General features: G+C 33.7%; 2 protein-coding genes across 8 annotated transcripts; both read right to left on the bottom strand.

Annotated features, from left to right (window-relative positions):
• Positions 1–18,592: 18,592 nt before the first annotated feature.
• On the bottom strand, positions 18,593–19,648 carry LOC133198370 (uncharacterized). The gene has a single exon (XM_061334467.1). It carries the CDS (start codon positions 19,646–19,648, stop codon positions 18,593–18,595), a length of 1,056 nt encoding a protein of 351 aa, XP_061190451.1.
• Positions 19,649–65,475: 45,827 nt separating this feature from the next.
• On the bottom strand, positions 65,476–139,744 carry LOC133199065 (talin-1-like). Of its 7 annotated transcripts, none has more exons than XM_061334950.1 (57): positions 139,719–139,743; positions 131,147–131,203; positions 112,504–112,745; positions 110,130–110,227; positions 109,163–109,292; positions 108,420–108,569; positions 107,799–107,941; positions 107,483–107,610; positions 107,249–107,312; positions 106,910–107,014; positions 106,671–106,760; positions 106,374–106,439; positions 106,115–106,216; positions 104,384–104,460; positions 102,899–103,040; positions 101,389–101,529; positions 101,045–101,199; positions 100,695–100,848; positions 100,303–100,407; positions 99,968–100,135; positions 99,472–99,687; positions 99,097–99,210; positions 98,760–98,891; positions 98,205–98,333; positions 97,712–97,825; positions 97,208–97,321; positions 96,247–96,510; positions 95,925–96,008; positions 95,450–95,797; positions 95,042–95,228; positions 94,506–94,656; positions 94,181–94,274; positions 93,766–93,855; positions 91,548–91,670; positions 91,088–91,231; positions 87,681–87,842; positions 87,281–87,421; positions 86,884–87,065; positions 86,305–86,437; positions 85,695–85,796; positions 85,387–85,557; positions 84,863–85,012; positions 84,356–84,577; positions 83,784–84,097; positions 83,219–83,402; positions 82,829–82,954; positions 80,718–80,834; positions 80,366–80,551; positions 79,923–80,027; positions 79,143–79,248; positions 75,884–76,008; positions 73,398–73,523; positions 72,778–72,795; positions 70,678–70,749; positions 70,151–70,333; positions 69,643–69,771; positions 65,476–67,306 (listed from the first exon to the last, which is right to left on the bottom strand). In XM_061334950.1, the coding sequence occupies exons 3-57, from the start codon at positions 112,637–112,639 to the stop codon at positions 67,175–67,177; spliced, it is 7,644 nt and encodes a 2,547-aa protein (XP_061190934.1). In that variant the 5' UTR covers positions 112,640–112,745; positions 131,147–131,203; positions 139,719–139,743; the 3' UTR covers positions 65,476–67,174. The 7 variants fall into 7 exon arrangements, with proteins under 7 accessions (XP_061190934.1, XP_061190931.1, XP_061190933.1 ...); XM_061334947.1 differs by having other exon boundaries at positions 102,860–103,040; positions 139,719–139,742; XM_061334949.1 differs by lacking the exon at positions 72,778–72,795 and having other exon boundaries at positions 102,860–103,040; positions 139,719–139,742.
• Positions 139,745–144,179: the final 4,435 nt, after the last annotated feature.

The raw sequence follows: 144,179 nt of genomic DNA, 5'->3' as shown, positions 1-144,179 counted from the left end.
TTTCGTAGGTCCTCGTTTGCTCTGCTCACAATTTGTATTGTTTAATTGGACTTTGAGCATGATTACTGTTTGTTATTTTCGCATTTCAGTTGATAAAAGTTTATTTCAATTACCCGCAATGCGGATTTAACTCAGTCAACATTCCGTACAGTCGGAAACCAACAAATGCAAATTATACAAGGTTGATGAGTCATTTCAACGATTTCGCCCAAAGTAGGGATTAAGGGATGTAGCGTAGATTTAGATTCATACAGGAATTAAAGTTAAATCAAAGAAATAAATTACATCATTTATACATGTATATCTATTTAACAATAAAATAAAACATATACATGAAACGGAAAATATAACACACTAATTTATCGCAATGAAAAATATAACGCTTGCTAACGATCGTTTGGTGTTAACAAATGAGAGTACTTATTAAAACACAAGTAATTTGGAGATAAATGACCAGAAAAATAAAGTTCAAAGTGTTAAAGACTGAAAATTTCTTATTAAATAAAGTAAAAAAAAATCTTTTTTTATCCCTTCTCGTCGATATTTTTTCTTAAGGTTATTTTCCGTTTGACTGTCATTTACTTATGCCTTTTCCCTAAATTTATTTTAGGATATCTACGTCCATTAAACTGATGTCAAGTTATAAAGATATCAATTAGGATTATTCTATGTTTGCGCTCTTTCTTCCCTTTAATTCTTTTTTATCTTTATTCTTTTCTTCAGCCATTTCCTCTTTCCCAATCTCGTTTTCGGATACCATATGTTAGAAATATTGTATCTTCGGAGGTCCTTAATTTGTTATGCTCCTAGTGGCGTGACCCTATTGTTCTCTAGGTATATACTGTATGCTTATTTCTGCAGCTGTACTAAATACCTTGAATTTTATTAGGATTGCTTCCACTATATTTTTTACTGAAGACGACAATAAAATCAAAACAGGTAAAAAGAGATAAACATGCAGCCAAACAAAATTTCACCTGATTCAGTGGCAATTATAAATCCATAATTACCGAAAGCGCGTGACACAAAAATCCACTTTTTTTTCTAAGGACCTATTTTCAGTGTATAACTCAATCAGTAGTTCATAAGCATTTAGGTACCAAATAGACATAATTAAAATTTTTTCCATAAATGTTTCATATCTATCGAATTAAAAATATCATTTTGAGTTTTATCAGAATACCCAAGGTTTACATTCACGAATATTTTTTTTTTAAATTTTTGTACATTCAAAGTTATTCATAACCTCACTTACCTGACTTTTTTGTTCTAGATATACAAAATGGCAGATATAACAATTACATTCATTTTACATTTTCTTTTCTGTTACAGTTCATATTTTAAACTTCAAGGATTTCTTTCTTACCAAAGCTACATAAATTGTATTATTTATTCACATAAATCATTTTGACATGTTAATATCTTTTAAGCACCAGTAGTTTATCAACATTTAGAACTTTTATTGTCAGGGCAAGAGAAGATCAAGTATAATTGTTTTCAATGAAAACCACCTTTATTTCTCTTGAGGAGTTTAATTCCTTATCATAGAAGATTATAGAAAAATTCTTCAGAAGAATAAATACCTTGGATAGATTTTTTCAATTTTGTTTGAATTTTCCCCAAAAAAATCCATTTATAGTGTTTAATTATTTTCCTGAATAAAATAAAATCAGTTTATACGTTTTTATGTAGCAATATATTTTTTTTATTCATGATGCTTATGTACTGAGATTATATAAGCAAAGTTTGATAAGATGCAGTTTCACCTTCAAATGTTTCAAAAGTTTTAGTAAACATATTTATTAATTATTGTTTTTATCTAAAATTAAAGAGAGCCCATTATGTTCTGTCTGTAATCTTGAGCAGGAAACTTTGAAGCACCTTTGTTATTATTGTCATCCTCTCAAGGGAACATGGGACTGATTAGAAGAATGGATTTTACAAAAAAAAAAAACTGGAAAACATATTAACCTAGACCCAATTTCTGTTATATTAGGCATTTCTGGCAAAGAAAACAGCTTTAAATGTCATTATCTTGCTTGGAAAACAGTATGTATACCAAAAATCTAGAAATTGTAAACCTTTGATGAAATATATGAATATAACGAACAGTATTCAGGCTCAAAAGTCTATTAAACAATACAAAATAGGAGCAGAGCAAACACGGACCTCCAAAACATCAGAGGTGGGATCAGGTGCCATGGAGGAGTGAGCATCCCCTGCCGACCGGTCACACCCGCCGTGTGCTCCTTGTCATGATCGGAAAATAACGGAAAAAACCGTCGACAATTCAGATTGTAAATAATGGCCTAACAATTAGTATGAAAAATTCAGTCAGCATTTGACTCAATGATAAATTGTATTTGCTGACAAGGTCATTGTATTGACCATAGAATTTACGAAATGATGACTTTATACGAGGTTGCTGATATTCTTGTTTCATCAACTTGTTTGTCAATAATTTACCTCGTTTAAGAAATTGTACATACGTAGAGCATGCTCTTGCGTATCGAGTCAACTGAGAGATATATACCCCGTATGCAGGTGATGAAGGTATATTGCTGCATAAGTAAGGGAAGTTGACGAACTTGACGAGAAAGGTTAAAATCATCACGTTTATCATAAAGCTCAGTTGTTAAATTACCATTAACGTCTTTTGCAATGAAATAAATGGAGATAACGAGCAGTTTTCAAGCTCAAAAGTCCATTAAACAATACAAAATAGGAGCAGAGCAAATATGGACCTCCAAAACATCAGAAGTGGTATCAGGTGCTATGGAGGAGTGAGCATCCCCTGCCGACCGGTCACACCCGCCGTGTCTGTCCGTACTAGCTGAGAAAAATTGTTACTTTCCACTTTTTTTTATTCTGTGACATTAATGAAGCCAAAAAGATGACATTTCAGTCTCTCTGGAAAGCTCAACTTGTCTATATTGATTTAAAGTAATTTATATGCTTTAAGAGAGAAATACTATATAAAATGTTGAATTTTATCAGTATACGACATCTCCTCCTAAATGTTCACATATAATATGCAATCAAAAAGACAGGTATTGATCAGCTAGAAACAGAAATTTTACATCCTACATTGCTGATTTGAAGAAACCAACATAGGTTAATTTGAAGCCAACATCACAAATTGTTTTAAAAATAAAGTGCAATGCTATACAGTATTACATTCAAAAAATATCCGTAATAAAATTATAAAGTAAAATACTTTTATATCAGTAATAAAAAAAAGTAAAATACGAAAGAATGTACTAGGTTTCTTTTAAAATAATAACCAATTAAAAATAATCTAAGTAATAAGAATAATTTTGCAAGAACTTGCAAAATCACTTTCCAAATCAGTATTGTATAGCTCCATGAGGAAGTGTGTTCATTCTTAAATGAGTTGCTTCGAGGATCTTGTGAAAGGGATATTGTTGTAATGAATATTGATACGACTGTAGAGATCCCAAATAGTCTCCAGTGATTTGTTGGCAAATACCCAGTATTTGCCATGAAATATCCCTGAGGTGCGTAGGAACATAAACCCTGTCATCATAGAGCAGGAGAGTGTGTAGATCATGTAGCGATTGTTGTGATCTGACTGTGTCACCCAGTCTGTGGTGATTCAGTATAAACAACATGTGTAACATCACTAGAGGTGGGATTTGTAATACAACCCTGCCATTCTTGTTATTGATTTGCTGCTCTAACTCTAGTTCATGAATGTAAATGAGCTCATATACTAACAAAATGTCAAACACTAGAGCTCTCCTGATTTTGTTATCCAGAGACATCCCTGTCGTGTAGTTTTCGTACATATCTATATTTACAGTATCTCCATACACAATAAAAGGGACAGACATTCTCTCCTGTGCTTTCTGTAAACAACTGAGTGAATGTTTATACCTACGAGTTCTGTAGAAATACATAGCAAGGTACAGAATGTCTGACACACAACCTATTGTACACGACAATTTTAACATTGCGGCTACTTTACTAGTATTGCAATAAACAGTCAAGTTTTTATTTGGAGATTTACTGTTTTGTATCGACAGGGCAGTGTTCCTTAATATACCTGATGTCATGCATTGTAATGTAACTAACTGATACAGTGTCAGATTTTCCCTTATCAATATCTCTATTTGATTCATGTTAACTGCAAATTCCTTAAAACTGCAGCCAGTTTCTAATGGTCTTAATTCTTTAAAGAAGCTAATATCTAACTCTGTACTTGTTATGATACTGCTCTCGTCCGAAGAGATTCTCAAAGTTCTGCTTAAGATGGAGTGACTGAGGTAAGGTCTCAGGGTTTCGCTTAACAGAAGACATGATATACCTTTACAATACAAATCAAACAACTGACTCAACAATGAAGTTTGTACAGAACCAGTGACTTTCACTCTAAACATGTTGTTTTGTGGAATAAAAAAGTTTGGACATTCTCCAATACGTACCCAGTATATCAGTAACTTGTAACATTCCCAGAAACAAAACAATAAGGTATTAGGTGTCCAATTCAAGGAACTATTATTCTGAATTACCCAAAATACAACTGTTTTGATGAAATATGAACAAAGAACCGGGGTATTTGTTTGAGAATTAATTACTTCCTTTAAAAAAAATTTTAAAAGACCATAACATAAAAACTGACAGTGATTCATTGAATATATAATTTTTTGTTCTGCTTTCGAGAATGAAATTCTCCATTCTTCTTCATTTTCGGACGTGCTGCCGATAGGAACAATATGGAATCCTCCCCTTAATATTTCCGACAGAACAATCTCAGATGGCCAACCTTGTTGACGACATCTCTGTATCCAAGGTAGAGCTCTTGTTGGCCAATGGTGTGAACGAAGGCAGATCACATAATCTACTTCCGAATTTTCTTTTTTTATATGGAATGAACAAGGTCCATGAGGAATGGATGAGGAAAAGAAGGCATGGCGGGTTTGGAGGAATTGTAAATTGTAAAAGCGAAATAATGTACTAGAGATATAAATTTTGTTATTATTAGATACACAGGAGGATCTGATTTCAAGATCTTTTGAGGGACTTAGCAAATTCAGTCTGGCAAATCCCGGTGGTAGATCATCACACTCCATCAGGATCACAGTGTGCTTTGGGATACGGTAGAGACTGATCTGAGAGAGATCACAGATCACCTTGTGGTCTGGAGACCAAAACATGAAATCTTTATCTGAACTTCTCAATCTGAATCCCTCACGTTCACTCCCACTCAAAATTCTGTCATACCTCTTCATTACATACATAGGTTTCAACAACACCTCCTCAGTGTTCATAACTTCTCTCCTGAACCTCACTTCTGTAGGACTTCCTATTGTACGACACAGTCCCACAAACATCGTCTCTGATAGTCTAGGGATGTGATCCATACCAAATTATTTTGAAATTACTAAGTAACAAAATCTGAAAAAGAGATAAGGCTTTATTCGCATCTGTATCATGATGTCATTTTACTTAATCACAATTTGACACTAATGAAAAATTAAGGTTTATCTGACCTATTTTTAGAAACAGAAGTTTTGAAGCTCTTAACAAGGTCATGAGAAGAAAACACCATGCATGTATTACTTTTCAATCCAAGAAAATTGACATATTTCAAAATGAAAAGATCTAAAAGTATACATAACATACCTGTATAGAACTCTGAAGGTGACATTATATTTATCTGATGAAAAATCCCTCAACTGTACTATTGGTTTATATCAGGGATATTTAAAATACCTGTTCTCTTGTTTGGGTGTTTTAAAAGAATTGTAGTCCAGGGCTTAAATAGGGAAGAAATGTTTTAATACTGAAGTATATCAAGCGGTAAATGACACAATTCATGGCTGAAATTACTCCAATTTCGACATGATAAATACACCGGGTATGTAAAAATAATCTAAGCACTCATTCCACTTTACGGTTTTTAGGTTTAATGATAAATCACTGATCTGAAAGTTTGTAAATATATCCAGCAAATAATCAAGGGTATTTACTCTGCTTATATACTGAATAAAACATTTATCAACTATTCAATATTGAAAGGCAAGGATGGATCCAGAAGGAGGTCCAGGGTGCCCAAAATCCTCTCTTTGCGGAGGAAAAAGACTAGCGATAGTGACAAAAAATCTTAACTGTCCACAGGTCTTCATAAGAAAATCTAAGTAAAGGGGGTGTTATTAAGGTTGGGTATGAAACTTAGCTTAAAGAAGATCATTTACTTGAACCCACCCTTTCTTGTGGTCAACCTTCCTTTACAAAATCCTTAATCTGCCTATGATTTGTTTTACCGTCGCCATTAGTACAAATTGTGTCATTAAACAATATAATTTAAAACATGAAATAACTCGACCTTCTTATAATCCCTTTCTGTGACCTGGGAACAAATTTTTACCTGACGAATTTCTCCTCATCTGTACTTCTGGATAAAGATATCGGTAAAATCTCAGTATCTATTCTCAATATTAGGGTTTAAAGTCTTGGATGAATCAATAGACATATATGATCTCAAAATTAGATAACTAGACCCTCTTATAACTCCCATTTTGGTAAATATTCATTCTATTATTTAATTTAGTCGTAATACGAGTTAAATGACCAACAAATAATAGTTAATTTCCCAAACAATGTTAAGTATGAAAAAATAAACATCGCATTAGGCTTACTTCCTATATGAAAAACACCGGTCTCAGTAGCCTAGTGGTAAGGCGCTCGCTTCGTGATCGGGAGGCCCGGGTTCAATTCTCGTTCGCTGATCCGCGTAAAACCTAAGACGTAAACAGTAGTAGTGACTGTTCCTTCGCCAAGCGTCCGGCACTAGAAGTGAAAGTCACGGGTCTTTCGGATGAGACCTTAAAAACCGAGATCCCGTGTCAAGGTAGGCGTTGGCACGATAAAGGTCCCTCACTGCTCAATGGCCCTGAGTGCCGAGTATAGGTCTAAAGAACGAGTGTACTTAAGGCCCCGGTAAAATGTGAAAAAATGAAGAATCAAATTAAGAATAATTTTTCATCTCAGATCATTAATTAATATCTAAACCATAAGATTCAACAAATTTTATCTCTGAAATTCATGAGTATACAAAGAGCAAAGCCATACAATGTGGTGGGGGTCAGCCAACATTCGTGATTTTCTATAGTAAATCGAGGACGGTCATTCATTTCAAAGCTTTTGTTTACTGTTTACTGTCAGCCTAACGTTGTACAAACCTGTGCAAATGATAAAAAGCACATTATACATTTATTAAACTTGTGTGAAAGTAGGAAATTTGAACAAGATTAGGCTTGTACTTAAAATATTAAAAATGTATGAAAAGTTCAATGTTTTTCCTATAGCAAGCGAAAGCTATTTACCTGTATGACCTATGTTGAACCCACCCGTGGAATAAATTGTTTAAAAATACCGGTAGTCACGTGAGTTTTACCCATGTAAATATTCCTCAAAGGTGCTCACTGTAAAGATAGCCATGTACGTTTTGTATCAGAATATCCAAGTCGTACCGCATAAAGAAGTTTGTATGTATTTGGTTTTAGGAACACGGGAGGGTTAGGAGAGTTTAGTGTGGTTAAAATGTCGTCATACATAAAAGCGTCAAACATTTTTAACATTCATGCAAGACAATGCTACCGGTATTGAAAGCCACCTATATAAATACACTTTTTTTCATTTTAAAATTAAAGGAACTAATGTTAATACTTATTGTATTATTTCAAATGCAAGCGTGCAAATTTCTTAGATTGATTACTATGGCTACAGGCATCTATACAACTTCATTCGAATTTTTTCTCAGGTAAAATAGCGCAAGAAGTATCATTCGGCAAACGCGCCCGTCAATGATCCACCATCAGATTGTTCAAGTGTCCGATTTAACTGTCTCCTCCCCATGATTTAAATAAACGAAACTCAAATAGGTTCGGTACGACTTTTCCGGATTTGGGGTATCTATAGGCATTTAAAAATCTTCATTTGTTTCAAATTCGTGCTGATTTAGGTGATGTTTTACGATTTTAATTAGAAATATCCACTTGTGTTTAACTATTACCAAAGGAGAACAATTTGGTAATATATTCTAAAGTAATACGGCACTGAAAAGGGCCCATTAAGCATTGCTTAAGTGCACTTGTCCTTTGAAGCCCTTCATCGGTATACGATGACGTCTCTATATAAGTGAGAAATTCTCGAATGGGACGTTAAACAACATACAATCAATCATGTATGAAGATCCGGTCAAACTGCGGAGACAAATCACTAGTTTGTTTACTCTCTTTACATTGTTCCTCAACTGGATTGTCTCTATTCAGTCAGGCAAAATCATTTCACGGCTTCTGGCGCCAAACAAAGAGTTTTTGTACCAAATTTCAGAAGTTAAAATAAATCTTTTTATGACTATTATTTAATAAGATATCAATTTAATTAGAAATAGTAGATAGAAATCACACTTGGAACAAAGCGTGTGTTTGTAGCTATAGGTTTTTTTTTACTCGTCTCATATGTCATGTCTTTCATTAAATTCCTTAGATTGATATTTGTTTCAAATGAGACAAATGATTTAATTATCCGTTCAATTAGATAAGATGTGTGAATATTGTGCATTTAAATTTATATATCAGGGTTTTGCTGTTTGAATGCAATTTTTTTTGTAATGTTATTGAATCATATTTTTTAATGGAATTTGGTGTAGAAAAGGTGATCAAATAAAAATATGAAATATCTATTATTCATTTTTCTATATTTAAAATTAACACTCTAAACCCTTCTTGTTTCCAATGCACATTATTCATAGATTGCGTACGTCATCTTGTAAATCTCATATACTTTTCATTACAAGAGAAGTGAATATACTTTTGCATATTTTTACGTTAAAATACTTTTTTTTATAATTAAGCATTAACGTTAGCTTGATATAGTTTACCTTAATTAATGTAAAGGCTGCTACCTCTTTTTTAAGATATCAAGTATGAATAAACAACAGTAGTAGTATTGTTTATTTATTATAGTGATATGTGCTATATAAAATATAAGACAGTCGTATGAATCATATACAAATATTCGGCCCGAGGTACATATGTATCACGTAGTCATCAGTTTATAAAAATAATGTTTTGGTCTTTTTAAATCTGCTCGGACTATAAAATTTGACGTTTTCTTGGATAATCTGACATACGTGCTTATGGTTTATTACAGTGGTCCATATATAGAAAACCATTTGAACAGTAAAGTTCTTCGAATGACTGACTACTGATGTCATCATAAGGGCAATCAAACTACACAAAAAAGGTATCTAAGGTGTTTATAATGTGTTCTAGAAACGTCTAATGTCTTAATATTTCGTGTTACGAGAACAGGTTTGTCTTAAAATTGGACAATAGATTGAACAGGACTGAACAATAGAAGGCACGAACACGGTTTCGATCTGTCCTATAAATAGAACAAGTAGTATGCTGTCCCAAAAAGTCGAGGACACGACAGCTAGTAAACTTAATTTATTCTCTAGGAATAAACCGTAGATGCTACAACAAAATATAAACAATACAATGTAGCACATGCAAAAACGTATCATAGGTCAGGGAGTACACTACCGATAAGCAATGAATTCATTCATGACTAAAATATTTAAATGCATAAATTAAATACATGATAGATATTGAAAGAAATGCACTATTTATCACTTATATAAAGGTGAAAATGAAATAACAAAAATACATACACTGTGGGGTCTGTAAAACACCATCGATAAAATTCATAACATGAAAAGCTCGTGGAGCGGAAGAAGTATATTGAACATAAACACCAAAACCAAATACCTAAAAATTTTCCGGAACGGAACAAGTAGAGCAAGGTTGTGTACTATTGTCGCATGATTGAACAAAGAAAATATGGCATCGGACAACATCAGATATCATGGTGAAAGTAGAACTGTTTTATATGGTGACATAACAGAACATCACGAACACAATAAAAATGAAGAAATCACGTTAGAAAAATTGTCCAAACTGATGAAGTCAATGGGCAACACAATGAATGTCAGATTTAACCAGATAAACATAAAAATATCGAACAAAAAATTCTACAAATAGAAAGCAAACTGCAAAAAGTTGATGAAGTCTGTGAGAAGTTTTCAAACTTATCAATAAAAGTACAAAACATGGAAGGAGAAATTCATGAGATTAACAAAACATCTGGCGACTTCCAAAAAAACCTTCATGGATTAAGTGACATTTTTGATGGGGTAATGAAGATGTATCAAAATCTAATAAACGATTGAAATGAAATCTCGAATGGAAGAAATGGAAAACAGCTTTAGTAGATATAGATATGAGAAAGAAAAAGAAGTGCAAGAAATTACAGGAAAGAACGAACTACTTTCAGAACAGGTCACTGATCTCAGGTGCAGGTCGATGAAATACAACCTTATTTTCACAGGCATAACAAAGATCACGGGAGAGGACACAGAGGAAGTATTGAGAGACTTCTTCTTCCAAAAGCTAGGAATAAATGACTTTATAAAGAGATTGCAAATGTACATAGGTTTGGAAAAAAAAACACAGAAATAAACCAAGGCCTATAGTGACAAAATTCATCTACCAACGTGAATTAGACAACGTTATTAAGTCAGCATACAAACTGAAAGGAAAGCCATTTCAAATTAACAGACAATATCCGGAAGAAATCGAGCAGGCCACAAAAGCCCTGTACCCTGTGATGAAAGAACTGCTTGACGGCGGTGAACATGTGAAATTGGCCAGAGACATATTATATGTCAATGGGCAACCGTAGGATCCAGTTGTAACATCGACGGAATTCGACCCAGGAAATGTGAGAGCAGCCACTGTGGCAGCTCGAACTCCGGGAGCCCAAGGACACAAAAGGAGGCGTGTAGCATCCACCCCGGAATGGAAATAGGGGTGTGCAGGGGAACATGTAGATACTACAAACTTTGAGTCAGGTGGTAAACTAAAGATTTTATCCTTGAACTGTTGTGGCATTAAACAAAAACTGAAATACCCCGAATTCCAAAATTTAGTGCGAAAATATGACATTCTATGTTTTCAAGAAACCAAAACTGATGATTTAGCTACCCTTCGATTATATGGTTTTGACTTTTATTTAAAAAATAGATCTAAACTTGGTAAAAAGTGCTCTGAAGGAAAAGTGTTAGCATACAAGAAAGAATTTAGTAAAAACATATTTATTCACAAAAGTAATAGCGAGTTTGTTCTTTGGTTTGAAATATCGACGAAACTTTCAAATACTGATAAAAATATTTTTTAATGGAAATGTTCATATTCCCCCAGAAAACTCAAAATGTAGTAATAAGGATGCTTTTAGTTTATTAGAAATTGAATTACAAAATATGTTGAAAAATGACAAATATGTTATTCTAGCAGGTGATTTCAATGCCAGGACCGGAACAGGATCTGAAATTCACCCGGTTTTATTTGAAACTGTAGACAAATTCAATGATTTTTTTGAAGAATCACAATGTAAATTTAATTTAACAGCAGAAAATGTACAGTGTAATTATGTTGACAAAATACAAAATTTTTACGGTAAAATATCGTTAGAGTTCTGCAAAGCAATAATTTATTAATTGTAAATGGTCGCATGGTGGATAATATATCCGGTAAAGCAACTTGTAAAAGTACAAGTACAGTGGATTATTTTATATGTAATTATGACTTTTGGAAGTATATAGAAAACATGCAAGTTTTAGAGCATAGTTCACTATACTCCGACGTACACAACCCCATTGTTTTAAGTTTGAATAAAAAAATCAATAGATGAAACAATAACAAATATTCCTACATTTCATCAAGAAATGATAAAACCATGGGATCCGGAGAAAGAATATACTTTTGTTCAAGCTATCAACAAAAATCGCGTTAAAGAAATGATTTCAGACATAGATCAAATGATGAATTCTGGTGAAAACGCAGAGAAAAATGTTAACAACGTTGTGAATGAATTAAATGAAAATCATATTAATGCAGCTAAACAATCATTATGAGTAATTAAAGTAAACAAAAATAAAAGGATAAAAAACGACCATAAAAATAACAAGCCATGGTTTTCTACAGCCTGTCACGAAGCGAGAAAAAAAATGAAATAGCAAGGTTTATTATTTCAGAAAACGTTCACAAAATGCTAAAGAAAATTATAAAAACAAGGAAAAGACTTATAAAAAGGTGTTGCACAGAGAAATAAATAAATATACAGAAGAGATGAGCAAAAAGTTACAGAACATGAGACTCAAAACTCCAAAAGAATATTGGAAAATATTGAATAAAAATAATAAACAAAACAATTAATTCAGATCAAATTTATATCGAAAAAATATTCAACTATTTCAAAGAATTAAATAAGGAACCTGAAATACCAGAGAATATAGAAAAAATACTAGATAACGAAATAAATATATTAAAAATTGAAGAATCAAATCATAATATAAATAAATACATTTCACAAGACGAAATACTCAAGGCTGTAAAAAAATTAAAAAACAACAAGGCTTCCGGTGAGGACAATATAAGAAATGAATATATAAAATCATCAATACAAGTTATGCTCCCACTTTACGAAAAATTATTTAATATTGTTTTTTCAACAGGTAAATTACCTGAATGTTGGCTTGAAGGAAATACCCTTCCTATATACAAAAACAAGGGAGAGAAAAACAATCCACAGAATTATAGACCTATAACAATTTTAAGCTGTATTGGAAAACTTTTTACATCCATATTAAATGACAGATTAAATGATTTTTCAGATGAATACGAAATACTGCACGAAAATCAAACAGGTTTCCGAAAACAATACTCAACTACCAATCATTTATTTTTCAATGCATATTTTATCAGAGTTATTGAAATTAAAAAAGAAAAAGCTTTTTTGTGCTTTTATAGACTTTGAAAAAGCATTTGATAACGTATGGCGAAAATTTCTATGGTATAAGCTATGTGCAAACAATATTAATGGAAATATGTACAATGTTATTACGAATTAATATGTATAATCAAATCAAGTCGAGAATAGTCTATGATAACAAGGTTACTGATTTTTTTCAATGTGAAAATGGTGTCAGGCAAGGAAAAAATTTGTCATCTTTTTTTATTTTCAATTTATTTAAAGGACTTACAGAATTTTTTCCAGCAAAATATGACAATTGGTTTACCTTCTTTATCTGTTATGTTTGAACAACATTTGAATGTATATTTGAAATTGTTTGTACTATTATATGCCGATGACACTGTATTGATAGCTGATTCTGCTGAACACTTACAAGCAAAAATTAATTGTTTTGAAAAATATTGCAGAAAATAGAATTTAAAGATAAATATTACCAAAACAAAGGTTTTGATAATAAGTAAAGGGAAGAAAAAAGAAAAACCTGAATTTAAATACGGCGAACAGCTTATTGAAGTTGTAAATGAAATTAATTATTTGGGTATTTTATTTAGCGCATCTGGTTCATTCAAAGAAGCAAAACAGAAACAAGTTGATAAAGCAAATAAAGCAATATTTGAAATTCTTAAGAAAGGCCGCTTACATAATCTATCAATACGGTGTCAGTAAGATTTGTTTGATAAAATTGTTCAGCCTATATTGCTGTACGGGTGTGAAGTATGGGGATTTTCGAACAATGCAACTGTAGAGAGAGTACATCTAATATTTTGTAAATTACTCCTTTACCTTAACCAATCTACTCCGGACTGTATGGTGTATGGTGAACTCGGTCGACATCCAATGTCCATTGAAATACAAACGCGTATTATATCACATTGGTGCAAACTTAAACTTGGAAAGGAAACAAAAATATCAACCCTAATGTTCAATTTAAGTGATATCGTAAATCAAAAGACAAAGATTGCTTGGCTAAATAATGTCTTGAATATTTTAAACAACTGTGGACTTTCAAATATTTGGCAAAGTCAAACCTTTAATCCAAATTGGTTGAGATCGAAAGTAAAACTTACTTTACTTGATCAATTTAAACAAGAATGGAATTTGGATGTTCAAACTTATCAAAACTGACGTTTTTCATACAAATTGTTAGGCCATTATTTACACACTGAATTGTCGACGGATTTTTCCGTTATTTCCCGATCATGTCAAGGAGCACACGGCGATTGTGACCGGTCGGCAGGGGATGCTCACTCCTCCAGGGCACCTGATCCCACCTCTGATGTTTGGAGGTCTGTGTTTGCTCTGCTCCTATTTTGTATTGTTTGATGGACTTTTGAGCCTGAATACTGTTCGTTATCTTCATATATTTCACCAAAGACTCTAAATTACAGAATATACAAAGACGAATTAAAATTTGAAAAATACTTGGATATTCTATCCCGAAAAGATGCCATTAATTGCCAAAAAGATGCCAAATTCCGCACTTGCAATCATTATTTACCGATTGAAAGTGGACGCTGGCTATATGAACCAAACGAAACGAGACTATGTCAAAAATGTAATTTAAATGAAATAGGCGATGAGTTCCATTACATATTAAACTGTATGTCAGTGATACACGAAAGAAATAAATGTTTATCGCAAAAACAATTACGGTTTAAGAATACGATTTCATTCAGAGAAATAATGAATTCAGAAAAAAAAAATCCTTTTTAAGAAAACTGTGTACATTTATTAGAATAATTACTAAAACGTGCTCCCCGAATTAGTAAAGAACTATATCTTTAATTGTACTATTTGTCTATCCTCATACTCACGCATGCTAAAATTTGTTTTTATTTGTCATCATTGTTTACATTTATGTCTCTGTATACAATTGTAAAATTGTGAAGAGATTAATAAATTCAGTTCAGTAAAAAGGACAGTCATACACAAAAGTGTCTCCGTTTCGGGTAACTGGTTGTGACAAAAGCAGCATAATCTCTGTTCTGGTTTTTCGCAAGTCTGTCTACCGGTTACCCAGTGCAGTGGAAGTATTCCACATAGGAACTGGGCTAAATGAGAAGTTTCTTATTTATTTTAAGTCATATTCTTTGACTCGAATGAACTCTTAAAGGTTATATCTATTTATAAGTTATGAAGGGATTTTCATTTGATGTAAAGAGACTCGAAAATCGATGTTCGAAAGTTTTACATATATGAGGTGTTGCAGATCAAAACAATACTGCGGCACCAAGCTTGGTAAAGATTTCCTTTATTTTCCTATACCAGTTATACGGACACCGATTAAAATACATATTTAAACTCTTCTTGATAATCCGCCGTCATGTGGATGTGTAACATCACTTAAGCCGGATTATATAATAAAACTCTGCCATTCTTGTTATTAATCTTCTTCTCTTACTCTAGTTCATCAATGTAAGTGTATTTAATTATATAATGTTTAACACAATGTCAAACATTACAGCTCTCCTGATTTTATTATCCAAAGACATCCCTGCCGTGAAGTTTTCGTACATATCTATATTTAAATTACCATTATACGCAATAAAAGGGACAGACATTCTCTCTTGTGCTTTCTGTAAACAACTGAGTGAATGTTCATACCAACATGTTCTGTAAAAGCACATAGCAAGATACAGAATGTCTGACACACAATCTATTGTACATGACAGTTTTAAAATTGCAGCTACTTTTCTGGTATTGCAGTACGCAGTACGGTTTTTATTTGAATATCTACTGTTTTGTATCGCAAGGGAAAGGTTCCTTAATATTTCCGATGTTATGTATTGTAATGAAACTGCCTGATGCGGTGCCAGCTTTTCTTTTATCAATCTCTCTATTTGATTCATGTAAACAGCGAATTTCTCAAAACTCAAGCAAGTTTCAAATGGTTTTAATTCTTTAAAGAAACTGATTTCTAACTTTGTGCTTTTTATGATACTGCTCTCGTCTGTACAGACTCTCAATGTTCTGATTTAGATAGCCTTATACTGAGGTAAGGTCTACATTTAAATATTGCAGGTACTAATTGGCTTAGAATCATCAAACTTTGTCAGTTGAGTCCTTAGAATGTGTCACCTTAAAAGTAGGTCACACTGACCTACTTTCAGAATTTTAAGGCAATATCCAAATATTTCAAATAATAAGACACTTAAAATCATCAAACTTTGTCAGTTGTGGCATTTTGGGGTCTCGGAGAATGTGTACCAAAAAGTAGGTAACATTTTGGAATCTCATGCCTTTATCTGAATATTTAAGATAATAAGGGGCTTGGAATCATTGAACTTTGTCAGTTGATGCATCTTGGGTTCTCAGAGTGAATAACCAAAATGTATCATGATGGCCTACTTTTGGAATTGTCTAAATTGACAGGTGATAGGTTATACAATTTATCAGAAGAGCGATTCAAGGCCCTTGAGCATCTTGTTTCCCTACACCAGTTATTCGCACACCAATCATAATCAATATATTAAAAATCCTTCTTGTAAATCGGCCGCCATCGACATGACAATCTAACCATGTTTATCCAACAACGAAACTAGCATGAGATCAAACCAACGTCACCATTTAGCGAGTTTGGAGGTGTAATTCGTTGGATTCTAAGAAAGTAGCGGAAATAGCTGATTGCTCGCTGATATTTTCAAAGGACTGGAATTTTTATATGTTCAGCATTAAATATTCACTTATTGTTAGTTTCAAATAATTGTAACCTGAGTTTTGTGAATCAGTGGAACTATTTAATATAGAAACATAATTAAAACATCATAAATTAAGAAAAAGAAATTAGTCACGGAATCTTTCTAAAAAGAATAAATTATCAACTCATGATAGGATTTTTTTTTATTCCACCTAACAATATTATATTTATACCTTTTCAGAAACATCCTTCCACGGATGTTTTGTTTTCTATCGGGTACAAAGTTGAATAAATGAAAAAGTGTGGAAATACCATAAATAGGAAAGGTAGCTTGAGATTTTATTTCTATTATTTTCTGAGTTATAAGTCAGACATTATTTGAAATAAGAATGAAATACGATATAAAATGTAAATATAAAAAATAAATTATCTCTGCTCAGGTATAAAACAAAATAAAAAAGGGTATTGATCAGTTAGTACCTTAAACTGAATGTCCCACTTTCATGATATGAGGAACTTAACTTAGGTCGACTTGAAATTATTATTTTTTTCAAAAAAAAAAGTTTAAAATCACGTACATTGCTATATAGTATTACGTGTAGAACATCCACTATAAGGGTACATAATAAGGTATATATTAAACTCAAGTTATAATAGGAGTAATCTATCAGCAATAAAAAATAAAATGCGAAAAAAAGAAACAAGTTACAAATAACTTAAAAACATTCCTTATATTTACATTTTTCATGTTCAAAAGCACCAAAAATCTACTCAATGTTTGAATTGTTCGCTGCCCTATATAATTACATTTTTATTAACGTCTCTGTAGCTCATTGTGACGTCACTTTAGCGCAAGTTTCTCCGTGCATATTTCTATGCGTGAGTATACACGACAATGACATTCAAATCAATTTCACAGTTGGCTTAGTAGAAAAACACAGCAAATGAAACGTTAAATATTTGAAAAAAAATCTAAGTTATAAGAATGAATTTGCAAAAACTTGTTCAGACTCTTTTCAAGTGACAAAAATAGAATCAATAAACAATTGGCATTTTAATTTAAACAAATCAGTACTGCATAGCCCTATAAGGAAAAGTGTTCATTCTTAACAGAGTTGCTTCCTGGATTTTGTGAATGGGATATTGTTGTAATGAATATTGATAGGAATGCAGAGATCCTATATAATCCCCACAGATTTGCTGGCAGATTCCCAATATATGCCAAGAAATGTCTCTGAGGTGAGTAGGTACATTACCTCCGTCATCATATATCAGCAGAGTCTGAAGATCCTGTAGAGATTGTTGTGACCTGACTGTGTCACCCAGTCTGTGGTGATTCAGTATTAACAACATGTGTAACATCACAAGAGGTGGGATAAATAATATACCCCTGCCATTCTTGTTATTGATCTTCTGCTCTAATACCAGTTCATCAATATAAGTGCATTCATAATCTAAATTAATGTCAACCACTATAGCTCTCCTGATTTTGTTATACAGAGACATCCCTGCGGTGTAGTGTTCGTACATATCTATATTTACATTATCTCTATACACAATAAAAGGGACAGACATTTTCTCTTGTGCTTTCTGTAAAATACTGAGTGAAAGTTTATATCTACGTGTTCTGTAGAAGTACATAGCAAGATACAATATGTCAGACACATATCCAAATGTACACGACAGTTTTAACAATGCTGCTACTTTACTAGTATTGTAATAAACAGTACGATTTTTATTTGGATTTCTACTATTCTGTATCATCAGGGCAGTGTTCCTTAATTCGTCTGACGTCATGCATTGTAACGTAATTGCCTGATGCGGTGTTAGCCTTTCCCTTATTAATCTCTCTACATGGCTCATAAATACTATGGGTTCCTCAAGACTCCAACCAGTTTGAAATGATTTTAATTCTGTAAAGAAGCTGATATCTAACTTGGTGCTTTTTATTATACTGCTCTCGTCCGTACAGATTAGTAACGTTTTGTATAACACGGCCTTACTTAGGTAAGGTCTCAGTGTTCGACTTAATAGTAAACATGGTATCCCCTTTCAATACAAATCATACAGCTGACTGAACAATGAAGTTTGTAAAGAACCGATGACTTTCACTCTAAACATGTTGTTTTCTGGAATAAAAAAGTTTGGACATTCTCCGATTCGTATCCAGTATATCAATAATTTAAAGCATTTCCAGAAATGAGACAACAAGTTATCTGGATTCCAAGTCAAAGAATTATCACTCTGAATTGCCCAAAACACAACTGTTTTGATGAAGTATGAACAAAGAACCGGGTTATTGTTTTGAGAATTAATAACTTCGTTTAAGAAAAATTTAAAAAGACCATAACACAAAAACTGACAGTGATTCATTGAATACACAAGCTTCTGTTCTGCTTGAGAGAATGAGATTCTCCATTCTTCCCCATTTTCAGGTGTGCTGCCGATAGGAACAACATGGAATCCTCCGCTTATTATATCCGATACAACAATCCCTGACGGCCAGCCTTGTTGTCGGCATCTCTGTATCCATGGTAGAGCTATTGTTGGCCGGTGGTGTGACCGAAAGCAGAACACATAATCGCCTTCATAATCTAGTTCTTTGATATTTGATGAGGGCCCATGAGGAATCGATGAAGCAAAGAAGGCATGGCGGGTCTGGAGGAATTGTAAATTGTTAAAGCGGAATAATGCACTCGAAATATATATATCTTTCTTCTTAGCTACACAGGATGATATGATACATGTATTTGCATTATTTAATGGACTTAACAGATTTAGTCTGGTAAATCCCGGCGGTAAATCATCACACTCCATCAGGATCACAGTGTGCTGTGGGATACGATAAAGACTGATCTGAGAGAGATCACAGATTACCTTGTGTTCTGGAGCCCATAACATCCAATCTTCATCTGAAGTTATCAGTCTGAATCCATCACGATGACTCCCACTCTTCAATGTGTAGAGTCCCTTCATGATGTACAGAGGTTTTTTCACAACCTCCACAGTGTCCATAACTTCTCTCCTGAACCTCACTTCTGAAGGACTCCCTATCTCATTACACAGGCCCACATACAACATCTCTGATAGTCGAGGTATGTGATACATTACAATGTATTATAATATATATTAAGTAGCAAAAGTCTGAAAAAGAGATATAAAACTTTATACACATCTGTATCATAGTGTCATTTTCCTTTATCACAACTTGACATTAAGAAAAAAATATGGTTTATCTGGGTCAATTTTTCAGAAATGAATTTTTTAGCTTTAAACAAGGCCATGGAAAGACAACAGGATGTATCTATCACTTTTTAATTCAAGAGAATTGATAACAGTATATAAAACATACCTGTATACTCTGAAGGTGACTTTAGAAAGTATTTTTATTTGATGGAAAATCCCTCACATGTACTTTCGGTTTGTAATATCGTGTATTATCTGTAGTCTTTTTTTGGGTATTTAAAATCATTGAAGTGCACAACTTCAAAAGCATAATTTTTAGGTATAATAAACAGATGTAAATGTATTCACTGTCTGAAATGCACTTGTGTTAACATATCCATGCAGTAATATTCAGCAGCTTTAATAATTAGGTCTTTATTCTGCGTATAATTTAGTTACATTCTTAGAGTAACATTCTTAGAATATATAGTTAATATTGAAAGGCAAAGTCGGATCCATAAAAGGGGTCCAGTGAGTCCGGATCCCCCTTAGTGCAGAAAAAAAATACACTCACAAGATTTCAATACAGATTTCTGAATAAAAAAATCATAAAACCGTCTCCTTAAGAAAATACGTACACAAGCAATAAAAGACCGTGTTAATGGTATTATAACCAGTTAGATTTTGGTTATAAGTTATAAAACTGATTCCTGGACTATATCCGCGGTGTAAGCATAAAAGGGGAAAAAGGAATGTTGGCGGTTAATACAATAGTGGCGCTGTGGAGCAGTAATACAAAGTAAACGAGAAATATACCGTATTTCTTACGGACTTCCATTATAAAGTCCAAGAACTAAACACGATGGTAAATAACAATGAACATGAATTTCAACAATAGCTTACAAGTCTTAACCGAGTTGGATGTGGCCTGTAGAGCATCGGGCCCCCAAACTGAAGAAGATATAATGGACATAGTTTTTGTTAGATAGAGAAAAAACAATAACTGCATTATGACACTGGCTGAATTAATTGATGGGCAGGTGTGTTTCTTTAACAGAATGGACATAAAAGGCATTGCTAAATAATTATATAATCGAAGTTATTGATATATAAGATTAACAGGTCCTGAGGCATTTACACCTAACGAGTATCAATTCTTTTGACGGTCACTTAAAATTCAATTGGAATGTCTTAATCCTCCTAAGGAATCGCATGTTTGTGCTATAATGCGGGGTAAAAAGTATGATCATTGTATATGATGCCCTGTACTGTCACAGATGAAAATGTACCATTCGACATTTTCACATTTACTTTGATATTTTTCATTATTAATTTCTACGCAATTGTTATTGTAATTAATGAAATGCTTTAATCGCCTCAATCTGCCAGATCTATCTATCATAAAATATTTAATTGTGAGAATTAGCCATGAGTGATATTACCAGATGGACTGTGCTTTGAGTGATTTGAGTTGTTTATTTAAAAATATAATATATTTAATTATATAATATAATATTTAACTCTATTAACTCTATATTTAAAAATATAATATTTAACTCTACTTGTAGATCAAATAACTTATGTTACTCAAGTTTGTCAATTATCAATCTTGTCTATAAAAACAAAATTCTGTTAACATTCGGGGAGCTGGAATCAGGACGCTGTCCCTGATACTGTCCGACCCAGCGAGAAATAAAGATCTGCAAATCGTAAGGCGGTTTTTATCTAATTATTGACCCTTTTAGGCCAAAATAAAAAATAGCTTTGTTTCCCCTAACGCGACCGACCCACTTAAATCGTGCCAACTGAAAAGTTTTTTTAATAAGATTATTCAAATATTTTTTTGTTTATCAACTTGATAAAATAAAATTTCATCAAAATCCGTTTTTTTTTTTTTTTTTTTTTTTTTTTTTTTTTATCAGAACGGCGGCTTTTGTTTTACTCTCATATGGCACCCACAACATGTGGCCACAGAGGGTCAGTTCGTGTTATAAAACAACGGCGACGTATCAATCTTATTATATATATTTAACTTATAAGTTACACTCTTGAAATATATCGTGAATTAAATATACCATGACTAAAGAGTGTTTCGATGGTATTTACAAATGTGTCTTCTAAAATTAACGTACATAGTTAGCATGGCAAAGCCTGCCTCATGAGCAGGTGAGGTGCCAACCTTGTGTATGCATTTCAATAAATTTCACTGCATTTCATTCGTTTCGATCTAATAAGCAGTTCCTATTGATCCTATTTTTACTATATTTTATACTATAGGACCACAGGAGTTGTAAATATGTCTCTGTATAATTATTTCATCTTGATAAATATACTTCAGATGTCGTTTCCTCATTCCTTTTATTTATGGGGTAAACTTCGTGACTATAACATTAGATATATGAAACTTTAATAAATTAGATATGGTTTGGTTAGATTAAATATTGTTTATACATATACACTCTTTCAAAATAGTGTTGAAATCTTTAAAGCGACAGTTCGGCTGCAAAAACTGTGCTTTTTCATTCAAATACCCAATATATCATTAAAGGTGCTTAGACACAGATTTGAACTTAATATTTTCTCAAATTTTCTGTATGATATCAAGACTTATATATTGCAATAGCATTTCACACGAAAATATAATTAAAAATTTATTTTATCTGGAAATTATTGGAACTAAGAATTCCGGGACGCGTTTGATTAACACATCTTTGCACTTACACAAATTTTAACTTTATCCTTAATATTTAAGAAAAGAAGCGATTTTGTTATGTATAAATGCAAAACATTACATCTATAATCCAGAAAATTCAGAGTAGAAATGTTCGAAAGCAAAACCAACTCACCAGTATTGTCAGTCCGTGCTCTGTGATGTGTATAGACTATAACAAATTGAACACACCCGTGAAACGTAAACTGTTTTTGTAAACAGGGCACGAGCTCTGTTATTGTTAATGTTTACGATTCACCGGGTGTGTTCAATTGTTAAACTCTGCACACACCACTGAGCACGGACTTACAATACTGTGAGTGGGTTTTGCTTTCGAACATTTCTACTCTGAATTTTCTGTGTTATAGTTTTAATATTTTTCATTAATACACAACAAAATCGCCACTTTTCTTAAGTATTAAGAATAAAATTAAAATATGTGAAAGCGCAAGGATGTGTCAATCCAACGCGTCCAGAAATTCGAAGTTTTAATAACTTCGAGATGAAATAAGATTTTTATTATATTTTAGTATGAAATGCTAAAGCAACATATAAGTCATGAAATTATACAGAAAATTTGAGAAAATATTAACTTCAAATCTGTGTCCAAGCACCTTTAAGAAATAAGGTATAAAGTTGATGTAAGCAGTTTGAGAAACAGAAATATTCTCTCCTCATACAAAATTAACATGCTGTTTTGTTTATGAAAACTACGCATGCGTGCATAGCATGGAATGTGGAACCCCGAACACGTTGCGATATATATATTTATGTCCCATAAACAACTATTAATTTTAATGAAATAATCAAAATTATTTAATTGTGAAAGTTGTAATTTTCTGAAAGTTTATACATTTATGAGCAGTAGAAAAATTCCAAATCTTGTCGAAAAATTTTATCAAGTCAGTTTTTTGATGAGATGCGTCGTACTGTCACTTTAAAATTGGCCTATGGTACGGCTTCCTGAGACGTACAGTGTATTCTTCTTTAGTTAGGCCCTTGAAAAGAGGTGGTATCTTTGCTTTAAAATACCTTTAAAAATTGCTGGGGCGACAACATTTGAACACCTGCAAACTAAAGTATACTCTTAGCAAACAATTAATTTATATCACTATAAGTTATATCTAAGATATTTCTGATTTACCTTTAAACTCTCCCTTTACAATAACAGTATGATTACTGTTTTTTGGAAAATCGTGTACATAGTACATTTATTTACATTGTTTTATAACAACGCTTCTCTCACTATGCGCCTTGTTTTGCCTAGCGACATAGAGGTGTCATTTTCCTTATACTTGTTCACAATTTTTATTTTGTTTCCTTCACTAATGTTCAAATTTATTATTTTGACATATATGAAGGGTTTTTGTTCTTTGTTTTTGTTTTATTATTCATTTTTTCCTACTTATATTGGTCACAGTTTATTTCACATGTATTATAAGCATTCTGACAGTTGTCATTACAAGCGGCTCCTTCAATTTAAGTCTTTTGATTGTGTGAAACTTACAAAAGCTAATGACAGGTAATACACTATTGCAATATCGAGCCGCAATAGGAATCTATTATCTCAAAAATAGTTGTATTATCAAATCAATGCTATTCTGTCTTTTTGATCTTCGGATCTTACTTTCGCTTTTATTCCATGCGTACAAAAATTATTTGCAAATGTTTAAATGTATAACTAAAAAGGGTATGAAAAACTTTGGTCATGTACATTTTTGCTTACAAGTTATTCATTTACTACTTTTATTATCTGGCGACATCGAAACTAATCCCGGTCCAAATGGTGTTCCTATTCATAGTTTAGATATTTTTCACCTTAGCATTAGGAGCATTAGAAACAAAACTGAAAGTTTGACAACGTTTGTCACTGACTTCGATATTTTATGCTTCACAGAAACACATTTAGACGGTAGTATAAATAATAGCGATATCTCAATTGAGGGCTTTAATACAATTTTTCGAAGAGACAGGAATTCTTATGGAGGAGGATTTCTTGTTTATATTTCTGAATCTCTTCGAGTTACCAGACGCGATGACCTTGAACCCACTACAATAGAATGTATCTGGTTAGAAGTGTGCGAACCTACCTGTAACTTTCTACTGTGTTGTGTATATCGCCCACCAAACAGTGATAAATCCTTTTGGAATAAACTTATGTGGTCTATAGAAAAGGCTTCTGACATTAATCCACTAAAATTGTTGTAGTTGGAGACCTTAATGTAGACTTCTTTAATATTCCTAGAACACACATTGTTAATGAAATCCTCTTACGATACAGTCTTACAAACACTATCCATGAAGCCACTCGTGTCACGAACACCTCGAACACACTCATTGACCCAATTCTAATCAATTCGGATGTTTTAGTTCTTCACTCAGGCGTGTTAGACATAGACAGTGATATAAGTGATTACAAATGGACATATATTTTTCTGAAATCAAGTATCAACCAAAACAAATCTTATGAACGAAAAGTGTGGGTATATAAAAATGCTGATATGGATCAACTTAACTCCCTTATTGAAAATACTGATTGGGAAAACTTCATTTGTAATGCACAAAATGTTAACCAGGCTACAGAAAATTTTTCTTTGACATTTATGAACATAGTTAGACAATGTTACCTGAAAAGTCTGTTATTATAAGGCCAAAAGATAAACCCTGGTTTGATTCTGCATTACGTAAAACTCTTCGTATTAAAAATAGACTTAGACAAAAAGCTCTTAAAAGTAAAAAAGACTCTGATTGGGCAAATTTTAAACATATAAGAAATAAATTCAACAATATGAGAAAACATGCAATCGAAAACTACCATAATAATCTAGAATTACATCTTACAGACGCTAGTAAAAACAACTCGAAACTTTACTGGAAATTATTGAAGGATGTTTTTAAAACTAAAGTTTCCTCTGATATTCCACCATTACAATATACAACAGATACTGGTGACACAAATATTGCCTATTCCAATGAAGAGAAAATAGATGTACTTAATAACTATTTTACTTCTGTATCATGTGTTGATGACAGTGGGTCAGAATTACCTGATACATATTATGTTTGTAATAATGAAATTAGTAATTTATGCATTAGTAAACAAGAAATAATTGATATTATATCAATACTTCCCACAAACAAGGCCATTGGTCCTGACAATATTAGTCACAAGATCTATCTGCAAAGTTTTCTATTGCCAAACCGCTTTGTTTGTTGTTTAATCGATCGTTAAATGAATGTATTTTTCCCTCAGAATGGAAACTAGCTAATGTACTTCCTCTTTTTAAAAAAGAAGATCCTTCTTTAATGTCAAACTATAGACCAGTTTCGTTGCTGAGCTGTGTAGGGAAAATCATGGAACGAGTTGTTTTTAAGTATATTTACAATTATTTTCATGATAATAATCTTTTTTATCAATATCAGGCTGGTTTCTTACCTGGTCACTCTACTGTATATCAGTTAATTGAAACATATGATAATATTGTTAAATCTATTGATGATGGTAAATTTTGTTGTTTGATATTTTGTGACCTATCAAAAGCATTTGATCGTGTCTGGTATAAAGGTATCTTGTTCAAACTTAAAACATATGGGATAAATGGAAATTTGTATAAATGGATAGAAAGCTATTTAAAATGTAGGTATCAAAGAATTTTGTATCGTAATTTGTTATCATCACCTAAACCTTTGTATGCTGGTGTTCCTCAGGGCTCAGTATTAGGGCCACTTTTGTTTTTAATCTATGTGAATGATGTTGCTGACAATATGATCACTTTATGTAGACTATTTGCAGATGACAATTCTTTGCAGCATTCATTTCAAAATATGAAAATTATTGAAAGAAATCTTATACAAGATCTTAATGCACTGGAACTTTGGTCAAAAAAATGGTTAATGAAATTCAACCCCTCAAAAACTAAAGCAATAATTTTCAGCACAAAGAAAAACATCGAATATCCTAAGCTTCTCTTTCAACAATGTCAATTGGACTTTGTCACTGAGCACAAACACCTTGGAGTATTATTTTCTCATGATGCTAGTTGGTCATCACATATTGAAAATTTACTGGCTAGTGCCTACAGAAAATTGGCTCTATTAAAAAAAATTACAATTTAAAATGAATCGAAAATCTCTCTCCCTTATGTATACGTCATTTATAAGACCACATCTTGAATATGCTTCTGTGGTATGGGGCTGCTGTCAAAACAATGATAACGATAAACTAGAAAAATTGCAACTTTATGCTGCACGAATTGTCACTGGTTTAACAACTATAGCCTCTAAAGATTCACTTTACTTCGAAACGGGATGGGAACCACTTAGTTGTAGAAGACAGACAGCAAGATTAAAGACATTTTTTAAAATGCATAATAATTTAGTACCAGATTATCTAATGGACATACTTCCCAATATGCGATGCAATACATCTAGCTATTCTACTAGAAATTCTGAAAATTATGATATTCCAAAATGTAGATTACAGACTTATAAGTCATCGTTTATTCCTACTATAGTTAATGAATGGAACTCATTACCACTTGAAAATAGAAACTTACAACTGTTGTCAAATTTTAAATCTAAAATAAGTATTAAAAAATCTGCCCCACCGTCATACTTTGAATATGGTAACAGGCGACTGAATGTTCTCCAGACCAGACTTCGACATAACTGTGCATTAAATATTGACCTCTACAGATGTAATTTAATCTCAAGTCCTTTATGCTCATGTGGCAAAAAAGAAGATTCGTATCATTATTTTTTTATATGTCCAAAGTATAAAGAAGCTAAGTTTGTAAGCTACAGAGATAAGGACATAGTGTTTTCAAACAAGAGGAATTTAAAAACATTCAACGAAAATCAAAATAATGGCTATAAAATTTTCGTGAACGAGGCACTAACGAGGCGTAGAATGGGTCTGCTATTCGAAGCACGCAAGTTAGTGAAAAATGAAAGATTGGAGGCTGCATGGACCCATGATGGTAAAATCCTTGTTAAAACCTTAACAGGTAAAATCAGGACAATCGCTAGGACAGAAGATTTGTCTAAAGTGGTCCACAGCGCAATCGGTGCGGAGTCAATGCAGGGGATGGAGCAAACTCGAACTTCCTATGCTCTTGCACTTGCCACCCAGACCGTTAAATAAACATGTATCCATATATAACTGTGCTCAAGTTTAACTAATGATATCTAGCCAACAACGAAAAAAATAATTCTCTGTTGTTTGTGGAGCTAGAACATGCACTGTTTTGCTCTCTTTTCTAACTCAACACTGTTGTTTACAATCAACGTCGCAAAAACGCTTTTTTCCTACAGGGAAAATCCAGGTCTATTTTTAGTACAAGTAAACAGGAACATTCACTGACTTGTTTATTGTTGCAAATCTATCCTGAAAATTACGGTAATTATTCTCTCAATACTTATATGTTTAGAACCATCTTCATTCTTTTGTGTGTGCGCTTAATACTGGAGTCATGGGTCATTAATTGTTGCTCGAATTTGTTCTACGAACATATTCAGCTTTTTCACCTTCTCGGAAATAGTTTGTTTTGGTGTAAAAACTACGAAACTCTACATTATCTCCACGGTAAATTTCTTTATCCCAAGCATCTATATGTAGCATTCATACTTAAACTATTTCAGACTCCACAAAATGCGATGTGTGTATATATGTTAACACTTTTTGTTCTACAAAGTTTGCTTTTCATTAAGGTCTTCCGTCACAACGGAAGACCTTCTACTGATTCTGATGGTTAAGATTATTATTAGGGCTTTTCGACTTTTGGCGAAAAGCCCTATTGTTTTCGTCTTGTTTTATTATTATTATTATTAATATTAATATTATACCTAACACTTTTACGTTTCGGATTTAAAGAAAACCTTTGGTTATATGTATTTTATAATAAAACCGTTAGACAGCATATCTGAATGTCTCCCGTATGTAAGGTTTTGTACTTCCGGAAACTTCACTTCCGGTATTTACAAATAGAAAACTCAGATTTCTTTAGGAGCTTATACATTTCTTATTTGATATGGAAATTCATTCAAATTCTAGGAATACATTCTTCAAAGGAAAACCTACAAAAAAGTTAGCGACAGCGTTGTTGTACCTATGATACATTTTTGTGTTGTAAGACTCCAAAGTTAAGAAAAAGGGGGGATGGAAATTTTAAAATTTCAAAACCATGTAGGAAAAATATTTTGAAGACTACATATTGTTAAGAGTGATTAATAGAACATGTACTATAAGTTTCAAGTCAATCCAAGCAGAACTTCCGGTTTTATGAGTCACCAAAAATTGTCTAGGAGAGTTTCTATGTTAAATTGAAATGACGCATGTTCCATTATTTCAGAAAGGAAGCAAGCAATTCTTGTCATATTTAAGTGGAATACTTACTTTTACACTGTCTTCAGGTGATTAGGTGATGAAAACAAAATTCCACAAAATAAGGGATTTTTAGGGGCCAGTACAACAACACAGTTTTTTCCCTGTAACTTTTTTATTTCTCAACCAATCTGTAAACAGTTTTCGGATTTGAGTTAAGCACGAAGAGTACATTTTAAAAATTATGATCCGTGGGGTCACTTTTTGACCCCTTATAGGAGTTTCAGAGGCCTGAAAAACGGTACCTTTAGAGTTCTCTTCATTTCATTGCGTAATTAGAGTTATCGTTCTTTGCACAGTTGGCGAGCGTAGAAAGCGAAAGTAAGGTTTGGTCCTGTTGGCTGCATAGCTATACTTTTCCAACAAGCGCTCTGCTAGACTCGCCATGTATCCCATGATGGTTCCTTTCATTTTGCTACATCGAATATCACATCAAACATAAGAGATCTCAGTGTTTTAAGATATTTGACCGGGACTTTAGTACGAAACTAAATACGCTGCCACCTAAAATGCGTAGAACAAAAATACGGGGGTGGATCCTCAAGTGTTTCGTAGACGGACTTTCATAGATTAAAGTCAAATCATGTAAAGTTAGAAGGTACAGGAAAAAAAAAGAAAAAAAGAAAAAAAACATGAATCTCATTTCAGGATCACAAAAAAGCATATTTTACAAGATGAATCAATTCTAAATAAAATTAAAATAAATTTGAGGTTTGAAAAAGAAGATAAATATCTGAAAGGAAATTAACTAATTATAACAGAAGAAATAAATGACATCAAAGATATTTGAAGAAATTCTAGATAAAATGTATATCTTGTTTCTCCGATCACCAGAAAAGGAATTTTAGGCACTTCTGAATTTCCTGTTCTTGCCGATAAAGTTTATATCTTCTAGGTAAATTAGACAATGACCTTTAGACCTTCCAGAAAGTTTTTATGGGGTGTTTTGTAAAGTATCCTGAAATTTTAGGTTAATACGATGTCTGGTTTAGAGTTTACATAAAAAATCTACGTTGCAATTGCGCAGGGGAAAAAGGGGGGGGGGGGTAAAGAATGTTGATGTATACAAAGAATATACATTACAGAAATCTTAGCTTACTAAAGGATTTATTGTGTTCAAAAGGTCAAAGGTCAAGGTCCCCTGAATAAAAAGGATGAAAGTAAGTTTTTTTTTGTTTTTTTTTTAATTTTCCCTGGTTTGAATTATATTAATGGTAAACAATAAAAGGCTAAGGAAGTAGAGTCGAAAAGCACTTCAATTTTCGTTGAACAACGAAAAAAAGGTCTAGTTCTTTTTTTTTTTCTTCTCCTTTCTAGACGCCAACTTTGAGGCCTCATATCTCGCTCATTTCTCAACGGATTTTGCTCAAATTTGCAGGGTTTATAGACGTTACAAAACTCTATCAGAATGCTGTCAAACATGTCAAAAATCCACTTCCGCTTTTGAGTTATCTCCCTTTAAATGAAAATTTAGGACTCTTTATTTCCGGATAAAGGCTCCGAGACTACAAAAGCTGGAGTATAAATTCTACCGAATTTAAATAATAGAAGCATTGAAGTTGTGCACATCTATTTTTGTTTTTTGATTTCTGTGTTCAAAATGGCGCTAGATAGGGGTCAAAAATTAGAACGCCTAAAAGCGCGAAAGTTTACACATATTTTCCTATGTATCTTTTAAACTAAAAAATATTTTGTTGAGACATGTTGAATAAAAGTTGTGCACAATTTTAAGGTCTTTCATTTGGCACCTCCAAAAAGGGGCTGGTCCCTTAAATTAGGGATCTAGGGTCCTTGAAATTTTTCTTTTTATAACTCAAAAACGGTAAATATTTCGCTAAAAAAGTTGTTCTTTAACATATTATTGATCTCGTGAACTTGTTATTTTGTTCGAGTCTTTTTTAATAAATGAGCTAGAAGCTTGACCCATATACAGGTAACTAGTTTCATTAGACAAATGAAGGTGAAATCTTTATGCGCATAACTGAAATAAACTTGCTATAAATGATAAACCTATCCAAATTAAATACTAATACTACTTTAAAATAGGTTTTTACGTGTTCTGTGGTTTCATTCCAAATTATTGAGTCACACATTTTCAATACGTCTCGGGGTTTGTTTTTGTTTATAATTACGTAACCGGCCATCCCCCGATCACGCGTGACCTAGATCCAGTGATCAGTGGCCATACACTAAACAGGCATTGCCGTTCTAAATCTATTTTGCAAACTCAACTATGTACGGATAATTGTTTTTTTTTTAGTCAAATCGGATCTTTCAAATTATTTCATCTTATCTATGTTGATCATGTTGGTGATATACTTATTAAATTATTGTGTCCGAAATTACAAGAGATCCATTGCGTGTGAACAGCGACCTGCGTTCGTAAACAAAACATCTTTTCGTCGTTTAATGTTGAAACATACACTATATTAAATTTTTAAAAAAAGTTAGCAAAAAATAAATCAGTCTTTAACTGCATTTAACTGCGTTTCACATATACCCGGGTTTTGTGTTTGTTTACAATTATGTAACCTAATTATGTAGCCGAGGAAGCAGCTATTAGTGCTCATATACAAAACATTGTCGTTCTATATTCATTTTGCTGACACAATGATTTACGGAAAATTATTTTTTAAATCATACCGGATCATTCAATTAGATCATTTATTCTTATCTTAATTTGATTTAATTTAAATCCAAAACATTTTATTAAGGACGTATAAAGGTCCCCGATTTCATGAATCCTAATCTTTAAACTGCATACATGTATTTAATAAACGATTTATTTCTCAATTATGTGTTATTATGTGTTTAATTTCGGAGATTCATTGCGTGTGGTTAATTCTGCAGATAATTCTAACTTGACACACAAGGTTTGTAGACAAAGAATTCAAAAGAGATATATTTTGAAAACAATAAGATACATTGCTAAACACTTTTACATTATTTTCTTTTTAAAATGACTATCTTTATGATTACACCAACTTTTAACATGCTATGTGAAAAACTCTGTCGACTATAGTTTTGTAACTCCCGCATATGACAAGTACATGTGCTTTTTATTAAACACCCAATTTTCCATTAACGCCCACAAAATCTACCTAGCTTAAGATCGATAACATACCGCCCGACAATCATACAAACATAAAACAATAGCTGCTGATTTGATTGACAGGCCAGCAACCTGCGCTACCTGATACTGTAGTCTGAGTTTGCATGTTTTGAAAGCAATTACACGTACCTGGTCACGCGTCAAACGCTTTCATGTACCGCTTGAAAAGTCGCTTTGTATACACTCTGGTTAAAACTTATATCTTTGTTGGTAATTATGTTTCACAAAATAATTGAGAGAAGAGAATTAAACTTTGAGTTCATTATTTTTATTTTCACTGCTGTTTTGTACACTGTACTTGTACGCGATATGTCGTCCAAGATAACTGTACAGCTTTCCGAAGAAAAAAAACTGGCGGCTATTCGAGCCCCTTTTCGCCTTCAATGTCCTCTTCAAAACACACCTGTTTACAGAGAAGAGATCCTAATATTCAATAAAATATTTCATATTATATGTAATCTGATTTTGTATGTATAAGTATCTGAAAGGCTATATTGTGCTGAATTTTTTAAAATACATGTTTTATGTAATACATATTTTTAGCATACGATAAAATATCGCCAACACTATAAGCTTAATTATTTCTAATGTCCAGAACTGTGTAACGTAAATGCCATGCATTTAAGAAGTATGTTAACTTAATTTTATAATTTAATTACACTTGCACGCGCGGTTCAAAAAAATAAATGTACAAGGAGTACATATACATGGACTTGAATATAACAAACTTATTAGCACATCCAATGATGAAAATGAAAATAATTGATAATACACTTTTACAACTTCATTTCAATGATAAGTTATTCTCAAACTTTACTTCAAATGTCAGAAAGGCCAGCACAGCCAAACTACTGTTAATTGTCTCTGTTTTAATTACAATGTCAATCACAATAACTTTTTTCTTTAGATCCCTTCATTTCTTATTTGTACATAGTTACATGAAATCCATGCACGGCGCTACACCTGTCAATCAACATTGTAAACTTCTGGTGCCACGGAAGCATTTCCCCTGTGGTGTAAAATATTCTTTAGGTCAATTCTAATTTTACGCTTTTATAGATACAGTGTAATATTTCGAAACAACGTTTTAATTAAGGCTGAAGATGCATGCTGTGAATTTATCAAACCTGCAGTCCTAATTGACGATCCGTTCTTACATGTATATATATTATAATTAATCAGAGAGTCCAGTATTTGTGACAAATTTTGATTGAGATTTCACTTTCCCTTTAGGATAAAACGATTCATTAAATAGATTATGCATATGAGATGGATAGCTGTACTACATATAAATGTATGCTTTTCACTTTGTAGCAAGAATCTGTCATTGACAATTAAAAGTGAAGAGTTTAGGTAAAAGACTTTGACAGATGACAAGTTATTCCTTCTTAGTCACTATATAGCTTAAAGCTATATGGTCGTGCCCACCCCCCCCCCCCTGCAATTATGTTTTTATTTTTATTTTTATTTATTTTTTTTTTTTGCTTAGATATCAAAAAAATTTGATTGTTTGTGCCCCGTCCCAGAAAAAAATGAAATTGCGTTCTACAGGCTTAAGTCAGAACATGATTTTCATAATGATGATACATTTATCAAAATGTTTCTACCCCTACGATTCGTAGTTGTGGTTTCGAATACCACCACGTCGCCCGCGTGGCGCAGTGGTTTGAGTGTTTGCTCTAGAGGCGCGGAGTAAGGAGTTAATCTTTACGTCGTGGGTTCGACTCCCTCTGCGGGATGTGGAGACCGGTCATTTGCATGAGACCGTATAAACCGAGGTCCCGTGTAGCAGTAGATTCTGGGACGAAAGAGATTCCTCACTGCTCAATGGCCTTGAGTGTCGAGTATAGGTCTGAATTTGCAGCCCTCTACCGGCAAGTGGTGGCGTTTCCATATGAGTGAAAAATCTCGAGAGGGACGTTAAACAACACACAAACAAACAAACTATTCCACTACGGGACGTGGTCCTTCAAATGAGACCGTATAAACCGAGGTCCCGTGTAGCAGTAGGTGCTGGGATGAAAAATATCCCTCACTGCTCAATGGCCTTGAGTGTCGAATTTACAGCCCTCCACCGGCAAGTGGTGGTTTTTCCATATGAGTGAAAAATCTCGACGGGGACGTTAACACACAAACAAACAAACAATTTCACTACAGAACGTGGAGTATGGTCCTTCGGATGAGGCCGTATAAACCGAGGTCCCGTTTAGCAGTAGGTGCCGGCATGAAAAAAATCCCCCACTGCTCAATGGCCTTGAGTGTCGAGTATAGGTCTGAATTTGCAGCCCTCCACTGGCAAATGCTGGCAGCTCAAGGGACGTTAAACAACAAACAGACAATCAAACAAACATTTTTGTGTCGCCTGCAGAGCAGAGCAGCACTTAGCGATCAATTTACCTGGCGTCTGTCTTGCTGTCCGTCCATCTGTCACACCTTATATCTCGAGAAATGTAAGAGGTATGGGTTTGATAATTTGCACATATAGCTTGACACTATGGCTTTTGTATTTTTCCATGGCTTCCGACCTAGATATCCTTGAACTTGACCTTTGACCTACTTTTCAAAATAACCAATAATGCCGATATACAACTTCTTTTTGATATTTATGAGGTAAGTCTATGCTATTTAGAATGTGCACTGTTTGTCATAAACATTTTGAAAAATACCAGCGTTACAGTTCACTTGACCTTGACCTTTGACCTATTTTGTAAAATATACTGCGGAGGTTTAAATTTAACTTATGTCTTCTGAAATTACAGAGGCAGGGTTTAATAATTAACAGTTATACATGTTTATGATCTCATGACAATGTATTTTGACACTGTATGAAATAAAGAAACCACAAAAACTGAAATTTAAGTACTATGAAAATACAACGGGATCGGTATTCCAAAATGGATGGTGTAGACTGACAATTGCTGATATGAAAGACTGAAGCCTCTTTCGAAGGATTGTTGAAATCACGTACTTAAATAATTTATATATAATTATTTATAATAAATTTATTCAAATTTCATTAATATCCATTTTAGCTTTCAGGGGTTAAGGATTTGCATTTCTATTTGATTGTTAGATTCTATCGCAGTCTTACTATCCCTGGATTGTTTTGTTTTGTTTTGTTTTTTTGGCATGAACTATATTAAATGCCTTAGCAAATAAATAGCTGATAACTTTTAGAATTAGTTACATCTTTAATGAAGCTAAAAGCAGGCGACACATGCGTTCCTGGGAACACTCTAGTTCTGTAAGAAATCAGCAAAGATAATTAAGCAGAGATTTTTGATGAATAAAATGTTTTTTTTAAACCTTTTTTTTATAACGCTGACTATATATACATGTATGGTCTGCGTTATAAACATGATGTGATAGGGTAACGTAATGCACCTTGTACATGTACTCAAAGATGCCGACGTTTTTCAATATCGAAATTGGACATAAAACATTTATACAATAAAATTTGAAACCAGCGAGTTAAAAGTAATAAATTACAACTATATGGAAACGAAATGAAAAAAACATGTGTAAACTTGTCAAGTTGGAAACACTCAGAATGGGTATTGTTGGTATCATACAGACTGTGTCATGGCCTTGACTCAAGTTAGACGTCACTAAGAACAAGATGCTTTTACTGGATGTGTGGTCTGAAAGAACATGTGTTAACTTGTCAAGTCGGTAACACAGATAGGTTTGCGTCTTAACCAGAGTGTGTCATGGCTTGACGCAAGGTCATCTGGACAAGTTCAAGGTCACAAAATAGAAAGTGTACATTATTTTATTGTCTTTCTACTGGCGAAGCATTGCAAGTTGATTGTCCCTTAAAATATTATTTATCATCTTAGAATATGGCATGACCTTGACTCAAGGTCACTGCTCCAACGGAAGACCTATTCGTTGCTCTGCAACGAGCTCGGCTCTAGTTTGCATTTATTTTTTGTTCCTTTTTTGTTTATTTTTGTTTGATTTCCATTCTACTTTGTTTCATTTTTCTCCATTTACTTTTGTTCCAGCCTGTTACTTGCTTACTTTATTTCATTTTATCACTATAGTCCAGGTACATGTAATGTTAGTCAGAGATTTCAGTTCAAATGTATTATCATTGATTAGCAATCATTGCCAAAAATGTGAACATTATCTTGTTTACTATTCAAAAAAAATCTTTAATATCACAAATCATCACTTTAATATCATTGTGATTACAATGTTACTATTTTGTGGATGTGTGGAAACAAACCCAGGTTCAACAGATTATAAAAAACACATCAGTATTGTGCACAATAATGTGTGTAGTTTATTTCCAAAACTTGATATTATTAGAAATGATTTATCAGGAAATGATATAATTGCCATTACTGAAACTCATTTAGATCAGAGTATTGACAACAATACAATTTCACTAGATGGTTATTATCAACCAGTTAGAAAAGACAGAAATAGATATGGTGGAGGAGTTGCATTATACATTTCAACTAGAGTAAATTTTGTAGTAAGAAATGATTTAAATTTTTCTGATATTGAAATTTTGTGAGCAGAAATTCATTCACAAAATCAAAAGTTTCTAGTTGGAGTCATATACAGACCTCCTAACTCTGGGTCTGATTTTTGGGATAAAATTACAAGTACTGTAGAAAGAGCTATAGATACAGAGATGAAATTATTTTTGTTAGGTGATTTTAATGTGAACATGTTAACCCCTGGAGACAATATATTTAAACAACTACTACTACAACTTAATTTAAGTAATGTTGTCCTAGAGCCTACCAACTTCACAACGGATAATGGAACCTGTATAGACTTAGTGTTAACTAATGATCCTAACAAAGTTGAGAGTGTTACAGTTGATGAACCAATCTGTAGTTCTCACTCACCTGTCTCTATAGAAATTTCATTTCAAACATATAAACAACATGCCTTCAAAAGTACAATTAGAAATTACAATAATGCAAATTATCAAGGCCTGAATGATGACTTAAAAAATGTCAATTGGGATGAAAAAGTGTTTACCTCCATTAATATGAATGAAGTCTATCAAAATTTTACATGCACTTACCTACAATTGGTAGATAAACATATACCAACAAAGCAAATTACAATACGTCCATCAGATAAACCATATATTACCACAGAAATTCGTAGGAAAATGCGGCAAAGAAAAAGAATACATAAAAAAACAAAGCATACTAAGAATCCATTACACTGGCAAAAATTTAGACAAATACGTAATGAAGTAATAGACCTAGTACGGAATAGTAGGAAAGAATACAAAATCAAACTTGTTTCTCAACTTACTGACAAATCTATTCCACCAGGAAAGTGGTGGCGTATAGCAAAATCTGTTGCAAGGTTAAAGAAACAAAATTCTCCCCCATCCTCTATTAAATCACAAGATGGTAGAATATTGGTTCATCCAATTCATAAAGCTGAAGAATTTAATAATTTTTTTTCAAATATATCACATATTGAAAATGAGCCAGACTTGCCTGAACATGGAGCTGGACCTCCAGAATATTTCTGTGATTTTGAAATAAGTGATCAAGATGTGCTTGATCAGTTAAGCATACTTGATCCCTCTAAACCATGTGGACCAGATGGGATTTCCCCCAGAATATTAAAGGAAACCCGTTATTCTATATAATTATAAACCTTTATGTAGGTTATTTAACCTATCACTCACAAATAAAGTTCTTCCATACATATGGAAACAAGCACATATTACACCTATTTTTAAAAATAATGGCTGTCCCCAACAACCTAATAATTACAGACCAATATCATTGACTTGTTCTATATGTAAACTAATGGAAAAAATACTTTTTAAATATATGTTTAATTATATTAAGGAACATGACTTATTGTCTAAGTTCCAATCTGGCTTCCAACCTTGGGATTCTACTGTTAACCAATTGGTTGAAATTTATGATAATATTATGTCAAACCTAGACAAAGGCAGAGATATACGCTTTATATTCTGTGACATTTCCAAAGCTTTTGATAAGGTGTGGCATAAGGGAATGATTTTTAAACTTAAAAACCTTAGTTTTAGAAGTAATATACTGGGTTGGATCGAAGACTACCTTACTGAACGACAACAAAAAGTGAATTTGGAAGGTTTTTCATCAGCATATACAACTATAGATGCTGGGGTGCCTCAGGGGTCTGTACTTAGTCCCTTCCTGTTTTTGTTATACATAAATGATATAACTAATGGTATATCAAGTAATATTCGACTGTTTGCTGATGATACTTCTTTGTTTGCTATTATAGACAATGATATTACTAATACAACATTGTCCCTTACTCAAGATCTTGAAAAAATTAGAAATTGGTCCAAGGCTTGGGCTGTTGATTTTAATAGTGAAAAAACTGTTAATGTTGATTTTACAAGAAAACACTTAAGTTATCCTGGCATTCAATTTGGATATGGAGGTGATTATATAAAACAATCAAAAACTCATGTTCATTTAGGGATACAATTTCAGGCAGATGGTTCCTGGAATAATCATATGTCTAATATATATGAAAAGGCATGTAAAAGATTGAATATACTTAGGTTATTGAAACATAGTATAGATAGAAATTCACTAATAAAAATTTATTTTGCTTTCATAAGACCGATTTTAGAATATGCAGATATTGTGTGGGATAATTGTACCCAAAGTAATGCAGAATTGCTTGAAAAAGTTCAGATAGAAGCTGCCAGAATTATTACTAGACTTAGAGTTAATTCTTCCAGAACATGCTTGTATGATGAACTAGGATGGGAACCATTATATCTTAGAAGAGAAAAACACAAACCTATATTGATGTATAAAATGATTAATGGTTCTGCACCTGATTATTTGTATGAATTTATTCAACCTTTTTTTCCAGTTCCACATGCATACAACCAAAGGTCTGGATGTAATAACTTGTGTATACCAGTTTGTAAAACAATGTCTTACTATAATAGTTTTATTCCCTCAACTATAAAACTTTGGAACAGTCTTAGTGAGGATATCAAAAACTCTTCATCATTATCTATCTTTAAAGCAAAGCTTAAAAGTTGGGGAGTAACTAATAAACCATGTAGGTACTTTAACTTTGGTAATAGAAAAGAGAATATCTTACATTGTCAGTTGCGAAACAATGCTAGCAATCTCAATGCACATTTAAAAAATCATTTTTTATCAGACGTACAATCATGTCAAAAATGTGGATTTTATACAGAGGATACTGAACATTACTTTATCAAATGTCCATCATATATTGTTCAAAGAAATTTACTGGTAAAAAAATTAAATGATATTGATGTTGTCTTTGAACTCGACACTCTGTTAAGAGGCAAAAGTCAATATTCCTATCAAACAAACTGTAAAATATTTTCATATGTACATGAATTTATAAAATCTACTAAGAGACTTAGTTGAGTACACTATAATATTAAATACTCTGTTGAATGTATATATATATATTATTTTTACAATATTCATATGAAAGCTGGAACAGTATGTAAATAATTTGTATACAATTAGGGGGTTATCATCTTTTTTATGATACTGATGAATAATACTTGATTATGAATCCTTATTTTCCATTATTAGCAAGTTTATTACCATGTTCAAGTATTATTATTCAATGTCTATGTCTTGACCTATTATACAAGGAGAGGGTGTGCATAGGCCTTGCCTGTTGCCCAATCCTTATTGAATTACTCAATAAAATATGTTTAAATTAAAGAAGCCAGAAAGGAATTTCTTGATAAATTTTTATTATTTGATAAAATTCCCATTTAGATACACATGTTTTATTATTGGGGATAGATTCATTGAGTGCTGTGGAGAATGAACGTCTTTTCTCTATTGTTCAAACTTTTATTAAACATTCTGGCAGATTTACATGTTAGTATTAGTATTATTATAAATATATTTATTTATATATACATGTATATACAAAACTATATGTATGATTTTTTAAAATGCATTGATTTGTGAATTTCACTAATATTGAATATTTTGCATGTATACATATTTATCTGTGACCTAATTTAATTTAATTTAATTTAATTTTGTCATTTACATGTAGGGAGAGGGCTTAATAAGTTTTTAGAGCTTGTGCCCAATCCCTTTGTAATTAAAAACTATACAATAAAATATGTTCAAACCAAACCACCTGCCTGGTGGAGGGCTCCTAATTTAGAGTTTTACTCGGTACTTATGACCATTGATCATTAAGCATCAGTAAGGGATCTTTTTCGTGCCAACATCTACATGTATACTGCGACACCGGACCTACGTTTTTTACGGTCTCATTTGACTGACGAGACCTGTGACATAGAATACTAGTAAGCTCCCGAATAACGTCGTGACTCCAAAACGAAACACTGGAATCACTGCGCCATGCGAGGCCCTTGAACATTTTGTCTGTAAGAGCTCGAAGATCATAGTAGATTTGAAAAATATACTCGGATGTCCGATGGTTGAGTATTTGCAAATCTTTTCTTTTTGTAAATATTCGATTTCAATAAATTTACGCTGGCCTGAGATATTTCGCAATTTCAAATGAATAATATTTGTGATTTAATGTACCATACATGTTTCTTCATTTGTATGATATGGTTTCTTTTGTTATTTCTTATTTATAAAGATATTATTCAATTTTTCAGAATGTATTTTCAAAACGGCTGTCAGAAAAAAAAATAATTTACCTACCTACCTACCCAGCTTGAGATTTTAGGGTCGGGTTAGGGGAAACAAAGATATTTTTAATGATGGCCTTACAAATTTTCTCTTGAACTTTTATTTTGTAATTAAATATGTTTTATCAGTTATTTTCATTGAAATAAGTTATGAATCAATTTACTGTTCTACTGTTGCATTGATGAGCTGTAAAGCTCAAAGTTAATAAAGAACTTGAACTTACTACGAAATACTGATTTATTTACTTAATTACATAGTTACACTGTTTGGACAATTGTTGAGAACTACAAAGGGACAGAGAGTTAACACAATCACTTAATTCTAATACCTTATAAAAACATTCATGTTATTATTCTATTTATCTTTCTTTCATATCTTTCTTATCAAAACTTTTCACAGATTGTAATTTACTCAACATATGTCATTTTGTCACTCAATTTGCTAATTGTTGTCAAAGAACTCTTTTATATACCAGTATCTGAATTGTATGTGGCAGCTCGGAGGCCCGACGTGTTCCTCGCATGTATTTCTTGAATGTTAAAATTGTTGACCATCATTAAATTGAATGCTTTTACCGTTACTTTGGATTTATAATATGTGATTTCGGGAAGAGCCCTAGGAATACGGCACTACTACTTCCGGCCCGCAGCGCCATTCATTTCACTGCCAACATTCCCTCTTTCCCGATCAACGACATATAATATTTTTGACCCAAACTACGCGGTCATATAATTACCTATAGTCCAACCCAGTGGCTTTGCGACAAGCACACGCATCTAGCGGAGGTGTGATAGTACGGCTGACTATGATCTTGATTTCTACCCCCCCCCCCCCCAAAAAAAAAAAAAACATTCCTAAGGGTTAGCGTTACCCTCATTCGTAAAGGCGATTACTTGTTAAATGTTTTCATGTTTAATAGAAAGGATCAAATGAAGGGAGAATATATATACTTTATGTGCCTTGTACATACGGTTTTGTGATTTTTTACTTCAAATGTGTCCAAATGAAATAACAAAACTCTACTCAAATGATCCTGGCACCGGGAAAATACATGATGAGTGTCAGATCTGGTTCGTGGATCGATTGGAGTCAACAGTTTCAAATCGTTGAACCATATTGACACACCAGAAATTTTAAAACATAGTGAATTACTAAATACATCTACGTACAAAGTTACAAATAAGAAAATGGGCATGGATATTATAATAAATAGAAAGAACATAGAACGTATTTTATCACTCTTGAAAAATGCAAATCAATTATGTACGTTCTTCATGGTGATCGATGTTTGACAAATATTTTCCAAGATAACAAATTCTCTTTACATTTTGAATTCGTATGCATAAAATTTTAATTATTTTCCAAACACTAAGTTTCTTGTAATAACACTTTTAAACCAGATCTATGGCCTTTATAAAAAGAACATGACTGTATATAATTATAAAATATAAAATGAAAATAATATTCAATAACAATCAAGGAATATATTTGATACAAGATCCACTTTTTAAAAGATTATTCATGTGCATATCTAACACTTCTGAGAATTCAGATTATGAGTAAAAGAAATCCCTAATCTATGCAATATCTATTTTGTACGTATACATGTACAAGTAAATCAAGGTTTGCTTTATAGCAATATTGTACATGTGTATCAATGGCATCAACCAGGTCTCGTTTTACTTAGAGCATGACTATGAATAAATGTAAGAAAACATATGATGAATAGAAACCTCAAGAAATCTTTGTTTTATTACCGTGTGCAAATTTATTATTGCCAAAATCTGCATTGAAAATAAACATGTGTAGCCAAATCCCAGATATTAAGTTCATCTTGTATGTCTTATTGACTTTGGTCTTACAATGTCGTTACAGTTCAGTTGAATTGCAATCCTGATTTCAATAGACTATTTTATCATTATGTACCCTTAAATTCTTAGAAAATATTTCAGGCACATAGCATCAGAAGGGGCCTGTCCCCTCCGTTTTTTTCAAAACATGACCTACTTCTATTGTAAATGTCCACTGAAAAGCTGGTCCCCCCCCCCTTTTATTGTAGTAATTTGGTAATGTGTTTCGAAAAGAAATTGGATTTCGGAGTTTGGACATCTGACCTCTTTTACTGTTGTTGCTTGTCAAGGTTTTTTTCAGGTAAGTTGTCAAAAAAAAAAATTCTGGCTGCCCCCCCCCCTCCCCTTCAACAGCGATACTACATGCCTGTATTTCATAACTTAAAATTTTCTTAAATCCTTTATGATTTATATTTCCTGGAGCTTTATGAAATCACTACAAGTTGCTCAAAACTTTTTCTGCAAGTATCCTTGCCAAGTCAAGACACACCCTTACGTCACAATCATTCTGTCAAGTTTTTAGTTTCCAATGGGTCTCCATTACAACGTTATAGCCCCGAGATGATTGCACAGACATTGAAATGGACAAATGACGTGATTCCTATATACACCTCAAACTTCATCTGTGGGAAGAATAATAAACTATAAAATGTTGTGGCTAGGTCAAACATATTGAATGTGAACTTTTAACAAGAGGCTCAAGGGCTTTAACAGTCACCTGAGTATAATACAACAATTTAGAGGATCCATACAGTATAAAATGAACTGAAAGGTGAAGCTTTGTTCGCCCAAAGCAAGAAAAAAAGGGTGATCAGGATCAACAAAATAGTTTAAAATTCATTAATAGTTCATAAATTAGGTTCTAATCTGTTCCCTATTTATCACTATCACAATACAGTATATTAACAAACTATCAGTGCATCTATACTATTTTAATTCCTTTTTGAAATCTCCTACATTGGCCTCTCTTGGTCTTTGATGAACATTTAATAAGACAAGTTATTTTTGTCTTATTTTTATTTATCTATTACTTACAAGTCTACCTGATCATTAAAACTATGAAAGTTCTTTTTGTTTTATACAATAAAAATTCTTGCATAATTCCCTTATTCTATTAACCTTTCAAGTACATTATTTACAGTGATTAATTATCAAAAGTAAATGGCAAAGGGGAATAACTCCTCTCAGTAGAATACAAATTAATAGAGCCCTGACCAGGAGCAGAGCACTTGACCAAATGGTCCAGATGTTCAAAAATCTGGTAAAAATACCCTTTCTTATTAAAATGTTACTCTTCTTGCCTCTGATATGCCCGGGTGCAGAGAAGATTTTTAAAGAAATAATGCATTTTTACTACAGATTCACTATATTATCAATAGAGCCCCCACCCCCACCCCACCCCCTCCATCCTAGCCACTGAGAAACACCAGAGCCTCTGACCCTGGGAACAGAAGTTTGCTCATCATAAGTAATCACTTTGTTTATCTGCTTAACATTAAGGAGCAGACAGGATTATTTAATAGAATTAATACATTTTCACTATATTATCAAGAGCCCCACCCTTACACTAGCATATCTGACCCAGGGTCATGCAATTCACTTCTCTGGAAGAAGCACTCTTGCTCATCATAACTATACACTTAGCTTCTTTGCTTTTTAACCAGAAGAAGAAAAGAATATTTTCAAAGAAATTTTGTTTTTTCACTATATAATCAATAGAGCCCCCTCCCCCTTTTCACCAGAACCCTTGACCCTGGGGCCATGAATTTCATAATTTGGTAGAGTCACTCTTGCTTATCATAACTATGTATTTAATTTGTTTACATAATACCCAGGAGTAGAGAAGAAGATTTTCAAAGAAATAATGCAATTTCACTGTATGATCTATATAGCCCCGCCCTAGCACCAGAACCCCTGACCCTGGGGCCATGAATTTCACAATTTTGGTAGAGTCACCCTTGCTTATCATAACTATGTATTCAGTTTGTTTACATAATAACCAGGAGTAGAGAAGAAGATTTTCACAGAAACAATGCAATTTCACTGTATGATCTATATAGCCCCGTCCTAGCACCAGAACCCCTGACCCTGGGGCCATGAATTTCACAATTTTGATTGAGGGTTCAATGCTTATTACAATCATATCAATAGTTTGACTGCTTGATGTCAAGGAGTGAAGAAGAAGATTTTTAAAGATTGCGTTAATTTTGGTGGTTTTAGCCCCACCCCTCAGGCCCCAGGGGGGAAAGGACCATGAAATTCACAAATTTTGTTTCCCTTCACACATAGATGCCATATGCTAAAACTGGCTGAAATTGGTTCTGCGGTTTCAGAGAAGAAGTGAAAATGTTCAAATGTTAACACATGACGACAGACAAATACAGATAGCAATAGGTCACCTGAGTGACTCAGGTGACCTAAAAAGTAGCAACTGACACATCGAAAGGTATTCTACTTTTGTGAAATATAAGCAATAGTCAATTTAAGACTTCTACATATCTCCTACTGATAGTAAATGGAATTTTAAGCTTTCTCTGTTTTTCATAAATTGAACTCAAATAAAACAAGTCAGAATTGACATCTTATACATATATTTATTATCATCACTTATAACACTTCAATACATAAGCATCATGAATAAAAATCTTTGATATGCAGTTCATGTTGTCACATAGGGAGATATTAACAATAGTATACACAATGTGATTAAATGAAATGTAACACCCTACAAGGATTGGGTGAAAATGAAACAGAATTCTGTATATAATACAATGATATAGGAGTTTATAAACAGAATCCAAGATAACGTGAAAGTAGTTATCTACCTTGATCCAAAGGACTCGCTACGAATTATATTTCTTATCCAACTTAATTAAAATATTCAAGAAAAATAATAAGATTTTTTGATAGCTATGATTGCTGTTTTTACTTGTTGATCAGTAGCTTTAGCGTAAGTGGTTGATGATAATTATCAATCTTAATGGTAGATAATTATGAATAATTACCAATTAATGGTGAGGTAATTATCAGTCTAAATGGTAGATAATTTTAGATAATTATTGATTAATGATGAAATAATTATCAGTGTAAATAGTATGTCATACATGCTGTAGTTGACGTCACATATCTAAATACAATGTACATCTGGGCTGACCATCACAGTATACGTAGCATAGTATACGTAGTGTAGTATACGTAGTGTAGTATACGTAATGTAGTATACATATTATAGTATACATAGTGTAGTATATGTATATAGTATAAAACAGTGTACACAGAAGATAGCAGCATCACCTGTGCTAGAAATAAATACAAACACAGAATGTATTGATATAACAGAAAATTACAGCCCACACACACAGACTTAGCACTGGTTATATAAAGACTAGCTTGTTAATCATTCGGTTTTACTGAAGCCATACAACAAAAATATAAAGGTTACAGATCACTTTCTATGATTAACATACATGTAAAATTTATTAGGGATGGCAATTTGTAATCGATTAACCGGTTACTCGGTCGGAACGATGGTAATCGGTTAGAAAATCTGTAAAAGGTTAGTCGGAAAAAAATAATATGTGTGTAAATCTGAATACAATTTCCTGAAAATTCAACTTATAAATACAAATAAAATTTTCTGAAATGTTAGCATGTCCACTTATCCATTTAAGCTGATTCAGAGATAATTAAGGCTCTCCAGATGGACATCTCGTGGGGGTAATTGGTCACTTTTCGAGTCGTTAATTGCTGTTTAAACACATGTCGTTACCCACCCTGTCCTTTGTTTCTTTAATGATTTTAATTAAAAGATCGTTGACTTCTGATACCCTTCCAGGTTAGGTAATGTAAACTGTACACTTTTGCATCATGTATTTTGTTTGGTATTGTTGTTGTATTTTCTCTATGTTGTTTTACACAATGTGAGAATAAATTGAATTGAATTGATTATAATGTGTACACAACCTCTTCTATATCCTTTGCAGTTACCTATCAAATTATATTCTATAACAAACATCGTAATATAAGCGATAATTCAGACTAAATTTTGATTATGGTGAAAATGCAGAATGACATCTTTTCTGAAAAATTTTAATGCATCTGCGACCTCAGGAAGTTTCTTTGGTTTCTTATTTTTTTTCTCTTTTCTTTTTTTCCCTTTTTTGCCCATTAAAATTGAAATACAATATATGTCGTATTCTGATCATATATAAATATAAGCATAATAATACTACATGAACATCTTTACAGTCTTACTTATTTGAGTGTAGCTTTGTCGATAGTTTTTGATACGATTAACCGACTAATCGGTCGGAACGTCTTGCGGTTAACCGATTGGCAATTCTTTATTCGATTGCCATCCCTAAAATTTATATAAAAAAGATATCCATACTTAATAGATTTCATTTTCTTAGCAACAGCAAAAACAACAAACATACAAGGAACACACTGTTTTGCAGTCATTCAAAATCAAAAATAGAGATTAGTTAACTAAAGTTAATATATTAATATTTATGTATAAAATACATTATTGCAAACATTTTATTCTATATAAAATATGGTGTACTGGCTGACACAAAAATATTCATTTGTATAACAAAGCACAAGTACCGGTAGTTATAGTACATGACAAAGACATTACAAATCTATTATCAAAGTCATACACAAAATAAAATTATTACAGTGTTGCATAATTTTCTTAATCTTTTATCACAAATTCTATGTAGGAAATAAAAATACTACATAAAACTGCAACTCAGGTTTTTTTTCCCCAAATAACCACTTAACAGATCCTAACTTTGAGAATGATAAATTGTTAATGATTTTTAATGCTTACTAATCAAATCTTTGATAACTGTAAAACTATATTAATCTATTGCTTAATAAAATATCCTCAAGTAGAGAGATTATAAGCCTTACTCAATTATTACATGAATCCATTTGTTAAATTCCATTCATTTGTAACATAATCCTTTAATGTCCGAGTCCTAATACAAACATCTTGTACATGAAAAGTACCAAAATCAACAAAAATGCTGAATCAGCAAAAAACATGAAACATGCTTATCTACCCATGTCTAGTACAGATATATCTCAAAATCTTATTTCTACGTAATGCATTTTGAAAACACTTTAAATGTTTATCTTTACGATAAGAATAAATAAGAAGAACTTCTTAAGTATTCACAATCAATTTCAAGCCCTAAAAATCATTAATTTTTTTGTCCATTCACATGGAAAATTGACTGGTTGCTAGGGAAATTTCTTTTGTCATGTTTCCATAGTAACCATGACCCAAAACTTTTCTTCAATTTGCATACATGGTTTATAGCGGAAGAGAAATCTATGTGTTGAAAATCATCTGGTTCTGAGAACCCTCATGATTCACCTTTTGCCTGATTCTTACAGAGACTTGTACTTAATTTAGTCGTAATACGCGTTGAATGACAAAGAAATTATACTTAATTTTTCGGACAGTGATTGGTATGAAAAAACATCTTATAAGGGTCTCTTTGTGTATGAAAATCTGGGCAAACTGCGGATACAAATTACTGGTTTGATCGAACACTTTACATCCTTCCTTTACCTTAAATAACCCTAACAAAAAAGTACTATAGTTAACTATAGTATCAAAGTTTTTTCACTATAGTAAATCAAAGTATTTTTACTATGGATTTCAGATCGTTATATTTTTTGTTCTTCAATTCATACCTACACATTTTTTATATTAAAATGAAATATTATTTGTATATTCACATATTATTTCCAAATTTTATATTACTGTTATCGAATTTTAGAGATTTTAGGCTTTGAAATCTCAAAAAAAGTTCTAGAGTAAAGTTTCATAGTCAATCAAAGTATCAAAGTTTTCACTATAGTTAACTATAGTAAACTATAGTTAACTATAGTAAATTTTTGTTAGGGAAATCTCTATTCATTCTGACAAAATCATATCACGGCTCCTGGCACCAAACAAAGGGCTTCTTGTACCAAATATCAGAGTTTACAATAAATCATTTATGACAATTATTTAATACGTTGTCAATATATATAGAAATAGTAGACAGAAGTCATACAATGAACAAGCGTGTGTTTGTAGCTACTGTATATTTCTTTACTCGTTTCATGAGTCATGTCTATAATCAAATTCCTTAGATTGATATTTTTTGCAAATGAGACAAATGATTTAGTTATCCATTCAATTAGATAAGATGTGTGAAAATTGTGCATTTAAACTGTACTGTTGTTTGAAGACAGTTTGTTTGTTTGTTTGTTTGTTTGTTTGTTTGTTTTTTTTTTTTTTTTTGGGGGGGGGGGGTGTTATTTAATTAAGATCTTTTAAAAAATAGAATTTGGTGCAGAACAAATGATCAATTAAAAGCATAAAATGTCTTTTATTCATTTTTCTACATTTGATTAATTGATTGATTGTATGTTGTTTTACGTCCAATTCGAGAATTTTTCACTCATATAGAGAAGTCACCATATACCGGTGAAGGGCTTCAAATTTTGACCTTTACTCGGCACTCAGGGCCATTGAGCAGTGAGGGATCTTTATCGTGCCAACGCCTACCGTGACACGGGGCCTCGGTTTTTAAAGTCTCACCTGAAGGACCCGCATCTTTCACTTCAAAGTGCCGAGCGCATGGCGAAAGAACAGTTGCTATCCATTTTTTATCGACTTGGGTCAGTCGCGGCCGAGATTCGAACTCACGACCTTCCGATCACGAAGCGAGCGCTCTACCGACTGAGCTACCGTGAACGGTTTTCTACATTTGAAAATAACACTCTAAACTCTTCATGTTTCCATTTCATTTTTAGTAGATTACATTCGTCCTCTTATAAATCCCATACACTTTTGTTACATGAATAGTTAATATAACTTTGCACATTTTTATCTTAGAATATTCTTTTTATAATTGAGAATTAGTTTTAACTTAAAATAGTTTACTGTAATTAATGTAGAGATTGCTTCCTTTTTAAGATATCGGGAATAAATAAACGACAGTAGTATAATGTTCATTTATTATAGTGAAATGTGCTATAAGACAGTCGTCTGAATCGTGTTATATCTGAATGTACAAGCACCCAGCCCGATGTACATATGCATTACGAGGTTTTCAGATAATTATACAAATAATATTTTTGGCATTTTGGAATATGCCCGGAATATAAACTATTCTTGGATAAAATGAAATAAATACTTCTTGTTTATTATAGTGTCCTTTGGATAGAAAATCATTTGAACATTAATTTCTTTCGAATGTTGACTTCTATGATGATGTCGAGTTTCTCTGTTTCGGGAAACAGATTGACACAAAGGCAAAACAATCTACGAGGGGTTATCAAAAAGTTCGTGGACTAGCGCCATAAAAATAAAACCGCTATATGTACATTAATGAATTTTTAAACAATTAATAAGCATCATCTTTTCTTACTGTAAAATAAACTATAAATCATAAGTTTTATTTTTTAAGTGAATCGTAAATGTTTTTGTAAGCAATGGTATGTCCAGGCGGCGCAACCTCGAAAAGAACGTATTTTATACCTGAGTGTAACTTAGAAAAACTCTATCTTATATGAGCATTTGGCATCCGAAAATCCCATTATTTCACTCAAGTGATATGACACAATTTTTTCGTAAAAGTTGCAAGTTTTACTTCATTCTGTACATTCAATGAAATTTTATCGTAAATTTTATTTTGAATGTCCAAACAAAAAAGGGGTTAAAAATAACGTCGAAAGGGGGTAGGGTACCATTTTACAACATTCTATAAGGTTTCAGCCCCTGGAAAACCTGGCATAGCCTTAGAAAATGTTAAACAGGTTACAGAAAAATAAAATTCATTCAAAATACTTGTTTTTAAATACCAAAAGAGATTCAGCAAGAAAAGAAACACACGGTTAATATCGATTTGTAGCCAGGGTGTCCACAGTCAGTCACATCGAAAAGTGGCGTTGATCATTGGTTGACATTGAACGCCGACAAGAAAATTATGTGGCAAAATCAAGAGAGGATCTTTTCCTATGTATTGATTTTAATATTTACAATATTAATGCATTGAAATCAGGAGTTCATGACATTGTAAATTCATATAAACTTGACGGGTTTAGGTCTTTACTTTACTCCAGAGAATCTCATCAAGATAAGTGTATTGAGGCAGAAGGAGCGTGCATTGAGAATTAATGACGTTGTCGGACGTCATGAAACTAAACGGCGACAGCGCCGGGTGATCATATAATTCCCTTCTTATTTAATGATAATTTGGCAAATAATCAACATATCAAGCTGAAATTTTCAACACTTCTTCAAACTTTGTTGTTTTAAGTTCCCTATGAATTTTGTAATCAACGACTACATAGTATTAATTTTATCGCATCAGTCCACGAACTTTCTGATAACCCCTCGTATGTTCTGGTTTTGGCGTCTGTGTCTACCGGTTTCTCAGCATAGTGGACGTATACCACACCGGAACTGGGCTAAATGAGAACTTTCTCTTTGATTAAGGTCATATAATTCTTTGATTCGAATGAACTGTTGAAGGTTATGTATGCGAGTAATTTAGGAAAAGATTTTAATTTGAGGTAAACAGGCGCGTCAAGCGATGTTCGAAAGTTTTACATCTATTTACATCAGCTGTTGCAGATAAAACAATCATGCATACTAAGCTTGTAACGATTTACTTTAGTTCCCTACAGCAGAGATACGCACATCGACTATAATTCATATTTAAAAACTCTTCTTGATAATCTGCTGTCATTTAAGGATATGACTATTCCAGAATCTAACCGCGTTTATTCAACGACTTAAATCTATCCTATGTCACCACAAAGCAGAAGTAGATGTTCAAATCGGTGGACTATAAGAAAGCAGCTGAAATGGCTGATTGCTCGCGTAAGGATGTATTTTATTGACTGGGATTTTTATATGTCGGCATTAAGAGATTGAATATTGGTGGTGTGCAAAAAAATCAATTTTAAAATCGATTATTACTGATCCAAATGGTCTAATTGTAATAATAAATGTTCCAAATAATTGTTACTTAAGTTACTGGGTATCCAGGAAAACAATTCAATGTAGAAATGTAATTACAATGTTATAAGTTTGAGTTTTTGCCCTTTGCACATTTCCAAAATTAAGATTTTATCGATTTTAAAATTTTCATTAATTCTCTCATCAAACGTTATTTTTAAACACACTTATTGAAAAACATTCTTCAAAAAAAAAACATTTATGTTGGGGCTAAATATGAATAAATGAAAGATTTTGCACAAAATGCTGATTTCACATGAGAATAAATGTACCCCACAAAAAAGAAGCTTAAGAATTCTTTTAATTTTATTTAAAGTCTGACTCTTTTCAAGTGAAAATAATAAAATAAATAAACAAACAATTGGCTTTTTAATATAAAATATTACATAGCTCCATGAGAAAGTGTGTTCATTCTTAACAAAGATGCTTTCTGGATCCTGTGAGTTGGATATTGTTGTAAGGAATATTGATACGAATGCAGAGATCCCATATAGTCTCTAGTGATTTGTTGACAGATACCTAGTATTTGCCAGGAAATATCTCTAAAGGTAGTTGGCACATATGCATTGTCATCATAAAATATCAAAGTGTGTAGATCCTGTACAGATTGTAGTGACCTGACTGTGTCACCCAGTCTGTGGTGATTCAGTATTAACAACATGTGTAACACCACTAGAGGTGGGATAAATAATGTAGGGATGCCATTCTTGTTACTGATCTTCTGCTCTAACACTAGTTCGTCAAAGTAAGTTCGCTCATAATGTAACTTAATGTTAAACACAACAGCTCTCCTGATTTTATCACCCAGAGACATTCCTCCCATGCAGTGTTCGTACATATCTATATTTACATTATCTCTGTACACAATAAAAGGGACTGACATTCTCTCCTGTGCTTTCTGTAAAATATTTAGTGACTGTTCATACCTTCGTGTTCTGTAGAAGTACATAGCAAGATACACAATGTCTGACACACAACCTATTTTGCACGACAGTTTTAACAATGCGGCTACTTTACTAGTATTGTAATAAACAGTACGGTTTTTATTTGAATATCTACAGTTCTGTATCAATGGGGCAGTGTCCCTTAATATACCCGATGTCATACATTGTAATGTAACTGTCTGATACGGTGTCAGCCTTTCCCTTATCAATCTCTCTATTTGATTCATGTAAACTGCGAACTCCCAAGAACTCCAATTAGTTTCTAATGTGTTTAATTCTTTAAAAAACTGATATCTAACTTGGTGCTCTTTGTGATACAGCTCTCGCCTGTACAGACTCTCAATGTTCTGTTTAATAAAGCCTTGCTGAGGTAAGGTCTCAGGGTTTGACTTAATAGTAGACATGATATCCCCTTACAATACAAATCATACAACTGACTGAACAATGAAGCTTGTACAGAACCAGTTACTTTCACTCTAAACATATTGTTTTTTGGAATAAAAAAGTTCGGACATTCTCCGATTCGTACCCAGTATATCAATAATTTAAAGCATTTCCAGAAATAATACAATAAATTATCTGGTTTCCAAGTCGAGGAATTAGAACTCTGAATTACCCAAAATAGAATTGTTTTGATGAAATATGAACAAAGAACCGGGTTATCGTTTTTAGAATTAATTACTTCCTTTAAAAGCAATTTCAAAAGGCCATAACACAAAAACTGACAGTGATTCATAGAATACACAAGTTTTTGTTCTGCTTGAGAGAACGATATTCTCCATTCTTCTTCATTTTCAGGTGTGCTGCCGATAGGAACAACATGGAATCCTCCACTTAAAATATCAGATACAACTTTCTCGGATGGCCATCCTTGTTGACGACATCTTCCTGTCCATAGGTCAGCTGTTGGTGGCCAGTGATAAGATCTAAAGCACACCACAAGATCAAATTCATAATTTGGGTCTTTGATATTCGATGAACAGGGTCCGTGAGGAACGGATGAAGCGAAGAAGACACTATTCGTCTGGAAGAAGTGTGAATTTTTTAACCGGAATAATGTACTAGAAATACATATGTCATTATTCTTAGTTACACAGGAATATCTGATAATTGCATTTTTTGATGGACTTAACAAATTCAGTTTGGTGAATCCTGGTGGTAGATCATCACATTCCATCAGAATCACGGTGTGCTGTGGGATACAGTAGAGACTGATCTGAGAAAGATCACAGATGACCTTGTGGTCTGTAGGCCAGAACATCCAATCTTCATCTGATGTCCTCAGTCTGAATCCCTCACGTCTACTCCCACTCATCATTCTGTCACATCTCCTCATATTAAGCAAAGGTTTTTTCACAACCTCCTTAGTATCCATCACTTCTCTCCAAATCCTCACTTCTGTAGGACTCCCTATTTTACGACACAGTCCCACGTAGACCGCCTCAGATAGTCGAGATATGTAATCCATTTAAACTTATAAAATAATTGAAATCTGGAAGAAAAAAATACACACCTTAAATAAGGTCTATTTAGTTTCAAATTCATATTTAAAATGATAATCATGATCTTTTGTTCTCGTAGTATTTTTGAGGCAGTAATAATGAAGTTTTTTTTTACTTATGTCATAATATTACAACACCATATTACCATTTAATAATTTGGACAACTACCGAGATATTTCCTGATTCCAGATGAAAGAAAAAAACATTCCGTTTTAGGATTCTGTTAAAGGAGAGTGCAAATAAGATTAAGGAGTCCGAAGAATCTTAAGCACTTCCGATATATAATTAAATTCAATATAGAAAACACAATTGTATAAATACATTCCTCTGTATACAAAGAATAAACAAACGTGAAAAGTGAAAATCCCATAATGGTGTTCGATGACTGATTAAAGCTTACTTATTTAAATTTCAATATCCGTCCGTATTTTGTGTAAAATGTACTTACAAAATGGCATTTAAGGAAGATTTTTCTTGTCAATTATTTTTTCCTAAGGGTTTTCTGATTTGGACAAATGCGGGGAAGAGTGTCCATGCAAAAAAACCGTCCTTAAATGTTATGGTCGATAATAATTATTGACATTTACGTTTTACGCCCTTCATTAATTTCAAGGCGAATCAAATGATCAATATTCCCCTTTTTACCATTCCCATCTTTGGAAATTTGGAACAACTTATTTGAAAAGTTTAGAAAAAAACAAAAAAGAAAATTTTTAATTTTACCTCAAGACAATCTTCTTGGCTTCACTTTAAGGTTTTAATGTATCAGATTTTTCATTTTTTTTTTAAATAATAATAAGACAAGGTGAGGTGTTACTGTTACTAATATGGAGGAAATTTCTTCTCATTGACCCTTACTGCTGCAGTTTTTCCTTTTATAAGTGTATTCACTATCATTGAAACAAAAAGAAAATATCCGTAGTTACAGCTTTAAGTATCTCTTTCTGGTAATAGTTTGGAAGTAATAAAGAATTCCATTGGCGCAGATCTCATTCTTGTCCTTTGAAACAGCATACTGTATTGCTTATTCCAGTCGCCTTGAAAAACATATGTTAGACCAGATAATGCCTTCTTGTTATAATCTCAAATTGTTTTCGAAATTTTCATGATTGGTTATTGAAACAAAGCATAATTTTACATCACAAAAGATAATTGAAATTCAAATAAAAAATGATGTCCATTTTTTCAGTGTTCCTTCTAGTGATGGAAAATCGGGGGGGGGGGGATTAGAATCGATTATCGTTAATAATCCGTTGGGCATAATCGATTTATAATCGATTATAATCGAAATTTTTACTTAAATGAAATAAATATAGAAAAGTTAAACTTATTCAGATTCCAGGCAGACTTTTACAAAAAACCAAATCATTTAATGTATATAATATTCAAAAATATTTATTTATTTTTCTTTTAGTAAAGTGGAAAATAATATTTCTTTACTTAAAAATACATTTATTGAATCAGAATGGGAATTTATTTTTAAAAAATCTCATTAAATATATTGAATGGGAATATTACTGATATTAGTCCCACCTTTCATTAAATGTATTTATTTCTTGGAATTACAAGTTCAAAAGTAGTTATCCAGAAATTGGAATTGTATTTCTAATAATTACGTTTATTGATTGTCTGTATGAAAAATGTATTCCTGTGTATAGTAAAACCTCGTAATATTTCCCGTTTTCTGTTATCAGTCTGACCCTACATTCAATCATGGCGGTAAAAATATCAACATGGCATGGATTCCTTCGATATTTTAAACATTCATCACTACTTTGAAACTCTTTGCACTTGGATTTCGTAATAGAATTAAAGTATGACAATTTTATATTTTGTCAGCGATGTCGGCGACATTTATTTTTTAATCGATTAGTAGCATCGAAGAGCTCCTTACGGTCGACAATCGATTGTCGGCTTCCTTCTCCCCGTCTTTAGTGTGTAAAGGGTTCTATGGAGTCCAAGACATTATGCCGCCGTTTTGTTTTCATTCATCATTATGAATAATCAAAGTACTCAAAGTACTGTAAGCCGGGCTCAATTTAAAAAAAAAATAATGATACTTATAAAAATAAGGGCTTCATTGACTCAAAAATATCTAATGTAAAAACAGAATTTAAAAAAAAATTAAAAAATTATACACCAAATTTTGCGACCTTATACCACTGACGTTATTAAGCAGGGTCAGAGTTAACCTGGCACCGACTAAGGTAACCAAATGGATAAGTCTGGTTCCCTGCACCATTTTTTGTCTTGGAGAGAACCAGGCTACGACAACACTGATCGTCGGAAAACCTTGAGCATGAGCTGCTTTACAAAAAACAACAATTTTCAAAATCTCTACTATTGGTGTTTATTTGTATAGAAAAGTTTTTGTTTCATTTTTAGTTGTTTAGCATTTATTTTATCTCAAACAAAAAAGTTCAAAGTAAGTACAATATTTTTTTACATGTAAATTTATTTTGGCGGATGTGCGGTCAACTTCCTGCTTGAACAGGCTGAAAATAGCTGACAATTGCTCTTTATGCAATGTGTCCGGATAAAAACATGAAATTTCCTCTAGGGCATTCATCATTTATTTCATTTTAAAGCTTGAAAATAGTTTGTTTGTTTTTTTAATTTTATATTTCACAAATGTTTTTTCTATGTAAGCCAGAGGATCCAAGAACTTTTTATTTAGTAGATTTCTTAAATAATGTTTATTGATATTTCCAAGTATGGATACAACTGGATACAACATTTATATCAAAATAATGAAGTTTGCTTGGCCTGTAAAGAAATTATTTTACATTTCATCTTGGGAAACCTGTATTGTAAATTAACCTTCGCTCATAATCTTTTCAATATATTCAATTCAGAAAGGTTGAGATAGAACAAATAAAACACCATGAAACAAAGTAATAAGACTATCATGGTTGATATAATTGTCTTATAGACAGAAGAAAAAATATTTGAAGGAACACACACTCATATAGCGCAAAGAAAAATATAACGATTGCTAACGGTTGCTTGGTGTTAACAACGAAAAATATAACGCTTGCTAACGGTGGCTTGGTGTTAACAACGAAAATATAACGCTTGCTGATGATGGTATGGTGTTAACAAGGAAAAATATAACGCTTGCTAACGATGGTTTGGTGTTAACAAGGAAAGTATAACGATTGTTAACGATGGTTTGGGGTTAACAAAGAACAGTACTAATTTGCTAATTGGTGTTAGCAAGGAAAAATATAACGCTTGTTAACGATGGTTTGGTGTTTACAAAGGAGAGCACTAATTATAAAATATTACGCTTGCTTAAGATGGTTCGGTGTTTACAAAGAAAATATAGCGCTTGTTAACGATGGTTTGGTGTTTAAAAGGAGAGTACTAATTATGATACAAGTTATCCGGAGTCAAATGACCAGAAAAATGAAGCTTAAAGTGTTAAAGACTGAAAATTTCTTATTCCATAAGTAAAAAAAATATATTTCTACCTTTTCTCGTCGATATCTTTTCTTTACGTTATTTTCCGTTTGACTGTCATTTTCTTATGCCTTTTTCCCATAATTTATTTAAGGATTTCTACTTCGAACAAACGAACGTCACGTAATAAAGATATGATTTAAGATTTTTCTATTTTAGCATTCTTTGTTCCCTTTATATTTCTTTATCTTCATTCTTTTCTTCCGCCATTTTCCTTTTTCAGTCTCTTTTTCAGATACCATATGTTGGTATGTTCGGATAGCATATGGCATATGACAAGAAAATCCTTCTTTTCTAAGGACATATCTTGAGTGTATTACTCAATCAGTACTCAAGGAAGTAAGCTCATCAGCACTGGGAATTCAAAGTGACAGAATTAAAATCTTTCAAAACATATGTTTCTATCGTCACAAAGTATTGTCTATTTAAAACCTTAATGAAGGACATCAAAAGACAGAAAGAATCACCTTTATTTCTCTCTATGAGTTTTGTTCTTAATCATAGTAGGATTTAGAAATATTCTTCAGAGAGATTGACCTCAGAGAACTTTCAGGTGCATGCATATTAAAATAGCAGTTATTATGGGCTTCAATTGACTATGCCATCATATTGTATTATTCATCGTTATAAGTTTATACGTATACAGCGTGAATCTATTTTTGAAAAGTTCTGTTAGGGCTCTAAAGTCTATGGTATTTTGAAGATTTTACGAATTAATGTCACAATTTATTCAACAATCTCATAAATAAATAAGCATGACATCCAGAGAATCAAATTTCGGTGAATTTCGAAATCATCTTTCTTAAAATTTCCAATTTTAACATAAATAATATTCCGAATAGATCTTGGCACGTATAAATCCCTTCGATACGCTTAGATTATTTTATGATTATTTTTTCTTTACTAACAAATTCAATACGTTTTTGGTATTTAATTATTCTGTGAATAAAAAGAAACATGATTTTTTTCTGATGAACAAAATCAAAAGGTGCATTTTTGGTATTCCATAAGATCAAACGATATTTTTTCTATTCCGTTTCATCGTTTCAGCAGATTTTTTTACATCATAATTCTCGTTTTCTTTTCTTATCCTTTATATTTAATTTGTCTTTCTTTCACTTATTGACGTACGTCAAGAAAAAATGCTTGAATTTGGGATTTTTCTCTTTTTTGCATTCTTGGATTTGATTAAACTTCTTTATCTTTATTTTTTCTTTCTTTTTCCCTATTATATTTTAGGAAGTCAGAGGTAATAAGCATGTTGTCTTTATGCATATGGTTTTAAGAATTATATTATATTATTCTTTTATATTATATTATCTATACTTATAAATTAATAAATTTTGCAAATAAACTCCGAAGTGGGTGCACCAGAGTTCTTACTTACTCCTCTAAGAACACACTAGATACAAGATGATGTCCGTAAACTATATTTAGATTTCACTCGCATAGTAAGTACCGTACATAAAATTAAATGTCTACTTTCATTTTCTATAAACAGCCATGAAATAGCAAAAGCGTGAGTACGGTGGCGGTTCCGGTTGGCGGATCTAACTTACTTGCAGTTTTTAATGAACCTGACAACAAGCAATCGTTTATTTATTTCATAAAACGTCATCACTGAATTATTCAATCAAAACTTGATTTAAATGATATAAAAGAAATAAGTTGTGATAACCTATTAAAAAGGGAAATGTGCAAATTATTTTCATCATTCACCGATCTTAATATTGACGGAAGCTTCTAGAACATCATAATTATAGCATCGAGCCCGATGTTAAAAAAGAAAAACATAAAAAAAGCTTTTGTGAGAATGGTCATTGAAATAATGGTAAATTAAGTTGTGAATGTATTTAAATATCGAAAGAATATCACATATAGAGTATGTAGTAGGCTTTCCTAATAAATTTATCGGTAAAATTTCTATATATTCCTCACTGAGAGCGTCGTGGCAACGAACCCGAAGTACAATTTGTACAAGTTTCGTATTAAACTTGCTTACACGAAAAGAGAAAATAATGAATAAGGTATTGTTCAAGCTGTAAAATTGTGTGCTTTAATAATACACGTCAGTTTTATTTTTTCTGAACACAGTCTTTTGTACCAAATACAAATACCTATTCATAGGGCGTTTAAAGCTTTTTTTTTTATTTTACAGGTACTTGGGTCTTGGTTTATAAATATGTATGTATCTTACTGATATGTAAAAAAAAGTAAAGTACATTTTTTACATACCAATAAGGTACATACTATCTATTAACCAAGACCCAAGTACCTGTGAATTTTAAAAAAAATCAATTTATCAGTAAAATGTGCATATTCGCTGCTTTTATCCTTGACGGAAGTGAAATAAGAGCATCTGGCTCCAAGACCATAAACTGAGAACAGACTTAAGTCAGAATTTTGATTTTTAATTTCTTAAGTTTGTTGAATGATTTTGCTGAAAAATTTACAGTTTTGAACAAGATTTAAATTCAAACATATGATGAAAATTTTGTTTCATTATCAAAATTATTTCAAAAGTTATATTGGTTTGAAATTTTGACTTAAGTCTGTTTTCAGTTTATGGTCTTAGAGCCAGAAGTACAGTATCCAACATAGTATAATAGGCTTCAAAATAAACGTCAATTAATGAAATTGTTATTTTTCTTTAAGTTTTTACAAAAAGAGGGGGAGGGGAGGCGTACATGTACATCTACTTCATGCCGGATTTTGGTATTTCTTCCTGATATAAGCCTGTAGGCTGTCAGTAGAAAATACAATATACGTATTATTAAAATTTTTCTCTCGGTGGTGGTATAAATTCATTTCCCCGCGCTTGCGCGGGATTTCATCTAGTGCTATTATATTTCATTAAATTATTAAAGACTATGTTTCTATCAGGCATCATTTTCAGCTTATTTCAGCATTAAAAACTGTGGTTATATAGAAATTCAAGTCAGAATGAGAACGTTTCGATCTATTAAGTAAATTTATCATTGCTACGTTAAACCAGTCATTTCCAAGTTATCTGAATTGAATGATTGAAAATCTCTCTCTCTCTCTCTCTCTCTCTCTCTCTCTCTCTGTTTTAAAACTAAACTCTTAATCTTAAGAATTAAATCTTTAATCTGAGGACTCTGTTTTCTTTTCGCGATCGTTAGAGCGAGCGCAGATACCTTTCAGTTTTAATTTAGATCGGGCTCGTCATACCGCACGTGACATTTGCTACGTCATATGTATGTTGCATTACCAAAACGAAGTCTGAACAGTGCTAATTTTAATCAAGAACGTTGAATCAACTATTTTTCTGCTATATATCCAATAAATAGAGATGATTTTTTTGGTTTTGTTTTGTTTTGTTTTTTGTTGCTACCGCGAGAACATAAATTGCGGCGAGATGCCATTCCTCTCTCTCTCTTTTAAACTAAACTCTTTATCTCAAGAATTAATTTTGAAAACTCAGTTTTTTTCCGACTTTTTAATTAATCAGCGAGTGATAGATCTTCTATTGGTTACCATATCAGGCGTCGCCCGCATGGCGCAGTGGTTAGAGCGTTTGCTCTAGAGTCGCAGAGTAGTTGATCCTTATGTCTCGAGTTCGAATCCCACTGTGAGACGTTGAGACCGGTCCTTCGGATGAGACCGTATAAACCGAGGTCCCGTGTCGCAGTAGGTGTGCTGGCACGAAGAAGATCCCTCACAGCTGAATGGCCCTGAGTGAAGAGTGTAGGTCAAAATTTGCAGCTCTCCACCGGCAAGTGGTGGCATGGCATGTCCATGTGAGTGAAAAATTCTCGAGAGGGACGTTAAACATCAAACAAACAAACCATATCAGGTAATTCCTACTTCAAACATTTATTTGGTAAAGAGTCAGATCATGATTGTATAAACGTTAATGTTGAGGAATGGATTGGGTCGTTTTGCTTTACCAGTTGTCCGTTTGTACCATTTGAATATTAAATCATAGACATAACTAGCATATTTCCTTAATATTTTTAGTATCTAGTTATCTGAAAGTTTAAATGAATATTTTTGTTGACCGTCCCTTAATTTTTAAAAATACATTACATATCTAGCATTGAGTTATATATGAACTTATTTGGAGAACTTTTGTGACAGGGATTATTGATGTAAGAAAAACACCTGTGGGTTCGATCATGTATTATTCAATCAGTCATAATCACCATAAAAGTATTGCTGTCCTATTTGTGGAATACAGCTGACCCCTTCTTTTGATGTCAAAAAGAAACTTTTTTGTGCTTTTGTTGACTTTAAACAGGCATTCGACACGGTGTGGAGAAATGGGCTTTGGTACAAATTGTTAAATAATGGCATTAGTGGTAAATGTTTTACATTTATAAAAAATATGTATAATGGAGTTAAGTCCCTTGTGATTATGAATGGTTTTTCATCTGAGTTTTACAACTGTAACATTGGTGTACGCCAAGGAGAAAATTTATCGCCTCTCTTGTTTTCTATGTATATTAATGATTTAGAAGAATTTCTCACTAGTAAAAATGTGCATGGGCTATCCTTTAATGCAAGCAGTTCAAACACTGTAGAAAACCAATTTTGGCTGTATTTTAAATTATTTATTTTGTTCTATGCTGACGATACAGTTATGATGTCTGAGTCTGCTGATGGTTTGCAACACGCTCTTAATGAGTTTCATTCGTATTGTTTACAATGGAAACTGAATGTCAATGTAGACAAAACAAAAATTATGATTTTTTCGAAAGGTCCATCTGTAAAAAATGTATTCTACTACAATAATTCTGTTATTGAAATTGTGAATGAATTTAAATACCTAGGTATACTATTTTCCCGATCCGGTTCATTTTGTAAGGCTAAAAAACATTTATGTGAGCAAGCTCAAAAAGCCATGTATGGTGTTATACGAAAAATTAGACAATTTAATTTACCAGTAGATTGCCAGCTTGATTTGTTCGATAAAGTTGTCACACCAGTACTTTTGTATGGATGTGAGATATGGGGTTTTGAGAACATTGAAATAATTGAACGCGTTCATCTCAAATTTTTGAAATATAAAATATATTTTTAATCTGAAAAGTAGTACTCCTAGTTATATGGTTTATGGCGAAACGGGTCGATTCCCTTTGTATATAACGGTGTATATAAGAATGATATCACATTGGGCAAAATTACTGGTAAGCCCTGAAAATAAGATTGTTTATGTTACATATAAGAAATTATTTGAACAGTTTTGTTCAGGAAGTCATAAGAACCCTTGGATTTTATGTATTAAGAATATACTTAATACTTGTGGCTTCTCAAATATATGGAATGAACAGGCCTTTTTAAATATAAAATGGCTAAAAACTATAGTTGAACAACGTCTTAAAGATCAGGACATACAGAAATGGCAAAGTGATATGCGCGATTCGTCTAAAGGTCATATGCATAGTATCTTCAAAACAGAATTTGGATCTGAAAAATATTTAGACTTACTACCTAAAAAATTTAGAACAATTTTAATTAAATTAAGAACAGCAAATCATCGTCTCCCAGTTGAGACTGGGAGATGGTTTGGAATTCCCAAAAATGATAGACTCTGTAATATCTGTAATAATGGACAAATAGCTGATGAGTATCACTATATTTTAGAATGTCAATTTTTCTCAGAATGCAGAAAAAAGTATCTACCGGGTAAATATTGTAATATACCAAATTTCTACAAATTCTCAGAATTGTTGTCAACTGCTGACTCCAAGGTATTAATCAAACTATGCAGCTACATATATAGGGTTTATGAACAAGTCTGTCCTCCATAATTATTATTATTATTATTATTATTATTGTTACTTTATAATTTGAATGTATTTCTGCCATTTCACGTGTATCTTGTATATTGTTTTTGTATATATTGTACATAGAACCTCATGTACCATTAATTGGTTTGAGTGAATAAATTGAACTTGATGTCAAACAGAATATTAATAAATAAATGTTGACTATGTACAATTTCTTTCAAACAGTCAGTATATTTTCTTTTAATTATGAATCAAAGAATCAATTATCAGTCTAAATGGTAAATAATTTTAGATAATTATTGATTTTAAAAAAAATCACGTAGTCTATTACAAAAACATTAAACTATTTAAATTGCTAAAACTGTCATGTTCGACAGGCTTTGCGTCAGACATATTGTTTCTTGCTATGTATTTGTGAAGAACACGTAGGTATGAACATTCACTCAGTCGTTTTCAAAAAGCAAAGGAGAAAATGTCATTGTCAGATACTATATATGATGGCCATCGAAATGTAGATGTGAAAGATGTGAACAGGCAATGTATGGAGGGGATGTCGATCTCCAGGAATTAAAATCAGCAGAACCTTCGATGATATATATTTTGTTGGACAATTGGTATACTTACATTGATGAACTAGTGTATGAGCAGGAATTCAGTGACAAAAAAAAATTATGTATCCCACCTCTAGTGGTGTTACACATGTTGTTTATACTGAATCACCACAGACTGGGTGACACAGTCAGGGCAAAACAATCTCTACAGGATCTACAGACACTGCTGCTCCATGTGACGAAGCTTGTGTAAATAGTCACTATAGAGATATTTCATGGCAAATACTGGGAATCTGTCAACAAATCACTAGAGACTATTCGGGATCTCTGCAGTTTTATCAATGTTCTTTACAAGAAATAGTTTTTAACTTGATTCAAGATGCAGCATTTCTCAGAATGGACTCACTTCCAATCCAATAGATTGATTTTTTAAAAAAATTAACCAAAAGTACCACTTGTTTGTTGTTTGTATATCGAAATTCAGCAGAAATTGTGTAAGTGTCTATACATTTATTCTTTATATATTAGATTTCTTGTATTCAAGAGATAACTCTTTTTAAATATTTGTATGTCTGCTTATTTTATATATTTTATTACACTGTACCATTACCGTCATTGTACATGTTATATTACAAAGCATACAATATACATGATTTGTTGTAAGACCTATAAAATTTGTTTCATCATCCTATGTACATGTAACTTTCAAAGATGCATTATTGGGAAAATTATAAAGACTCTTTCAGGTATATGTATTGACTAGTACACGTATTTTTGACTGTCTTAAGGTAATATTTTGCAGAAAAAATATTGATATTAAAAACGTGATGTAAGTTTGCTTAGAGAGCTGTTGACTAATACGGAAATTCCGTATTTATCCAGAATTCTGTTTTAAAAAATGGATTACGTATTGACCTCCAAAATTACGCTTCTGTTCTATGCTCTAGATTTTAATTTTTTTGATGTCGTATTAATACTTTCGAAATGATAGGGATATATCTAAAACATTAATTCCACTGCCATGACACATGCTGACAAAACGGATATTAACGTAATAATAAACATTCTGATCTAAACGTTATCAAATATTCATTAGAAAATTCAAAACAATGTATTGCCAAAAATAAAATACGTACGAAAAGCTCAAATAAACCATTTATAGATTAATGAAAAATACAAAGTGGGGTAAACAGCTCTGTGCTTATAAAAGATTTGAAATAATATACCGGTAATATGAATATAAAGTGTAATTAATAAAGACTTTTGTCACCGTGACCTCTTCTGATTCAGCATGACATGAGTTTCTAAGATGCATCAACTTACAAGATTTGATTATCCTAGTCCTTTTTAATGGGCAAAATTTTTCTACATTAGAGAGTTATGGACCAAACAGAAATAATATGCTTTTTTCTACCAGTGACCTTGGCTTTGTTCAAATGACCTGATGTCGAGATCAAACACACCATGACATAAGCAGTCTTTGTAGTAGAAAGGAGCTTCCAGTTTCTGCATTAAAAGTTTTGGCCTAGATACAAGTTTCTTTTTTTTACTTTTCCTCTGCAAATGACCTTGAATTTGAACGAATGATCTTGTGTCAAGGTCAAGACACACCCTTAGGACATAATCTTTCCGTCAAGTTAGTGTATAAAGTTATATCCCAAATGATTGCACAGATAAAGACAGATGGGGTGATTCCTATTTACCCCTCAAACTTTGTGAATGACAAACAGCAGAATGTCACACATACTAAATGGAAACTTTTTTAAAACTGACAATTAGACACCAAAATAAATCAAGACAGTTATGAAATCTTATACATATATTTATTGTCATCACTTATAACACCTCAATACATAAGCATCGTGAATAAAAATCTTTGATATGCAGTTCATGTTGTCACATAGGGAGATATTAACAATAGTATACACAATGTGATTAAATGAAATGTAACACCCTGCAAGGATTGGGTGAAAATGAAACAGAATTCTGTATATAATACAATGATATAGGAGTTTATAAACAGAATCCAAGATATCGTGAAAGTAGTTATCTACCTTGATCTATTGAACTCACTACAAATTATATTTCTTATCCAATTTAATTAAAATATTCAAGAAAAATAATAAGATTTTTTGATAGCTATGATTGCTGTTTTACTTGTTGAAGTACCTTTAGCGTAAGTGGTTGATGATAATTATCAATCTTTAATGGTAGATGATTATAGATAATTAACAATTAATGGTGAGATAATTATCAGTCTAAATGGTGATAATTTTAGATAATTATTGATCAATGGTGAAATAATCATCAGTATAAATAGTATGTTGTACATGCTGTAGTTGACGTCACATATCTAGATACAATGTATATCTGGACTGATCAGCATAGTATATATAGTGTAGTATACATATTATAGTATACGTAGTGCAGTACATGTATATAATATAAAACAGTGTACATAGAAGTTAGCAGCATCCGCTGTGATAGAAATAAATACATACACAGAGTGTATTAATAAAACAGAAAATTACAGCCCACACACACAGACTTAGCACTGGTTATATAAAGACTAGCTTGTTAATCATTCGGTTTTTTACTGAAGCCATACAACAAAAATATAGAGGTTACAGATCACTTTCTATAATTAACATACATGTAAATTTATAAAAAAAAAAGATATCCATGCTTAATAGATTTCATTTTTCTTAGCAACAGCAAAAACAACAAACATACACAGAACAAACTGTTTTGCAGTCATTCAAAATCAAAATAGAGATTAGTTAACTTAAGTTTATATATTAATATTTATGTGTAAAATACATTATTGCAAACATTTTTATTCTATATAAAATATGGTGTGCTAGCTGACACAAAAATATTCATTTGTATAACAAAGCACAAGTAGTTGCAGTACATAACAAAGACATTACAAATCTATTATCAAAGTCATAGACAAAATCAAATCATTACAGTGTTGCATAATTTTCTGAATCTTTTATCACAAATTCTACGTAGAAAATAAAAAAATACGTATAACTGCAACTCAGGTTTTTTCCCCCAAATAACCACTTAACAGATCCTAACTTTGAGAAAAATAAATTGTTAATGATATTTATTGCTTAATAATCAAATCTTTGATAACTGTAAAACTATATTCATCTATTGCTCAATAAAATATCCTCAAGTAGAGAGATTATAAGCCTTACTCAGTTATTACATGAATCCATTTGTAAAATTCCACTCATTTGTAACATAATTCTTTAATGTCCGAGTCCTAATACAAACATCTTGCTACATTCTGACCAGTATCATTCTAATCTGCCTAAAAAGTAAACTCACTGCAAACCCCACTCCAATCAAACACTTTCCTAGCCACACCCCTCATCTTGGTCTCTGAAACTCTTCTCTCCATGACCTTTATAAGGTCAAATGGACGTGGAAGCCATAATGAAATCACAATACATAAGACAGGCACTATACAGTTTATGGTTAAAGCTGTTTTAGAACGCTGATGAGGAATCGCTATCATGGGGCGCATCTTTGTATCGCTGTTTTCTAAATTTGGCTAGCTTCTCTCTTGCTTCTATCCATTCTCTCTCTTTACGCAACATCTCCTCTTGAAATTGCAGTTCCTGAAAATTTTATATGGAAGAGAAAATGGTTATATATATAAAGATGGAGTCTAGACTCTGGGAAAGAAGACTGTAAAGTAAAAGATAAAGCATGCAGTCCATGACAGTTAACCAATCAAACAGTACTTGATGGTTAACCAATCAAACAGTCCATGACAGTTAACCAATCACACACCGTGTTACAGTTAACCAATCAAACAGCGTGATAACAAGATTCACTCTTCCTGTCTAATTTTTTTTTTAATGTCAAAACCCACTTGAATATCACATGAGATTTTTTACTTTGTTCCATGAAACATACTGCAAATATATTGAAAAAAATGTAGCAATTGTTTCCGAAATAAAACTAAAACAATATAAAGAGTGAATCCTGCTTGAACTGCCACACTGTTTGATTTATTGAGCTGCGGCCTTTTCTCGTTTTTCGGCCAGTTTCTCCTTCATTCTCCTGGCCTCATCTAACTGCTTCTCCAACAACAGAATCCTCTCCTGGGCCTCAATTTGCTAAAAATAGCAACAAATCATGGATGACTTTCTGACTATGGTGATTTACATGGAATGTTATTTACTTTCTTACTTGCAAACTGAAAATCTATTTAAAAAATATTTTTGCTGTTTCCAGAATTTTTTTTTACTGAAGACATTGTTTAATCAAATCATTATAGTTTATTACATTCTATAAACAGAAAGACCAGTAGTAAATGAAAGTCAGAAAGTTGATACCACAAAAAGGAACAAAAATTCCTGTCATTTGTTATCTTTTTCTTAACATCTGACAAAAATTAGTAGAGTTTCCTGAAATAAGAGAGATTTTCATGGGAATAAGGACTATGTATCAAGGTTGAACTGAAATAGAGAAGAAATCTGATAAAACAAGAAAACACTCAATGATCAAAGCTATCCTGTTCAGACAGGATCAAAGCCCTTAATAAATCCCCTCAGTTTTGTTTTCATTTAAAAAATTATATACATTTTGTTGTTATTGTTGTTTTTCCTCCTTTCTTTATTCTTTTTTTTAATTATTCTTTTTTGGGGGGAAGATGTTGAAATATTAAGGAAAAATTCACCCACATAGATATAAGCCATCTAGACTGGATAACTTGTAACCATAACATGTTTCAAGATTTGTTAAATTAATCTAAGGTTCACTGACCCTCTGAAATAAGAGAGATTGATGACCATTATTTCCTTTATAAAATTCTCCAGCTGAAAGACCATTTATGTAAAATTATACTCCTCAAAGTATGCTGAATTTGTATGGAATCAAAAAATAAATGAGATTTCTTTTGAAAATCCATAAGCCAGGAATTATTTTAGTGAAGAGAGGGGTGGTGAACCTAAGTTAATGAAAACAAGAGCATCACAGATAGCCTGTTTCTGTGATAAACCTCACACACTTTATCTCTCTACATATAAACTGTAAATAACATAATCAGAGAGAATACAAGGTCATTTTAAATATCTCAATTATCTAATTTATGAAGACTAAATTTCACTTTCAATAAAAACATTCAATGTATAGTTTACTTAAAATCTTATTCTGGTATAACAGTCATTTAAAATTTATGTTGCTGTATCATAAATGAACTTGAAAAAGTTTGTGTTATAATTAATCATTTAATGCAATTAAATATTTTAATACACAAAAAAAGTATTCTATATTTTCAGCATCCACTATAAAGCAGTATTAATTAACATACCTTTAGAATTTTAATGATATTAGTAAAATATATTAGATGATTTTTATGATGGTTTATAAATAGTTATTGGAGACATAAAATTTTAATTTGTTTGTACTGTACACTATACCAGTATGCATTATTTAATTGACTGTTAATTTATCAATATTTAAATTATACTTTTTAGTATATTAAACTATTTGTCTTTTCAAATTCCACAAAGAAGTAAAGAATCAATAAAGTTGATATGTGCTACATACATGTAAATATATTAATACATGTGTAATAAAAAATTCACCATCCAACTTGAAAAAAAAATTTCCACACATTCACTGGTAAATGAAACATATATTTATATTTTCTTTTCGTATTTTTTATTGCAATTTAAAAAAAAAAATTAAGTAAAATATATCTGCAATTTTTAAAAATTTCCTAAAAATTACACAGTTTATCTGGATCTTCCTTTACGGTTGCGTTTTAAGTTTCTCATCCAGAGTTGATAATGATTGTTTTCAGTTTGGACAGTTTGTAAATACATAAATGTTTACATGTATATTTATCTTAAGAAACATACAATAAATATAATGATATAACCCCATATACTTGTACTACAGACCAAAGGAGGTCAGATTGACTGGTATAATAGGTCACACTGACCTGTTTAATTCCTCCCACTTTACGGGAATCGACAGCGACGTCAATTTCTTCATCCTCGTCTCTCTGTTTGGCTTGTTGTGCAGCCTTAACCAGGACTTCTGTAGCTCGCTTCACGGCGTTACCAGCAGCCTGTAAAAAGGTACAAAAATAAAGGGTAAGTGTTAATCTGTCACAGTACTCTAATAACTCAACTAGAACTGAAAAACAGAGCTTGAGAAATTGCTTCCAAGAATTTATATGATTACAAGTTGAAATTTCCTTTTAAGGTCCATTAACCCTTTGATAAGAGAGATAACTCTGCCTGGTATTAATGACAATCATTCTGTTCAAAATTTGTCAAGATAAAGGTGTTTGCTGTCAAATTTTACACTCTTCACTATGTTTAAATGAATATTTAGATTTTCTTCACAAAATCATTTTAATTAATACAACTGAATTTGCAGAAAAATTATCAACAAAAAAAGTTTTTATCAAAAATATCCAACTTAACCCCTTGGTCCTTCCTTACCTGGAGTCTCTTCATGGCAACAGAGTTAGGGTCAGCCTTGACCCGACAGGCCACTAACAGATGGGCCGTTGACCCTGCGACCTCCTTAGCTGAGGCAATCAACCTCTCCTCCGTAGCATGACCCTGTACCATGGCGTTGGCAGATTCACACAAACTATGTGTGGCTGCTGCTACCAGTTTAGCCTGTTTTAGGAATTTATAGTGTCTTACAACAGAAAACTTTTACTGTGTTCAAGTCTTAAAATTTCATTTTGATTAACTTATACAGAATAAGAATCAAGATATATATGTTGTAAATTCCTACAAGATGACCAAATATGTGTTCCCTAGTTTTATGTGAACTCGATTTTTTTCCCAATTATTTAAATCACAAATGCATACATTAAATTGGACAGTTTTACATTCAATGGTACTGGATCTTGTATGCCCATGATAAAACTTTAATTTACTTTTGAGAGCATTACCCCTGTGAGATAGAGTGACTAGTTGTATAGTGTTATACAGTGACAGTGACATGTTATACTCACAGCTGATATGAGTCCCTCTGACCACTGGCCATCGTCGTCCAGTATCTGTGACTTATGGTACGTAGCACCAATCTGTAGACACAGAAGACAAACACAGTATTTAGCACATTTTATCCACTACAAAATTTAAAATTACTGTCAGTAGTTTCATTTTCACAGGGTGTCAAATTTTGTGTTTTGGCAAAGAGTACCATTCCATTGAAACGTTAATTTGTTGACAGAATCTTTTTTTTATTTTAGCATGAGTTTCAGTACTTTGTGGCTCAAACACAAAACATCAAAATATCAGCGTTAAACAAATGATGAAAACACAGCACATATACCTGGGAGGCATTTTCCTCATCTATTCAAACCAACAACTTGTACATGATAATTCCTTAGTAACTTAAAATAATAGGAAACAATATTTCTTAAACCTTTAATAATTCATAAATTCCTGTAAAAATCCCCTTATTATAATTTAGTCATCAGTATTTTTCTTTTGGGGGGGGGGGGGGGGGGGGGGGATTAGATGCTAGAGTTTTCGAAGAGATTATGTTGTGTAATTTGATAATATGTATACATCAATTACCAGTTACATGGTTTATTTGTTTAAGTACAGTGGCTATATGTATATATATATATTGTACACCATCACCAGAAAAGAAATCAATAACTATATTCAAATTGTTATTAATTTAGATAACAGTATTGTGTGTTATACTGAGAACTAAGCCAAGTGATCAATAGTAAAATACCCAAGATTTTTTTTTGTAATACATGTTTTGATATATTAATATTATACTTCTGAATCAGTAATCACTTCCATATTTCACTGTATGTGACAGAATTAAATACTGTATTACATATAATATAATGTCCTTCATTTCTGTTTTTACCTTTTTTAACTCTTTCAAAATCTGTGAATTCAACTTATCCATAAATCCTTCATCAATTTTTGAAGATCATAATTTTTTTTGGACAAATTCTAAACATTGTTATAAAAATTGTTTCATTTAATTACAATTTCTTTTAAACTTTGATGATAAACCCTTCAAACTGTAATCACTAAATTAACAAAATATTATATTATCATGATTATGAACCTTCAAGATAAGATCAATATGACAAATAGCTAAATTAACCTCTTAAAAAAATACTAACTAAAAGATAAACATTGCAAAAAAATGTCATAAGCTCTTTGGGGTAAAAACACTGCAACTATTTCAAATGTGAATGACGTAACAATTCTATCATGACCAATACCCCCCCCCCCCCCCAATAAATAAATAAAAAGGAAACTAGACGAAAATGGAAATTTTTGACTTATGTTCATCAAATCAATTATATACACATGTACCTGATTTACAACTATTCAAAAAAAAAAAAAAAAAAAGAGTCACACAAGGAAGTGATTATTTTATCTTCAAGCAAAACTGGGTTAAAATAAAACCAGAGATGGGGAATTAAACATGTCCACTAATCAAAGTCCTTTGGCTGAGAAAAATTATCTTTTGTTTTGAATAAAAGATTAAACAACTTTTTCAAAATAATTATGTTATTAATACGCCTCAAATGTGCTTAATCTATAGCTGGCATTTATAGTTCTGAACATATTAACAAATAGAAGCAATCATTAATTCTGCATGTTCAGTTAGAATGAATTAACTGTGTTATATAGAGATATTCAGGACACCAGCCCCACCAAACCCCCACCCCACCTTAAACTTGCATGAATGAAGCAGGAAAAGGTAACTCTTCAACACATGCTGAAAAATCATCATTTTCTTCTCTCTCACTCCCCAATGGTCACTCGGATAGAATTATCAATTTTGTTATCAAAAACATTGTCATCCTTCTTTTTTTTTCAATTTTACTCTTGAAATAATTACTTGGGGAAAAATGTTCCTTAATACAAATGATGATTTTACAGTAGGCAAAAACCACTTCAACCGAAATTATATTTTTAGAGGTCAACCCAATTCTTAAAATGAAAAAAAAAAAATATGTAAAATTAGAGATTTCTTGTGAAAAATAAATAAATAAATAAAAAAGAATATATTTGAATAACATATAGGTGTCAATGCAGAAGCTTTGTGTTGCTATGACAACAAGATTTACCTCTCGTCGCGTGCGAACCTGAAATGTTAGAAGAGCATGCAAGAACAATGAACAGACAGAGGAAACAATGCAACAGTTCATCATTAGAAACACACAAGGTCATTAACAGATCCATCATTAATTACAAGCAAGGTCTGATATATAACAATGTATGACTGGCAGCCTTTAAAGGTCTACAGATTTCTTTATATCCTCACAAGGACATGCCTTGACAAAAATAATTTAGTTTGGATGCCACAGACCTATCTACTGAGATTGCCATGCATTCTATCTATCAAAGGCTTACTTCTTTTTCTTTGCTAAGAATGTACAATTAAAGCCGATAGATTTTTTGTTCAAAGCATTAAGTAGGCTAGAAGACAAATTTTTTAGGCAATTTTCATTTTGAGTTGAACATGCTTTGTTATTTTTAGAAATAGAGGAGTAACATCTTCTACATAAGTCTCAAAATACATCTAAACACAAATGATATTTTTTTATCTCATTCTTTAATTAGTAACAACAAATTATTCAAACATATATCATCAATTAGCTACAGTACAATCCAAAATATTTATCTAACCTGTGCCTCTATCTTATCTACAGTACAGTCCAAAATGGAATTACAGTATTAGTCATACCTTTCCTTGAGCCACGAGCTCTCGCTGGGCAGCTGATGCTGATTTCACTAAAGCCGCAGTGGCAGAAGCAATGGATTTGGCTGCCTCTAAAATTTGTTCCTCAAAGTTCAAGCTCATGTCAGCTTCCTGTGTAAAAAGTTTTAACAGCTTCATTAAACCATTTTAGTTGGTTGATAAAAACCAAATTGTGCTATCTTGTGTATTTTAATTCAATTATGAAACAATACTTCTAGAAGAGAAATGAAATCTAAGATTGAAAAAAATTTCCCCCCCAAACAAGGAAGAACAAACAAATGAACAAATAACAAAGATGTTCAGAATGAAATTGAAGGACTACAGTTTGTCTTCCACAGCTCACTCTTTCATGGTACATACCCAGCTGATTAAAATATGCCTACAGGGTTAGACAAACATTTTATCTTCTAATTGAAAGGAATTGTGACCACTGTCCATGGAATAAAACTAACATATCCATCAATGCCTTCCCAAATTTAAAGTTTCTGCTACCACAGAAGAAAAGGAAATCCCACGATACAATGATCAACTTTGTCCTTGATCTGCAGAGGAGCAAGCTTTAGTGTTGACATGTCTGATATTTGGTGGGAATCTAAAATCACTCACCAAATATATCAAACATATCTCACCACAGCTTACAAAATCACTCACCATATCTCACTACAGCTTACAAGATCACCAAATATATCAAACATATCTCACTACAGCTTACAAGATCACCAAATATATCAAACACATCTCACCACAGCTTACAAGATCACCAAATATATCAAACATATCTCACTACAGCTTACAAGTTCACCAAATATATCAAACATATCTCACTACAGCTTACAAGATCACCAAATATATCAAACATATCTCACCACAGCTTACAAGATCACCAAATATATCAAACATATCTCACTACAGCTTACAAAATCACAATATATTTCACATGTATTTCACCAAAGCCTACCAAATCACTTAGTGCATCCTACTCAATCACCAAATATATCAAACATTTCTCACCACAGCATACTAAATCACCAAATAAATCAAACATTTCTCACCATAGCATACTAAATCACCAAATAAATCAAACATTTCTCACCATAGCATTCTAAATCACCAAATATGTCAAACATTTCTCACCATACCATACTAAATCACCAAATATGTCAAACATTTTCTCACCATAGCATATTTAGTCACCAAATATGTCTGATATCTTTCATTGTTTTGTTTTTTTAAACACCAGATATTTGAACATTTTGTACCAAAGCCAACAAAATAACCATGTTACTCAAAGTAATTTATTATATATTATTCATTCAGACTAAATATGTAAACCACTTTTTATAAAACCGTACCAAATCACCGAATCAAATCTACATAGCTGCATTATAGTGTATCACCAAATATGAAAAACCTGTAGAACTTGTCCCACCAGAGCCCATTTATATCAACCAAGTCTCACTTTAACTTACTAAATCACCATATAATCAAACATAGCTTAACCAAGCTTACTAAGTCAGAAAAACAGTACTCCACTATATAACTCAATAGCCATGAACAATTCTGCATACATACTTAGTTTACAGGTTATAAAACATTAACTACAAAACACTGAATGTGACCAATGCTACAACTGTTATAAAATAATTCAATTTTTCTTTCTAATTCAAATACATTTCAGACTTGGGACCTCGTTATACCTCTAATACTCCATTTATAATTTATTTCATCTTTTCTTGCAAATTTTTCTTTGAACCCATAATTTTTTCATAATAATAAATCACCAACATAGTCTTTTTGTGAAAATCTCTACTTTGCCATTTTGTATGTATACATTGTGGGATTTAAGATTTTTCCGACTTTAACCTTTTTGCATGATTTGAGTTGTAAAATATTTGAGATGTGTACCATCTTTGCCTTTTTTTGCAGGGTTTAAGCTGTGCGTTTTTTGAGGTATGCCATACCTTTGCTATTTTGCATGGTTTGAGTTGTGAGATATTTGAGATATGTCTTACCTTTGCCTTTTTGTGTGGATTGAGTAGTGAGATATTTGAGCTGTGTCTTACCCTTGTCTTTTTGGGGGTGGATTGAGTTGTGAGATATTTGAGATGTGGCTTCAATTTGCATGGTTTCAGTTGTAAAATATATGTGATATGTCATACCTTTGCTTTACTGGCATGGTTTGATTTGTGAGATGTTTTGAGATATGTCCAATCATTGTTTTTTTTTTGCATGGTTTGAGATATGTGGCATTTTAAGATATGTCCCATCTTTGACTTATTTGCATGGTTTGCAGATGTGAGATTTATATGTCTAACCTCTACCATTTTTGCAGGGTTTAAGCTGTGTGGGTTTTTTTTATGTATGCCTTACTCTTGCTTTTTGCATGGTTTGAGTTGTGAGAAATTGAGACATGTCTTACTTTTTCCTTTTTGCATGGTTTTGAGTTGTGAGATATTTGAGATATGTCTTACCTTTGCCTTTTTGCGTGGTTTGAGTTGTGAGAGTTTCTGTGCTGCAGCCTCTATAGATTTGGCTGCTGTCAGTAGCTCACTTTCTGCTATCACTGTAGGGTCTTCAGGATCAACCCAATCTGTACCTAATAAAATACAGTGACATAATCAAAGGCATGAAAGTACTGATAGTACCAAAATCAAAGTCCTGTGAATAGAAGGAAGTAATATGAATTATATAAAGTGTGAATAAATGCTTGATAAAAATAAATTCACTATAAAGTGATAATGAAGTGAAAATTATGAATTTTGATGAGGAAATGTTGCAAATTTCTTATTATAAAAATCATATTTCACAGGCATCTATTTTTATCTTGTAACAGTATTTTTTTTATCATATCAAAAATACCTAAGTAAGTAATATGTAGGAAAATTTATGATAAAAATTTATCTTTAAAGTAAGACAAGGTTATATTTATAATATGCTGGTCATTGAATTTACTGTAAAACATTCATAACTAATCAGGATACAGCGTAATCAAAACATGCAAAGAAAAGGAAACTTAATACAAATAAGCAAACATATATCATATTCTGTAATAACATTTCAAAAATAAAAATAAAACTCATGCTTCAAATATCTGTCACTGCATCTTAAACGTCTCAATAATGTTTCTACGCTATCTGAGGAAAATATACATAGCGGAATTTGTAGTCAAGAGAAAATAAAAACTGATCAAAAGTGGATAATGGAATAAAGTCTGGATTGGGTAGTATATAATTTGGGTTCTATTATATGGGGTGTGGACAATAATAAATGAGGAATGAACATGAATAATGATATGGTTGTGAAAAGAAATCTTAGCATGAAAACTTGAGTGATATGACATTCATGTGAACTTTTATTCATTACATGTATTACACTGATCCCCAGCATGTTTTAGATTTTTGGTAGAAAATGTTTACATAACAATAATTCTTCTTTACAAAATACCAATTAATGCATCTGTAATACTGATAGTTTTTCTTCTAATTTTGAAGCCTGGCATTCACATAATAAAGGGCAATATCTTTTGACCCTCTAACAACATTTATGGACACTGTAGGCTGTATACTAACTGAACACAATCATTGATAAGCTTATGCAATGATACACATATTCCTAACATGTGGAGATGGTCTATAACATTCAGTTAAATTCTACTGGAAAATTGAAGCTTATTCTTGAGTTGTTTGGGTTTTGCTAGTTTTCCTAGCCAGTAAAGGTAATTATTTTTAAGTTCTCTTCAATGATAAAAAATCCTTCAGGAAACAGGCAAAATCCAATGAATAGATTACATTATCTCCACATGTTGTTTAGGTCTGATTAGAATGGGCATGCGAGTATTACCTATATGTTGTCAAATATCATTTGTAACATTATAAACTGTCCCTGTTCAGTGTCACATAAAGATTAGACAACTTTAAGGTCAGATGTCAAGGTGAGACAACTTTAAGGTCGGATGTCAGGTTTAGGGAACTTTAAGGTCAGATGTCAGGGTCATACAACTTTAAGGTTAGATGTCAGGGTCAGACAACTTTAAGGTTAGATGTCAGGGTCAGACAACTTTAAGATCGAATGTCAGGGTCAGACAACTTTAAGGTCGAATGTCAGGGTCAGACAACTTTAAGGTCGGATGTCAGGGTCAATATTATGATGTCAGGAACACAGGTATTAATTCTATCCAGGATATTAATTGTGTAATGTCTGGGTCCTAAGTTTGGATTTGGACTCAAATCAATGCTGCAATAACAAATATGACTATATTTTACAACCAAAAAATCCAATGTAAAGAAAAAAATTCTTTGTCACTTGTATACAAGTATTTTGTTACGTACTTTAAAATTCATTAATTTTGAAGGGTAAAAAATTTTCAGTTTGAGAAATAAAAATGTTCAAAGGGGAGGGGGTGTCTCTTGATACCACAAAAACAACGCAGAGCCAAATTCACCCTCCTACAAAAATTAGTGAATTAAAGTACACATTCTTTATTCCTAAATATAGCCATGACAGATTTGTTATTGCAGCATCTATATACTCCTATCCTACAATGAAAGCATTCTCTTGATCAGCGGTTGCCCTGGTTACCTGATACAATATGGGACCAGCGGATTTCTTTGGATGCTGATTAAAAGACAAAGTTTTATCAGTTTCATAACGATGAAGAGTTTCCTCCCCTTAAAGGGACCAAAAATGGACAATGCAGAACGTTCAGCATGCATACGAGACAAGACATCCAAGGTATATATGTACATATTCCATTTACATGTAAACAAGATCTCTTTGGATTCCCTTACTATCACTTTAACAAGTGCAGCATGATTAACTTCTCGAGTATAAATTCTTCCTTTACATAATCATTCAACAAAAAGCACTTATGTGTATTATATCATAATTATGCACTATCTTATTCTTTCCACATAACCTCATCATATCTGTGTACTAGGGATCAAAAATAAACTGAATACACTAGATATATACTAAATCCTCCTCAAATATGCCAGTTAATATTCTCCTCTCATAACAACATTCTTCAATATATATATCAATTATCTGGTTTCAATGACCAGTATCTTGATTTTCATTTCTTGCTTCCATATGGCATTTCCTTTCATTATTACTCCTGATAAACAAGACATCAGACAGATTAACACCAAAATAAAATAAAGCAAGACACGACACACTGTCTACACACCTCCATCTGGTGCTAACTGGCCCACTAAAAACAAGAAGGTATGTATGTCAACCAGTGATAAATTGCCCAAAATCTAATTAGTTTAAAACATCCCCTCCCCCTTCCTCTGTCTCCAAGTTATTTTATTTTTTTTAAGGAAATTTTTCCCTCTTGTTGTACTAGTTGTAAAACTGTTTAGATTTCAACAACACCTGTTCTATACTTGCTTAATGATTAACACCTGTTCTATACCTGCTTAATGATTAGCAAAGATTCAATAACCTTTAATAGTGTCGAGCCTACCTGAAATTTTCTTATCAGAACCCTCGAGTCAAAAATAATGACCCAATAATTTTGTCCAGTAAATATTCCAATACTACGTACTTAAGAATACAATTCACACATATTTATTATAATACAGAGTATAGATATGCCATACCCCAGCAGATTATGTTATATTGAATGCAAATGCTTTTGCTATGATAATGGTACAGGTCTATAATTTACATATTTACGACTACACATCACATCCCCATAGCTGTAACAGGAAGTAAGGAGTTACCTACCTTTGATGAGTTCTGCACAATGAACTACTTCCTGTACAGATGTCGCCACTTGTCTGGACAGTGCAGCCAGAGTCTGCTTGGACTCTTGAGAAGGTTTTTGAACCACCTTAAAAAAACATTTCCAAATCAGTAAAACAGTTCTAGTCACAAATAACCATAAAAATGAAATCTGAACAATTTTCTTTTTGTTACCCGGTAACCACTCACAATGGTAAAGCACAACTGTGTTGTACAAGTGACTTCACCATTTAGTTTTACATTTCTGTTTTATAATCTGAGAATGCTTCCATCATCACACTACTTTGTTATATTTGTAGTGTTACTTTCTGTGTCATACTTACCACACTGACTTGTTCTAGCAGGTCCTTGTACACCAAAGCACAGCTTTTACCGGCCTTTATTGTCTTGTATAAGTGTTATAATTGAGACAGATTTTCTGTGTTATACATACCACACTGACTTGTTCCAGTAGATCCTTGTACACCACAGCACAGCTCTTAACAGCCTGTATTGTTTTATATCAGTGTTATAATTGAGACAGATTTTCTGTGTTATACATACCACACTGACTTGTTCCAGTAGATCTTTGTACACAAAGCAGAGCTCTTAACGGCCCGTATTGTTTTATATCAGTGTTACAATTGAGACAGATTTTCTTTGTTTTACTTACCACACTGACTTGTTCCAGCAGGTCTTTGTACACCACAGCACAGCTTTTACCGGCCTTTATTGTTTTGTATAAGTGTTATAATTGAGACAGATTTTCTTTGTTTTACTTACCACACTGACTTGTTCCAGTAGATCCTTGTACACCACAGCACAGCTCTTACCAGCCTGTATCGTCTTCTGTCTAACTTCTGTTGTCTCAGCGGTGCTGGCTGTTCCCTGGTTAAAACAAAAAGCAGACTACTGTCAAACAAAATCCCTATTTGTGATAATAAATTTAAACTCAAGACTTAACCTTACCATATACTTCTCACCAAAACATTAAGCCTAAAGTTTATGTTTTAAAACTGCTCAATGACCTTTGACTTCTTCTTTACTTTACTTTAGCTACCTTAGTTTTAACTAATACACTTTTTTCTCCAAACATCATGCCCAAAGCTTATCTTTTAGAACTGTCATGCTCGATTACCTCTGACCTCTTCATTTTAAAATAATTTGACATTCAATTTTTCAACCCTAAAAATACATTTATTTAAGCTTTGACCACTTTTTCATACCCTGCATGTAGCCAAGAGATCAAAAATGGCTTTGCGTCCCATATTTGCGCAGATAATGACGTCCTCCTGTCTGGCGGAGTTCCCAGCCGCCACTGCTTTGGCTGTTGCCGTGGTGATAGGTTTGGTCAGACGGATCAGATCTTCTGCTGTTGCCTTCTTTTCTGGTAGAGTTCCAGCTTCATAAGACTATCAAAGAAAACATAACGATTATTTAAATAGAAAATTACTTTTTCTACCATTATATATTGTATAAACTCTATTGGTTACACTATAGGAAATTTCAAGGGTTAATGATATCTTGATCTCATTAAGTTCTTGAACAATATCTAGTCATTATAAACATAACAATAACCTTAATCTCCTGCCCTATGGCCTCGATGGTGGACTCTAATGCCCTTGTTCCACGTGCAGCTTCATCTTCAACGGTTTTAACCGTCTTCAGTAATGATGTTACATTTGTTACCATAACCTTAAGGAAATCACAAAATTAAATGTTTAATACCTCAATCTGGAATCAATTTAATAATGTGATGCACACATCTATAACAATACTTACCTTAAACATCAATAGATTTGTCACCATCCTTCAACTTACAAAGTATCATTACATATGATTCAGATCAATTTTGAATTTGAATTTAAAATCACTCTAGAGAACACACGCCTAAAATAATGCTGGTATTTTCCTCTGAACTTTCATTGTTAAAATGAAAATAACTCCTTGATGAGGTAAATATTTTTTAATCAACACAGACATGTTAAGCAAAATAACATAGCAAAATGATATGTCATAATCTCCAGTTCCAAGCCTCTATGTCTAACATTAAGTCATGATAAGAAAACACAACATAAATAGCACCCTTGAATCCTACCCCTGTATCCTACCCCTGTTATGTATGGTAAATAATCTATCCCTCAGTAATCTATTCTTTATTTGTATCTGTCATTCTTGATTTCATAAAACAGTGTAAGAAATGGGATAAAATCACTATAATCAATTTTACAGTTGTATGCACAAGAAGTCATTTAACTAACTCTGGGGAATAAGGCACTATTGAATTACTTAGTAAAATTCAGGAAGAATTATTGCTGAATATACTCCATATGGTTGATGAACAAAACAAACATTAGGCTGCACACAGCTGTTCAGCATGAGAGAAGAAGCATAGTTATACTGATCAAATGCTGCAACTCTATACTCCAGAATAGATCCATCTCATGCACTGTAAAGTCTTTACTTTGCTTCTCAGTGACTTAACATATTAATAACTTTGACATCAAGTTTATTATTATAATTTTTTTTTTTTGATCTGACCTTTTCTTTTTCATCAAAAAATTTTTTGAGAAGCAAAATGTTTTTTTAAATTCTATCAGCTCATATGCTTGCAAATACTATCAACTCATATGCTTGCAATTTCTTGCCATTTCAATTCAAATAATTCAAAACTAGATTTTTACATCTCTTTTTTTTTAGTTCTGATATTTAAATACTGATAAGAATGACAACTAAATAGATTACTAATTTGGATATGTAATTTTGATATGAGCTGAAAAACCTCTATCATAATTATAAGTCAAACTGTTACAATAAGTAAACATGTTATATTATTCTAATTTCCTCCAATTTCTTCATTCTTTTTCATAGATTCACTATATACTTGTACCATCAATGACTTAAAAAAAATTAGAGGAAATTAAAATAATAGTGTGGTTGTAGTTGTTTTTAAAAGCATTCTTTCGGGAATGAGACAGTTTCTATGGAAACACCATTTCCAATGCAACCCATTTCTTTGTAGCCCAAACTTCTAAGGGTAAAACTTATACATAAAGACTGATTAATCACAACATTCAATATAAATATTGTATGTCCATTATCATTTTAAAAGTCAACAACACTGGAACAAAATCATCCAATGAGGAGGCCCGAAATTTTAACTGCACTCAGTACATGCTTGAAACATATATAGTATACCCATCCGGCAAATTCTCAATAACTGAGTCTGTCTTCTGTAAAAAGTCAACAGGGCTAATATCAAAACTTTATCAATAAAAAATATCTTTAATCTACCATTATCTTTGCCTGGAGTTTGAAACTTTACACTTTGTTGACAATAATAATGAAAGCAGACTTTATAATGGGGATCAAAATGATATATGCACCTCTGACAGTAAAATCTATGCCTACAGAAGATTGCTAGAAAAGGTTTTTCCATAGAATTAAAGAGTATTATACCACACAACACTCACAACACTAAGTTATAATGGTGTCAATTTCTAATTTTCAATGTGAAAAATTATTTAAATTATTTATTTATTCCTCCCGTTTTAATAAGAAGTGTGACTAACCTACAAAACATACCTCTACCCTCAGCTCTGATTATACTTTTCCTCCTTTTTATGCAAAAAGCAAATGAAAATCTGAGAAGAAGACTGTATACAAGGGGACCTTGATATACTACTGACCTTGGCAGACTCTTTAAGTGTCAGCATTGCCGGATCGGATACATTTTTCCCAGAGGCATTCTTTGTTGCACTGATCAGATCCGAAAGAGCAGAGGCCACATCCTTCACTGCGTTAATTATCATCACCTGAAATTTACAGCAGTTTTTAAGGAGAAGTAATTTTAATACACATTCTTTTCAATACCTTATTTACTTGGTCTCTGGTTATACTGACCTGAGCCTCTGGTTATATTGACCTGAGCCTCTGGTTGTATTGACCTGAGCCTCTGGTTATATTGACCTGAGCCTCTGGTTATACTGACCTGAGCCTCTGGTTATATTGACCTGAGCCTCTGGTTATACTGACCTGAGCCTCTGGTTATATTGACCTGAGCCTCTGGTTGTATTTACCTGAGCCTCTGGTTGATCAGACCCCAGTGAGGCGGCACCGAGTTTGACCACATCTGCGAGTTTTGTGATTGTTTTGACGGCCTGTTGTGCGGCCCCAGCGAGTGTCTCCTGGTCCGAGGCTGCCCCCTGTACCAGTTTCTTTGTCTCCTCCACTAAGGCTTTAGCTGTTTTTAGGATGTCCTCTCTGTAAAGAAATTCATATGAATTTATGTCAACTAAAATATAGGATTCTAGTACATAATCTTAATAAAATTTGTGATCAGTTACAAGACAAATTTTAAACAAAACATTGTCATGTTAATTTTGTCTTCAACAACACAGATATATACATACAAACATTTTAGCATAAATACATTAAAGCTTAACTCTTAAAAAAAATTGCATAAAGGTAAATTCACAGCCAAATAGAGGCAGTTCCCCCTCCAGAATTAGGTCATTTTCCCAAAATTTACTGTATTTTCCCAATTGTTTTTAAGACTTCAATGAAAAATTCTTCCCAAAATGGAAGAAAATGGCTGCATTTAAAATATGAGTAAAAACCACTAAATCAAAACAAATAACTTACCTGTGGCTGGCAAAGCTGTCATCTCCCTCAGTACTCAGTGTCCCGGCGGTGGCGAACATGATAGTGGTGTCTAAATCAGCAATGATACCACTAACGGCACTGGCAGCATTAATACAGGCCTGGGTACCACGTGACCCTGACTGGAGGGCCGCCAACACAAACGAGACCTTCTCACTAACACTGCGTGCGTGGTCCTGGAGGTCCCTGCGAGCAAATGTGTCGTGAGGGTCACCCTGAACCTTCCCAGCATCCTGTACCAACTCCACACAGCTCTTACCCAGGTCCTGGACTGTCGTACGGATACGATTGGCAATCTAATAGAACAGAAATTAATGACTATTATTAAATGAGCACTGCATTTACTATTGTAAAACATGAAAAAAATTCTGTTATCAGTTTTTTCCTTAAGTTGTTTTACTACAGAACATAACATAGCTCTTAAAACTACAAGTAAAACATTTCCTTTGATGGTAATTTTTTTCTCATAAACTTCAATAAATTATTGTGAAGCTTCCATAGTTTTCTCCAACAAAGAGGCTACAGATCAAGAAGTCAAATCTCTTGTCTCTTACATCTTGACCACTAGCAGTGGCTGCAGCATTTGCCGAGTTGCTGGCCAGAATATCATAGTCTCGGGTCAGCTGATTGGCCAGTCTGCCCAGGTCAGCAGGGTTGACACCAGCCTTGCCGACCATTTCCTGGGTTGTCATGGCAATCTTTTTAGCGAGGCTGACCATGTTGGACTGGTACTCCACAAATGACATACCCTCTCTCACCATCACTTGTTCATCTGTCTGTAAACCACAAATTTACAAGATTGAATTTAGAACATTTCATATATAGTGCAAAATATGCTTCCAGTAGGGGTCTTTATATCATTCTGTTGAACAATTAAAATTCTTTAAAAATTTGACATTTTTTTCATCCTGGCTTCGGTCAGTTTGTGCCTACCTTTGTTATGGACTTGGTCAGTTTGTACCTACCTTTGTTATGGACTTGGTCAGTTTGTGCCTACCTTTGTTATGGACTTGGCCAGTTTGTCCTTACCTTTGATATGGACTTGGACAGTTTGTGCCTACCTTTGTTATGGACTTGGTCAGTTTCTCTATCATGCTGTTGACCATGCCGGCCTGGGAGGCTGCCTCCTCCAGTGATTGTAGCAGATCTTGGACAACATCCATTGTGTTCTCAGCAGCAGTGTCAATGTTATCATGGGTGTGCTTAGGAGCCTATAAAGTACAATGGAAATAATTCTTAGAAACACAGTTTAATTCTCAATGTCTTCAATTCATAGGCCTGAAAAGTAAGACTTGAAAAAGATGTCTAAATTCTTATGTCTCATGTCTTCCCATATATTTATATTGAGATACCCCCCTCCCTTTTTCCTGACAAAGTAGTGTTGATAAGTCTTCCTTCGTGTTATCTCCCCTTTCTTTACAAGAGGTCATGAATGGAAGTGCTCCCTTTGATTACACCCCCCTCCCGAGTGTGGTTGTGATCATTTTACTTGGATTACCTATGCTTTTTCTTTACAGAATTCACATTGAAGGGCACCCTTTGGTTAAAACAACCCCCCTCCCCTTGAGTGGTTTGAATATCCTACCTTAGGGTTACCTCCCCCTTCTTTACACGAGTACATGAATTGTAAAGCTGACTCGGCCACAGTCTTGGTCAGGTCCAGGATGTGTGTCTGTTGTTTAGAGTTCTGGATCAGAGAAGCAGCACCAACAGCCCCGTCTGACAGAGGACCAAAGTAACTGGCCATCATAGTCACCTGAAATCACACCATACAATTAACAAAGTAACTGGCCAGACAATTAATCTTTTATACCAAAGTCAGAAAATTGAACATACAATGGCATACATTCAAACGGTACTAATTATACATTTCCTTTATTTATTATTACATACCCTGTGACCCAGATTTTCTGGTTCAGCTTTAGCTGAGTCCTTGACCTTTGTACAAAGGTCATGGATTTCTCTGGCACTTCCAATCATCTGTTCTTGGAAGCCCTATAATAAATTATCAGATCACATTAATGTATGTCTCAATCCAAAAAATATAATGTATTCTCCACTGGCTTATGCAATGCTATCAACCAAAATATGCTACTTTCTTTTATTTTTCCATCATTTTCTGTACTATAAAACTTAATTAACAAAGCTTGCTTTTGGATTTTTTTTTTAATAATACTGGAAAAAACATATCTGTATTCTGAATTTTCTGCAACACATTTATGTACAATAAATCACAAAATCCCCAACCCCCTCCCTAACCAAGTGATTTGGAGTGACTAACACTGAGGGATTTCTCTGTCCTCTGTTGTAGGCTCTGACTGATGGCAGTCAGTGACACCTTGTCAAGATCCCTGATTGCACCCCCCTCCCCCCATGACTAGATAATACTGACCCTGAGGGATTTCTCTGTCCTCTGTTGTAGGCTCTGACTGATAGCGGCCAGTGACACCTTGTCAAGATCCCTGATTGCACCCCCCTCCCCCCATGACTAGATAATACTGACCCTGAGGGATTTCTCTGTCCTCTGTTGTAGGCTCTGACTGATAGCAGCCAGCGATGCCTGGTCAAGATCTCGGATTGACCGGTTCAGTTTCTCTATTGACTCGTCACATTCTCTCTGTCCAGGAGCACAGTCCCTGAGAAAATACAATTCAATTATCTAATGACATTTCCACATAATAATTATCTATCATTTCTTCAATTAGCATCTTTATCATAAATACAACAAAACTTAACAATGCAAATTATTTTCACAATATACATTGCAGTTACACATGCTCAAATCAATTGTCAGGATTTGTTATGAATGTAAATCGTAATATTCATTAAGTTCTCAATAGAATTTAAAATTACAGGGAATGAAAATCCCTTTGCTGTAAGTGTGAATTTATTATCAGTATATATGCTGTAGCTGAGCTTCACTCCATACAGCATAGAACAATTTTTCCCCCACATATTCTCCTGGTGTTTTGGCTTAACAACAGCAATATCTGTTGTACTTACTTGATGGAGGACACAAGTCATTTGATGTTCTCAGACACACTCTTGGAGTGATTAGAGTCCATCTGGTGGATATACTTACTTGATGGAGGACACCAGTCGTTTGATTGCCTCAGACACACTCTTTGAGTGGTTAGAGTACAGCTGGTAGGTGGGAGGGTCTTTAGGGTTCACGGCCAGTTGTTTGGCTGCTGTCACCATGTTACAGGCTCCATCTATCATGGCTTTTCCTGCAGCAATTATGGGCTCCTGGGCTTTTCTGGCCTGAAGAATAAAGTGAATACATAAAATGGATATTTGTAAACTGATAGATAATTCCCAACCTCCTAAATTATCAAACTGGTTGAAAAATTTGGTTAAGGAAGATATCTTATACCCTTCAGTAGTTTAAACAACTTAGACATTCTCTCTAGTAAACTTTAACTCTTTTTCAATGGTTGAAGGCAGGTTGACATAAACATTAGTTTAGGCCTATTTACCTGAGGACTTATCTTGGCTGGCATGCTGGCGAATTCAGGGGATGAAGCAAAGGTGGTGAGTTCATCCACGGCGTCAGTCAGTGGTTTCGCGGCTTCTGCACACTTCTGGCGGTTTTCTTCTGTGAAATCCTGATCTAAGGCCTGGATTAAAGTTACTTAATCTGAGTTACTAATTCTCTTCTTCCACATCATCTTTCTGCTCAGTTCCTGATTTTAGGCCACATTTATGTTACATTTAATTATTAACTGGGTTTTTCTCAAACTTGAATTCCATAAATTTTTTAATTTTCAAGAGATATGATGCTTGTACTTTTAATTTTCAACATAACGGGATGTTTCCCTCTGGTCATAAATTAAAACCAATAAACACCACTGAGAGTAAATGACCCCTAACACATACCTTAATGGCCTTCACCAGGTTGGCCGTGCTGTTAGCGACATCCTTGGCACTCTGGACAAAGTGTCGCTTAGCGACAGGATTAGAGGTTTTACTGGACGCCAGACGACAGGCATTACACAGGGCTGATGTGTGCTTAGCAACCACAGTCGCCGCAGACAACACCTATAAAGGATAAAAATAATGTACTATCACATCAACTTTTAACAGGACTTTTTAATGACAAACTACTTGTTATTAGAAGTATATTAGCAACCATTACATATTGATATAAAATTTTGTATTTAGAACCAGGTTGGTGAATATTCCTGCTTATTATTATTAAAGCAAAAAAATAATTTGAAAAAAAGAACAGATGATTAAAAAAAATATTTGCACATCCATCATAGATATATTACAGTAACAATTAACTGCACTTAGATAGAATAATATCTTGTTTAAACTGACACAATACATGGCTGTTATACCAGAATCTCTAACTTTCATGTTTAATATGGTCTGTTACATTAACAATACCGTGTGTTAACTCTGAATTTCTGCCATACACACATTATATCTTTATTACACTGTCATATATGATATCTCTTATACACTTGGATATATTGTGTTAGTAACAAATATAGCCATTTTTTCGTGTGATATTGACCATTTCCTGGTATCATGTTTACACAATATATGATACACTGATACAATGATAAATTGTAAGTTTATCGTTTAATATGAGGGATATCTTCTACATTATGTGATATTTTAGAAATAATTTGTGTGAGAACATGCCACTGTACAGAAATTCAAATTCTATGATAACTGTCTCGTTATTGTACGCTACAATTGAGTGAGGTCATTCTGTGCTCTCGGTAAATGTTATCTACTCTCTAGTACATTCTAAATAATTCCAAACATTAACATATGATAAGATAAACCAATTTTTTTTTTCAAAATGACACTACTTAAGATACCTTAAAAAGAATTCATTAGACAAGTAATATACACAAGGAATATAATACAGGATATTATTCCCTTAAAGTTCTACTCATATTAACTTTCGATTTGGGAAGTCACCATGATTATAGCTGTATTCTGACTTAGTAGTAAATGAGAGATGAATTACAGTATAATGATATACATTATGTAAATAGCCTGTATAGTTTTCTACAGATACAGAGTTTATAGATCCTACTTCTGTACAGACAGACAAACAGACATCATCTACCATGGTAACCATCACTAAGCAACAGACACAACATATCCTCTTTCTAAGCCCGACAGATGACTGCAGCCAATTATTTTTTCCAGAAATTTTTTACTCTCAATAATGGACACTGTTACCATGGTTACCATTCATACAGACAAATTTCTCTACAGAGAAGCGTATATATCTCTACACGTAATACTGACAGGAAGTTTACAGAGAATTCTGGGAAATATACATTTACGTGGTGATAGCTTACATCATGCAGAGACCTTCTCTGGAAACGTAGGATGTAAAAGAAAAAAATAAGGTATATACACTGAAGTGATAAATATTCAAATTCTATAATGAATATTCAAATTCTATGATGAATATTCAAATTCTATAATATCTATCTGTAGGCATATATGCTGGTAATGAATATTCAAACTAATATCTATATCAATTAACATACATGAAGTGATGAATATTTCTATAATCATATCTGAATATTATCAATATGATAAAGAATATTCAAATAATGGGATAATTTGTATAATCATGAACAAATAATGACAACAATTTTTATCAATATGAGAAAACTTATAAACTGAATAGTGAATTGATAAATATTTAAGTAAATGTGTTATAGTAAAAAAAAAATCAAAACGTAAATATTCATGGCACCTTAAAATTTACAGGTAAGATGTTTATTCTTTAAAAGATGAAATAAAATGAAAACCAAGACACTATGATTTGGAATACTGTGGACCTTTTCACAAAATATCCTCCATCAATTCTCCAAAGTGTCTAAATTGTAGAAGGTCACAAAAAATATTATAATTCTATTACATTACAATAAATTGTGAATATTCATTCAAGAAAAATATATTATCTTCATTCAACGACAAAATTACAGAGTTGTCAAATTTTAATCTTAGTCATAAGATTTTTTGTGAAAAGGGCTACTGATTTATAAACAAACATAAATATTTGAGTAATTCTCAGTAAGGAGTATTAATTACATATGTATTTTACCTTCTTTCTATCGTACAAAAGGAGCTAAGAATAACCCAAAAAATGTGGATTAATTACAGTATATAAACCTAAACTATGAATAAATGGATATAATCTAAGGGGAATTTTATCAAGTCCTTAAATATCTCAATTACTTTGGGGTATTGGGCAACAGTCATAAAGCACTCATAGGGAACTAGTCCAAAAAATTATCTTCCTACAGACAACAAAAAATAGACCTTAATTTATTTTTCTTTCATCACACTGAAGGCAGACCGACGTCACAACATTGTGATAGCTCTGTGTAAACGAATTAAAAAAGACAAGTACACACAAATAAACTGAAACTAAAGATCACAATGCACAGGCATAAATGACCCCAGGGGTCAACCCGGGGGTGAAAGGTCACCTACCATAGACCTACAGCTATCCACCATGTAATACTAAACAAAGATAAGAATTTTATTGTGATGCTGTATAATAAAATTAATATCTCCACTTTATTTTTTTTAAAAAGCTATATTCTAATTATTTACTATGAACATTTGTTACATCATTATGTTAAAATTTTAAGTTTTAACTGAAAGTGTGAAGCAATGGCTTTGCAGGGTTTAGAAAATCTGGTTTACTTGGATACTGTGGTAGTTACTCAAAGCTTTGATATGATTCAGAGGCTGCAGTGTTAGAGAAAGGTATGTGCTTTGTTAAATATACAACAGAATCTAGGCCACAGCTTCCATAAAAGGTATATCATACTATCTTAAGCCACTAACACCGCCTATCCTAGAGGCAAAATGTATTAACTCCAACAAATACAAACATTAATATTTGTACATTTTGCAATAAGCAAATGTAACTCAGAAATACCACTAGTTTTATAATCTTTAAAACAATTGTTTCAATTTATTTTTTATGTACATCAAACATGTTTATTGTACAAAAGTTTTTGAAGGGTGAATTTTTTACACAAGATATAAACATCAGGATATTAATAAACAACAGCTCTTTTATCACTTCATGCAGTAAATTTAGTAATTTCACACAAAACTCAGAAAATTATCACTTCTCTAAAATTCTTTCCAGCAGGATTGTACGACTACCTGTACATTAGTACACAGCCTAGAGCTTGTAGCTGACTAGATATTAGGCTTGGAAGACTGTAGTCACTTAAGGAATGACCAGTCACACTGTATATAAGGTGATTAACTGTGTATAAACTGACCTGTTGCTGGGAGCTGGCTGGGTTGATCAGGTTCTGGCACGCCATCTGAATGGCCTGGTTAGCCCGGGCAAACTGAGACTGGTCCACGAGACCGGGCTGGCCTGGTTCAGAGGCCCCATCTGCAATGCCCACTAAATAGGCTGCCTAGAGGGGGGATAGGAATATTGGCATATTTAGTAAACACTCAAATTTTATTATCTGTAAATCTACAGTTAAAGATGAAACTGACTCTTTGTGTATAACAGTCATATGTTATCCATAAAAGTTCAAATCCATAGAAATTTCATAGTACTAGGGAAAATAGGCACTAGATTAAAGAAATTATGTTTAAGTAGAATCAATTTTTTTTCCATTGGTTCACACTACCTATATTTTATTGTACATCATAAGCAGATTTCTTTTTTTGGCTATTAAGAAAGAATTGGTCTCAACACAAACACTTTTGATATGTTCCCCTTACTTGTGAGGCAGCCTCTGTAAGTCCACAAACAGATGTTGAGAAGTTCCCTACAGAATCACAGAAGTTCACCAGGTCACCTTTCTTTGCGTGGTTTGTAATACCAGTCATAGAATCTCCCAAAATCTGTTAAAAACATACAAAGATGTCTAATCCTCAATCATTACCTTATACAGAACTTAATGCAGACAGAATAATGTGTGTTATAGCATAAGTGGATACTAATATAATATCTTAAGCATTATATATCTGGTTAGTTATATGAGAATGTGAATTAAGGATTAACAAATTCAATGTACACTTATGTTATACCATATACCAATCCTTTATCTTGTAAGCAATGATTTTCTACAAAATACAAGTGATCAGGGCCACGGAATGTGACTTGGGTGATATCATGCAAAGGAAATTGGAACAAAACTAAAAGTGCACTGAGACATTGGTTAACTAAGACTGTGACACTTACACTCACTCACAACACAGAATCCAGAGGGACAAGGGGAGACTATACAGGTAAAACAAACAGAGGCAGCTAGGATTGACATACATTATAAACAAACTAAAACAAAATTATTTAAATAAGCACATCAATATTCTCACACATGCTATGACCTTATGTTAACAAATTTGTGCACTAAGTGTATAAAACCTCAACCCAAAAGTCCTGCTCCCTGCCCTATTCCCCCATTACTAACAAAATTATTCTACATCTCCCATTCATCCCATAAAACAATATATGGCATGCATTATCTATTAAGTAAAGAAAAACAATTGGAAAGAAATAAATCTACATGAAATAACACAAGGAAAAAGTTTTTAAGACCAACAAATAAGAAATTGATAACTAAATTCTGTCTGATGTGAATAGAAGTCCTGATAGATTTTGAGGTTACAAATGGATGACATGTCCATGAAAGATTATGTTTGTCTTGAATAATTAAAATTCCACTGTCTGTTTATTGGTTCAGAAAAGTTCAGCAAAGAAATTTTCCTCTTTAGCAGATAAATTTATCCCAACTACCTCATTAGATAGCCAAGGTTCCTTTTATACATTGGTATATATATTTTGAAGCTTTCCAGTGAAATAATGAACACCTGTGACTCCTAATTCATAAACTTGAAAGATAACCATTTACATTACATTGTTGTATCTAGACATTAAATTCAGACTTATTTGTATTTTTTTTCTTTCTTGTCTGAAATAAAAAATTCTGGTCTAAAATCCTCCAGAAAGGAGAGAACTGGGCTTCCATATACATTCATATTAACTTAACATTGGTGATAAAAAAAAAAACTCCCTGTATAATAACAACTTGTCATGAGAAATATTAGGGATCATAAGAATAATCCCCCCCCCCCCCCACCTTTCCCCTTCCATGCTTGGACTTGGAAAAAGGAGATTTGCTGAAACTCACAGACAGACAAGCTCAACTGTTTACTGTTTATAGATCATCGATAGCAGGGCATTCATTTCTCAAAAAACAAAAATAAAATCTTCCCCACTACATGTAAAGGTGACTTTCTTTCCATTAATAAATGGTGAAATTAGGAATTAATTTGTAAATAAATAGTGAAAATTTTGAGGTGCCATTCATCTTTTGTGACAAAAGTGACCTGGTGTGTTGAGCTAGTCTGTTAAAAAAGCTTCTGGGTACAACAAAGAGAAGAAAGGTTATAGAGAATGTGAAATTTACCCAGACTTGGCCCTGTGATAAAATCCACACACAATCATCCAATCAGATGAGAGCATTCAAAAATTCAAACAATCATCTAATCAGATGGTAGTATTCAAAAATTCAAGCAATCAGCCAATCAGATGATAAGATTCAAATAATCAAACAATCAAGCAATTAGATGATAATATTTAAACAGAATAATCCAATAATATGTTGGCATTTGATCATAGATAAATATTCATATTCAGATTATGAATGTAGACTTGTAGCATTCAAATAGCTGTCTATGAATCATACTTTATCTGGCACTCATATATCTCACATCAGAGAATGAAACACAACTCAAGCAAGACAGCCGAAAATACTTCCAACAAACAGAGATGTTACAAAAATATAATCTTTTCATATTCTATACATTATGGTAGCAAATCTACAAGCAATTCCTTTAGGAATCAAAAACAAACAGTAAATCTATCACATTAATTCTTGGACAATCTACAAAACCATTAGATCAAGCATTCTAATTTTATTTTTTATGACGTTACCTTTGATTTTTCCATGACTGAGTCGAGGCATTCGAAATAGGACATGTCAGTCACCGGTTCATTAGCACTCTCCAACATAGACTTCATCATCTACACCAAAATAGGAAATGGATCAATATGTGTAAACTAAACATTGGTTAACAGAATCATATGATTACATATTAAAATTACTATTTCTTTTATTGAAAAATGGCTTGTCAAAGTGTTTGCTCAATATATGTCCAGTTAAATATCGGCTGAATCCAAAGACAGAATCTTAAATGTATATAACACATATAACTAACCAGGATATGTCTCGGGGCAGTATTACAATATCTGCCCCATGTAGTTATGACCTGAGGGCCATATCACAATATCTGCCCTGTGTAATAATGACCTGAGGACAGTTTTACAATATCTGCCCTGAAATACTGACCTGGATTTGTCTGAGGGCATTATCACATTCTTTCTGCCCTGGTGCTGATACTGTACACACATTGATTAACTGGTTAATACTTTCTGTTACAGCCCTGGATAAAAAGATTACATTATACATACAGTCTGAATGATACAAGCTTCATTACTGCTCCATGATTTATGATAGACAACAACACAGTCTCATAAATCTACATTTGACAGCATTTATGAACTTCAATATTCATGCATTCAAAAGTATAAAATCAAGTAAACTTCCTTAATGCCCAAAATGACCGACATTGATTCATTAACTAAAACAAACAATTCCTTAGGTGATTCAGTACCTGGCGGCCTGTGACAACAGATTCTTGGTGTTTGGAGCGTTTGGATCAGCAGACACAGATTTAGCAGCCAGCAAGAGTTTACTGGACACCATAGACACATTCTTCAGACCTCCCACTATCTGGTTCTGTGTGTCCACATCCTTAGACAAACCTGGAAATCAACCAATCAGAATCATCTTTATCACTGAATCCACCAATCAAAACATTTCTTATACATGTATAAAGTATAACACGCTTATAAAGAAGTGCCAAGGACTGACAATTTTGCTTTGCTATGAGTGTAATTCATTATATCCGTTTATTGTTCAATATATTTTCAAGTCTAGGGGAATGAAAATCACTTTGCTATAAGCATCGATTCACTATAAGCATGTTCCCTATAAGCGTGTTTTACTGTTACAATAATTTCCTTTCCCTCAAATGTTGAAACCAATTATGCATTTAGTATCTCCTCTTTGCATTTAAAGAAAATAACTATCTCTCCCCACCAATCCACCATCCCCCCTAAAAAAAAGTTCAATTAAATTGATATTCACCAGCCATAGTGAGTCCTGACTTGATAAATTCTGAGTACGAGGACCCGTACACTTGAGACGACTCGGCCAGCTGTTTGGGTGTGCCACGTGACGCGGTGACAATGTCACTGGCCGCCTGGTTCAGGTTCACAGCAGCATTGTTGATCTCAATCTGAACCTCCTGGAAGGTTCTGTCTGTGCTGGGGTACTGAAAGGGAAAAATAATTGTCAATGTACTGAGGTACTGATAGGGATAAATAATTAATGATATAATGGGGTACTGAAAGGGATAAATAATTATTTATGTAATAAGGTCCCGAAAGGGATGAATAATTATCAATTATCCAGGGTAATGAAAATAATAAGTGATTAATAATGTACTGGGGTTCTTAAAAGGATAAAGGGATTAATTATGTAAATTTGTGTTACCTGAGTGGTGGCGAGCTCCTGACTAGAGCTGGTGATCTGTCTGATGGTGTTATCTACATCTCTCTGTCCTGGCAGTGCGTTCACACAGTTATTGAGGGCTGCAGACACTGCCTTAGCCACTTGGTTCAGTCGGCTCTGGTTCTCTGGGTTGTCTGGATCATTCATGGCTCGCTTGGTTTCTTCTAGCAGCCGCGTAGATTTGTCAATGACTTCACGAGCACTGTCAATGACTTGACGTTTCACCTCAATGTCTTCCGAGGTTGCTGCAACACCACGTGTGGATTCTGTCAGAACACGGAGGGCGTTAGCGGTGTCTCTGGCTGCCACGCCTACATAATTCTCATTGCCCTGTGTAAATAAAGATATTTAAATAGGTCACGTAATAATTAAACAAGAACTTGCAACAGACGATAAGCTGGAATTGTGAAGCATTAATGATTCAACAATGATACTTTGTTTATTATGTCTTTTTCACCTGTGAAGCTGCTGTCAGAAGTTGGGCCATTGCTGATCCAACATTCTTTGAGGTGGATCCAAGTTTTGAAGCAGAAGATTCAGCCTGAAAAAAAATCCCTTAATTAACTTCAATCCTTTAACAATTTCACAGATAATGCAAAACATGCTCTGATAAATATGGGAAGATAGTTTCTAAAATACTTACATTATGTTAAAGCTCATTTCATATTTTACCATCAGGTATTTTCAAACATAAATATTAAATCATAAAAGACAGTTCAATAATTTAGTACACTTTGTGGTGTTTATGACCTTTAAGCTTTGACCCATGACCCACTTACAGTATCTCCAGGAAGTGGGACCAGATTGCCACTGTCCACCGCCCGGCGGTACTCCTCCAGGTCCTTGTCCAGTCCATTCAGCTGATCCAGTGCAGCATCCACCTCTAAAGATATACACATCTCCTCAGCCTTACCGGACGCTGACCTCAGCTCGGCCAGTGCAGTGGTCATCGTCTTCACAGCCTGGTTCAGGTTTATACTGGCCGATTGGTCACCAACAGTCGGGGCCGCGGCGTTAGCAGCAGACACCAGCTGACTGGCAGGCTGTAAAAATATAAATAGACATGTATATGTCAGAGAAGTTGTTTATACATAAAATTGTTCACAAATATTCCATTCAAATTACATTAACCTTATTTCTGTCAAGTTTTTTTTTACTCAAATCAATGAATTTCTTCTATATGACATGTATTAAAACTGTTATACAATCATTGACTTTAAGCATTTTATACGAATTTCTTGCTAGCATTAACTAGCTATAGATTACCATTACCTTAATTTACCTGGATGAATTCCTTGCTAGTGTTTATTAGGTACAGCTAACTTTTAGCAGCATTTTTATTTGTATAAATTCCTTGCTTGCATTTATGAGCTGTTGCTAACTTTTAGCAGTATTTATCTGTACAAATTCCCTGCTAGCATTCATTAGCTGTAGCTAACTTTTAGCAGTATTTATCTGTACAAATTCCCTGCAAGCAATCATTAGCTGTAGCTAACTTTTAGCAGTATTTACCTGTATAAATTCCTTGCTAGCGTTAATTAGCTGTAGCTGTGCTGTAGCAGTATTTACCTGTATAAATTCCTTGCTAGAGTTAATTAGCTGTGGCTGTGCTGTAGCAGTATTTACCTGTATAAATTCCTTGCTAGCGTTAATTAGCTGTGGCTGTGCTGTAGCAGTATTTACCTGTATAAATTCCTTGCTAGCGTTAATTAGCTGTAGCTGTGCTGTAGCAGTATTTACCTGTATAAATTCCTTGCTAGCGTTAATTAGCTGTAGCTGTGCTGTAGCACTGTCTTGGTTGGTCTCAGATTTACGGAAGCCTTGAATCAACAGAGGTAATTGTTCATTCATTATCTGAAAAAAAATACAATGTCATAAAATCTACAAATCTGCTGGTGATTAGAATTCATTTCAAGCAAAATATATATTAATATCAATAACTTTCTCCAAATATTATTGTAACCACTAAAGCCTAATTGAATAAATTGTTTTGAGTACTTCGATTGCTTAAGGTTTAATATGATTCAAATATCAGCAAGTAAATTGAGAATTTGATTGTTCATACTTATGAAAATCAAGAGATAAAGGTGGTGGGTTAAAATACAACTTATAGTTAACAAAGCTGCTGTGTTTATTATGGGTATTTATGAGGCAGTGTACTTATCTCAAATGTCATTCTGAAATGCTATCACCTAGCATGTTTGCATAAAAGTCTATCTTTTTGAGGTGTAACAGTGTATTTACCTGACATTGTTGTGTCAGCTGATGTTCAGAAGAAGTGTTGGTGTTAGATTTGTTAGCGTTCTTAGAAGCATTGATCAGCTGTGTGGTGGCTGAGGCAGTACGACGAGCTGCGTTCTACAAAATAAGAAAGATAATATTGAATTGTTTGAATGGTGAGTATATCAGAAAATAAATATCAAACCAAAGTAGTGATACCACTAAGAAACATTCAGCACGATAAAGAATTTATCATTTACTCTTGCTATTTGTAAAATATCTTGATGTTCATCCTTTCTCTTGTCTCTGCTATAAGCTTAGGATTATCCAAATGAAATTCAATTTACAATTACAATGCACTCAGTTTCAGCATACCTTGTGAGGTAAAATTGGACAGAAATGGTTGGTTAACTTGACAATTTATAAAGGAATAATAGTCATTTATACAAGTTACAGTTATCTCCCTTATCAGAGTAACAATGAACCTTAACATAAACTACTTCAGTGAAGTACCTACCTCTAGCCTCCTGATGAGTTTCTTTTTGAGGGCGTTACTAGCGGCGATGTTTGTAGCTGCACGTAGATCTTCTGCAGCACTGCGTAGTCTTCCCTGCTTATCTGAATCATTGGGACTGGAGGCACAACCCTAAAGACATTCATATATTCTCATTATGTCTTTCTGACAGTTATCTTTTAATACACGTTTCTACGATAGACTGTATTTACACTAAAGTGATGTCAAAGTCTTGCTATCTCTCAAAAATCAAACACATCCTATATTTATTTATTGAAAATGGAGAAGGAGCTTATACATGTAACACTAAACCGAGGAATTAACTTTGATCCAATGACCAGCATGAACAATCATATGACTTGTGATAACAAACACTTCTATTTCTTGGGGCTGTTTTCATGAAGTACCTGTAAACTACCTTAGGTATCAGTAAATATGTACCTATGGTCACACAATATCAGTAAACATCTACCTACAGAACAACTTCTACCTCTGTAATCAGAGGATGACTGTGCTTCTGCTGTTCCTATTACAGGGTGGGAGTGGATATATACATACCTTGGCAGCTTCCACCATGTTGGCGGTGGCATCAGCCAGTTGCCGCGCAGCAGCCAGGAGTCGTTTCTGCATGTCTGAGTCTGAGTGTCCCTCAGCCTCACTCCTAATGGCCCCAACCAAAGAGGATGTGGCCTGAAAGGATAGGGGCCAAGATCAGTTAAACATCAGGGTTATAAGAATATTGCAAAATACAAATAAAATTGTACTTGTATATGAAGGAATCACATGTATTCAATATTTTTTGTTTGATCATCTTTTGAGTTTTAATCCAATTCTAGTGGTTTCTCCTTTTTCTGAGTGTTGAATATGTTGTTAAATCCTATTGTGCGTTACTTACCTGAGCCAAGTGTCTAGCTTGTCTGACCATCTCGTGAGCATCCCCAACACTACTGAATAGTCGGTCAGTCACCGTCAGTATTGTGTCCACTGCATCCTCATGAGATTCTCCAGCCTGACAATTACATAGACTATGTTAATGAGTAAAGGTATCTACTGAATTTAATATTTCAGGAGGATTTTTCTTTTTTTGCACTGCTTTTAAGACTTCAAAAGCAAATGAAAAGCATTTTTTAAAATTCAAGTAAAGGTGCAATATTTGAAGACCTAAATTTCAGTTTAAAGACCTAAATTGAATTTGAAATTTAAAAGAATATACAACTGGATGTCTTGACTGAAGTTACCCCTATTCTATTCCTGATTTTGAGTGACTTACTGTGGTGGGTCCCGCTCCTTTCTTGATGTGCTGCAGTAAATCGTTCAGGGCCTGGGTGACCGCTGTGGCTGCCCCTCCAAGATCAGCCAGAAGTTTGTCGTCCCTACATGACTGCTGGGCGGCCTCCACGATTCCCTCCACAGAGTGAGCCACACCCTTAGCAGCCTCGATCAATTGCTCCTGACAGGCGGGGCTGCTTATGGTGGGGGCCACCACCTGATAAATGAAACAATCAAATGACAGACTTAGTCATTCAGCACTGACCCTTTAAACATGTATAATTAAGCAACTTGTCTAAAAATTGTACGAGAGTATAACATAATATTTAATATATTTTCTGAAATGTTTTCTCCAAAAACACGTTTTCTAGTAGTGCTCTATTTCTCTTTTTTTCGGCCGGGGGGGGGGGGGGGGGGGGGGGGGGCTCCTTCCCTTATCTGATGATAAAACTTGCTCTCAAAATTCATAATTTACTAATCTAGTCAAGAATTTTCACCTTCGTACAAGCTACGAGCTGGGAAGTAGCCAGAGCACAGCTTGTAGCTGAGCTGATGACTTTGTTCTGTAGCCCCTGGTCTTCTGTTGTACTGGCAACATTCTTGGCCTTCAGGACAAGCTGAGCTGTAGCGTTAGCCACAGCCTTAGCCAGAGCAAGCAAGGTCTCCTGCAAGTACAAAGAAAGAACAAACGACCATAAAGAAAAAGTTCATCGAACAGCAGCTGAAACACTACTATCTGAAAGTTCTCTGAAGAGTATTAAGCATTATAAGTTCTTGACTACATTTTGTTGCTTCTATATATATTATCAATGCTGCACATTAAGACCCGTACCTGATACATCTTGTCCATGTCGTCTGCTGTCTCCCCAATTCCTTGCATCACTTCCTGTGAAGCCTCGCCCACTGTCTTAGCTGCCGATATCAGGTTAGATTTACTCTGCAAGTATAAAAGTCAATAACTTATCAATAAGAAAATACACTCAAGTTCTACGTGTATGTATATTCTCTTAAAGGAATATCAATTCATGATAATTTTTCTTATGCCAGTATAAGACACTGTTACATTTTAATATAGATTTATGTGAGTACACATGAATGGTATACTAGAACATAATGATAATCCTGGACTGAGTTTTTCCTGAGTTAATATTATTACATAGCATCAACTTTCCAGTTCATCCATAACAAAGGTGCACTTTTAAACAAAAACAACAAGAGATTAACCTCCTTCTGTCCAGGTTCAGCCGCACTCAGGAGATCAGAGAAGGCACCACACAGACGTTTGGCGGCTCCCAGGAGTTTGTTTCTACTCTCATCATCATCCTGTAGTGCTCCCAGCATCCGCACGTCTTGGGAGAAATCGTCAATGTTGGATGTTCTGTTAGAAAGAAGCAAGACAAGGTTAATGCATATACTCTTAGACCTAATGAGACAATTTCAAAGAGACTGGGAGGTAAACAATTGATACATTCCTTCATCTCCAACCTTACTGCTTTTATTTCACTTATCACTGAAGTATATGTATATTAAGTTTTGGCCATTCCTCCATTTAATGAGTGAATGCTAAATCTTACATCTGAGCTACAGCTGCTCCCACACGACTGGTGTCAATTTCGTCATCAATAGACATAGTAACCAGCTGGGCTGTAGCTGCATTCATTGCTGATAGTTGGGCCCCTACCTTCTGTCTGGACAGATCTAACATGTTCTGTCTCCACTTCTTAGAAGCCTAGAAATACATTTAAATATAGTTGTCATGCTCTTATCAGTACGATACTCATGGAATAGAACAAAATGGCAAGGCTGAGATGTGCATTCCCCCCTCAATACCATATACTGATACTCATGGCATCATTTCCTAGGTTGGGCAGTGCTGCCCCTCAATACAGTTGATATACAAATCATACATAATACTCACGGCATCATTTCCTAAGTTGGGAAGTGCAGCCCCTTTGTCCATCTGTGACTCAGCCTGTCGTATGGAGGTAATCCCCTCCTCTATACACGTTAACAGTGCCCTCTGTGACTGAGACAACCCATACTCCTGGATATTTTGACTCTAAAAAATCAAAAGACCAGAGTTATCTCCAAAAATCAAAAGACCAGAGTTATCTCCCTTTCACAAATAAAAGCTGCTTTTAATATTTACAGTGAAGTTTAATACCAAATATGAAATCAAATTTTGATTTCTACTCAACATGTATTATTTACTTTCAGATAAAAAAAGACAAAAAAAGAAAAAGTAATTTAACATATTTAAAAAAAGGAATTTTCGAAATTATACAAAATATTTCCTGCTGAACACTGAAGATACATCATATTCTCGCTTTTTGCAAAATACTGACAGATTTTTTTAAAGGAAAAAACCCAATCTGAAGAAATAAAGAAGGGTAACACAGGGGCAGACTGTGATACAGACAGATATGACAGCATATGACTGGTGCAAACACAAACAACTAAAGGCCATCCATAACTAATTCATAATCACCATTCACTACAAAACCTAAAATAATTGGTGAACTTAAATAAAAAGGCTCAACATAAAACAGAAAATAAAACAAGCATCTAAGAATTCTACACAATTCTGGTCATTCTCACTGGATACTTCATCTCTTTGTGTGATGATATGTTGGTTAATGTATAATCTTTACATATGTCACATTAGTCTTTCTCAAGCTATTTCCATAAAGTCTTCCGACATTCACTTAACACACATATGATTTGTCTAAACACTGCCATGCTTTCTTGGCTCTTACCTTTGGACACAGATTTGCTAAATACTCTATGATTAGGTTATTCATTAAATTTATTTTTGATGAAATCTATGTCTGTAATATATGAGATGATAATCAAATAACTCCTTACTATATTTTTCACTTCCTATAAAATAACCACTCTCTTTTTAAATAAACCCTTTTTCAATACTGTAAAGGGGTTTTAATTTTTTTGATGTATAATTTTGCTTTTTCTTTGACAACTACTAATAACAGGTTTTACAATTCAGGGCATTGTAAATTACATCTTCTACGTGTATTGATCTTGTTATTCAAATTCTTAAATTAATGACTTAATTATCAAGGGTAGAAATATAGCAAATATTAACAAGACAAGTTACTTCCCTATTTCCATAGATCTCTCCCTAAAAATGATTTTTTTTAAACCAACCCATTCCCAGAAAAAATAGCATGTTATCCCCAGGTGCATATATCTCATGTTTAAATATTTGATCTTTTTTTTTAAAGTTTGTAGAGAAAATTTTTTTAATTATGATTCAATCTAGATATCTTCTTGTAGACTATATAGACTTTAATCAACCAATTTAGTCACAAATAATATGGATACAAAATGACTGGGGTGTCAATAAGTACTGGAACAGTTAGTAGGCACACCTGTCTGTTGCCATGCACCATATGCATTTCGTTTGAGACCTGTCCGTGCTGGGCTGAGGACATGGATCCCATGCTGATCTGTGTTTCCCCGGAGACTCCTCCCCTCATCACCCCGGGCATAGCGACAGAGGCGACATCTGGGTGGCTGACATTGCCCTGCATCCGGGAAATAATGGTTGCCCTGGTAACAGAGAAGTCCATGGTAACAAAAAATCGCGAGGTTATAACTTCTTTATTCCATTTCATGAAAACAACTCTTGAAAGATAAACTTTCTATACAAATTCAGTTTCCTACTCTTATTTACCTCACAGGAGTGATTTTTACCAAATATTTGGAAAATAAGTAATGAATGAATATAATCAAGAAAAATATATTCACAAACTGTGGAATCATTTTAATTCATAGGGGGTCAATGTTTGTGGGCAAGCAGAATTTTACTTGTTCTTGGGGACGTAATTGCGTGGGTTATTCATTTATATGGTATATTCAATGCATCAATATGTTGACAAAATAAACGTCCGAGGGGATATTAATTCATGGGTAAGGGTGACCCACAAAATCCATGAACATTGGTCCCCCACGAATAATGTTGATTCCACAGCATAGCCTTACTTCTGAATGGGTACAAAATGTGTATCTTTGTACACAGTACTTAAAGATTGTTAGTACAAGACAAGACACTGCATATTATTTATTAATATGTTCATGTATTTCACACTACAAAATTATCTAACTAGAAAATTTGTTCCATATTGTTCATTTTTAACCCAAAATTACTCAAAAACATGTTACTAAAACAGACATACAAACATTTAGCTGTTGACACACTGTGATCATGACATTTACTTAGCTAATGATACACTTTGCAGGTAAGACATTCAGCTGATTACACAATTCCTTTTAAGTTTAGCAATGACTAACTTAGATGATAACAAACTTTCTTTGCTAATGATATTTGGTTTGTGAGACACTTGCTTCATGGGTAACACACTTTGTGGGTGACACACTTTGTGGGTGACACACTTACTTTGTGGGTGAGTTTAGCTGTGACACACATCCTATGTTAGTAACGTATTAAATGATGACACACTTACTTTGTGGGTGAAATACTTACTCTGCACACTTAATGGATGGCTTACTTTGCGGGTAATACACTTTATGGATGACTTACTTTGCGGGTGACACACTTTAAGGATGACTTACTTTGTGGGTGACACACTTCAAGGATGACTTACTTTGTGGGTAACACATTTTATGGATGACTTACTTTGCGGGTGACACATTTTATGGATGACTTACTTTGTGGGTGACACACTTTATGGATGACTTACTTTGCGGGTGACACACTTTATGGATGACTTACTTTGCGGGTGACACACTTTATGGATGACTTACTTTGTGGGTGACACACTTTATGGACAACTTACTTTTCAGATGACACACTTTATGGATGACTTACTTTGTGGGTGACACACTTTATGGATGACTTACTTTGCGGGTGACACACTTCATGGATGACTTACTTTGCGGGTGACACACTATCTTCATACATAGGAGCTTCATCCGAACCTTCAATTCCCAGGTGATCCTTATCTTTTTTCTATGATCAAACAAGAAATAAACCTTGATCAAGTCATGTGACCTTAGCCCCGCCCATCACTTACTTTCCCTTAGAGACATTTTCCTCAAACATGGCTGTGTCATCTTCAGCATCTATTCCAATGTGGTCATCTTTATCCTAGTCAAACAGGAAGTTCATTAATGCATGGTTTGAGAAGGTGGATCTAATTTATTGGGAAATTATAAAAGTTTACTTGAGTACCTCCCCCCCCCCCCCCCCCCCCAAAAAAAAAAGTTTCCCTTTGTCTTATTTTTACCAAAAAATGGTGAAATAGTTTCTAGATCCATCCTCATCGATCATTCAATGCAATCTTTTCCTATCACTATTTCTTGCACGAAGTTATTTTTGGCTCCTTTTCATTTAATTTGAAGATTAAGTTTTTACATCTAGATTTCCAAAGAAAAGCATAGGAAAAGATTGTATTCATACAAAAATGTGAACAAATATTCTCTTTTTCTTTATCTCTTTTTCTAAACAAGTGCTTTTAAGCATTTTTTTTAATCTGAAATGTTCCCAAAATTAAATTTCATTATTTTGATATCATTTTTTTCCATTCATTAATTTGTTGTTTTTATAAAAATGAACTCAGGATTATAAACCAGAAAAAGAGGTATATGTAGATCTTATAGATAGACAGAGAGCATTAAAGGTCAAAAGGTCATACATGGAGACAACCAATCAGCCATCAGCATTCCATTCATTGATCAAGTAAGCTGTACATCTTCTTATTGACTGGAAAAAAAGAACGTGCAATATGACGCTTTAACATTAATAAATATAATGACAGAAACTAAAGTGTGTACTGTATAAAACAGTGAAATCAGAAAGCTGATAAATGTAGCTGAATACAAGGCAGCCATTGAAAAGTCCAAGTTTGTGGTGTTTCTGTAAAGAAAATTCTCATGCTAAATATCATTCAATTTGTTAGTAAAATGAAGTTTGATAAATGTACCTTAATGTCATTCTGATAAATGAAAGTTTAAGATGGTAATGATATGATCTGAGAACATTGGTTGCTAAGGGGGATAATCAAGAAGTCAGGAAAAGACAACTCCTGTCATTGTACAACATGCCACTTCTGAAAGAAATTATTTAAATACAGATACACGTGTCGTATTGCTCAGCCATGCAGAGGATGATTAAGAGATCAAACCTTTGACAGAATTTCAAATCAGCATTAATGCATCTACTTTATCACTTCTTGAAAGTCTTTTTTTTTTGATAACCTTAAACAATTGTTACAATCAATACACTAAGCCTCTGTTAGTAAAATAAAGTAGATGCATAGGCTGTTTGAAATTCTGTTGAATTTTTTATTTCTCTTGTTTTATTTACCCCCTACAAAAAAGTTTGCATTTCATTGAAACAAATACTCAATACATAAATATATATATGAATGTCCTCAGTAGAATCAGACAAATTTTAACACAAAGTCAAGACGTTACAAATGTATTTTTTTTCTCTGATGTATTTTATTAAAAATAATTTAAAAGCAGTAATCTTTAAAAAAAAATTTCCACCTTTATTTGGTCAGTATGTGATTTTTCTAAATAAACACAAAATCTTATTCTTTACAACTCATCATGAGCAAACTCAACAGAGAAGAAGTTAATATATGAGCTGGTGGCCTTACCCGTTTGAGTATAATGTCGATGTAGCCCGCGATCAGTCGTGAGATCTGTTCTCCTTCCTGTGTTTGTACCGAGTAATACGAGTCTGAGTAGTCTCCAAAGTCCTACAACACAAAGGTTTACATTAAATCTACAGGCTATAGACTCATATATACATACCAGTATATAACAACTGTACAGAGACTTGTTTAAGTCTGAGTAGTTTCCCAAGTGCTAAAACACAAAGGCTACCAATGTAAAACTATTTTAGGAAGACCTTACCAATGTAAAACTGTTAGGGGAAGCTGCCCATCGTTTGACTGTAGTCAGTGGCCATGTTTTCATAATCTGAAAAATATTTTAAAAAATCTGTAAAAATCACAATTTTCAGTAGACAAATGCAATAACACATATTTACACTGTTTAATCATGAATTGAAAAGGGGGCAGGAGGGGGTGGGGGTATCTTTGCTTACTTATTCATATCTCTCATATGGAGACAGCCTTTCACATTTTCCTTTTGTTTACACAAATCACTTGAAGAACAGAGGGGATTTCCCCAGCTATTTATAGAACAAACCTCTTTGGTTTTTTCATCCATCCTCACCACACTCTCCTTTGTAATACCAAGCAAACGGGGAACCAGTTTATTCTTGCCGGGCATTTTCTCCTAAAATTACAAGACCAAAGTATTCAGTAACACAACACAATGTCAGTTGATTGTAAATTCCGTCATGATTTTTCAAAGGTTATTTTTGTCATTTAAGTCCAGTGAAGAGATTATCATGCCTTGGTTTACCTGTGAAGACATTGTCTTACCTTGACCAGGAAGAATGTGATTCCGTAAGTCTTTAATCCTCTACATTTCTGTGTATACTTGGCTTTGGCTTCAAATTCATGAACACCGACCCATTTCTTATGTTCCTATTAATTTGCAGAACACCACATTCATAAGAGTTACTTATAGCGATTTAAAAAAAAATTCATTAAGGATTATTTTAAATTCTAAATTTCTCAATTAATAAAGCAAAAATTTGTATTCAGGGATGGAAAAGAAGAACATCAACTCAGATTACTCATCTGCTACAATATCGCTTGCAACTTTGCTACAGAAAAATTATTTAATAAAATAATTCCATGTAATAAGAAAACACTTACAGCAAAAATTCTCTTCTCAATTTTCGGTGTTTTGACATACTCTTTCGGTAGAAATTCTTTGACACTGAAACAAAATGAATGGCAAATTTTAACTCCAAAAAAATTGGGACCAAATCTCTACTGTTAACACAGATCCAACAGAAGAAAAACCAATGAAGTATTCATCATTTATGAAAACTTCCGCAAGAAATTTACTTAAATTTTAATTGAGAGAATTAAAGGGAGATAACTCACTCTAGAAATCCTGGTTTGTGTTTGTTTTCTATGTAATCTCCAAACTGTATGTGAACCTGTATCCCCGCCAGACTGATAGCCTCCTCCAGGGTTACTGGGTGTGTACCATCCAGGATCGCATCACGAGACTGAAAAACAGCAATATTATAAATAAATAGTGAATCTAAAATCATTCAAACTCAGTACTATTTCATCAAAATTTCTTTATGTGTTTTAACCTTGATACATGTATCTCAAATCCTTGGACATCTCGGGTTTTTTTCTCTGTGCCATTGTGTTTGAGATGATATTAACAGTACCAGTAAAAGTTTCCTACCTGTACATACAGAAGATTGAGTTGTACCGGGTCTCTCTGGTCAACATTTTGGTCAGAGAAGAAGAACTTTCTCCTCAGTAAGAGGGTGTCTGTGTCAGCCACACCCTGCTCTCGCAGTGTCCTCGAATGATCCAACCACTCCACTAAAAAATTCACAATCAGTCAGCACTGATTACAAATTCTTGTTCTACTATATTAAATAAACCAATATTCCTCATCTATAAAAATCTTCATTTAAATGTCTGGATATAATGCCAGACTATGGTTTTAAGGTTTGGAGGGTTGGGGGTGGAAAGTTTTAATGCTGATCTACTACTTTGTGAAACTATTTGACGATTCTGACTGTGTTTGGTGTATCAGATCACATACTGTTTTAAATTTTTTTCTAGGTTGACCTATATCGGTCGTCTGTGTGTAGCTATAAATAGATTGATTTACATTTTTCGTCTGTGTGAAGTTACAGATTGACCTACATTAATCATCTGTGCATAGCTATCATTGAATTGACCTATAATTGTTGTCTTTTTGTAGTATAAATATATTTACCTACATTTGTCATTTGTATAGCTATAAATAGATTGACCTTATATTCATCGTGTAGCTATAAAAAGATTGACCTACATTCGTCATCTGTGTGTAGTTTTTTCCTCATTTCCTCCAGTTTTTTCTGATCCTTTGCGATGGATTTGTCTCGGCGTAGAGTCAGCGTCTTCTCTTTCTCATCGTCAGTCATCTCTCGTACCAGAGAGTATTCTTCATGGTTAGAAATGCCTGTAAATCAGGTTTACATGTGTATTGCTTTTTTTTTATCTACTTTTCAGATAGGTATCAGTGGAAACAATTCAGTGTATCTGTTTGAATTATATCTAAAAGCATATATATCATATATGTGTGTTATTTAGCCATTTTGATATATATCTATTGATGTTCAGTACAAATGATAACCATTTTGATAGAAATATATTGAATCAGATGTGCAGTGTTCCCGATAAGCCTTTTGATACATGTATTGAAGAGCTCTATCCACATCATTTTCCCATTTTGATATATGTATTGCTGTGATAAATGGCCATTTTGATACTATACCAATGTGCAGTATCTTTAATATAATTTGCCCATTTCGATACACATACTGACATGTTGAATCTATGATAATTACTCCTTTTGATATAGGTATCCATGTTTGGTATCTGCGATAGCTAGCATTTGATACATATATCAATGTGTGATCTCTGTGATATTTACCCATTTTGATACATGTATCAATGTGTGATATGTGATATTTACCCATTTTGGTACGTATATCGATGTGTGATATGTGATATTTACCCTTTTTGATACATGTCTCAATGTGTGATATTTACCCATTTTGGTACAAATGGTCACCATCAATTGACCAACTGTATGGCTGTCGTCTACCTGTAGTTTTTTCTGCATGCCATCTAAGGTTTTGATTTGTAATATTCTCATTTTCTTTTTGTACTCCAATAAATCCTAAAATATTGATTTTTAATATTTAAAACAAAATTGCTCCTTGACAACTTTGTTGCAAGATTGTTCATTATTTTTCCCTTTTTTGGGAGTGTCATCCATTTGTTTCTAAGATTACAGTTTCACAGACACTCCAACAGATTCAACATCATTTTTTGATTGTTTGAAGTGGATGTATATCTAAGAATATCTTAAATTCCTTGAATTAATGAAAATTTGTAATCTAGCACTCTTACAATCATATTAAACTCTCCAATAGAAATGATTAGTTATATTGAGTTCATCCTTTCTTCCTTATGTCATGGAACTTTTCCATTCATAAATAATTATGAATTAAATTGTTTTCTTCCTGGCTAGACTTCATTCAGGATTTGCAATGTAAATAGATTGCTCCAATAATAGATCGTAAAATTTTGCATGTCAAGTTACCCAACCCTCACATAAAAGCATATTCCATTATGATCTGTTCAATGTACAAGGGCCATTTAAAAATTACGCAGACTCTGCTATTATTACAGATGTGAAATTATACAGAAATATATCTCTTAAAAGATTCAACTTTTAATCTTAAATTTTGAAAATTAAAGATTTTTGATATTTATTAATGGCTCCTAAAACTACAGCTCTTTTGATATTGCTGATGGTGATGTACAGAGCACGGCAAATATTTTTGAAAAAACTAATTTACAGAATCAACTAATTTTTCTGTGCAATAAGTCCACATAATTTTTTAATGGCCCTTATAAAGACACAAAACAACACTGTTTTTAATTACTATTACTTGAATTTCAATTTTAATTAAATGATGAATTTTTACCACATTCCCAATGGGACACTTACCCCATTCCTCAGGAGGTAGTAGTCCAGTGTCCTCCCTGGTTCTAGCCACACCCCTTTTTTGGGATCCTCATCAGCCAGAAAGAGTCCATAATCTTGTGCTACAAAAGTGAAAGTTTACAATCACTTCAACATCACTGAACATGTGTTCTTATAAATGTGAATATGTTATTTTTGCACATAGACCTTTCTGCCCCAACCACTGCCACACCAACCCACCCCCAAAAGAAGGAAAAAACTTAATAGTTGGGAACGTTTTCTTTTATTAATAAATACAATAATTATAAGATAAAGCACACTTTAAGCAATATTTGTAATAAAGTCCTCTAAATTGGTTCTGCTTCTATAAATTTTCTACACAGCCTAGTAGGTATATTTTTTTCTACTAAGTCATATCTTTGGCATACTTGCATGTCAGTACCAACATCTGACTTGTTCCATAAAGCTCGACATCAGCTTTGCATTAAATAAAACGCAGCTCTGAGCCTGATTCTCCTAAATTACAATATATTACGCAGTCTTTGTTTAACAATACCAGATGCCAGCCTTCACTGCCATTTTATTGTGCAAATTTAAATCATGACAATTTCTAGTTTCCCCTGAGACTCTGCAATCAATATAGAGAGAAATGTTAGAAATAGGAATCCCTCCCGCATCACCCTACAGCTGACATCAGATCAGCTCTCTTATAACATGGTGGTCTCCGAGCATGGCAACTTTGGCTAATATTGATGACAAATCTGTGTTACAATGAGGGCCCTATTTGTATTCAATCATATAATCTGAATTTAACAAATAGATGATGGTCGATTGTCACTTTATACATATAATGGGTTTTTAAGTGAATTACCTAGGTTTGAAATTAATGCATATAAGAGCATATAATTTGAGTTACACAACTAACAAACATCAAATTCCAACACGTATAGCTATGCTATAAAGAATTTATCATACATACAGAGTTATTACAGAAAACCCCAAATAAACATGGTATTGTAGAAAAAGAGAGAAACAGAATACACAAAAAACAAATCTCTCAACAGATTGTATAGGAACCAGGCCTTACTTCCTGGAGTTACAGCACAATTAGGTCTGACTCACCACGATGTCACTTAAAGACAGCATGCTGTCGTACACAGGGAGGCAATGTTCTGGTTCTCCATGTATATAAGGCCTACATCAATTATTTCCTTCACACACAATATATAAACCTCCCTCTCACAAAACATCCCCCTCTAAATCCTACAGATATAATTTTAAACTCCAGTTTCTTTTTTTAATGTTTCGGGCTTAATATGAATCTATTTATTGAAATGATTCGGCATGTAACACTCCATGATGCCTGCCATTCTGCTGGCTTAGGAGATATTTTTGTGAATGGAGTTTTAAATCTCTTGGTGTTTATTTCCTGTCAATCAAAGTGTGGGAGGATTATGGATTGGACAGGTGCCCCCTCTTGATATATCACTATAAATAGATCATTAAATGGGAAATATAAAATACACATAAGGATAGCTAATTCATCAAATTTATACTGCACTGAACAAAAGTGCTTAATTTGAGAGGGAATATTATTTAATGAATTTCCTCTTTTTTGAGAACAAAATCATTATACTTAGTTAATAAATGCTAAAAATAAATTTTGCAAGAGTTTCTGATCTCAACTAAAATGCATAAAATGTCCACAATCAATATTTCTTATGTCACATCTGCTGGAAATTTATAAATTTACAAGTTAATTCATCATCAATCCATCAGCTGATATAACCTCTCCTACTTAGTGCTTAATCAGCATTTTTTGCTCCATTAGAAGTTTTTTATATACACAGTGAGCCTCCATTCAAACAAACACACAGCTGATTCCAATCTTGGTGGTAGGATACTAGGATCAGACACCTGCTCAGAGCTATTTTTATCCACAAGTTAAAAAATATTTTGGATCCCGCTGGGGGAACTCTGATACAGTGATGTACCTCAGACATCAGGCCATGTGCTAGAGGTGATAGGAGTGTGTGCTGTGTGGAGCTTTAACATTCTACTGTCAGTCAATACAATTATAAGCCAGTCTAAAATAGGCAACTCAGCATAAAAGGAATAACTTAAAAATTTAGTTATTTTATGATATTGCATACATTAGCCATGTTAGCTGAAGGAGATAAAGGTACAAGAAATAAATCACCAATGAAGCAAAATGCAGCCTCCCATCCCCACCCCCAACCCCCCACACACATACAAACACACATTTAGCAATTGAAAGCTTTTCTTGCAAAATTGGCATTTCTGTGTGCACTAGTCTTCATGGAATATAACATAAAATTCTCTCACCATATGTCCTTTTTTTACTGTACATAACATGTAAGAAACCTTAGCTACTTACGATTACCAGGGTTGGTCTCTATAATGCGATCCCTGATGATTTTACAGGCGTCGTACACCTGAGTGGACGGCTCGAACTGCATCGTCTTGACGACATTATTCCCCACCACGCTGATCTTCAGCGACAACATGGCCATCTTGGCGGTGTGTTGTGTGTGGCCGGTTCAGCCCCGTCTGTCTGTCTGTTCTCTGGTTTGTCTGTGGGTTTAGTTTTGTCTATACAGCGAGCATCACCATACACATCTGAAATGATAATACAGATTCGTAAACAAGGAATGCCTCAATATTAAATATCACCGACCACAGTAACACACAAAACAAGAGGCCCATGGGCCACATTGCTCACCTGAGTAACTTTGGCCATGCTGTTCATTACCAGACTTCCCCCCTTGTAATACCTATTGTGGCCCCGCCCTACCCCCAGGGGCCATGATTTGAACAATTTACAATCTACACTACCCCAGGATGCTTCCACATAAGTTTCAGTTTTTCTGGTCCAGTGGTTCTTAATTTTAACAATTTAGAATCTACACTACACCAGGATGCTTCCACATAAGTTTCAGCTTTTCTGGCTCAGTGGTTCTTGAGAAGATGATTTTTCAAGATTTTTCCTATATATTTCAATGTAAAACTTGTATTCCCTACTGTGGCCCCGCCCTACCCCCAGGGGTCATGATTTGAACAATTTAGAATCTAAACTACCCCAGGATGCTTCCACATAAGTTTCAGCTTTTCTGGCTCAGTGGTTCTTGAGAAGAAGATTTTTCAAGATTTTTCCTATATATTTCAATGTAAAACTTGTATTCCCTACTGTGGCCCCGCCCTACCCCCAGGGGTCATGATTTGAACAATTTAGAATCTACACTACCCCAGGATGCTTCCACATAAGTTTCAGCTTTTCTGGCTCAGTGGTTCTTGAGAAGAAAAATTTTTAAAGATTTTTCCGATATATTTCAATGTAAAACTTGGATTCCCTATTGTGGCCCCGCCCTACCCCCGGGGGTCATGATTTGAACAATTTAGAATCTACACTATCCCAGGATGCTTCCACATAAGTTTCAGCTTTTTTGGCTCAGTGGTTCTTGAGAAGAAGATTTTTAAAGATTTTTCCGATATATTTCAATGTAAAACTTGGATTCCCTACTGTGGCCCCGCCCTACCCCCGGGGGTCATGATTTTAACAATTTAGAATCTACACTACACCTGGATGCTTCCACATAAGTTTCAGCTTTTCTGGCTCAGTGGTTCTTGAGAAGAAGATTTTAAAAGATTTTTCCTATATATTTCAATGTAAAACTTGTATTTCCTATTGTGGCCTGCCCTACCCCCGGGGGTCATGATTTTAACAATTTAGAATCTACACTTCCCCAGGATGCTTCCACATAAGTTTCAGCTTTTCTGGCTCAGTGGTTCTTGAGAAGTAGATTTTTAAAGATTTTTCCGATATATTTCAATGTAAAACTTGGATTCCCTATTGTGGCCCCGCCCTACCCCCGGGGGTCATGATTTGAACAATTTAGAATCTACACTATCCCAGGATGCTTCCACATAAGTTTCAGCTTTTTTGGCTCAGTGGTTCTTGAGAAGAAGATTTTTAAAGATTTTTCCGATATATTTCAATGTAAAACTTGGATTCCCTACTGTGGCCCCGCCCTACCCCCGGGGGTCATGATTTTAACAATTTAGAATCTACACTACACCTGGATGCTTCCACTTAAGTTTCAGCTTTTCTGGCTCAGTGGTTCTTGAGAAGATGATTTTTCAAGATTTTTCCTATATATTTCAATGTAAAACTTGTATTCCCTACTGTGGCCCCGCCCTACCCCCAGGGGTCATGATTTGAACAATTTAGAATCTACACTACCCCAGGATGCTTCCACATAAGTTTCAGCTTTTCTGGCTCAGTGGTTCTTGAGAAGAAGATTTTTAAAGATTTTTCCTATATATTTCAATGTAAAACTTGTATTTCCTATTGTGGCCTGCCCTACCCCCGGGGGTCATGATTTGAACAATTTAGAATCTACACTATCCCAGGATGCTTCCATATAAGTTTCAGCTTTTCTGGCCCAGTGGTTCTTGAGAAGAAGTTTTTTTTATGACCCCACCCTATTTTTGTCTTTTCTTGATTATCTCCCCTTGTAAGGGGACTTGGCCCTTTATTTTAACAATTTAAACTCCCCTTCCCCCAAGGATACTTTGTACCAAGTTTGGTTAAAATTGGCCCAGTGGTTCTTGAGAAGAAGTTGAAAATGTGAAAAGTTTACAGACGGACGGACGGACAGACGGACAGACGGACGGACGACGGACAACGTGTGATCAGAAAAGCTCACTTGAGCTTTCAGCTCAGGTGAGCTAAAAATTTTGATTCCCCCTCCTCTCTCTCTCTCTCCCTCTCTGTCATAAATATTTGATTTTAGAGGAATTTTGATTTGTTGTACAGAATCTTTCTCCGATTCCATAGACAGAGATATGAAATTGTGTCAAATTAAAAGCCACAGCACCAATCAGATCACCCACATTGTGTAAGTTAATAGTGAGCTGTGAATCTGATGTTAGCCAGCAACAATAAAACATCAGTCCCTTACTGATTTGAAACTCTACACAGATGAATTGGATAAAATTCCCAAGTTTGACAGTGATTGTCTGACAATTCAAAAAAAAAAAAATTAAATTTTTTAAATAATCATGTCACATCATCCAAAAAAACTTTCAGCCTTTGATGCAAAATCTCTCTTTTCCTAAAAAAATTTTTTTTTTCGTTACAGTACTGTAAAAATTTCTGCATTTTCTAGCATGCAATTAATATTTCACAACTAAGGGCTATTGGTTTGTTAAGACAGGGCTTAGAATGATTGCTTTTTACAATTTTAATAGAAGATTAAAATATAGAATAATTTACACATTAAATCCAAAACTCAATTTTTCATACCTGTTGCCTCACAAAAGAGAATATTATACTATATGACCCTTAATACACTGAGATTTTTAATGGTAAAGTTACATATTTTAAATGCCATTTACAAAAGTCGTAGATGTCAAATGGTGAGAGCAACGGATAGTTTTACATCAGAAAATATGAATCTCTGTGTAATATTTTAACAGGGTATTAAAAGGTGGATAAAAAAGTCTGGAAAAATTTCATTGCTCAGCTTCTGAGGCCTGGATTAAATACATTACCTTGCTTTATTCTCCTTTGATAACAGCTTCTACTACACTTGATGATGGACACTAGGAGCCAATCAGCTATCAGATAAACTGGTCTCAATTTTAAGGAGAACCAGTCAATTTTACCTAACTCCAAACTTGGAATAACTGTTGTCAAAATAGTTACACAGACCATATTGTTACAAAACTTCAGTCTAGTTTAATTGAATTTTTAGTAAAATGCAAAGAACTCCACTACTAGAATGTATCTTCCCAAACTTCCTTGTATAATACAAATCATACAAAAAAAAATTCTCACGGCCATTATTAGGAAATTCCTCTATGGCAACAAAAACCCAAATTCAAAATACAATGTTCTGCTCTGTAGGTAGGATAAAAATTTCTTCCCAATGATCCCGATTACATACGATATGAACACAAGCAGTCATCACTATTAAGTCATGATCTTATCCCAACAATCTGCTACCAATTCACACTTTGGGACAAAATGAAATTCTCTCCCAATGAACTCAGTCACAGCTAAAGTTTTAAAGCATATCAAAGTCCACTATCAGACCTAAAGCCTTCCCCAGTAGCCCAGGCTGAAATCAATTCTCTCCACTGAAACCGTCCCATATTACAGCGCACTACATCATATTGCAAACTGTCGGACAGCGGGATAACTTCTATACTGGAATCTCATGCTAAAGCTTCTCATTTACATAAATGTCAATTGTTCTACACACAATTAGCATCAGTCCCCAGATAATTACTGCGACTTCAGTAAATGTCGACGGGGGACAATTTCTCCTGCATCACAGAGTTCTTTTATCGTCCATATGGCAATTCCCACGACAAATGAAATAAAATCAATGGGACTAAAATACTGCATAATAAAAGCAGCATTTTGTGAACATCCATTCATAAAAAATCTTGGGAGAGGAATATTTCAATATTTACCCCATTAGTAATCGGTTTGTTTAACACTTTTATCTGGACTGTTCTCTGATGCTAGTCCCATAAGTAAGTCCAGAAGAAACGGAATTCAGCAAAATGCAGACCTCTCTATAAACAAACACTAACAATGCTAGCTCAAAATTTTCATGTTAATCTTTGTGTTATCTCTTAAAAATGTATATTCCAAAACCCTTTTCCAGCCATCTAGATCACCTTGAACTTTTTTTTTCCATTTTAAGATTACATATATCCCCTTTCTTTTTTATCAAATGAACTTCCAACACAAAAGCAGTACAAAAAAAGTTCCCAACAAAATCCACAATTCTTCATTAAGTTCATTTGTCCTCCATTTCATAAAAGAAAAGTCATGTCCCAACATTCCCCAATTCCCATTCCACATTTTCTGCCCAGATAATGCAATCCTCAAAGCGTTATTTTTATCTGCCAAGATGTAAAGGATAATGAAAATTTTTTGAAGAGATGCATTTAAATACTAAAAGGTAACGCACTTGTATGTCAGCTCCAAGTGCTATAGTGGGCGACGCTCTATCGCAATGGAACCCACCTATCACAAAACTCCGTAATAGGCGTAATTCGTTATAGAGGCCCTGCTTATACCCATTGTACAATAACATCTTATTTGTCTCCAGTCATTCTCTCTAACAATAGAGGAATTAAGATCCGTAGTCCTGGACCACTTAGGGACAATCATGCCCATAATAGACGCACACAATTAGCTGAGTAATCATAAAATGTTAGCGGCGTACTGCGTCAAGTGGTGCAGTTATAATAACCCCCATCACAAAACACAGGCTACGTCCTACCATCTTTGAATTATGTGTAGCTGCAGTCCTTATGTTTGAATATTGGGTTAAACCACAATCACCAGACCTGACTTCAGCACAATATGACTTTACTAACAATGAACTGATTTAATACTTCCTTGATTGAATGAATAATTTTACCATCATACTTTGAGCAATAATTTCTAGCACAGGAAACAAGGCAATATTCTAACACGTTACATCTTGGAATGCATTGTTTGCATTGCATCACTTGCAAACGTACTCAATAATGCATAATTAAGTCTGGTATTTGATAATCATGATAAACCAGGATTTTGTGTTTTTTTTTACAACATGTAAAAGTTGCTGATATTTAATGATACATGGCATGTCTACATTCAAGCTTTCAACTTTTTGTGATATTAGATGTAGTGAGAGGGTGAATTAAGTTTTTAGAACTTGTGCCCAATCCCATTGTATATATTTATTGCAACAAAATATGTTCAATTAAATCAAATTTTGGTTGCTATTCTTTAACACTGTGCTGTGAGTTCATATTTTGTAGTTCTCTGTTGAGATGTATAAATTAAGATAAAATAGGTGTAGATAACAAACAGGTATAATCTCGATAACCCTACGAACAATACAAATCTGTGAACAAGGCATTTATAAAACATGGAACCCTGGAAATTCCTGAGGTGATCAAAAAAGCGTTCACAAAAGTGTCTGAAAGTTCTTAAAATGATGTCCTCTAATTAGAGAAATACTAAACCCTTAAACTAAACAAACCGCAAAAAAAGGTATAAATTTCGTAATAGTTCATAAAGTATCTCCTGCATTTTAACAACTGAACTTTGAACTTTGTTCATAAGAATGAGTAAATTCGGTAGAAATGTTAAAATTAGTCACTTCTACCATTAATGACGTCCTCTATATACATCACATATAATTTCCATATAAAGCTTTCATCTCACCCAGATCCTTAATGATGCAGTTACACAATTATCGTTAGTACAGCACTCAGTCACACTAGTAAGCACCAGAACAAGAGCAGGTACTTGTCTCGTTTTATTTTCAGCAAACACTTTAATTTCATTGTAATTATTCCGAGAACAATTGTTTGAGAAGAATACAACGTCCACCTATCTGTTCTTCCTTATTGAAAGGAAAGAAAAAAAAAACTCAATTTCAATTAAAAGTGCATTTACAAGTTTTAAAACTCATAAAAATTATGCAAACAGCATATAGTGAATCAAAGTATGTCATCTTCAACTCCGAGTATGCAATTACAAAAAAAACAGTAAAAGCTTATGTTTAATATGTTACAAGTGTTTACACGTATATAATTATGTTATCTGTATATATGACAATCATGGGTACTTGTATAAAACACAGAAAACTTACAGAAGTGCTATAAAACCTCATTTATAAGTACCCCGACTCCTTACAGAAACTCCGAAGTCCTCAGATCTCGGTAGAATCTGACAAGTACCCACAAACAGGAAAGAAGGAAGTCTTCCTTCTGAGGTAGTCATGGCTTCCCGGTATTTTTACTTATTATAATTATATACACAGCATACACATACATACACACTGTACTAACTGTCGATAGTGATATTTTTCCTGATCAGATACCTGAGGTCTATACAGGTCATGGTATACATGAAATATTGTCTTTTTCCCTTTAGATGTTAGATGTCTATTACTCCTATCAGAAGACTGACCATTTTAACATGTCACTCTTTATTGGTTTATTTGATAATTCCTTTAATCTTTGCTTTGGTTTCTAACTTCAAATGACACTACAGAACCAAATGAGCTTTTCCAGTATTAGCAACATCAATGCAAATACATTTAGCCTTGCAATATTATAACCATTCCCCTACCCCACAAATAAAACTACGCTCCAACTGAACTCTTTCCTTGAAAACAAGAGATATAAAAAACATTTCCACAAACAGCTATTGTACCCTGTGTTCTAAAGTATAATGAAGACAGCAGCTTCCTAGTTCTCTCATCAAACAAAGAACCACTGTTCCACACAGCAAACTCACAGAAATTCTGTCCTACTCTAACTCATCCTCTGTCATTATATCATGTCTGTCTGTAATTATACCTGTACTTTCTACAGAATATTCAGGTATATTTATAGATGTGATACTTGTGCATCTATATCATCTATATGGCACACTTTCTTGTCTTCACATTTAAGGGGTAGCCAAAAAGTTAATTTGCATGCAATCTGATAAATGTTCTGCAAAGATGTAGCTTTTGGGTGCTGTGCTGCAAATGACCTATATTTATTGCATGATCAATTATAGACCATTTCATTTCCCTAAATGAATCTTTACATTTATTACTCATGCTATGACAAGTCTTACATAATCAAGAACCTGCATTATGTATCGAATCTTTTTTTGGCTTGAAGTAGGTCTAAAGTAGAGAAGAATTACATGTATAAACACTGGATTGCTGGTATTACAACAGACATTCCTAACAATGGTTTCTAATCTCACTTACTACCCCAGTAATTAGCCCAATTAATATACAGTCTATAGCCCAATATACAGTCTATACAGTCTATAGCCCAATATACAGTCAATAGCCTTCATTCCCTGACTCTACATTGCATGACAGCAGCCAATCACCTTAGAACATTAGCATTTAAATGGAGCAATCAGGGAGTCTGGGGTCATTACCCAATATGGTCATTTATCGTGCCTGTTATTTTGGATTAGTAAACTGATCACATGAATTGTCTTGTGACTGTCACATGGCATCAAAAAGCCATTACTCAATTTGGTCTTTGGTTAAAAAAGGTTCATCAAATCCTCTGTTCTGGGTAAAATAGAGATCAAGCAACATTTCTTAAGTTCATTAGAAAATTCTGAATAAAATCAAGTTTTACAAAATAAAACCAAGAAAAGAACAGCTCCTGTGCTATGTCATAAAACAAAACTCAACCTGGCTTGATAAGGAGGTCCTTCTAAGTCTCCAGATTTGGCAATGCCTATGCTACCAAACAGAACAAACCCCCAGTAATGCTAATAGACTGGTAGTGCCACACTGTATGTAAGATACAGACAGGCAAATAGAACCAACAACTCTCTAAAACTCAGAGAAATCCTTTGTATAATATTGAGTACATTGGGGAATTCAGTTGTATAATATTGAATACATTAGGGAGTTCAGTACAATATGAGTGCTCCACTCAGAGTTCATAAAATCAATGTTCATCATGTGATAAAAAACTCCTTATAAATGGATAACCTGTGTCCCTCCCTCAATATCGGACCCTCTACAGAGCTCCGTTATCAAATTACACCCATTAACTGCTAAATGTTCCTTTATTTGCCCAATCAATAAGAACTTAAAGCTTTCATCTTTTTCCTTTCTCTCTCTCTTTCTCTCTCTCCATCCATGCCTCTGTATTCTCTCCCTTCTAAACAATTAACAAGGCAAAGTCAATGTGGTGGTTACTTTTAACCATTTTCCTGCATCTGAGTTTTAGTATATTAACACATTCTGTTTCCCAGCTAACTCCACATCTTTTAAGCACCAAACAACCCAAACAAAGAATTTAAAGACTTAAACAGAAAGTCTGTTGAGTACCAATGAGTAAAGAAGTCTATATCTTCAATCTTTTTTAAAAAAAGTTTTCTGAATATATCATGATTTGAACATAATTTACAGGAATGGGGCAGAAGACCAGATTATGAAAAAAAAATTTGGTTTGTCCTTAATGTTGTATTGGGACAGATCTGGAGTGTTTTCCCATACACAAGGGCTGGCAATTAGTTAAAAAATTTAGTATCATACTTCCCAAGCAATCAATATAGCACACACAAAATAGAGGGCTCAAATTACCTCTAATAAGGTCTAGTCCATTATTTTATGAATTTTTCCCTTTAATCTGTAAAATCTGGGTAATGGTTCCTCTCTAGATTTTAGTGGTATTACCAGTATTCATTAATACATTACTATTGAATGATTACAATTATTATAGAAAAGGGAAAAAGAATAGTTTTTCTGTGGAATCAAAAATAAATTGTCTATTGCCCATTGTTCTCTTGAAAACCATCTCAGTTGGATAACATACCGAGTGTGTTATCTCAGACAGGAGGAAACAAGGTTATGGGATGTAAGTGTATGAAAGTCATGGCTATAATCCCATTTCACCTACTATAAGGTGGTTTTTAAATGTTTTAAAAATTACAGCAAAACTTGGTAAGTCCTAAAACTGTGCAGGATTCTGGTGACAAACAGAACAATTTAGGTCCAAATTAGCTTTCTATCAGGATATTGTCTATGACCTGACTCTATGCAAGTGAAATTAAAAAGAACCATTAATGGTCAAGTTAGACAAGTCTTCTGTACAAGTTGTTGCTAAACAGCTAGACTTTCGCTTTTAAAAAATGCAAAAAATTTGCCACTTTGAAAAATGACTTTCCAGACAACTGCTAACATTAATTTAAAACCAGAAGTTTCATGATACTCTACTAGAATAAAAACCATAAAACACTGCAGAGTATCTGACACATATTACATATTACACATTACATAATTCAAATCTTAAGTCATATAAATCTGTTGACACTTTGAACATACCTCCAATCAATCTACGACCTATCATGGTACAGCAGGGGACAGGCAGCATTTCCCCGTCAAGCAGAGAGACCAGTGGAATTACACTTAAATGTTTTAAATTTCAGCTCAATCAAAAAAAGCTCAAACTGTCGACAATATTGTCACATGACTCTGAAATGACAGGATGTTTTAAAGTGCCAATTTGGTATACAAAAAAATCTTATGGGGTTCCATTTAGGGAAAAAATGTCTTCCACAAATAAATTCCACCTAGACTACATCAATTTTGAACAGAAAATCCAGCCTTCTAATGAACAGATTTTTTGAAATTTCAGAGACTTGAAAGCAAATTCTTTTAACACTTACAGCAACAAATTTCTTTCTGAAGTCCCTAAGTCCCCTCAAGGAGCCCCTCAGAATTAAAACTGAATGAGACAGGGAGAGTAACACAATAAGCATACACAGGAAGTGGCCTCGTTGTCAAGGGAAACGTTCTCCTGATACTTCCCCCTGATCAAAGACTGAGCTGTGAGACACAATAATACCCTGGTCATGAGGGATCATCAAAATCAGGGAATGGATCTAAAAATTTCAGAGGCCTATCATCTCCTCAGAGTTTTACTCAAATTTGTGCTTCGCTGAAATTCATATATGCACACTTTTCAAATGTTTAACATCAGCAAATAATGTAAAGTTAATTTTCCAAGACAGCAAAACATTCTATTTAGTCTTATTATCATATGTGATCATATGTGTTGGCACGATGAAGAACCGTCACTGCTCAATACATGCTCAAAGACCCTGAGTGCCGAGTATAGGTCTAAATTTGAAGCCCTTCACCAGTGTATTGTGACGTCTCTATATGAGTGAAAAATTCTGGAATTGGACATAAAACAGCATGCAATCAATCAATCAATTATGATGCATGTTTTAAAAATGCTGTTTTGAATTAAACCACAGGTTTATGTAAGATACCAGACTTTGTCCTTTACATTTCTTATTAGTAGTTAGAAGCTGGGACCTTGGTATATGATACCAGTCTAAAAACTGTCCTGTACATGTTGTTAGTTATTAGAAGCTGGGACCTTTGCCCTTTACATTAGTTATTAGAAGCTGGGACCTTTGCCCTTTACATTAGTTATTAGAAGCTGGGACCTTGGTGTATAATTAAGGTTTCCTATCCTCTTTATTTTTTTTTATTTTTTTCTGTCTCAGGAGATCAAAGCCATAGCTACACAAAAAAAATTTATCTGTAATGAGTGACTGCTGCGTATGTATAGTCACCATCACGCCACGTAAACAAACTACTGAGTAAATGTGAATTTATTACACCAGTTTTTATCCACTTACTTGGTTAAGTCTATCTTTCTGAATCAGATAATGGCAAGTAATTGACCAAGTTCTCCGATACACTACATTTCAGATGCTTATATAAGGTCTAAATCCCAAATGTACTTGTTCTTAATTGTTTAATTTTTTTTCAATTTCAGGTTGATGAACTCCAAGCAAACAGATGAACACATCTTTTTAAAAGAGAATATTCTGATCTATTTATTGGAAAGTTTCGATTTTTTTTTAAATTATCTAAAATACTTAGAAGTTGATAAAAAAAATACTTATTTTGATTATGTAATGTAAATTTAATCATAGTTTTATTTATAGTACGATAATACTGTAAATCAAGACAAATATAGATATTAGGAATATAAGGGAAATCAGGCCTTAATGGGCAGAAATTCACAAGTCTGGTACAAAACTGTATCAGCTTTTGTTGCATGCAAACATTATTTATATACTAAGGAGACTCGGAGTGAAATCATGTGACTTAAACAGGCAGGGAGTCCTTAAATCCAGAGGACTTCCTTGTTCCAGCAAGGGATAAAACCAGAGAGAACACTTCAACAGTAAGTGGTCATTACAAACGCTGTAGAAACTGTCCACTTACTGCGCTTACATGTAATTCTACGTAAAGGAGCTCCTCCAGTGTTGTGGTGTCTGTTTTTATGGAATATGAATAATCTACCACTTAACTCAAAACTGTTGTCTTCATGTAAATTTTTACTATTAAGTAGTATCTTGCTATACATTACGCTTTAAATCTATTAAGCTTAAAACAAACATAACTTTTAATTCTCTTTTTCCTTTCGTTTTCATACAGCATAAGTAGAAATTTGGTCATTTTCACCAACACCTTCATCCTTTTATCCCCCCCAATTGAATCAATCTATAACACTATCAGAGCTGCCAACAGAATGGAAAATCCTAGGGAGGGAGTCAAGGAGCCACCCTGGCAGCTGTACATTTTCTACATTTTGAAAATGATTTAGAAACTGACAAATTGCAATACGAAAAACTGAATGTGGACAGCTATGAAAATTTTGGTATTGCAAACTTTTGACTAAGAAAAAACACAAATCAAACTTTTAGGATAAATAGAGAAATCTCTATGGGTGTATATTAGAAGTCAAACCATAAGCCTCACACCAAAATTGTAAGGGTTGGCAGCTTTGCATATATAGTGACTGTGCACACAAATTCTCTTTATAATAGAAATATCTTTATCTTATCATGCCTATGCATAAAACAGCAACATAAGAAAAAGAGAGACAATAGAGGACCCATACATTAAGCTAACAAGCTTCTTTCAGTAGTGTCCCATAGAGAGACTAAGAGAGATATTTTATTTATGATAATAAAGATATACCACTTTCAATGTGGCCATAAAATGATTCTATGATTCTATTATAACTTCCAATGTGTACGAGGTTCCCAGGGACTGGTGGCTCCTCGCCATCCTCCAAATGTCAACCCTCGCTGTGACATTTCCAGGACTGAAGCCAGGCAACAATTATGGCAAAAACTGCTTCTTCTGCATTTTGCTGCTAGATTTTACTTCTCATTATATTTCAGTAATTGTCTGATATAAGTTGAGCCATTATGTGTAATTTACATGGTAAATAATGTAGTTAATGACAAGGTTAAAGTCTATGTTCATGTATATAGGCTATTATAACGGCAGTGTTTGTGCATGTTAAGTTGCAGCCATATAAAGTTTTACCTTCAATGCCACCCTGCTTTTACAGAGTTTTCTATCACTGACACCTAGAACTATAATAAGCAATCAGAAGATTGTTTTTCTGTGACATTTTCTGTCTTTGTTCTCAGATTTATCAGCAACAGAACAGATGAGCAAAATCGTCCAAGTATCTCTAAGCATGTACTGTAATCAGGACGTCACAATCGTCCAAGTATCTCTAAGCATGTACTGTAATCAGGACGTCACCCTGTTTACTATAGCTAAAGTAAAATCCTGTAACATTAATTTTATACTATTAAAAATTACAAAAGCTTTCAAAATTCTTTTTTAAAAAGATAAACAACAGTTTCAAATGTTAAGAGGAAAGTTAAAATTGCAAAATTAAATTTTGGTCTTCGTCCTCAGTCATTTTGTAAAACTGAACTTTGCACTGCAGTAAAGCATTAGCTCAATATACTATAGTATATATATAGCGGTATATGTCCTCAAGGTATTATGAAAGGTTGTAATGTAGTCCATAAACTGTCCTTGTGTGGCAGATACAGTAGTTATGTAAGAGCTCACTAATAAGACATCTCCCTATAATACCATATAACATCATGTTCATATTTTGTCCTTCAGTTTAAACCTAGCCTTATTTTTGCAGTGTGATGCAATCTATCAATTTGTTTATGAAGAACGATACTGCACATATTGCTAACTCCAAAACTGAGATGTTTACTGTGTTATTGAAAAGTCAGTCAGCTGTTCAGTTTTGTATCCAAAAGGTCTCACATAATGCCCCTTCTGAAGGCCCCCAGGTGACCTTAAGATGAACTTGAATATTCATGTGTCCTTTTAGTTGTATATCATAATTATATTGCATAACATATGACTGCTATTGAATAATAGCATACATGTACCCTTGCAGTATATGTCCTTGTCAGATGCATATTCAGATTCCACAATGATGGCCCTGATCACCCCTTGAAAATTTTATGGTATGTTCCTTCTCAATGACCTGACCTCCCCTTCTCAAGATTTATATAGTATGTTCATCAATTATCTAAACATTATGTTTTATTACACCTAATATCTTAAAACGACTCTTATCTTTATAATACACATTTTACTACCAGATACACATAGAGCCTTAAGCTGGGCTTCATTCTACATCATGTTAGACAAGATAAGATAAACAGTGTACACATGGTGTGATATATCTTATAAGTTATGAAATATACATATGCTAACATATGTTTTAAAACATATTACTCCGCAAGTCTGATGTATACATATCAGTTCAATCAAAATGCCCCCCCCCCCCTCAAATTAATAAGAAGAAGGAAACCAACGTAATGAATTCATTTTTAACATGATTAATGCAGTCAACGAAATCCAAATCTATAGCATGCAGAGCTTAATTGGCCTTTTAAAGTACAGATCAGGTCCTGTTTCCATTCAATTGGCAAAATTAAAATCGAAAAAAGTTGCAAAATTTACACAATTTGATGATGTAATGTTTTACTGCAGAATAAACACATACAGATTGTATACTTATCCTCTATTCACAACTGTACAGTGGTATATATAATAACAAGCACAGAAAAATACTATCTGCTCGTCATTTGGGAATTTTCTCCATATCTTATTATGGAGGAAAACCTGCATGCAATAGATATTAACCCCTGGCATGAAATACTTGTCGTGTTGAAGAAAAATCTTTACATATTAGATATGTTGTCTAATGTGTATGAAAGTAAAATAGCTTTTAGGAGATACATGTTCTAATTATTCCAACCTCTTACCTGCGTCTCTTTACATGGAAATCCCCTACTTACTCACCTTTACTTTCATTTTCACTTAATGAATGGCTGTATTGATTTAGGGATATTCTACTATTTTAACACATGGAAATCTGTACTTTCTGTTTGGAATACAAAAGAGGTGGGTGAGGTCACGACCTTTTAAACATGCTGCAGAGATTTTTATCAACTTTTGAGATCTTTTTTTTTCAATTAACTTAATGCAAACAGACATTTTAAGTTTTCTGAGGCAATGCAATTTTTTTTCTAAAAGAATGGTTTAAATGCACAAATTTGCACATTAAATAAAACTTGGATCCACTCCTAAGGAGGGATATACCTTTCAATCTCAATGCCTGTTTTCTTTTCTGGTATAATAGTTGTCAGAGTGCATTACACATAACAGTTTATGTCTGTTACTGGGCCTGCTGAAACAATAAGCCCCTATACACTTCATCAGCATGGCAACTTAATTAATGCAGACAAGCTGAAATGGATCCATTCAAAACTTCCCACACCAATCAAGGATTTATTCTCTCTCTCCCTTCTCTCTCTCCATTACAGAACTTCCCACAACACACACAGATAAACTCTTCCAATTCTCTCTCTCTCTCTCTCACCATTCAAGAGTGTCCCATACCAATCATGGATAAACTTCTCTTTCTCCTCCCTCTCTCTCTCTCTCTCTCTCTCTCTTACATGTATATACCCTAATTCTTTAACACAGTTTATTGCCCTTCCTCTCACTACTTCCCTCTATTACAAGGAATTGCATTATTCAGCCAGAGAGTAATTCTTTGCACCCACAATACTTTCATGCAATCTTTTAAAACACTATACCACAAATTACAAGTCCTTACCTATTCAAAACTGCCTATGGAGTACTGTGATTATGGATGTACTTAAACACAACATAGTGATACGTTCCATACAAACAAGAAAAAAATTCTGAATCACATCACAATGAATCAGACCTCGGCTTCCAGTTCCACGTATTTGTTTTATCACCTTCCTGGCTTCTGTGTAAATTACGTTATAAATCCCGGTAAAAAAACAATTACAAGTTGTTCCTGTCTTTGTTCGTTTGTCAATCTGTCTATCCAGTCTGTTGTTTCACTTTCACTTTGTTAACAACACAAACTTTGCCCTTGTTGTAACTAAAGAAATATTAACCCTGAATCAATCACTTCCTGAATCTAGTTCCTGTTTATCGAGAGAAAAGGGGGTCATCTCATAACCCCCAAAAATATAACTTCATATATCCACAAAGAATTTCACTTGTGACCTTTATTGCTGTGAAGATTTTTACATTACAATTTTCAATGCAGAATTTTCTGATTCTGTTAAGAATTTTAAAATAATAGTTTGTGGCTTTAAGTGATCTAAGTAGAGGGGGAAAGGTTTCACGGAAATCGTTGAACGGACAAAGTATGTATGGAATTTTTTTCTACATTAGCAACAATTACCACACTTCACACCAGATCCCTTACTTGGTAAATAAGAAGTTTTACATGAAGAAATAAGTAGGTTCACTTAACCCTTGTCCAATCTTAACCAGCAGAAGCAAGTATCCCCCAGAAGACAGAGTTTGTACAAACTGTTAATGAGAGATACATTTTACAAGACATTCATAGGGTCAGGATCTCAATACATCAGATGTCATGTTATAAAAATCTATTTATATTAGATATTACAGACTTAAGAAAAACTACAAAATCTCTTTCTTAACTATGTTTAGGATTTTGCAGATGGACATTTGCAGCTAAATTTCAAATGATCAGCAGATGTCCATCAAAGAATACAGTTAAAAGTATATCACTGAGGGAGTTAAATTAGCAAGATTCCAGTTCCCGGACACCAGGACTATTTCCTGAGGTAAAGCTGAGGGAAATAGTCCTGGTCCAGGGTAATGAAATCTTGCCAACTCCCTCAATGATATACTTTTTAATTGGTCCAGGGGAACTGAAATCTTTCCAACTATGACTAGCTATGGGTAATGCTGCAGTCTGCATACACAAGGCACAAGAACACACATGAAAGATTTGTAAGTCAGGCGTATAATTAAAGCAGCCACTGTAAAGGAGAAGATTAATGAAGCCAGCTCCTTCCACTCTGAGTCAGGGAGACATATGTAGAGAGGGGGGAGATTTACAGAGACCTGGAGTGTTTAATTAATTAATTATTGGCTCAGAGACAATAACACAAGGAATGCACAATCTGTAGATTTTATTTATGAAATTTGTGGTGCTTACTCACAGTGTACACTTTAGAACTCAATGTCAAAAAGATCGATTTCCATAAAACACAGTGGTGGTACCTTACAGTTAAAAATGCTAGGGAAAAGCATGCAGCATTGATAGAGGTCAATTCTAAATGAAGAAACATCTTATGTTTTATCTCTGAATTAAAGACAGGAGCTGAAAATCATGAAGGGACATCCCCGACAGTGAGGAACTCTGAAAATGATTCAAGTATTCAGTGATGTATGGACACTGTCATTTCAGAGGCTGAGTTTCCTCCAGAAAATATCAATTCTGAATCAGATCTTTTATTAATATGTAATAAATTTCAATGGATCTAATTGAGTTACAAACAGTATATTACAGTACATGAGTAACCACAATTTGTCATAGAGATCAATAACACAGATTTATCTTCCCTTGTTAATCAGGTCACTTCCTCCACTCCGGAACCCCAGTCAATATTCACTCAGGCGAACACCTTAACACACAAAACTGGACAGAGTTTCAGCTGAATATCTCTACAAAACTGACCAGAGTGTGTCAGTTGAATATCTTTAGCATTGATCTGATGGGGGGGGGGGGGGGGGGGGCGACGACACAACAAAACAAATCTTGTCTAGACTGGACGCCAGCTGTATGATCTTATGAAAGGTGGGGGGGGGGGGGGAGGGGAGGGAATATTACCATTCTGGACTGGACATACTTCAGATACTAGATTACTCTTGACCATCCTGTCCTACTTCACTGGTTCACTGGTTATTCTATGTTATATCCTTTATGTTACATACTGTCTAATGTTTATGTTACATCATAAACCTATGGACCACTCCATGCATAAATTATATCATACGATATAACGGTAAGATTAGTGTTATGCTCAATTGCTGAATCAATCTGAAATGACCAATTGATATTCTCTCTCCATCCCTACATCATCAAGGGCCCTGAGTCCACACATGGTCGAGAGACCCGACAAACTTCATTTGTGGCTGCAGCAATTTGGGAAGCTACAGATCTTGACTGTTTTTCTTCTTTCTTGACTAAAATCATTATTAATATTATAAGCCTTTCGGTGACAAACAACCTGAAACATGCTTATGAAAGCTCCAATTTGACTGGTGCTTCTCGATGACAAAAACAAGCCTGTACAAATACAAATGAAGTTTGTCAAGGGTCCCTCGACCACATGGACTAAGAACCCCTGATGCTGTGAGGATACTCTCTACCCTTCTCCCTCTACAGGGCTCTCACACCACTTTTTGGGACTGGGAACCGGGCCATTCAAATTAGGAAATTACCATCATTTTGGGAAAATTAGAAAATCCAACATTCATAAAAAAAACCCTCAAATTTTGCTTTTCTAGCAGTTTGACATCAATTCTGGTTTAGAATAAACTGTTAAACAAAACAAATATGGATAGGATATTCATGGAGGTACATTGGCTTTGTTTATTACTAACTCTGAGTGTTGAAATTGTAGTTATTTGTCTTTCTAAGAGACAGTCGCTAGTCACATCCTTCCAAATTTCTTCGATCACATGGTTATCGCGGTTTTCAGATTAGGTATGAAACTGACTGGCGCACTTGGTGCTAGGCACAACTTACTGTTGTTTAAATAAAATGTCTATTTTATGGCACCTAGATGATGTTTTCTTGTCAATTTTAATGAGTCAGACATAATACTTTGCATTACGGCTCATTGTTACCTAAGTCCGTAATAACAATAACCTGGTTCCTCAAACCAGTTTACAAATATATATGATGTGAACTAATTAATACAGTCGTACATAGAACCTATTTGTTTCACTTTCACCTGTAAGTGTTTGTTTTTTGGTGATCAAGTTTCATTGAATTTGATTTTTTTTTTTAAATATTTTGCTACAGAAAATTGGGAATTTTACACCTTTCTTTTGGGAAAAAGGTACCTTTTTTTTCCACTGGAAACGGGGCCGTTCAATGGTCCTAATTATAGAGAATTGAGAGCCCTGCTCTATTCTTGGAAAACGAAGTGGAACCCTGGGGCATAGGCATATTGGGCGAATGCCTAGCCTTGCAACTCAGATTTCTCTAAAGAAAATGCCAGTGGATGTTTTTTTTTCCCCACTCACCTGTTACATGGTCTTTTTTAGTTACTCAGTTTTCCCTTTATCATTCATGGAGCCAGCCTACAAAATTTACAAGTCATGTTAGAAAAACCATATATCATTTCCTGAATGTACATAGCCATTTACCTTTTACATAGCTTGTAAAGGGCAGATCTAGCTGAAATGTATGAGAAATCTTCAATATTTTAATACATATATACTTAGTGTCTGTACTCAGCTCCGGTGTAATTTAGATAATAAGTACATGTAAATGAACAGTATCTTTTCTGCTCTATGTACATAATTATATACAGTTGTGTGTTGTAGTTAACACTTTCACAACTAATTTGGAAATGAATTTAAATTTAGTCTGTCCACAAGAACTCTTCTGTTACATTTTTTACTTTTGATACTTTCCCTTATTGACATTGGTCAGACAAAGTTAATTGGTCTTCCCCTAATCCAATCAAGCCTTATCTATAGTCATTTAACGCTTCACTGACTCCACATAGATAATCCTCCAGGTGACCGATCAGCCATGATCTATCTATTTATATCCATAGCCTGTTTGGCTACTGGTCAGTTAGCCCTGTCTAACCTATCTAACACTCACCTGTGTATTGAATACCTGTAATCAGCTGACAGGTAAACACAGACCAGGTGTTAAGTGTGTATTGTATCAGGTGTTAAATGTCAGACAGGTTATTTAAGGTGACATTTTCATGTCAATCCAGACCTCTCTTATTAACTCATTATTACAGGAAATTCTGCAGAAATCCACTGCATTAAAGACTGCCAACAAGAACTGTACCTCCCAAAAAAAGTCTTAGCATGCTTCCCTAAATAGAGAAATTCTTAGACCTGAATTAATCTTTCTGTAATAACCCAACATCTATAAAAACATTATTGCTTGGTCTGAAGGTCTTTGTCTCTTTTTTTTATTCTCATTTTCCTATACTATAAAGCCATCAAAATTCCACAAATCATATTTATCTTAGTTTATATCAGTGTCCACCTCATAAATTATAGCCATAATGGATCATATAAAAAAACCTACAGACAGAGTACGGGACATACAGCCATATCAGAATGCATTAGCACGTAATCAGATATACTGGTATAAACTTTACGAGGGCAGTCAATTTTATACATGGGATGCCTTCTGAGCTTATAGCTGGGCTTAAGACCTAGGGGGAACATTTTACTGAGGAAGAACGACCTAAATCTGCTCTGCTATGAATTTTTCATAAGTCAATTTGAAAAATGACATGAGCTGTATATAGAGATGTAAATGAGGTTGTGTTATTGGGGCCGTGGTTAGGGTTGTTAGCATAGCTCCATACAGGATCAATACCATACCCACCTCAATACAACTACCTCAATCCCAAACAGGATCAATACCATACCCACCTCTATACAACTAGTATCTACCTCAATCCCAAACAGGATCAATACCATACCCACCTCTATACAACTAGCATCTACCTCAATCCTAAACAGGATCAATACCATACCCACCTCTATACAACTAGTATCTACCTCAATCCCAAACAGAATCAATACCATACCCACCTCTATACAACTAGTATCTACCTCAATCTCAAACAGAATCAATAACATACCCACCTCTACACAATTAGTATCTACCTCAATCTCAAACAGAATCAATACCATACCCACCTCTATACAACTAGTATCTACCTCAATCTCAAACAGAATCAATAACATACCCACCTCTACACAATTAGTATCTACCTCAATCTCAAACAGAATCAATACCATACCCACCTCTATACAACTAGTATCTACCTCAATCTCAAACAGAATCAATAACATACCCACCTCTATACAACTAGTATCTACCTCAATCTCAAACAGAATCAATAACATACCCACCTCTACACAACTAGTATCTACCTCAATCCCAAATAGGATCAATACCATACCCACCTCTATACAACTAGTATCTACCTCCTAAAGACTGGGAATTAAAATAAGAAGCTCTGTTTTTTCTTTTACATATAAAAAGTTTTATTGATAAAAAATGTCTGAGCTTTAAAATGGAAAATTCTTGAAGAATATAGGGCAATGTAAAAAGTATATACAGTCAAACCTTGTTATCTTGAACTCAATGGGACCAAGAAAAACTGAGATATTCAAGGGTTCAAGATATCCAGGGTAAAATACTTAAAGAATAAGGGGTTGGGACTTCCAAATCACTTAGACATATCCATGGTATACGATAGGGGTGCAACGATACACTAACCTCACGATATGATACATATCACGGTATTCAGTTCACGATACGATACGTATCACGATACATGACAAGGTTAAAAAGTCTTTCAAGTTTGTCATCATATTTTTTTTAAAACTTGACAGGGTTATACAAAATGTTTGTATTTTTTAAAAGTAATAATTAAAACTTTTTGTTAACTTGAATTGGATTGTTATGTAGATCTTTTGAGTTGTGACAACATTCTAAACCAATGATGAACATTTACAGGGAACCACGGGGACCTTTCCTAATAATCTCCATTTTAAAATGGAATGAAAAAGGAAGACATTCATTCTTTTATTCCTTTAATTAACGTAAAAAAACCCAATTGTCATATTTCTCGTGTTAATACGTTTTAGTCAACAAGACAGCGAATTTTCATCAAATTTTCATCAAAATACACACGCGATGGAATATTGTGTATTACCAAAGAATACGTTTAGATCTAAAGGGTTTATCATTTGTCTTAACATCTTTAACTTATAATCACATCAAGTCCTTCTCCGTGTTAAATCTGAGGTCTGTAAGATGCTGGAGATAAGTTTAAATGATGTAAATGCGTTATCGGCGACCTCACGTTTTGCACGGAAGCCATTTTGAAATAGTAAAGAAGGAAATAAAATGGTCAAAACGGATAATTCTGGACCGATTGAACCGAACCGCGATATCAGTTTAGCGTATCGGGAATTGAACCGAGGAAAAATATACCGCGATATACCGTCAAACGGTTTATCGTTGCACCCTTAGTATACGAGATATCAGTGTTTGAGATACCTAAGTTCAGCTGTACATACATCTGACTTTGTCGAAATTCTGGACCAATATTTTAATTTTCATAATTTGGGAGAGAGAACAAAACAATCTTCAGCAATAAATTGTGATTTGTAATATCTTATATATGTTTCCTTACACAAGTTTCTCATTTCAAATTCTATATCCACCACTGACAACACAAAAATTACACCATTAATCGATACAAAAACGTCCCTGACTTGGTTTATTTATTTCCTGAATTTATAACACATACCAGGTACTCCTTTCCTTGGACTAAAAAATATTTTTACATCCTGACCTACAATGTAATAAGTTTTATTGTTTAAGTTTTTTTTCCTTTAAACGGAACACGATATAAATATCAACAGTTATGCTTATTTTAAATTGTCCATCCAAATACATGAATTTGCCCAGATACAACAGCATCAAATGCACTTTTAATATTCTGATATTTTAAGTATGTTTTTCTTTTTTCCTTCTTTGGACATAATGTTATCATGATTATGTAATGGTTTGGGCCGTAGATATCGGCCTGGGTAGCTCAGCGGGTGGAGCACCTGACTAGTGATGCAGGGGTCCAGGTCCAGCCATACATCTTCTCCTCTCTTGTTACAGTTATATATTCATCATACTTTTTATGCCTTATTTTCTTCACCACTAACAGCTATTACCTTTGTGTTTACCCTTAAGTCAACTGGTTTTGCCCCCCCCTTTTTGATTGACCTTTTTCTAGGGGTGCAACAATACACTAACCTCACGATACGATACGTATCACGGTATTCAGTTCACGATACGATACGTATCACGATACATGACAAGGTTAAAAAGTCTTTCAAGTTTGTCATCATATTTTTTTTAACTTGACAGGGTTATACAAAATGTTCATATTTTCTAATAATAATTAAAATAACATTTTGTTAACTTGAATTGGATTGTTAGGTAGATCTTTGAGTTGTGACAACATTCTAAACCAATAATGACCATTTACAGGGAACTAGGGGGACCTTTCCTAATAATCTTCCTTTTAAATTGGAATGAAAAAGGAAGACATTCATTCTTTTATTCCTTTTATTTACGTAGAAAACCAGTTGTCATATTTCTCGTGTTATGTTTTAGTCAACAAGACAGCGAATTTTCATCGAAATACACACCGTGATGAAATATCGTGTATTACCGAAGAATATGTTTAGATCTAAAGGGTTTATCATTTGTCTTAACACCTATAACTTATAATCACATTAACTCCTTCTCCGTGTTAAATCTGAGGTCTGTAAGATGCTGGAGATGAGTTTAACTGCCGTAAATGCGTTATCGGTGACATCACGTTTTGCGCGGAAGCCATTTTGAAATAGTAAAAAAGGAAATAAAACGGACAAAACGGATAATCCTGGACCGATTGAACCAAACCGCGATATCAGTTTAGCGTATCGTGAATTGAACCGTGGAAAAATATACCGCGATATACCGTCAAACGGTTTATCGTTGCACCCTTACCTTTTTCTCTACATCATAAAGAATTCCCAAATGTGTGTAGAACTCCTTGCTAATCTCAACAACAATCATTGCCTCCATATTGGCCTTCTTCTTCAAAAGCATGAACAGATATTGCCTTGTGATCACCTTATAGTATATCTCATTAACAATTATTGCCTCCATTTTGGCCTTCTTCAATATTGCCCTTTTGATAACCTATTTGCACTATCTCACTAACAGGTTGTACTCTTGTTTAAGCCTTTTTCTCTAGACTACAAGATGAATGGGATTTCCCCAATGTGTTCACATTGTGTTGACATGTGTTGCTCTATAACTTTAACGCCATTATCATGTTGGTTTCTTCTTGTATGATATCAAGGAATATTGCTATATTTGGCCTTCTTGCTGTAAACTTTCAACAGAAGGAATATTGCCCTTATACTGGCCTTCTTGCTGTACACTAATAAACAACAGGCCTGAGTTGGGTTTATTTTTCCTGTATGATAATGTTATTCTGACATAAGACCTAAAATCCCTGCTGTTTCCTCAGAACTCTATCTACTGTGAGTGTCTGTCATTAGATGTAAGCCCCCTCTCTGATTGTCTGTATTCACTATAATAATTGGTAGGATAGGCATGCAGACACATGACCTTGTCACCAGGAATGCCTGAAAATCCACCACTTCTTTGGAGCTTACTTTTGTTTTATCCTTAGGAAAACAGCTGCACTCAACAGACCACCTTAAAAAATGCATTTCTCAAAATGTATCTAGTCATTCCTTTCCCACTCTACAAAAGTTGTATATGTATAAAAGCAATTGGTCAACAGCATAATGGATGAGCGAGGGAAGAGGGGGAGGGGGTGTGTGTCTTGCATGTCTCTGGGTAAAGACAGAGGATTAATATGTCCCCCAATTTCCATGGCAATTTTCAAACAAAATATACGAGTTAACTTCCACAACAAAATATATCAACAGACCTGCCTACCCTTTTCATTGCGGGGGTGTAATTTCAATGCTCATTTTGGTGGAATTTCAGAGGTAAAGGCGTAATCCTTCATGTTTCCCTAGTTTTATATTTTACAATGTAACTATATTGTCTAAATAAACCGGTAATTGTACATCATTGAACAAAACAAGCATGAATGTTTCTTTTTCAAATCATTTAAATGACAAAAAGTCTATGTGTTGTAAAACTGGTATCCTAAATGCAGTCATGTCAAACTTATTTAAATTTACATGCTATGCTTAATGAACGTTTGGTTAATTTCTAGCAAATCACATAATTCAGAGTTATATTTCCATGTTAATACAAATTTTACATTATTGCGCTATGTCGTTTTTGTTTTCCATACGTATACTTGTCTCTATGTTGTTCAGAGCAATGCAAGAATACACTGAATTGAAAATTGAACTAACTTTACTTATTGTACATATCATTCAATAGTTTCCTAATCTTTGGCATGCCATCCGTTTAAAAGGCATATTATAACTACAAGATATATTACGTATGTTGTTAATATGGTAAATGATCATATCCTGAAGAATCGGAAATCTCTATCAATTAGTATTATTTACCTTTTGTTTTCATTTAGGAACGCCTTTACTTTAACTCCCAAGTTAGCCTTCCATTAAGAAGTTTTCTAGGAAAAATTTCAAAAGCGTAAAATTAGTTTTCGTGGCGTAACAGCGTAATTTTGTGGTAAAAAGCGGAAGAATTACGCCAAAAGCGGAAGGGTAGGCAGGTCTGTATCAACAACGTTAATACATACAACCATAAAGCATAAACTGAAGCACCTTCTCTCCCTGTTAAACAGACTTGTCCTTTAGTTCAGAGTGGATTAGAGGTCATTATGGGTTGTTTGTTTTCCATTTCTGCCTTCAGTAAGTTAACATCAAACAATTAACTCTTTGTGGTCTCTGACTCCCACAAAGTAGTGCTTTATATCTAAGTGTGAGGAATTTCCGCCACCTCGGATGATACCAGTGTGATAACACGATGGAACAATACATTTTATACCCTTCATGTGTGCTGTAACGACTGAGCGAAAAAAAAAAATCAACATTTAAAATTGCTGGCATTTCACACTACAGAGGTTTCAGCTATATCTGGAGATCATAATGCAGGTTCCTGATGAAAGTATATGCAGTGTTTTCCCTAAGAACTGGCAACCGACCAAATTGACCACTTCAACTGATAAAAATGCAGCTTAGAAATCAAAAATTTAAAAACTCTTGTAAGGTCCACAGAAATTTTGTTCATAAACATCAACCCTTAGCCTCTTAAAATTGATCTCTAACCCTTTACTTTGAAATAAAGGGAAAAAACACTGATATGGGAATAAAATGTTCAGGTCAAATGAAGATCATTCTATTATGATTGTTAACCAACTTTCAATGAATAAGCTTTTGTGAAACTTTTCATTTCAGTATAACAAACTACATGAAAATAATTCCCTACTGAATGAACTAGGACCCATGGGGTGCAATGGTAGACAGGACATTTTGTAACTTATTTTTTTCCCATTGTGATACATACGTCAACATGGTACCCTCATGGTTTCACGGGAACTATATATAGAATAACCTATAGAGATTGTACCAATGAATGACGGACCGCACTCAGTAACCAGAGACACAGACACGAAGGCACCACAGTGACAGTTTCAACCGAGACCATCAGTACGAGGCAAAGTCCATCACCATTTATAAGTCTGTCAACTCTTAGGGAATCAAAAATTGGAATTCACTGTATCTATAAAGGTCACAAATTTTTTGCTTTTTGTTGGTTTGGTTTTTGGTTTTATAATATCCATTGATTCAGAAATTCTTAGTACTTTAAATAATCAAAATACTTGTATAATAGAGTGTCCATATATAAGAGAATCAAAAATTAATGACACCAAATTTAAATTTTCTTGTCCCTTGCAGGTGCTTTCAAAAACAGAAATCTACATAATTAACTTTTAAATATCCTCAGCAGGTGAAAAATGTTATACATTGGAACATAACTGATTATCCCTCACTAATTACTAATACACATATTCACTTATTTCATACTCTCTTTTGCCAGTCCTAGACTAAGTGAACAGATAATGTCTTCCTTATACTGTAAATCACTTTTTATTTGCAAGAACTTTATTTTAACGTAATTACGCCAAACAAACTACCTGCGAAAATTTCATTCTCCATATATATTTTTGTATTCTTAAAGATTATACAAAGCAGTAACCGAAATCCATGAAATTTTTGTCTCACTTGTAAGTTTACAATAAATGACTTTCTTGCAAAAATAATGTGTTGTGAAAATTAAGCGATCTACAGTATGTAGCCCCTGTAGCTTCTGCAGCTCATTCCTGTTCCCAATGACTTACAAATAAATGTCAAACGACTAACATCCCTATACAGAACTGAACATTTCCTTTTCCAATAGACATAAGTAATACATGTAATAGTTCCACCACAATCTCTTCCAGATTTCAGTGTTTACAGATTTGTGAAAAGTCTAAAGCAATATATTTTAAAGGCTAATGCAAGTTATTAATAAAGCATCATCTGCAGATACTGCATAAGTTTCAGATTATATTTATGTATCTTGTGTACCCAAGTTATTTATTTTACATAACTTAAATACGAATTGCACTTTAATTTCACTTTTCGCAGAGAAATAACACATTGTAAGATTACAGACATCCAGCATGTACAATGGGTGATAAATTGCAACGGAGTTGTTTCCCTTTGTATACAGTGTTGTCTGCGAAAATACTTCCGAAAGACCTCCATACTAACCACGCTTATTAAATGTACTTATTTATTGGAATTCTAAAAGTTTACACAAGTTGTGCTCTGGACCTTTATAACATACCATGTGCGTTAGAGGCATGTTTACAATTCGATACCAAATTGGGGATAATGCATTCACATTCACAGCATCCGACAAACGATGCAGTTGTGAATGTCTGAAAATGGCTTGTGCGTCAAAATTTTATAATTTTCTTTTAAAAATATGAATCATATGGCAAAAAGTTTTGAAACTTTTGTTGCTGATTGGTAAAATTTATGCCGTACATACCTCAATTCGTTCAAATTCTCAAATGAGTTTTTGGCACACCCTCAATATACTGACTCAATATGGCGGAGAATTCGTGACGTCACTACCGGAAATAAACAAACCCTGCATATTTACTGTACTTTCGTTTTGTTTTTATTGACAGTCTTGAGTCTAATTTTTCAACAGTTAGGTATTATGGACAATCTGGTAAAATATAAACACCGTAATAGGTATGAAGTTAACGGAGAAGTATAAAATACTTTGATATTCTTAAACTTTCTTGTTATTTAGGCATGTACTGTAATACATGCACTCATTCACCAAAAGCATGAAAGTTGATGTGTGAATACTGAATACACATTCCTCAGTGATTAGTAAAAGGTTTTTTTTTTATTTCCCAGAAAAAAAACATTATACGCCTGCACATTTTTATGTTGGTTTATTTGGTTCGACTTTTTTCATGCTGAATGTCGATCCAATGTACATGTATTTAAAAATGTGATGAATAACTAAGCTACATATTGTAGGTAACTCTAAAGTTCTTCCCCACCCCCTGTACATAAAAATGTATTCAAAAAGAATATTTAAAAAGAGCATTCCTACACATCTACACATAAGAGCAATCTGATTAGATCGCTTTAAGTGACAAACCAAACTTTCAGAAATAAGGTGTGTAATGTTCCTTATACCTGTACTGATGCATAGTTTATTAATGCACGTAGAGATCGTTTATTAAATATTTTGCATTACAGGAATTTAGGGGATATAATTGTGACTGAGTTGCATATGATAGAAAAATAATGAATCTTAAATATTAAACGAGACGTCCATGGGCCACATCGCTCACCTGAGCGCGACATGCAGAAAGCGGTTCAGTATTGAAAAGTTGAAATACACATGTATAACCCCCCCCCCCCCCCCCCCCCGAGTGGCAGGGGAGGATGTCATGATTTAAACAAATTTGATTCTACACTACCCGAAGATGCTTCCATAATAATATGTCTAACCATAGCTTTGCTGTTCTTAAGAAAATTTCAAAAAGATTTTCCCTCTGTACTGTATTCCTATGAAAAACTTTGATTGCCTGTTGTGACCCAATTTACCCAATCAGCCATTGTGGACCCACCTTACCACCAGGGGTCATGATTTGAACAACCTGAGGATGGTTCAATATGAATTACTTATCATGGCTTTGCTGTTCTTGAGAAGAAGATTTTAACAGATTTTTCATGTATATTTCCATGTAAAACTTTGATTGCCCATTGTGGCCAGGGGGTCATGATTTGAACAAATTTTAATCTACACTACCTGAGAATGTTTTTGTATAAGTATGACTAATCATGAATTAGTTGTTCTTGAGAATAAGATTTTTTAAAGTTTTTTTTCCTATGTAAAACTTTGATCCAAGATGATACAAGTTTGTTCAAATGAAGGACCATGCGGAGTTATTTAAAAATAAGGAACATTTTGGTGGCATTTATAAAAAAAAATCTTCCCAAGAACCACTGGGCCAAAATATTTGAAACTTATTTGAAACCTTCATTACATAGTGTTGATTCAAGTTTGTACAAATCATGACCCTCAGGAGTAGTGTGGGGCCACAATGTGGGATCATTTTTTTTCCCTTATTTCTGAGAAAGCTGTACATGAAAAGCATTGCTCACAGGCGCGGATCCAGGATTTTTTTTCCAGAGGAGGGAGCTACCCAGTCAAAAATTTTTATTTGCTTCAGTAAATACTTTTAATAACTTCCAAGGGGGAACCCCCCCCCCTCCCAGATCCGCGCATGTCTCAGCCTAGTGTTGTCGTTGTGTGAGAACAAGACTTTGCAATTTAAAGAAGCCAGCCCAGAAGTGACCACGCAGACAGCGGCGGGCTGATGATGATCCTCGGATTCTGTTTTCAAGGGTTTCTCTACTCATTGATTCAGCGGTACAGGCCCGTAGCAACGGTTTCAAAGGGGGGGGGGCAACTTCCCAAAAAAAATCTGACAAGCAAAAAACAAAAAAAATTAAACTGACCAAAAAGTGAGGGGGCCAACTTCCCAGTATAATCTGATAAACAAAAAGAAAAATAGAAGTAATTTACCGTCCAGATCCTGAAATTTACCACTGCTCGACTTTACTGCAACAAAAAGCCTCTGTGTGTGTGCGGGGGAGGGCATATAAAGGAAAATTTACTATAGCAAAATACTATACTCAGAAAAAGTGGTGGGGGAGGCCCCCCTTGCCCAACCACCCCATCCCCCACCCCCACGCCCCGATTCCTACAGGCCAACGGTGTTAGTCCTGTCAGGTAGATGCTGCTATCGGGAGCAAAGATCTTGTGCTTTAGTGACCCTTGGAATACTTGGATTTCGATGATCAGATACCGGTATTCGTGGCTAGAAATCTTTGTAAGAGGCGCAGAATAATGCTGTGGTGCCAAGGGAATGAGTCTGTAACATCTCTCACTGGTATTTCTGCTCTTAATGTGCCCAGATCTTGGTCAAGTTGTGTTCATTAATGGAGGAGGAAAGGGGGGATTTAAACAGTTCACCGCATATGGCAAGAATGTTTTCTGATTTTTTTTTTTAAATATGTACCTGGTTCTTCCAAAAATCCATATTAAAGAAAGTGATTGAATTCGATACCAGATATAGTATGATTATATCTTTTTTTGTTTTGTTTTGTTTTGTTTTTAAAGAACAAAAGAAACCCGCTTCTGCATGTTCACTTGTTACTGTCAACGTCTTGCCTGTTCTGGTTTCAACCAAAGATATGACATTTACAAAAAATGTATCTAAGAAAATAATTTCTGTGGTTCGTTTCTTATGGTGGTCAGTGTTTAATATCATTACACAAAAATTGAACAATCTTCAAATATGAAAAAAAGCTTAAATACGTCATAGATGTGGAATCTTTCGATATTATATTTGAATTAAATTCAACAGAAAATGAAAAAAACATCCTTTTAGCCAGAATGGTTGATATTAAAAAGATGCTTGAGTTTCTCATTGACAGCATCTAGTATATATGTGATCTTTGGAGACATGGTCTTCCAACAATCTGTTGGAATTCCCATGGGTACTTATTGTGCCCCACTTTTACCACACCTGTTTTTGTATTCGTATGAAACAGAATTTATTCAATTTATTCAATAAACTTTTAAATGAAAAGGAGATGTCTCTTGCTGTGGCCTTCAACTCGACATTTAGATATATAAAACTTACAACTAAACTTTCTGTTAAACTTGATGACTTCGACTTTTCTATTGTCATCTTCCCTTATTTATGTAGCAATATACCATTTTCATCCTCATTTGAAGTTTATGTCTTCCAGCTGATTCGATACACAAGAGCACTACGTGCGATCAATTTTTTACAGGCTGGCTACTGTCAAATAAGTTGGTGATAGAAGGATATCACCAATCTCGCTCAAAGTCAACATTTTGCAAAAACAATGTTAACTTATCATTGACTGACACCTTTCATGCAAAGTGTTAGACCACCCTGAACTATCAGATTTTTTCGTTTACCCGATCGTGACAAAGAGCAAACGGCGGTTGTGATCGGTCAGCAGGGGGATGCTAACTTCTCCTTGGTACCTGATTCAACCTCTAATTTTAGAGGTCCGTGTTTCCTCTGCTTATTCTATCATATTCATATAAGGGGCGCGGCAGAGCAGGGTAAATAATAACGAACAGTAATTTTTTCGGGATGAACTGAACTGTAAAAAATAAATAAATAAATAAATAAATAAATAAATAAAAATTGTATGCAGGCAGGAAAACATATGAAAGAGGCTAGAATGTTTTAATGCTACACGTGTCCTGGACCAAAATGTTAACGTTGAAATGGTAGCACTTTTTAAGGATTGGCGTTTGTGATAAACAACTCCTTCGATATCCCTCTTATATCGCCTGCATGGACATTGCTTCTTTGCATTTTGCATTGTTTCCATACCAAAACGTTGAATTGCGTAGCCGACACGCTACAGAAGACATTTTAGGAAAAAAGTAAAATGTCTTTCTATTATAGTAATACCAGTACTTTTTTATGAAAATCTGTAGTTCTAACTGAAAGATATTTAAAGTGAGAAAAAGATTGACAGGTTTTGAATCAGGTTGTCAAGTGACCTATAACGTCAAGAAACTTCATATTGCTCCGTAAATTCTATGACTGCAAAGTAAAAATCGTTCCAATCGTTCAAATTTTCAAAATAAAGCCAAATTATAATAGTGTTTAATTACAAAACATCGCATTGTTCATATTGTTTATTTATAATAGAACCCCATTACAAATAAGCTTTCGAGTTTAAATGGGTTATCCTGGTACCATCTAGTCACAGTTATTACTGTATATTTCTAACCAGAAGTCTCTAAAGGGACTATAGCTCTACTGGTTTGCACTTATAACAAAGAAAAGTAGCACTTGGACTTGAAACTTTGCAACAGCAATAAGTAGAGTAATGATCCTTGGTTTAGTCTCTTTTTGCATCAAGA

Source organism: Saccostrea echinata, unplaced genomic scaffold (genome assembly GCF_033153115.1).
Source record: "Saccostrea echinata isolate AGI-Se365-2 ecotype Australia unplaced genomic scaffold, CSIRO_AGI_Sech_v1 ptg000033l, whole genome shotgun sequence".
NCBI classification, from domain to species: Eukaryota; Metazoa; Mollusca; class Bivalvia; order Ostreida; family Ostreidae; genus Saccostrea; species Saccostrea echinata.
The sequence above is the reverse complement of the archived record's forward strand: the minus strand, read 5'-3'. Positions and strand labels throughout refer to the sequence as shown.

Bases quoted from the DNA above. Each gene is read 5' to 3' on its own strand.
- LOC133198370 (XM_061334467.1), bottom strand. From the start codon at position 19,648: ATGTATCACATACCTCGACTATCAGAGATGTTGTATGTGGGCCTGTGT.
- LOC133199065 (XM_061334947.1), bottom strand. From the start codon at position 112,639: ATGGCCATGTTGTCGCTGAAGATCAGCGTGGTGGGGAATAATGTCGTC. The intron at 96,009-96,246 runs GTAAGTGGGTCA...ATTTTTTTTCAG, and splicing joins TCCCACTTCCTGGAGATACT to GCTGAATCTTCTGCTTCAAA. The intron at 85,558-85,694 runs GTATGTAATAAT...GTGTGATTTCAG, and splicing joins CAGAAAATCTGGGTCACAGG to GTGACTATGATGGCCAGTTA.